Source organism: Tachypleus tridentatus, chromosome 2 (genome assembly GCF_004210375.1).
Source record: "Tachypleus tridentatus isolate NWPU-2018 chromosome 2, ASM421037v1, whole genome shotgun sequence".
Classification (NCBI taxonomy): domain Eukaryota; kingdom Metazoa; phylum Arthropoda; class Merostomata; order Xiphosura; family Limulidae; genus Tachypleus; species Tachypleus tridentatus.
Genome location: NC_134826.1, coordinates 109932754 through 110076932, shown reverse-complemented (window position 1 = coordinate 110076932; position 144179 = coordinate 109932754). Strand labels below are relative to the sequence as shown.

The 144179-nt window shown below is 32.1% G+C and overlaps 1 protein-coding gene across 2 annotated transcripts; it reads right to left on the bottom strand.

Moving 5' to 3' along the window:
* Nucleotides 1–51361: 51361 nt before the first annotated feature.
* Nucleotides 51362–134792, bottom strand: LOC143244826 (1-phosphatidylinositol 4,5-bisphosphate phosphodiesterase delta-4-like). 2 transcript variants are annotated; one of them, XM_076490203.1, is made up of 20 exons: nt 134685–134792; nt 130207–130377; nt 125253–125481; nt 122144–122273; nt 107920–108035; nt 104180–104249; nt 103753–103843; nt 102230–102347; nt 93821–93906; nt 91515–91635; nt 87925–88010; nt 84167–84249; nt 80653–80778; nt 78767–78857; nt 70355–70534; nt 65110–65217; nt 64772–64833; nt 63292–63427; nt 61873–62022; nt 51362–56768 (listed from the first exon to the last, which is right to left on the bottom strand). In XM_076490203.1, exons 1-20 carry the CDS (start codon nt 134698–134700, stop codon nt 56674–56676), a joined length of 2265 nt encoding a protein of 754 aa, XP_076346318.1. In that variant the 5' UTR covers nt 134701–134792; the 3' UTR covers nt 51362–56673. The 2 variants fall into 2 exon arrangements, with proteins under 2 accessions (XP_076346318.1, XP_076346319.1); XM_076490204.1 differs by having other exon boundaries at nt 130207–130349; nt 134685–134732.
* Between the last annotated feature and the right edge of the window lie 9387 nt (nt 134793–144179).

Genomic DNA, 144179 nt, shown 5'->3' with positions numbered 1-144179 from the left:
TAATTTTAATTATTTTATTTTATTTTTACCCTATCCTTCTTGCTATTTTACTCTGTAACCTTGATAGAACTGTTGTTTACTATGAGTAACAGCTAATTATTTCAACATCACTTTTCTTTGAACAATAAGCTTTGTTGCCTAATTAATGTGTCAGAAACATTCTGTACAAATCCACTATATAGATTCAAATATAAGTTATAATTTGAAGCTTTGTACTGTCAGTTTCGGTTTGTGTTTTAGAGAACGATACTGAAGAAGCAATAAAGTGAAACATTTAATGTCTAAGTAAATAAAAAACAACATCTTGGTGTTATAATATCACTTACTTCTAGTATTAAATTGTCTTCTATGCACTTACATGCACTACAACAATTAAATAACGACTTTTCTCTCTCTTTGTTGCTTTTATGACAAACGAGTGTTTATGGTTGAAAGTGCTTTTGTTTTATGAATTGAATAAAATATCTTACATGATGTTGCTGTTTTTAATTAGATAAACAATAGATAGCTCTTCCATTAGAGCAGGTTTTTATTCTCAAAATACTTTCTGAACGCAGTGTGTTATAATAAGTTTATCCGCCGCATTACGAACACAACCTATCTATTTAATCTGGTTATTTCATTTAACGTAGAAAATCAATAATCATTGATAGCGATTTTTAATCTTTGTTCCTAAACATAGAATAGAAATGCTTCATGAAAAGGCAAATGTCGAAATATACGCAACTATTTCTCAAGGTGTACAATGCAATTAATAAAATTTTGTTTCAGGAAATGTATTTGATAACTGCATATTAAATTTTATTCAATGTTTTTTTTATATTTCTAATTAATTAATACTATGATGATAATGTTTAAGCTGTGTAATTAGGAGCTTTTTTGTAGAAAATAAATACTTTAAACACTTCATTGTACTTTAATGCTTTCTTTCTATTTACAGCAAAGCAGTTAGATATATAAAAACTAAAAAGAATAACATTTTGTGAGATAAACACGTCTTGCATATCATCAATATCTTACCCAGGTTTAAACTAAAACAACTGTGAAGAAAGTATTTGTTTTTGTTATTGCACACAAACATTTTTAACAACTGAAACGCTGAAATTTGAGATCCTAAAGAAATTTTTAACTTTCGAATCACATAATAATCGCATTAGAGTACTTGTTCCTCAGGTAATCTTACAGAAATAGTTCCAGAAAATCTTTTTTTTTTTTGTAAATAGACGTTGAACTATAAGCGATCTATGAAATTTAATTTATTATCACACGTTTCGAGTGATTTAGAGCGCTATTTTGTCAACCTAAAACATTTTTTTCATGTTTATTGGATAAATATTACGAATTAGTGTTTTGTGTTAAAAAACTGTTAGTTACTCACCTATACATAAATGTTTTTAGATTTGCTAGTTAGATTAATAAGTTAAAAATTACATGCTTTTATCTTCCAAATTATCTTTATTTTGCGCTTACATTAATATATATCGAATCTTCATCTTAATATAGTATAGATATTAGTAGAGTCTAGTTAGTTTATATGAAATTAATATCCAACTAGGCTAAGCGTTTCTACATCCTAGTTTTCATGTTATACAAACTAATTTTGTTGGTATACTTAAACAAGATCCTAAGAAAATGACGTTTTTCAATAAAACATATTGAATTCAATGTGTGTACCTTATAGCAAAGCCACATAGAGGTATCTGCTGTATCCACCGAGAGAAATCGAAAATGATTTTAGATTTATAAATCCGTAGACTTACCGCTTTATCAGCGGGGAACTACAAGCTAAGAAATATACAGTATATTTTATAAACACTTATTTAATGAGAAGAAAAATAAAATATTCTGTTAAATAAATAAGTCAGATAAAAACAGGGTTGTATATCGCATTTTGACTAAATGTTTTTTTCTTGGGTCCAAAATTTAAAGCTACTGAGTTAACGAGTAAACTAAAATTTGACGGAAGTTGTATAGTGATGTTTAAGTAGATTTTAGATACATATTGATTTGAACTTTTTTCAATTACTCATACAGTTCAGATATCTAATATTAATAAACAAATTATAAACCGGATATAAGCCATCAGTGTTCCGATAATAATTTTAAAATAACATTGACAACCCAGGAGAAATATACAGAATAATTACTATTGGTGACGTTGTCTAGTAAAGCAAGATAATGGCACATATCTAAGTACAGCTACGATGAAAGAGATTCTTTTTATTTTTTACAAATAATGTACTTTATTTTTTTATTTAGCCTAATATGTCTTCTTTTTGAACGAACCTAATGCTTAAGACCAATCATAATGACGCTCTTCTCACCATTTTTCATTATTATCTGACATCAGTAGTCTGGTGTGCCTGTTTCGACTTCGTATCTCGTACAATATTTTAACATAATTGAGAAGTCAATATTTAGAACATTAAACATGTAAAAATTTCCATAACGACATTATTTCTTAAGTATCTATACTTCAAACAGAAGGCTTATAACAACTGTCATTTTTAATAATACTTATCTTATAAAATACAACATATTCTCGACATTTTCCTCATTTAAAACATTCATATTATAAAATTCAATAATAATTTTTACATTTGTTTTAATGGAAATAGAATGATATATTCCTAAAACTTGTTTCAGGTAATAGTATATATTTTTTACTTTACAGTAATAAACACCTATCTCATTTAACAGTGTCTGTTTTATAAAAACCGCAACAATTAACTTTCTGGTGTAAGCATATATTTTAAAAAATAAAATAACGGACTCTTAGCATTCATTTTAAACCGTGTGTGCATATTTTGGGAGTTTCCTCAAATCGTGAAATTACCACTTTTAATTTTGTACAATGTGACTCCAAAGTCTTTCACTTTATTAACAAGTCTGTAAAGCAACTGTTGTATGTTACTCAAATTTACCTCTTTGTGCTGTATTATCAGCTTACCTATTATTACTCATACTATTTCCATTAACCTTTGTCGTTTTTGTAAAAGTACTTACCTCAGGTTTGGTGGTTAGGGCACTCAACCTGCAAGTAGTGGGCTTGAATACCGTCAACGAGCATGTCCGCTCTTTTAATCGTGGGTGCGTTATAAGGGCGACGTGGAAATTAATCTGTTTAGTCAGACAAAAGTAGTCTGCATACAACACCTGTTATGATGTGTACTCCTTTAAAAGTCGACGAAAAAATAATTACAACTGAATGTGTCATGAGATATTAGTATTAGGTCTATTATATTTTTAAAAACTACACTCGTAATCTAGTCTTTCAGAGGTTTTCAAGAATTACAAGAATGTATGACAGTATTACTCTTTATCTGTAACATCCAACACCGTAAAACCGATAAATTGCTGAATTCATATCTACAGAAAACCTACTTTGTTTTTTCAACCATGTTAATTCTATACACCCGAACATTTAGTTCACCTGTGAACAGGACAAAACTGACCAAGTAACATTTCTTAACCTCAAGATCACAAGAACCGATACACAATTCAAAACAGAAATCCACAGAAAAATCACTTGTACTGGACTATACACTCCCTGGGAGTGAGCACATGAAACAAAACAAAAACTCAACATATTAAGAAACAAAACAAGCACAGCCACAAAACTGTGCTTATCCGATAAAATTAACGATGAAGTCAACAAAGTGAAACAACACTTCATCAACATCTACAAATTTCCTCCAGAATCCGTGGAAAACTTATATGCACACACCTAGATTAAAAACCAAAATCAACAATAAATCCCAAGATACAACAAACTATAAAACCATATACTGCTATATACCATATATTCCTGATATCAGCTAAAAATAACAAACATTTAAAAAAAAACCACAAACTTCCAGTAAACAACAAATTTATTTAAAAACCAGGTACAAAACTAAAGTCCATACCATGTAAAAACTATACTGACAGACACAACACCAACATTATTTTTAAAATACAATACCAGAACTGCCACGACTTCTATATTGGAGAAACAAGCAGAAAAAAAAGCAACCAGATTCAAAGAACACGCAAAAACACAACACCTTCACGTGTTTTTTAGCACTGCAAATCAAATAAACACAACATAATCATAGAAACCATAAAAATACTAGGTAGGAAACAAATATAAACAAAGCAAAATCAAAGAAGTCCTACTTATGCAACAACTAAAACCAAAATTAAACCAATATAAAGAAATACCTCTATACCTATACTAATTAATAACCTGACATCTAACTGCAACGTCCCTTACAATCCCGTACCCGTTTACACTCTCGTCCTTAAGACATGTGCCTGGTAACGATCAGTTGCACACTCTCTCTTTGATAACCTGAAGATGACCTAGGAAAGTCAAAACGTTGTTCCTTACTTTACTAGCCGTTCTGAGATGCAAAACAGCAGACAGGTCTTGATTATTTTGATTGAGTTTATCCTGAGTATCAGAAAATTTTGAAGTAATGTAGGTGTATTTTTTAAAAGAATTCTCAACTTTATTGGAATGAACAGATACAAGTTTTAGCTGAGATTGCGGGAATTTCGTTTTATGAAAAGTGGTTTCATGTGTTAAAAGGTAATCACCAGAAGGAGCATTTGCTTCCTATAGTGTTTTAACTTCATTTTAATTCAAGATAGTTTTGAGGTCGTCACGTGCACGATGTTTGAGTTCTTCAGTTAGCAATAATTTTCTTAGTTTGTCGAAACTGTTGCCAATCTGCATAGAATTATATCACCGATCAAAATAAACCTCATTTTCATGGGCGAGTTCCATATAACTTTCACTATCTTGCTTACGATAACTTCGAAACATCTGGCGATAAACTCCGGACACTAACTCGTATGCTTTGAGAATGATTGCTTCAACATTATCATAATTCATATAATCTTCCAGAGAAAGAGCGGCGTGTAATAATAAGAACAATTTTTTGGCAGGTCATTCCATAGTTTAGCAATCATGTCAAAATGTTTGAAATATTTATAAATTTCATTATCAATAAATGTTAGTACTTTAACGTAGCAATCAAGTTCAAAGTCATGATTTCTCCTTGGTTGGATAAATATGAGTCTGATTTCCATTCCTTTCAGTTTAGTTTTTTTTCGGCTTCAAAGTGAGCTTTTTGGCCTTGAAGCGTTTATTTTCTCTTTCAGGTTCGATTTGTTTGAGCTTTAGCTGGATCTCTAACTCATCTTTATCACTCAACCCCGATGACTACTGGGGGTACTATAATGTTCCCCTGATGCTTTTTCAGACAAAAAAATGAATATTTAGTTTACTTTTTCTCATTGATTTTTTAACTGTTAGTTCCGAAACTTTAGAAATTTCGAACAATTCACTTTCTTTTATTTGTAAATTTTTACAATCAAACATGATCAAATCTTTTTGGAACTGATAAGCATAAATTGAATCACGATTTGAATTTAGATCGAATATTGCTTATGATTCAGATCTCGGACACGAGCCTCCAGTTTATTATGTTACGTATTACAATTTCAAACAGCCTGAAACTGAATTACATTCTAATTTAGATTTAGAAGTTAATAAATGTTGACATGTATCTAATTTATGACATTTGCCAACAGAGGTGACACACAGTTTTCTTTTTTAATATAAATGTATTTTAATATACAACCAATATTACAATTTACAATAACGGATATTTCAAATAATGATCTGTTCATGAGTTTCACAAACTTATAAACATTTTTGAATCTACTGTTTGAGAATGATTGCTTCAACATTATCATAATTCATATAATCTTCCAGAGAGAGAGCTGTTAAAACTTAGGTTGTCTAATTTATAAGGTTAGGTCTTCTCAGTCGTATTATTTTCATGTTGTGGTGATTCGAAGACTGACATTTTAGTTGTAGGAATTTCTAGGTAATGTTTAATTTCTGTGCTACATATTGGTGTATAGAAGACGTATTAATATTAGAAGTAAAAGTTTGTTTGTGTTTAAACTCAAAAACACACAATGGGTAGCTGTGCCTTGCCCGCCACAGGTATGGAAACTCGGTTTCTAGTATTGTAGGTTCGCAGATTGTGCTACTGGGGGGTTCGTCTGTTTGTTTGTTTTGAATTTCGCGCAAAGCTACTCGAGGGCTATCTGTGCTAGCCGTCCCTAAATTAGCAGTGCAAGACTACAAGAAAGGCAGCTAGTCATCACCACCCACCGCCAACTCTTGGGCTACTCTTTTACCAACGAATAGTGGGATTGACCGCACATTATAACGCCCCCACGACTGAAAGGGCGAGCATGTTTAGTGCGACCGAAATTCGAACCAGCGACCCTCGGATTACGAGTCCAACGCTAGACTCCACAGTTTTCTAATGTGATGAGTTTCATTTCAAATTTGGTCAGATAGTCATTTCAATGATGTTGAGGTTATGCAGGTAGTTACTACTAATCAGAAAGTTTTTGTCAACTTATTATGAGTACTTTTGAATGAAATGAGTGCAGGTTGGCCCTTTGATACGTGCTCTGGTTTGTAAACCTGGCGTGTTGCTCTCAAACCCAAGTAATGCCATAAAATATATCTTCAAACTTTAAAGTATGTGTGCGTTTTAAGAGTGGCATTAAATTTCTTGTTTGTTTTATTTAATTTTAAACAAACCTACACGAGCGCTATCCACTTTAGCTGACTCTATTTTAGCAGTGTAAAACTACCATCAACTCGTGGGCTACCCTTTTACCAATGAACAGCGGGATTGATGTCACTGTATAACACCCCACGGCTGGAAGGGCGAACATATTTGGTGTGAAGGAGATTCGAACCCGCTACTCTCAGATTACGAATCAAGTTCCTAACCACCTGACCATGCTGGGCCCAGTGAACTTCTTAACGCAAATAATAATACATTGTAAGGTTCTGTTAACCGACTGGCTTCGCTTTAGTCAGTATTTCGGTATTTAAATAAGAGAAAACGGTAGATATTCTTAGTAGCTTTCCATAAATACAGATATGCAAGTTACTTTGCAGCTGAGATTAGGTTTTGAAAGATGTTTAAAAAACAAATTTAAATTATTTACTGAACCTTATATACTTTATAACTGCTACATTTTGCTTTTTTGTAACCTTTGAACCTCTCTGCTGCAAGAACCAATAAACTTTGAAGTGACTGACTCTTAATTATCCAAAATTATTAGGAGTTTAATAAGTCTCACACCTCCTCATAATTTGTTTTGAAAGGAAAACATAAACACTAAAAATAAGAACTAGTCAAAGCGACGACTTCTGAATAGTAAATTAGATAGTCAAGCGGTGCCAAAAAAGACTCTCCAAGTAGTCGCTAAAATCGATGACTACCTAATATGACTATTAAATATTAGTCATTTATACTATTGTGTATTCGGAATATAGTCAGGTAATGGTAACAGGGATACCTGGCAGGTGATAAATTTGACTGCTCTATGATAGTCGTTATGACTTTCGTTAGGTAGTCATTCTGACTAATGCTGACTACCTGACTATAGTCGCATTGCCTACCTGCAAACCACTACAGAGTAGTCATGACATAGTCAGTGTGACCCTATTCGTCCAAGGAGCGGTTGTCATTATGACTATCCAACGACCATGGAAGATAAGTCATGTTGACCAGGTCAGGACCACCTCTGCAATGTCACTGTTAGACAAAGAGACCATCTTCAGTCAGTTGTGGTCAGCAGAACCATCACTGAGCAGTCAACCCCGCAGCCATCTGATGATTCAACCTGATGTAACCTGCCACCATCCCGAAAAATATAAAATGCGTTTTAGCAGCACCATTTTTATTCCAAATTGAACACATGTGTACATCAATATACATGTACCAAAATAAAATTCAAAATGCAGCAACAATTTGAAAATAAACAACTGAACTTTACACTTGTTTTTTGAAAATTCACCCTGGATTAAATACACATGACAAGTTACTATTACCAGATTTAATATAACTTTATGGCTTTGAACACTTTCCTCTTCCTTTACCTTTGGACGTTTTAACAGATTTCCCGCTACAATGTATTTTTGACATTCAAGAGATCAAGCAACTGAAGAACACATCTGTCTGCATCTTTTTCAGATTTGGTAATTTGAAAACTTCAGAACAACTCTTTCAAAGTTGAAAGTTTTCTTGAGTTTTGTTGGAAATGCAGAGTTGAAGATATAAAAACTCCCTACATACATAGTGAATGCTTCCACAAAATCTTCAGTGGCACAAATATCAAAGCCATCAACATATAGTTTGAATTCCTCATCACAAAACTGAGAAATTGAACCACATTGAATGTATATACCACTCTAAGCAGGTTTTCTAATTTCAGTACCCACCATGATACTTCCATTTTCTTTTAGAAGAAAAGGGATACCAAGAATGGCAATACTAGATGTAACATCAGGCATGTGTGAGGACTGTTTCATAAAAATGCTAGCAATGGATTATTTTCTGATGATATGTTTCTGTCCTGCAGATGAGAATTTACAAAATCCTTATATTGAGAGAGAAAGTTGGACACTCCTTTTTCTGCATCATTTCCTAGCCGCTTAAATTCATTCAATAGCTGTGCTGGTGATGCCACAAGGAAAGGATAATGCTCTATAAGTTCATTGACAGGAGTGTTGTCAATGATCAGTTTCCTACGATCATGCAGAGTTTTGTCCATAAGCAAGTCCACTTTACAAAGATCACCCTTTTCTCTGCAATACAGACGAGTTTTTATCCATTCCTTGTGTTTTTTGGTGAAAGTTTCATTCTCCCCAATTGGCTTTTCACACAAGTATTGCTTTAATTCATATAGCCTCTGTTCTGAGATGTGGTTTGGAGATAAGGTTTCATCTGTTGCAGTTTTCATCTTTTCTTTTCTTTCTTGGACTATTGGCAATCATGAATCCTACCGCTGTCTATTATTCTGAAATTTCTGACGAAGCCTCATCCTCCACAGCTCCTGCATTTAGAATTGACAGAATTAGTTCAATTGAGAATGAATAACAAAACTGCCCTGGTATAACTATAATTATTTAAACAGTATTTTTTAAAACCACTTTTGAAGATTAATCTGAAAAACTGAAAATTATACACATACTGATTAATAAATCAGTTGTACGAGTTCATCTTGACAATGTATTCTCTTTTGCGTCAAATTAGTTGAGTTTCATTAGTTGAGTCATGTTACATCGTATACAAACAAAACAAATATTTCAAAGTATCAAAATAATATTTTCCACAGCCTTTCCTTGGTAGATATATGTACTTGTGTGTATTTTAAAAAATATAACTTCCCACAAAATGTTTACTTGTTTTTTCACTAATATTATGCAACACAAAAAATGCCATACAAGTTATTTTGTAACGAATGAACATATTTCTTGCAGAATACATTTACATCCTTACAAGTGGTGATATGGTAATTTCTGTTATGCACTTTAGGACGAATTTTATTGGGCTCATTGGCTTTTGGGTTCATAAAGTCAAATGTATAGATAAAAAATATATTTGTGATGAAAATATATTTCATAACAAACATAACATAATGTACATGTGGATAGTACTTACACAAACACCTTGGGGTATTAGATTTGAGGCATCTGACAGCTAAGGGTAGCGCTTAAATATTTCATCCACTACTTGGTCATACTGCTTTGAAGTGGGATATCTGGAATATAGAGGTTGGGCAGGCTATCAAGTACAGATGAAGACATCTGAAGAGATATAATTACACGCTTGTAATCAGAAATGGTACACATGGTATTTACTGCACAGCACTTACAAGGTATAGTTGGAAACCTCAGTGTACACTGAATCCAATAAATGGAAGCGACTTTCTTTCTCAACAGGCTTCCCTTGCGACAACAGCAAAGCAGTAGATCTAGGCAGACTTGACAAATTTTTCAGCTTAAAGGGTACTGAACAAGGCTTGAATACTAAGATGCTGACCAAAGAAATTATCAAATAGTTCAAAACTTACAAATTGGGGTTGACCGATTACAATGAAATACTAACTAAGGCCTAATTGTCTCAAGTGAAAGATGAAACTATTTCTTCAACAGATTGAAGATCTGTTTGACATACATTAGGACATATCCTACCATGATGATATGGACTAACTTTGTTTAGTATTGGGACCAGGTGAAAATGCATTCTGCTTGCTTGAAGGCACTTCAGGGTTCAGTGGATTCTGGTCAAAAATAAATTTTTAACGGGTCTAAATTTCTAATAAAAAAATTAACAACAGTAATTGTGCCATGTTGAATAATGTATATTGAACAATTTTACTTCTTTTCTTAGAATAGTTTCCGCAGAGTGATTTCCAATGACTACAAAAATGATTATAATCACTCAAATTAAAATGGGTTGCGCATTGTTACAAACCACTTACCACAACAGCTATCTCTCCGTCAGAGGCCCCAGCATTAGAAACCAGAGAAACGCGCAACTTTGCTCGTGGTTTTGGAATGTCAGACCATTGAACATCCACCCAGTCTTGCCAGTCTTCCATGTACACTTGAGCTGACAAGTTGGTAGCATCCACATCCAGATTTAGGTTGTCAGAAATCTTACTGGGCAACAATCCCAGATCATCCACTGACACCACAATTTTTCTTTCATTGTAGGTAATATGGTAGGATAAAGCCATATCTCTGGATTCTAAAAGTATGGTACTGATAAAAAATAATTTATATGTATACACATGCAGAAACGTTGTCATTGAAAAACAACTACAAAACACCAAAACGATATATTAAATTTGCAGAAATTTAACATCAGCAGGACTGGTATAAATCAGCTAAATAAGTAATTTAGTTTTTCCCTAACAAATAGTAGCCTTTAAAAGGTGTAAGCAAATATAAACAGTCTGATCTCAATAGATGGTGACGATAGTGGCGATTTTGGTGCAAATATGCATGATACATATTAATATGACACAAGTTCTCTCTGTTCGAAAATTTTGATAAAATTTGTCACAAAAAGGCAGAAACAAATTTACATAAAATATGTCAAATCTTTTGATGAAATTTGTCACTGGAAGGTACACACCAAGTTACATAAAATAGGTTAAAATTTACCATTGATTACAGAGTTCTGTTTAAAATTTGTCATCATTCAGTCGCGACGAATGTAGTGATGTAGGATGATTATATTTTTACCTTTGTTCACATAACAAGGCAATGGGTAATGATCATAAAGATATGGAATGCTCAGAAGTTCATAGCTACTGACAACCATTGTCCCTGTGTTGTATGTGAGGCAGTTGACTGTACAACCTGATGCTTTAGTGACAAAATCGCCTTTTCCAACATACACTGACAAGGTTTCGCTCTTCTCCGAGTGAATTCACAGGCAATCTGACAGAATTAGTCAGGTCAAAGGCATCTATTCCAAGAAATCCATTGCATTCCAAATGTAAACAGAGTTTATACTAGTGTCTCATTGCCATTGTTTTGGCTAAATTCCTCCTGTTTTTGGTACGTCTTGCAACATCAACATAAACACTATGTTTGGCCTCAAATCTCGTGGTCCACACATTCTCCATTGGACCAAATCTGCGGGTCATCTCTGGGTAATGCAAAGTAAAATGTCCCTTTGACTTCAGAGTTCTTATTGGAAATTCTTTTTTTATAAAGAGAATAGAACTGTTGTATCATATCATTTAGGAATTCAATGCTTGCATATGACATTGATGGACACATTATCAATTCTACCATATCCAGCAGAGCCAGCAGAACTTCCCATTTGTTGTTGCCTTCTGGCACTGCATCACCCATCAGTAATGGAAATAACCTTAACAAACACCAAACTTGCATAGCTTTTTGCTTAATGTGTACAGACCCTCTCAAAATAACAACCTCAGGCCTATTGATTTTATCAGTTCCTTTGTAGTGGAACTCCTTCATTCTGTCTGCAAGGTACTGAAGGCTGAATTATCCAGACAAGACATACTGATCTATAAGTAAAACTAAAATTTCTAACACCAAGCCAGATTCAAAATGGTCATGAAATATATCAGGTGGTAGAGCATTTGTCACATGAAATTGCTGCAGAACGTTTAGGGGCGATCTTTTTTTAACCCCATATGTACTTGATAAAGTTGGTTCAGTTTCGACCATTGCAACTTAGTAATTATAGGATGTAATAGATCTCTCTGGACATTTTGAAATATCAGTCAACTTTCTTAAATCATCCTGAGTTACCATGCAAAATCTACATGATCTGAGAGCAAAAAATGATTCCAGAAACCCTCCAATAGCATGGCTTCCCAAATTATCTGAAACAAGAACAAGAGGTGCACCTCTGAATTTGAATGTTTTCTCTGGTTTGACAATGTCAATACCAATGTTTTCAAGAATAGATAGTTCTTCAATCAAAGGTCTCATCACTGTATTTAGACCATGTTTTTTTTTTTTATATGTTGGCTCTTCACCAAGATTGCTAAGAATATACAATGAAGCTGAGACCTCAAAGCAGGTTCAATATTGCCTAACTGATAGTAGAAAGCAGCATATTTGTAAGCTAAAGCTCGTATTCCAGCCTGGTTTACAGCTGTAAACTCATCAAATAGAAAATGATTTGAAAGGCAAGGGGTTTTTTGTCAGAATGGATGCTCTTTGAAATGTTCACCATCAACGACATCTCTAAGACAATCATCAGCTGACTGGTGAGGATAAACAACCTGGCTAAAAATATCATCATGTTTAAGCAAACTCTTCAGAGTATCTAATAAAGATACATACTGCATTGTGTCATGTTTCCCATCACCAGCAATTCCCAGGTCATACTCAATAGGTTTTACAAATGACAAATTATCTTCAATGCAAGACTGGAAATTACTGTGGTCAGTGAAATTTTCAATTATGGAATGAAATTCAAGACTTTCTTTCTTGCAAGCTTCCATCACTGCAACTATACTATTTCTAGGAACTTCCTCACTGATCAATGTTCTTTTATGGTTTGGAATAAATGTTAATCTTTGGCAGCCATAACAGAACAGGACAAATTTTTAAAAAATACTTGTAATTTTGTAAGTATTTTTTTCATTTTTGCAGAATTGCAGAATTGTTTTAGCTAAGGTTCTTCGCTTGTTTGTGACAACCATCTCCTTATAACCATCAACTGCCTCATCACTGTCAGAGTTTTTATATTTCTGTTCCATAAAGCACTCGGCACATTCACCACCAGTTTCATTATCATGCATACTGGTAGTAGCAAACCATCCATGCTTTTTATTTATATGTCTTTTCAAACATCTAATGCTTTTGAATGGTCTTTCACATCCATTAACCCCACATGGGACAACAAATCCAGGCTTATGCTCATGAACCAAAGAAAAATGTGAAAGAAGCTTGCTAAAATGCCTAACTTTATAATTACATTTAATGCAAGGAAAAATATTGAAAACTTCTGACTGTTCTGCAATGTTCAACTCCAAAGTTTACCAAACTTTGCAGTGTCTATTAATAAATATCATGCAAGACATGCATCCAAATGTCACGGGTTTTCATTCTAGAACGTAAAATGTATCATTTATTTAACTAAATTTAATGATAAATTTCAACAATAACAACTAGCAAATGTCGGTCGCTCGCGAACCGACGGTGTATTCTAAGACTTGCCCTCAATAGAGCGAATAAAAACGTACTTCAAAAGGCAAATTCTTGCCACAACCCCCCGGGGGTGGCCAAAAACATTCATTGGCCAGACCTCAACCTAACTAACATATTCACCAAATTGTACAGAAATCCGAAAGGAATTTTGGACTGTAGAGTGAACACAATGAAATATCTGCAGACGCATACGCATGCTGATGCGTGATCCATAGATCCTTCCGATTTTCGTAAGGGTATACAATTTTTATTATTTTAACTACACAACCCGGTTGCTCATGACTCGATACAATATCCCCCGGATCCTACATTTCTTTTACCGGTATGGATGTGGTAAGGATTATGGGAGGAACCCAAAGTCTGAGAAAGTTCCCTGGGAACAAAGAAGGGAGAGGGTTTGGGGGAATATTTTGCAGGATCACAGGCCTTCTATTCAAGTATAGAGTTTAAGAATTTAAATACATTTTGTACCTAAAGAGATTTTTAGATAGTTTGTACAGCGGTATGTCTCCGGATTTACAACGCTAAAATCAGGGGTTCGATTCCCCTCGGTGGGCTGAGCAGATAGCCTTTGTGGCTTTGCTAAAAGAAAAACACACACAAACACAGAGAGTTTGTAATATTAAATTAAAGAAACACACGTTAAACACAATATATTTCTTCTATTGATAATTCTTTGGTTTAAAATTTCTTAGTTTATTAATGATCGTATAAACGTGTGCTGTTAATAGTGTATTATTAACAGTGCACGCTCATACGATCGTTAAGAAACTAAGAAATTTAAACACAATATACGTTTCACTTTTTCGCTGTTTTCAAATGATTTGTCTTGCCGCCCCCATTTGTAACTCCATTTTTGGCAGTGTCTGTGCATCCCGCCATAATACACACGTCGCATAAAGTGTGCACACTTTAGCATTTGTAGCTCTGCTGATTTATTAAAAATAAGGATTTATTATTTACGTATTATCTTATGTCATCTTTCATTATCAAAGGTCTATGAAATAATAACAGACGAGGTCCCTTTAAATGAGTACACAATTTTCATCTGTGCCGTAACAAATCTCTTTAGCAGCGGCGTAGTTTGCGCTAAATGTAACAGAGCAGCAACATAGATCATTGCGGGGTTTTGATTCTACCATAGGATATGCATTCAAGACACCAAATATGGGCATTTGTGATGTCAAGACTGGGGAATGTTTTCAATTTCATACTTACTTCAAAGCATTTCCTAAATATAAATATTCCTACTCTACTACTACTAGACTACAGTAGTACAGACCTACACAATGTAACGGGCAACCATCCTTGTTTACACATAACGAGTTGTACAAAAAAACACGGATGGTTTCACTTCAGATAATCTAGAAAGTTAAACATTCATATTCTTATATTGTTTTATTGAAACATAGTTTAGGAAAATAAGACATAAGCGATTAATATTTCCTTGGATTTTTTCTTTCTGTCATCTGCGCGGTTGTATGGCAATTGTGCAATGTCAGTACAAGTTTCGGTCATAAATTCTGTAAACGTCAATGTGCGACAAAATATTGCTTTGTGTGATTTCTCCCCCTCGTCCCCTTTGGGTTTATAGTGTCATCCCTACCTTCGCCTGCCGCTAAGGAGTGGACCGTACCGTCTTCACTCCTCCCTGAGTATGTATTGTTGTATGTGAACCCCTAAATCTCCCCTCGACCACCTTGAGGAATGATCAACCTCTCTTAACAAATAACACCTTCAGCCATCCTTGCACAAGGAACTCCCGCCTTTAGATAAACTCGACCTGCTACACCCCTCTGGAAAAGAGATAGTCTCGCTCGCGCCTAATGTAGCTGCTTTCCTTTTGTACTCGATTTGCTCGCAGACCACTAGACGAATCGGATGCATTTTGCGGACGTGTAGTGTCAGCGCGAGTGTTAACCACGTAGGGAAAGCTTACTTCAGTCATAACTTAGATCGTTGTGGATTGTTTGTTTGTTTGTTTTGAATTCCGCACAAAGCTACTCGAGGACTATCTAGGCTAGCCGTCCCTAATTTAGCAGTGTAAGACTAGAGGGAAGGCAGCTAGTCATCACTACTCACCATCAACTCTTGGGCTACTCTTTTATCAACGAATAGTGGGATTAACTTTCACATTATAACGCCCCCGCGGCTGGGAGGGCGAGCATGTTTGGTGCGACGCGGATGCAAACCTGCGACCCTCAGATTACGAGTCATACGCCTTAACACGCTTGGCCATGCGTTGTGGATTGTAATAATAAATGTATTAATCATTGGATTTCATATTCGAATATTCCAACACACGCACATAACAATATAATAACACAGTTGTCAAATAAAACAGTGAAGAAATAGTAGTGGTTAATAAATAACATTTATTTAGGTAGGATTTATTTTGTGTGAAAGAAATTTATTCCCCTCAAAAAATAAAAGTAAATAAATAAATAAATTTTTGCAATGTTTAGCCCTGATCACGTTTCAATTGTTGCATTTATGGAACAAAATATATGTGTATGTATACAGTCATTTGCTTGAACTGCACCTTAATGCTATAAGAAACATCAAGAGTGCCAATTCATGAGTTAATGCTGCATATGGTGTTGGTCTTCCTGACCACGAAGTAGTCCTTAGGACTAGCATAGCAGTGCTGCTACGAAGTAGTCAAGGTGACTGGGAAGTGGCCAAACAGACTGGGACATGGTCATTCTGACTGGGAAGTCGTCAAACTGATTAATTGCTTAAATTGACTAAGAATCAGTCAAACTGACTAGTGATAGATCATAGTTACTACTTAATAGTCACTTTCATATCCATGACTACAAAATGATAGTCATCTTGCTTGTTGATACATTTTAGCGACCACGATATCTCTAAAGCAGAAAATAGACGTGACTATGCCCTGGTAGTCGAAATGAACAGCCTTTATTTAGAGTGAAGTTATATTTTAAGATTTTAAACATTACAGTGCATAATGCATTTATAATTGTTTTACAAAGTAACAATAAAGCATTTAAAAGCAAGTGTTAAGGTTACTTTAAAAACGACTTACATTGAACAAAACAATTATAACTGCCCTAAAAACTAATAGTTTTGACAGCAGTATAGCGTCACATCAATCAAAAGAACTGACAACAACCGTGCTTGGCTCTTTAATTTTTATTTCCCATTTCTACATAATCTAAAGGTAGGCGACTTTAAATGTAATTTAAAATGTATTTTTTCGTTTATCATATTTTGCAGAAAAACTTATAAACACTAAGAATGCTCTTTTATCCTTTTTCCATCGAAAATGTTTAGAAGTGGCAGTTTAAGTATGTTGAACATAATGGAGATCTGAGTGAAAAATTTTAAAAACAAGTTTTGAACAATCTTTAATAAAAAGCTTTTGATGGATTACCCACAGTATAACAATTCAATGCAAAAAAGGGATAATTGAATAAATTGTTTGTATCAGACGAATGCATATTGCTGATAAAATTTGAATAATAAATAATGACGTACAGACAACTCTTACAGAGGAATAATTCATATTCTTCAAAACAAAAAAAAAAATTGTGATTTATAGCATGTGCATTTCTTAAAATAAATATTTTTGTTTGTTATTCAGCTTATTCTTTAGTTTTAAAAATATGGAATAAAACCACATACAAGATCGAATTTTTCGTCAAATATGGCGTATTGTGACAGTTGTTCCAAATTCTGAAATAACGCTATTTTTATATTTTTAAACACATTTTAACACTTATTCACATTGAAAACACAAGATTCATATCGCTTTTAGGTTAATATCTTAATCAGTAATTAAAAAAGTGGTAATTTGTTTGTTTTCATTCTGCTTGTTAAAAGGCAAATCATATGGTAAAAATATGAAGACATGTAATGTTCATGGTTATAACTCGCTCTCATTTATTCTCATCTACAAAATTTACATAAAACCATTGTTAGAACATGACAATATTAAACACGCACTTTGTCAAATCACACAGGAAATAAACTACAAACATAAAAAATCGAACTATTACAATTGCTTATCGCCTTCCAATTCACACACCTTTTGAATTTAAATAAAAATAGCAATATTCCTGCGTTTAAAGAACTCACTTGTTTTAACTTAGCCACTTTATTTTACATAAAAACAAGTACCTGTCTTAACGCACTAATTTATCAATTTCTGTTCCTAGCTGCAGCGCTTCTCATCTTCGGGAAAATAACATGCAAGCCCTTAAATGAATTGATAATCTCAATACCTCCTAAAAAACAACACTCCTACAATGTAAAGAAAACATCGGTATAATTCATTTGTTTTTTAATGCACATTATACTGTAGCAAGTGAGACAGGGTGAAAAGATTATACAAGTTATGATCACCTGTGAATCTCACACAAATTATATACTGTACACCAATTAGCATTTGCAATAAGGGAATGACATAGGCCTATGTTTAAGATTACAACTGTTTTGATACCTACCCCTGACAGATTGAGTTCAAATCTCACTTCTAAAAAATGCTATTCATTATAAATTTTAAAACAATATATCCTATTAAAATATTTTATGTTTATGTCCGGTACATACTGAGAAGTAGTTTTTCAAAAAGTGGTAAAAATAATGATTTTGATGGTATGTTTATTGCATTTTTGTAGTATTAAAGCCAGCATTTTTTAAATAAACTACCGAAGGGTTTACATGTTTAAACAAAAATAAATGAAACAATGTTAATTGACTTGATAAGATAATTTCCTAAATAGATATGTGTTCAAAAGACTCGAATGAAAAGTATTCTACATTTGTAAACATGGAACAAATATTGCAGTTTCCTTAGTAGGACGTTTAAAATGAAAGAAACTATTATAGGCCACGTACAAAATATTTGCAGGTGAGTCCAATCACATTATCAGAATAAAGGAAATATTACTACTATTACTGTATACACAGATACTATCTTTTGACCAAATCTATACTGTTGCTACATCCATCTCTTAATGGTGCTGAAATTCCACATTTTTTATATTTCTAAAGACACCTAGTTACTCTTGCATCTTATGAAAAGAAAAACTTGATGTCTACATCAAGTTAAAAAAAATGAGTCACCAATAAATAGCACAATTATTGTTATTTTTTTACTTATTCTCCTCTTTTTGTGCCAACATATATACTGAGAATAACGTAAAGATCTCAGAAACCAAAACTCACAGGAAGAAAAACGGAATGTAGCCGGTATGATAATTAAAAATACTTGTAATACTTTTAATGATTATGCATCCTACAGCAATGAGAGTCATAAATGTGATTTGAATTAAAACAGAAAATGACTTTAGCGTTTAGGAGTGGACGGAAAAAACTAAAGTTAAAGTGCACTCTGATGGGTAAAACTAATTACCATGTTGTAATGCCACTTGATAGTTTGTTGCAACTCTCACCGTAGTTTAGATATGTAAAGGCATTTTCAAGTTATGTAACGTATGACATTGATTAATCAAGAACACAAACAAGTAGTGGTGTATATAGACCATCTTATTAATGTGAGTGTGTAAAAACAATAACTTTCATTAAATTTTAATTATGAGTTACTTAAAATTGAATAAAAACAAATTAGAGTAATATCTAATAAAGGCATTTTCGTGTACAAAATCAACCAGTTAAAAATAAGAAAGTCAGACATATAAATATGTGATATCACAACAAAGAGCAAGGTTTTATGAAAGTGATTATCTTGTAAAGATGAAATATAAGTGTGAGAAGTTAAACGAGAAAAACATTCAAGAAATCATTTTTATATTGATGTTGATGTTTATTTCAATTACAATAAAACCAAAGACAAAGTATTTCTCGATCTTGCTTTATTATTATATCTTTACAAAGTTTTACCTTTTATTTGATTTTAATTTGTTTTATAAATCACATATTATATGGTTGATATTAGTATTCTGACTTGATTACTTTGCATCAATTTACGCTAGTACAGTGTTAAGTCTACGGATTTACAACGCTAAAATCAGGGGTTCGATTTCCTTCGGTGGACACACCAGATAGCTTGATGTGGTTTTGCTGTAACAAAATACACCCACACACATTTTGCAAAAGTAAATGTTTTGATAAGATAAAAAAAATATTAAAATGAGACAAAAAGATATGAAAATCTATATGGGCAAAAAGTGTAAAACATTTATAAAACAACAGCAATAAACAAACACTCATATGTATTAATGTGATATTATATGAGATATTACGCAATTATCTTGTTTGTAAAATCAAAATCGAAATTATTTGTATTTATCGGTCATAGCACAATCTTCATTGATCTGTTCAGCTCATTTTCAGGTAATTATCATCATAATGTTTGTAGCTTTCTTCTTAGTAACGCATAAACTAGATTAAAGGTTAATATTTTTTTTGACAAAAAGCAAATAGCCATAATGCTAGGCTTTAATTAGAAATCTGTACAAACTACATCAGTGAGAAGTAAAATATTTTTCAATACTAAGTTTCTAGAGTAATTGCAGTAATTACGTAATCCTTGTTTCAATTGCGTTACTTGTTTTACTTAATTTGGAGGAAAAGGAAAACAAAAAGTAGTGCAAAATAATATATATATATATAAATTATGATTATAAAAAGTACGTAATAAAGTTGTTTGTAAAAATAAAATAACTATGTTAATCAAATTGAATTTACCAAATAAAGGTCGTGAATAGTTTTTATTTTCAATGAATGATTAAAGTTCTAATTTATGAGTTGCATATTGAAAAATTTTATCAACCCGCCATACATCATCACTTAGAACCTATCAAAGGTATATCCTGCTAATGCTGAACTTGACTTTTTTCTACTGTTACTTAGTTATCACCATTAGATTCCATCAAGGAACATAGGGCCGCAATCGCTTGCGGATTCTTCAACAGGTATTTATGTGAGGAGGTTGTGAGCCCACTGCACCGAGCCGTCCCTAACTTAGGAGTGTAAGACTAGAGGGAAGGCAGCTAGTCATCACCACCTACCGCCAACTCTTGGGCTACTCTTGTACCAACGAATAGTGGGATTAACCGTCACATTATAATGCCCCCACGGCTGGGAGGGCGAGCATGTTTGGCGCGACGCGGGCGCTAACCCGCGACCCTTGAATTACGAGTCGCACGCCTTACGCGCTTGGCCATGCCAGGCCCTTTTTTACTGTACCAACCATTAATTCAAAAATATCGTTAATTTCTTTGAAGACCTCTTCTTTCTAAAAATACTGTTTGGTATTATTAGCAGAAAAAACAATTCGGAAAAGTTATAAGACAGGGAAGTTAGTGAATAATTATAATGTTCATGCCAAATTTATAAAACAGTAATGAGAAAAGGTAAATTTTTTATCATATTTTTGTTATACATTTCAAGAGATATAAAATGTTTATAGCGTAATCTAAAATATGTATTTCATAACATTACTTAAACCTAATAATTTCTATTATTATTTTTTTCTTTCACTCTTAACCGAAAAATTTTTTGGATAATAATTTATTTTGAATTTTGCAGAAACAGGTAAAATAAATCTTTTCAGTATACAATAAAAAGACAATCCCACTGTAATCTTTCATACATCGGTTTTCGATTTGTACACATTTTTTTCAGGTAGTCTAATAAAAAAGAAAACAAATTCAGAAGAATTTTCATGGTAAGCATTTTGGTATTTAATAAATAAACACGAATGAAACATCACACAGATTTTCTTCTTAAAAAACTTTTCATTATGAGTAAGTTTAAGGACCTAGTTGTTGCAAAATATTCCATTGGAAACCAAAACACTGATGCAAGTTCATTGTTCAAATATTTCGTGGTTTTAATGGCAGCTATATAAATAATTCGCTTGTGTTTGTCTACCCTGAACTTTTATTGCAAATTTCTCGATCAGACTCTTCAAAGATATATCGTCTGAAAGGATGTCCGAGGAATACGAATCGCACATTAACTTTTCAATACAGAATCACCTTGTCTGTTTTTAAGTTTTTAATTCAACGAATACTACAAGATGAGACAATGTCTTTGTTATCACGTGATTAGTTTCGATTTCAACTTTAAAGTATTCTATACAAACAACACTTAATTCGCGTGTAATTTCCCAATGAAAATAAACATTACAAGAATTACAATTTTATGGACTTTATCGACTTATATAGGTCTAAAACACGCATTCAGACGTTTCTTCATCTAAGTCTGTTTTCATTAAAACTTTACAGTTACTTTACAATCGTTTAGTTACTTTTTCTTTACTACAAGTTTTATTCTTCATTTTTATGAGTTTTTTTGTTTCAGCTCGTAAAATCGTGTCATACACTGAACACTCTTTCTGTTTCACATTCTCTACATTATTATAAATACCATTCCTTTACTTTATTGCTTATTACACGAGTAGCTTTATTAAATTAAGTTACGTCTACGTAAGTTTGTTTGCTTGATCATGTAAATTTTTTGTCAAACAAACCAAGGTTTATTCTCTAATACATAATGCCTGCAAGAAAGTGTTGCTTAAATATTATGTTTGTAAAGCTAAAGTAAATGCATGAGAACTACCGCAAACTTTTTTCAGGTCGCAGAAGGTATGATATAAAACTCTATATCTGAAACTAAAGCATCTAAATGAAAGTACCCACTATATAAACTCTAAACATGGTTTAAATGAATATTAAAATAAATTCCAGAGTACTGCGTCAAGTATTTATTGGAATACGCCCCACTGCTTCAGATGTAAGTTCACAATGCTAAAATTCGGGTTTTGTTACTTGTGGTGGGCAGAATATAGAAAGTTCATTGTGTAGTGTTGTGCTTAACAGCAACAAAGTAGTTAATGAAAGACAAAGTGTTTATTTATTTGTTTTAGTGCAAAGCTATCTGAGCTCTTCACCATAGGTGGCCCGGCATGGCCAAGCGCGTAAAGCGTGCGACTCGTAATCCGAGGGTCGCGAGTTCGCGCCCGCGTCGCGCCAAACATGCTCGTCCTCCCAGCCGTGGGGGCGTTATAATGTGACGGTCAATCCCACTATTCGTTGGTAAAAGAGTAGCCCAAGAGTTGGCGGTAGGTGGTGATGACTAGCTGCCTTCCCTTTAGTCTTACACTGCAAAATTAGGGACGGCTAGCAGAGACAGCCCTCGAGTAGCTTTGTGCGAAAAACAAACAATTCACCATAGGTGATCAAATTCCTGATTTTCACGACGTAATTTTACGGGAGGACTAATAATATGAGGCTCTGACCAGCATATTGGATGAAAGAATACGGATGTAGTTAAAAATCAATGTAAAAAAGAGTCTTTAAGATTTGGTAAGAAAATGAAAATTAGGTGAAAAAGGAAAAATAATCTTATTAGTGGTTATTTCGTCTATAAATTCAATCAAAATTTATACTTATAAGTTAATTCAGAATCATATAGGATCTTCTAATAAAATAGCTACTGTATATGTGGACGTTTTTTCATACACGAAATAAAACGTCTTACCACCGAAACATAATCAAACAAATAGCAAGATCATTACGTTTGTGTTTTAGTGTGTTTAGAAAAAGACTAAAAAATCAGCAGACTTTGTTTACAAGCTAGCGACATAACTTACACATCGTGAAAGTATGCTCTTAACAAACTCATTTAAAACAGTCTCAAATCAAACACGTTTTTAATATTGCTTAGGAGCATAAGTTATTAAAGTATATTCTTAAAATTACTTGAGATTAATTAATTTGAGAAAAGAACAAAATAATGTCGATAATTTTTATAACTTTTTATCTAACCTTACATAAGTTTCCATAAGAATAAATATGATATTACTTTAAATACGGTTACTTAGTGTAGCCCACAGCCGTCCAGGCATTTTGCTTAGTATGTTCATGCTTATCATTTGATTGAGTTTTTTATTGTGACATAAGTTTCTTATAAAGCGCGTAATTTTAGAAATTTTGTGAGGCTTTCATATTCTCTTGTTTAAAATAGCTAACAGAGTAAAAAAATGTACATCTTACCAGCTATACTAAAATGGGGAATGTTTCAATAACCTTGGCTGCATGTAAGTATTATGTAAGTAAGTATAATTAATAACTAAAATTAATATGATGAAACATAACCCACCCAGTACAAATAAAGTACTAAACATTAGTATAATTGCGATTTTTAATCACACTCAATTAATTTTTATTTTATTACATTAGTTTCAAAATGTAAAGGTAATTTTGCGAAAGTTGCAGTAAAACAAACACAAAATAACCAAAATATTTCTCTTCTCTAGATATTATTAAAGAGCTGTTTCCAGAAGAGCACAAACCACCAGCCTCCGTATTCTTAACAGACAAGAATTCCGAAATAAAACAAAATTGTCTTTCTAATATTACACACAGTTATTGCTTAAGAAAATGCCTTATGTATTTTTACTATAGTTTCTAGTATTCATTTACCATAATTTGTATTTGATTTGTATTAAGTAATTCTTCTAAAAGTAATTATACTCTACACTTTTCAATCTTACTAGTAAATTCATGGAATATTAATTTTTATATTATTGAAATTCGACATGTTTATTTAATTAAAAACTATTATAATACACTTTAAGCAAAATTAAAATTACTTAAAGAAATATTTAACCATTACTTGTTGAATCATGCATAAATTTGCTTCTAAAATACGCCATTTAAAAAAGCAAGTTGCGGATTCCAGTTAAAGTGTGACAGAAATAACTTGTGTGTTTAGTTGGTTCTACTTCATGAAAAAATAATTATTCCACACACACACACCGTCTTTATTAAATAAAATTTAAAATTTTTGGTTTATTATCGTATTCATCACATAAATAGGAATATTAACTAAGTAATTATATTTTTAAGACTCCTGGTTACGATGAAAAAACTTGTACTCAGGTTCACTTTATAAATCTAGAATATCATTAAATTCGATGAAGCACGTAATATGCGTGTCTTACAAACAAAACAAAAATTAATTTACCAGCTACTAAATAGTGAAATGGTTTCAAGAATAGAAGGAAAAATATTTGGAACTATCACAGCAGTAGCTGCCTTCTCTCTAGTCTTACACTGTTAAATTATGGACGGCGAGCGCAGATAGCTGTTGTGTAGATTTGCGCGAAACTAAAAAACAAACAAAGAAACATATATCACAGCAAACCAGAAATACAAAGAATTAAGTATCGAATCTTTTCTTTGTAAGTGAGAATAATCCATTAGCCTCAGTAGAAGTTTTGCTTTCCATAGCAACTTTGAAACCATTATTATGAGAAAGTAGTGAGTGGGATTCTTTGGTTTCTTCTTATTTTCACATTATTTGTTCTATTTTCAGCTTGGTGCGATAGAGAGAAATAAAATTACCTCATAACTGCAAGAATAAATTCAAGACTACATTAAAAGATATAATTTACCAATTAATCTAGATACCACTTACTAGAGAATGTAATATACTAGGTAATACATGCACTAAGAAATATCGAGTAATGGAGGAATAATTTACTGTGGAACATAAAATATCTGGCCATACTAGTATTACGGATTAGAGAATATAAACTATCAAGGAAACCAGAAAAAAACCCTGTAAGAAAACATAAAACAATACTTAATAAACATAAAACTTATTAAACTATATAATACTTCAGATAATACAGGAACAGTTTACTAATAAAAATAAAAATGGAAGATGCATATGCCAGTTGATGATCAAAAAGAAATAATAGGTAACATACGTATCATTTACTTCAAAACAAAACGTTATATAATACATTACCATTTGCTGGAGAACACAAGAATTAAGTAGTATAAGTAACACCTGCTGAAAAACATAAATTTCATATCATACAAGTACTACTTACTTCAAAACATAATTTGATACAGTTAATTACGGTACTACTTAGTAGAAAATATAAATATCAGTTAATACATTACAGGTACCACTTATAGGACACATAATACAGAATAATAAAAAAAACTTATTGAAGAACAACGAAAGATTACATAAGTCATGTATCAATACACTGAAACCAAAACATTTGGAAACAAAGCTACCACTTACAGGATAATATATAATGGAGGATAACTTACAACTATAGCTAATACGAGTAGGTAATACAAATTACATTTACTCGAAAAACACATTTTCAAAAACTCGATGTATCACTATCTAGCTTGCATAGAATATCTGTTAACAGAACCCTTTTACGGGGATAATGCAATGTTTTGTAATTCCAATAACAACTTCGATAAAGCATGCTGTACTAGAGTAAAATGCCTTGAAGAGAATAAGCTTTCTGATAATGAAGGTACCATTCTTTAGATAAAATGCAGTATTATAAATCACGTAATGATGTATTTTCATTTATCGTACACTTCTCAGTAGAGAGACTTGGTAGTTACCAAATATTTAAAGAAAAATAAACCTCATAAACACATACAAAACTCATTATTGAAACTTAAAACATGTAATTAAAATCACATGAATAATTAATTTATGAACATAATCTTCTCATCAGTTTCACTTCGCTTTCATCATAGTATTCCATACGAGTTAAGATAAGAGCAGAACCTATGTTATCGTCGAAACTCCGACCACAAGAGTTTGTTCCATTTCCAAAATAATACGGACTGCAACGTCAACTAATTAACTGGTTCGGAACAGAACACTTAATAGCCTTACTTTGAATAAGTTACCCTGTTTAGTCAATTCTGTTTCCAATGCATATGTCGTTTACTCTCTGTCGGTATACTAATTAAAAACATTTTAATAGTCGGCGAAGTTCCACTGACTAGGTAGGAAAGTAATGTCTGAAGCAAGCAGTTTTCTTAAAGGATACCATAATTAATACTTCCAAAGGTATGTAAAACAAATGGCAGTATTATTCTTAATTATTCCCTTGACTTTGCACACAGTATAAAGCAAAGTATAAAAATATTTGATGTTAGCTAACACAGCATAATTGACTTTTTTCTACTTCAAATGCGTAGATCAAAATCTAAGTTATAAAAACAGTTTTCTAATATTATCGTCAGAAATAATAAATTAGCTAATATTTGTCATCTTTAAAGACCAAATAAACCCGAACAGTTTTCTACTTACATTGTTATTGTACTATACAGATAATGTAAATTTAAAATTTAGTATCAAAAATAATTATTACTGTTATAGACAGCTGAACTCATTATAAATGAAGATATTATTATACAAGTTTATTTCTGGTAATTACTGTTCTCTCGTTTGATATTATATCACAACTGCTGATATAATGTTTCGTTATCTTATTCAACAGACTCTCGTTCAATAATCTTGCAGGAAGTGAGTAGTGCTAAGGTACTCAAGTACAAGAAATGGGAAATAAGTTGAACTCTTCGGATTATGTTTAATCCGATTATGTAAAATCTTGTGAACACTGAAAGTGTAACTTGTTCGAAAAAAGAATAATATAATGAAGTTTAAGACCACTAGGGGAGCGAGCTTCTGGAATGCATTAGTGAATAAAACTGCATGAAAAGATTCGTTTCGGAAATTGATCTTTGAAATTTCAATTTCATTACCGTTACAGTAATAGTTTTAATCGAAATATCGTTCCAGTTATGTAACTTGTTTAAATAAGATTTTCGTTAAGACGAAGCAGTTCTTAAGCCTTGAAAAAATATCGGATAAGGGTATCACTAGAGGTATTATACTTATTATACTGTAAATATTAGCATTTTAATAATAACCGCATTTTTCTTTTTCACAAAATAATATACGATCATTTTTACTACATCATTATTTCCATGTAGATCGCACTTATCAACAAAAAGTGACATATTCGTGAGATTTTTCCTTTTGTTTGTAACCAGAAATTTTTGAAACCCATAATTTAGAGAAACATATACATATAATGATTATTTCTGATGAAGTGTGCTAATTACTGATAAATAAATAATTAATTATTTTACTTAAAAGCTGTGTATTCTGCAGTTTAATTCTCATTCATTGTAACAAACATTATGTCATTGACATAGTTCATTTACCAAGTCAGTTACAACATTTCAATATAAAGATAATTGAAGCTTGAAAAAATACTGTCATTTTGTATCATTAAGTTGTCATTACTTCTTGAAACATTGGTTTAACCCAAGAAAAAGAAACATTTCACATGAAAGAAAACTCCTGACACTAAACAGAAATCAACATCATTATAAAACCCAGAGTGTTATGGGTTTAACGATGTTTCAGCTATTTCTATATCATTTTCTTTCTAGTGGTATTTAAGATAATGGTACAAACGTATAAACTCTAAGAATTTCTCTTGTTCTTTAAAAATTGCAAGTATTACCAGTTTATATAGTGATAGTGCATGTGGACAACTGATACACTTGCATTACAAACATAGTAACTAAGCATCCAAACTATTTGACTTTCTAAAGGTGATTTTTATTTATGCATACTTTATATCCCTCCCATGATACAGTTTGACTATAAATTACAGAACAAATCAACACAGACAGGCAGTGAAAATAAAAACGTCACCATAAACTTACATTTGTTTTAAAAATTTTGTTTGTTTATTTGTAATTAAGCACATAGCTACACAATGGGTTATCTGTGCTCTACCCACTAGGGGTATCGAAACCCAGATACTAGAGTTTAAAGTCTGTAGACATGCCACTGTACCACTGCTAAGCTTTTTCGAAATTTATAGATAATTTCGCTTTACTGATTACTGATTTCAAATGTCTGTAAAATTCATTTTGATACGTATTAGGCTTTGAGAAAATACTATTTAGAACCGTAAAAGAATAAGAATATACTGATTGCTCAATAGATCTATCAAAATTTAGACAAAAAAAAGTCGATAAATTTAATATCGGAACATAAAACTTCTAGCCAATTAATATAAAGTGAAAAACATTTGTGAGTGTTTTCTTATAATAAAACCAACTCGGGCTATCTACGGAGTCCACCGACAGGAACCGAACTGCTGATTATAGCGTTGTAAATCCGTAGACTTACTGCGGTACTAGCGGGGATCATATCGTTTTTGACACTACTTCTGAATCAATAAATTATTCAAGCATTAACTATTCTCATTGCTACAGAGTACAAAAATTGAGTTTTTATATCATTTCACTACTCAACAAAATTTACTAAATAAAGTATTTGTAAATGATAATTCGTGAAAAACAAAACATTATACATTTCTATTAAATCTGATATTTTACACAAATAATTTACGGTCGTAGCATCTGTTGCTATATCAGGAACAAAGTACGAAATTTGTTAAAACAAATGTCTATTTCACTTTTTTTTTTACTCAAACATTTTGAAGAAAACAAAACAAATCTAACCCTATTATAATACAATGTTTTCTTCCATTTATTATTGTTCCTTTCCCTGTTGCTATATCAGGAACAAAGTACGAAATTTGTTAAAACAAATGTCCATTTCACTTTTTTTTTACTCAAACATTTTGTAGAAAACAAAACAAATCTAACCCTATTATAATACAATGTTTTCTTCCATTTATTATTGTTCCTTTCCCGTGGTGCCGCGTTAATTCTGAAAATTTGTAACGTCAAATACGTAGAAAGGTACCTGTGATGTGTACAAATAGCCCCTTGTGAAGCTTTGTGCTTAACAACAAACATTTATTTTGTAGTTTTCTCCGTGGTTGTTGGAGTTATAATTTCTTGTGGTTGGGTAGACTTCATGACTCAAGCATGGGTTATCCTTGATTAATAACTTGTGTCGGTTCCTTTTAAATCTTTAAAACTACATTTGCTAATTCTGCATGTTTCTTTCAACTTGATCAAGATCCCTTTTTGGGATCTGGGAGGGTTAGGTTTTATATAAACCTCTATCTCCAATTTCTTTTTGGATTTATTCGCATAATGAACTTCTAAAATGCGCAACAAAATCTCTGGACTCTTATCTATCAAACAAATCATCCTCTAACGACTTTTAATTAAAATTTAAACAAGCTTTTAAACGGTCAATAAAATATTTTCTAGTATTATTATTTTTCTTTCTTTATTACAATTTCCAAGTAAAACTTTCTTTCATTTCGTTAGAATAATTGAAATTGTTCAAATAAAAATGTTTACCTACCGGACGAGGACAATTTTTGGGATTGTTAGCGCGATACCTATTTAAATTAACTTTTAGATGCCATTCGTTATAATTAGATTTTGATTTCAAATTGTTAAAAAAAATAAATCATTTGTTTTGTAACATGAGATTTATAAAACTTATGAAACAATGGAAATAAAATATTTTCATTTTAATATAAAACAAAAGAACACGTAAAATGCAGAATAAACTTGTGTATTTCATATAAATGTTAAACACAAATTTAATTACTTTTGTAAAGTGTTTAGCTGATTATGATTTGTATAGCTTTTATACGGATGGCATCAGTTTGATAAAGAAAGGATTAAAATTTTATTATATAAATGATATATATATATATATATATAATACAGTATGTGGAAACCCCTTCTAATTGGTGAGTTCGGCTATTTCAGTCACACCCTTTGCTAACAGGTGCATGAAATCAAGCATACACCCATATAATCTCCATAGACAAACATTGGTAGTAGAATGAGTCATATTGAAGAGTTCAATGACTTTCAACGTGGCACTGTCATAGGATGCCACCTTTCGAACAAGTCAGTTCGTCAAATTTCTGCCCTTCTAGAGCTGCCACGGTCAACTTTAAGTGCTGTTATTGTGAAGTGGAAACGTCTAGGAGCAACAACAGCTCAGCCACGAAGCGGTAGGCCACACAAACTCACAAAACGGGACCGCCAAGTGCTGAAGCACGTAGCGCGTAAAACTCGTATCTCCACAGTTGCAACACTCACTACCGAGTTCCAAACTTTCTCTAAAAGCAACGTCAGCACAAGAAATGTTAGTCGGAAGTTTCATGAAATATGTTTCTACTGCCGAGCAGTCCCACACAAGCCTAAGATCACCATGCATAATGTCAAGAGTTGGCTGGAGTGGTGTGAAGCACAATGCTATTGGACTCTGGAACAGTGGAAACGAGTTCTCTGGAATGATGAATCACACTTCACTACCTGGCAGTATGACGGACGAATCTGGGTTTGGCAGATACCAGAAGAATGCTATCTGTCTGAATGTATAGTTCCAACTGTAAAGTTTTGTAGTAGAGGAATAATGTTCTGGGGCTGTTTTCCATGGTTTGGGCTAGGCTCTATAGTTTTGGTGAAAGGAAATCTTAAAGCTACAGCATACAATAACATTCTGGAGAATTGTGTGCTTCCAACTTTGTGAAAACAGTTTGGGAAGGCTCTTTTTTGTTTCAGCATGACAATGGCTCCGTGCACAAAGTGAGATCCACAAATACTTGATTTGCCGAAGTTTGTGTGGAAGAACTTGACAAGCCAGCACAGAGCCCCGGTCTCAACCCCATCGAACATTTTTGGAACGAATTGGAACGCCGACTGCGAGCCAGGCTTTCTTGCCCGACCTCACTAAAGCTCTTGTGGCTGAATAGGAGCAAATCCCCGCAGTCATGTTCCATAGTCGAGTAAAAAGTCTGCTCAGAAGAGTGGAGGCCGGAATAGCAGCAAAGGGGGACCAACGCTATATTAATGCACATGCTTTTGGAATGATATGCTCAACAAGCACAAATGGGAGTGATGGTCGGGTGTTCACATACTTTTGGTCATGTAGTGTATGCGCACATTTAAAATAATCAGGTCTGGAAAGGCAGATAGAAAGCAGAAATACTTCACTTAACAAATTTTGTTTTTTGTTTGAGCTAGAAGCGTGGTATGATTATTTAACTGAATATATTTTTATTGTAACTCATTTGTTGGGATTGAAATTATAATACGACGATAAGAAGGCAAAAAGTTTAATTTCAGTGCAATTTATTCCCTTGACATTTCGTTTTATCAGGAATAAATTTAGAATTGTTTTTAGATTGGTTCAGTATTTTACCCAAGCTACACAAGTTTTACCTGCCCATAACTGTCCCAAATTTTGAGCTTATAGATTAGATATAGAAGACAGCTAGTCAATAGCAGCCAACACAAAATCTTGAAGTACTCTTTGACAAAATAGTGGAATATGGCCATTATTTATAGATCACACCCACTGTTGCAAAGACGTTACACATACTCGTAGCAACAGATTAGAGTTTAAGAATTCTAGAATTTAAAGTCCGGGCATTCAATAACTATACGACGCCGACCAAGTTAAAATTATAGCAAAAGATAAAGGAAAAAATTATCAAAAGCAAGTGTAAATTTGATTATAAATACCGCGAGAAAGTGGAATTCACCCATTAGATTTATTAAAAATTGTCGGAAGAGATTATTTGTTGTTAAATACAACATTACACAAAAGGCTGTCAGTGTTCTGTCTACTACGAGTATTGAAACTTACAATTACTGTTTTGACGCCAAGGAACTCAAAAAGAAGGATGAATTTCATACTTACAACAAATTTTACAAAAAAATGTGGTTTTGATACAGCTAAAAATAAGATTTGAAACAAATGCTACAAAATGTTTTGTAATAATGGAGTTTACACTGACTCAAATTTGCATTTATATTACAATTATAATTTCAGAAGACCCCACTAGGTAATATACATTGAAATTACAAGGTAAAATATTTGATAATTGTCGAAAAGATAAACGACAGAAACATTATACAAATATAATATTATTTAACCTCCTGTAAAACAGCTGGAGGTGTAATGTTAGTTTACTATATAAACTTCTGAAAAAGGGTTTTAGCAATAATAACGATAATATTTTTAGAAATGTTTTGGTAATTTTTATTCGTATAAAATAAACAGCCAAAGCTCCTGATTTTTTTCGCGAATAACGTGGACTTTATTAAGACTAAATATAATTCCCAAAGTTAGCAACACAAAATTTTTATTTTGTAAATAACTAATGGGAAACTTACAACACCAGTATTTGAAATTACATAAAAAGTGGAAACTGTATACATAAAATAAATTGCTGAAGGATAATGAAATAATATTAAATGATAAAAATAAAAATTAAGTGAATAACAATATATAAAACCTGTAACAATATATTACTACAAAACTTCATTTCACTTCAAACATGCTCGCCCTCTCAGCCGTGGGGGCGTTATAATGTGACGGTCAACCCACTATTCGTTGGTAAAAGAGTAGCCCAAGAGTTGGCGGTGGGTGGTGATGACTAGCTGCCTTCCCTCTAGTCTTACATTGCTAAATTAGGGACGTCTAGCACAGATAGTCCTTGAGTAGCTTTGTGCGAAATTCCAAAAATAAACAAACAAACAAACACTTCATTACAAATATGGTTATACACAAACTAAGAATTAAGCTTATAAAAATACTAAAGCTAGGTTTCTAACCAGAGTAAAGGTTACGTTGAAAAATATAGGTACGATATTGAAAACTTTTGTAACTTTACATGATTAGCAGCAATCCTAGAGTTTTAATTATATTCCAATGAGTACTAGAAACAAACTGAGTATTTCTTCTGAATAAACTGCTTTGTGTACCCACTTTATTGAATAATCTTCAAGCTAATGTGTATTTAATCACATTTAATTTTTTGCTACAACAAAGTGTATAACAAAAAATATTTGGTTGATGAATTTCTCCTAGTTTATATCAAGTATCTTCTGGATGCTCAACATGTGCAATGTTTAATCCACTCTTTGTGCTCACCATATACTAATTTATATCGAATTACCTTCGAGCGCATATTATACGTATTTTATAGACACCACAAACTCATCAACATAAAGCGCACAGATCTAAACATTATTTAATCTATCTCAAATTAAGTCTACTCCTCCAATTCGTGCAAAATTTTACAATCCCGTTGTGCTCATCGAGTACCAATTTATATTGAATTATCTTCAAGCTTTTGCCACGCGGACTCTACAAAAAGCATACCTGACAACTCATTAATTTACACGAGAAGGCCTTGTGTTGCCATTCTTAGACAGTAAATCAGTCACGATCGGATTAGCCTTCCAGTAAAATGTAAACCACGCCAAACGCATGCTGCATGATTTTAAAGTTTTTATTAAACATGAATAAGAAACACAAGTACTTTTTTCTACAAGTATTGGAGAAGAAAGAACCTACCTTGCATCAAAGCGTTTAAAGTTTGAAGCACTTTTTCCAAGTTGTTTCTTACGACAATGAATCCTGAGGCAATCTAACATAAGCATTCTTCTTTATAAAACTATTATTAAAGTTTGTTTTGACAAAAGAAGCATGTGGTAAAGAATCCGATGTGAGATAATGTAACATTTTTTTACACGTATGATCAAAGGAATGTTTATTTTTTACTGCGTTTTTTTGTCTGTGTGGAAGGAGTTGTGGAAGTAAATATGATTCTAATCGCAAAAAGTGCATTAATCTGCTTGAAACTGTCATATCTCACATAAAAAGGCAGTCGGTGAACCGCCTCAAAACATTTTTAGAAAATTGTTTTCTAGGAAACAAGAGAAAAGGATTAAATAAGACCTAAAGAAGTATTTCATGGCTACTTAACTTCTCTAAAACCATGCTTACTAAGTTTATACCGTGCTTGGTTATGCTTTACAAAATCAAATATATTTTTAAAATGATTGATTTTAAGTTACATGATTTTATATTAAGTTACTTGTAGTTTTCCTTTTCCGTTCTTTTATTGTATTTAAATTGCAAACTAAACAAAACATTTCAAAGGATTTGATATTTTAGTCTGTATATCTCGTTTCCCTTCCTTCTGTTTCTCTCTTCGCTCATTCAATTTAGCTGGAAACTGCATTTTGTTAGTGAAAACGAGGCCCGGCATAACCAAGTGTGTTAAGGCATGCGACTCGTAATCTGAGGGTCGCGGGTTCGCATCCCCGCCGCGCCAAACATGCTCGCCCCTTTCAGCCGTGGGGGCGTTATAATGTGACGGTCAATCCCACTATTCGTTGGTAAAAGAGTAGCCCAAGAGTTGGCGGTGGGTGGTGATGACTAACTGCCTTCCCTCTAGTCTTACACTGCTAAATTAGGGACGGCTAGCACAGATAGCCCTCGAGTAGCTTTGTGCGAAATTCAAAAAACAAACAAACAATTAAAAACGAAGAAATTTAAGTTTTGTTTTCCTCCACGTGCAAGTATGGTGATGTCAGTATTTAAAATAAGTCTTTCCAATCGCCTAGTTTATTTTATAATAATCCAAATTTGACAAAAGGATCTTGTCAGAACAACTGGAAAAAGAATATGTAATTATTAATTTTAAAAAATACATATTTCGATTTTTTCTAATGAATATTACAGTTAATTTACATTAAAAAACTTGTATATAAATTTAATAAAAATATTCGATTTTTTTGTTTCTAATAGATATTACTCTGCAGCTATTAAACTTCAATTATTTAATTGGCAATAAATTCGGATTCTTTTACTAAAATGAAACTCAGATATATCGATTCATTATCGGGAAAAATCTAAAGTAATTCAGTATTATTTAACAAAAACTAATGTTCAGAGTAAAGAGCAATACATTTCTTTTTAATGCACACTAAGAAAAAACATATAATTCATTATCTAACAGTTTATGATCAGGAATGAATAAAATACATGACTGGCAATTGACACGGAATAACATTTAATACATGATATTAACTAATAAAGATGTAGAATTATGAGATAATAATTATTTGCGTTTTAAAAAAAGATATAATTGATACAATATCTACATTTGTTTATCTTTTATCTCAGATATATAGCAAATGTAAATACAGTCATTGCTTAATAGTCTAGTATAGGATCATAGTAATGTTTCCCATCCCATAAGTTCTGAGTTATTATTTAGTAAACACGAGGATATGGTTACGTTTAAGCATGGAACGTACTCAATACCCAACAAAGTCTAATAGAAACAAATATTATAGTACATTTAGAACAGCACAACTTAATTAATACGTACGGTTTCAAGAAAGATGTGATGAAACAAATAAATAATTATTTTTATGGATTATAAATAACAAAAGTTCGCACCTGCGTAATCTACAGGTGATGGGTATATTATATTAAAGTCATATGGAGGCCTCAGTCGTAATAGTTTATATCCTCACTTCCAATAGTTCAACGCCTGACCACAGAGCATTTTGATAACAACCCTGTAGCATAGTTCCTCTGCTAAAGGTTTCGTTATATGGACTTATGTCCAAAGTAGACTAATTTTCTCTGTTGCGTCCATAATTCAACTACTGTTCAAGAATGACGGTTTACCAGCGTCTTTAATAAGAGTATGAGTACACAAAAGTTTATAGATGCTGCGTTTGGCAATTTGACCGCTAAGCCTTTTCTTAAGGAATAATATCCAAATGTTTCATTCACTAGCTGCTTGAGGCATGCAATGGTTGAATGGCATTTCTGACTGGAAGCTTTGTCTTAGTTAACTCATACCTTGTTGATTTCGTTTCCAAAGGGAGAGGCTTTCTGACTATCTTACATACTGTTGCCTGGGTCTTTTTTAGATTCTTACCAGATATGAAACCTCTAACATTGTTTATCATGGCTGGGGTACGACTTGGGTATCTGGTTTCCTCAAGTTTTTTCACGGTCAGTTGTTTTCAGTGTCATAAAGTACAAGAAGTAACATTACTTAAAAATTCTAATTCCCCGATCTGAAAATATTTTATATTCTAAGTATTTCAGTATATTGTGTTGCAGAAGGGTACATAGTTTTCCTAAAGAAATAACGATTTCTAACACATTACATTAGCTACGAATCCCATTATTTCACCACTACTTTATATTGACTGTCTTTGTCTCTTGAATTGTTGATTTGCATATTCAAAATCGTTTTAATAAAATGTACTCAACACTTTTTTTCTAAACTTTACAGCATCAAAATAATTTTTATTCATAAAAAATAAACTTCACACCTGCGTACCAATGTGCTTGTGCATATACACTACTGGCCAAAATCTTAAGGTCATTGAACATAAAATGTGAACACTATGAAATTAGCCTAAATACTAGCTAGTCAAGAGTTTAAGAACATACCAAATAGAGGTCCTAAACAGGGTAGAAAATACCCAACAAGAGGTCTCAGTAGTGAGTTGCATGGCCGTCATTGCGAATAACTTCAAACATTCGCTTTAACATGGTCGATATAAGCGTTTGCAGAAGGCTTTCTGGAATGTTATTCCAAGTGGTAAAGATGGCTTCACGAATATCATGCACTTTTGGAATTGACGTCCATTTCTATATACTTCCCCTTACATCCATCCCCAAACATTTTCAATGGGGTTCAGTTCGGGCGAAGACGCTGGATGGTCCAAAACAATCACGTTATTCGCCATGAAAAAGTCCTTTGTCCTTCGGGTATTGTGGATTGCAGCGTTGTCCTGCTGAAAAATACAGTCATTTCCACACAAGCGAGAGCCTTCAGTCAATAAGGATGTTCTCTCCAACATGCCAATGTAGCCAGCTGCTGTTTGACGCCCCTGTATAACCTGAAGCTCCATTGTTCCATGCAAGGAGAAAGCACACCAGATGATGATGGAACCTCCTCCACTGTGTCGTGTAGAAAATATCTCCGATGGGATATCCTTATCTTGCCAGTAACGTTGGAAGCCATCACAGAACAAAACCTTCTTCCACTATTCTATGTCCCATGTTTGGTGCTTCTCAGCAAAGTTTAACCGAGCTATTTCGTGGTATGGAAGGAGGCGTGGCCTTTAAAGACGTTTACGGTTTTTAAAGCCTTTCTCTTGTAGATGCCGTCTTATTGTATTTGAACTGCGTCCCGTAAGGGTTTTAATCTGGTTCGATGATCGGCTGGTGTCTTGCGGGACAACCTGTCGAATCCTCCTGCTCAACACCGGAGAAATTTTCTTGGACCCACCACTTGAAATTCTCGTTCCGTATCTCTCAGGGTCTTTTAAGAAATTTGCAACAGCAGTTTTACTACGCCCAATCTCACCAGCGATGACACGTTGAGAGAGACGTTCCTCGATATTTCTGCCACATTCAAATTCTGTCAACTTTTTAGCCTTTGCCATGTTTTTACCCAATGTAACACAAGTTACGTAAGTTAATCACTCTACTTACTTACTATGCTTTTCCAGATGAGTTATATTATCTTAACTTAGCGCTATGGCTATGTCCACCCTCTATATGTATATTTAGCTATTAGTAATTATCATATATATTTCTCACACGCAAACACACACAAAATATACTAACACTGAAAGAAATGCAAAACGTAAGAAATAAATGAAACTACTTTCTCTATAATCATTGGTAGGTTTGTATTTTTTGTAGTTAATTTAAATTTCACGGCCTAAGCAACAGAGAGTCATGCAAAAGCTATACACCTACGCCAAGCTATTCTTTGAGATTTGAAAGGAACGTCAATACAGCATATATATTGCATTAAGCCGTAAAACTAACGATGCGCAGCACTTGATAAGATACCTTCAATACAGTCATTGCTGTTGTAGAAAAAAAAATTGTTGTTAATAACTAAGAACGTAGAATTGAGTCTATTCTGCAATAAATCCATATTGTATCCTTGGCAAAAGAAAGTTGAAGTAAACGATGACCAAAAGTGTCGCTTAAAATTACAGCGTGATTACAATTAAATAAAAACGCTTAATGTTGGAATTATTTAAGCATTTTTTAATTTTATATTATCAACGAAAATATCTTAATGATTGAAAAAATCGTCATCATCGGGTTATTAATATCTGGATAGAGTTGGATACGAAGTTTGATTCTTGGTTGTAATAACCAGTATGGAGTATTAACGTGGAATTATCTATTTGATATTTAGGTGCGTTTAAGATCAGAAAAAATATCATTTTATGAAAAAGGCAACCATTTTATTACCTATTGAATAAACAAAAACTGTTTGTGTGTGATGAAAATATTAAATAATGTAATGTGCCTGCAAAATAATACTAGAAATAGGCTTGAAAATACATAATGTTATTGTTTGAATATCGCAAAAATGTTCACGAGGACTATCTGTGCAAGTCGTTCCTAATTTAGCAGTGAAAGAAGGCAACTTGTCCTCACCACCCACTCTTGAGCTACTTTTAATGTGAGAGAGATTCGAACCCGTAACTCTCAGATTGCCCGACAAACGCCCTAACCACTTGGTCTACACATAAAACCATTCACATTCTTAGTTAATTATTTATTAAGAATAGTTTTATAGAATATACTAAAGAAAAAATATTAACTACCCTAAAAATGTTATTTTTTGAAAATTTCGTCTTAGTTCTCATTTTCGTTCATATACACAGCCTATAATTATTGCTTATAATTTCATTAATAAGTGATATATGTTCTGTTTTTAGTGTTACTTGCACTAACACTATTCATTAAAATGTTGTGTTTTATAAATTTTTCAAATTCTATAATAATATTTTTATCATCAAGATTATTTTGCATTCTTGGCTTAGTATATGAATTTTGGAATGACCTAAATATAAATATTCTAGTCACACTGGTCAAACATTGTTAGTCGTTATTGAGATTATGACCGAAAATACCGTCAACCTGCTAGACAACCAAATGATGATCAGCGTATTCTAATTTTACAGGTAAGAACCTAAGAAAAGTATATGTAATTGGAGTATACTCGTTGTTCTAATACAAGTAAGTAACTTGAACAATGAGCTAAAGTTGTCCACAATGGTCAAATCAAACAGTACATTTCTAAGTACCATAAATAGCTACCAAGCTATTATGTTCTTTTTCAGATGCTAAAGAGTTGATACAGAAGTGTTTGGCTTTAGCAGGCAGATGAGGTAATCGATGAATTAAGGCGGCAAAAGTCAAATTTTTCTATATTGATTTTACTTTCAACTGAGTCGCTAATTCTTATTGGATAGAGTTAAAATGATTGTATTCTTTTAGATAAAATAGATTATAAGAGTCTTTGTAACAACAATTTGAAAAATATGTATCTAAAAGAATAAAAGTGCAATGCAAAAGTAATTTTTTAAAAATATATATCACAAACTAAAAACCATATTTGTAAAATAAAAAAATAAACTTACCACATAACACAACTTAAATTTAGTTGTTCTTTTAGACAAACACAAAATAAATTTATGTATTTATTTGTATTCAAAAATATAATTTTACCGTAGACATTAAATATTTTTTCTAGGTTTAGTGAATATGATCATAAAACTGCACGTTAATTAGTGCTTTATAACTACAATTATTCGACCTGATTTGTTGATGAAAGATGAGAAATTGCCTCCTGAGATAAAGCAAGAAGGTATATTGATGCCGACAGTTGGTGGTCAAAACCTTCCAGCAACAGGAGAGTCGGAAGTCTCATTGTGGGAGGCTTGTGCACACAACATGATCTATGGGTAACTGACATCAAGAAAAGGTGCTTATTGGGAAACGACTTCATACAGAGACATGAATGCAGAGTTAAACTTGCTTCAGGGTATATGATCGGAAATTAGCAATGCACTATATGAAACCACCTGAAAATGGAATTCCAGTGCTAATAAAGAGGATGTACAGGATAATGAAAACAGCCATTTTGGTGTGCAACAAAGTGGAGTCCATAACTAATTGATTAACTTCAGTGAACACTTTATCACCAATAAGTTGATTTGCTGTATGAATAGAACACAGACCAGTGACGAGATAACAAAGATCTCATCTTTGCATAAAGTAAAAATTAATTACATAGTTTGGGCACAGTTGTTGTTAATCAGAATTTTGATTACTCTTACTACACTCATTTAATTGATGATATATTGATTATAAAGTATAAATGTGAATTTTTGCTAATTATCAATAGTGATTTTGTAGTTAATTAGAAAGGGAGCAGAGTTTTAATATTTTAAACGAATTTTTTCGTTTACTAAAGAGAGATTTGACGTCAGATATGGTGCCATAACATCTCACATCTTCCTGAAGTATGGAGGAAAGTAAATCTTTTAAAAACACGTGAACGAAAGAGTTCTTCATGGATTAGTTATTCATCGAGTTGATTAGTTAGTAAGCCTGCTATTGTGTTATCAATCGATTAGTGAGTAAACCACTTTAAAGCTGTGTTGTTTATTTTTTTCCTTTCGTCTTTTTTTGTATTTTACAATTCTGTAACTACTGAGAAATCTAATACGATCATTTTAACCTTATCTTATCATGAACCTCAGTGCCGGTTCATAATAGGAATGATAAGGATTTCCACAAAACCCTAATAGAATGTTCGGACAAAAATCACTTTAAACAATAAAGATTAATTTCAAACAGCACATGAAAACCTTTAATATTACCTGCTAAGGCTACTAAATTCCCAAACAAATCCGCATGTTATACTTATAAGAAAAAAGAATATTGTTTTTTAAAATTTTGCACAAAGCTACAGGAGGGCTCTCCGCATTATCCGTCCCTAATTTAGCAGTGTAAGATCAAAGAAAAGGCAGATGGTCAGCATGTTTCGTGTGACTGGTATTCGATCTTGCGACCCTCAGATTACAAGTATCCCCCTAACTACCTGGCCATGTCAAGTCAAATAAAAGAAAATTCACTCAAAATGATGCGTCTGTCATTATTGTTCTTACTATTATTATTGGTCCGGCATGGCCAGGTGGTTAAGGCACTTGACTTGTAATCCGAGGGTTGTGGGTTCAAATTTCTGTCGCACCGAACATGCTCGCCCTTTCAGCCGTGGGGGTGTTGTAAAGTGACGGTCAATCCGAGGGTCGTGGGTTCGAATTCCTGTCGCACCAAACATGCTCGCCCTTTCAGCCGTGGGGGTGTTGTAAAGTGACAGTCAATCCGAGGGTTGTGGGTTCGAATTCCTGTCGCACCGAACATGCTCGCCCTTTCAGCCGTGGGGGTGTTGTAAAGTTACGGTCAATCCCACTATTCGTTGGTAGAAGAATAGCCCAAGAGGTGGCTGTGGATGTTGATTACTAGCTGCCTTTCCTATAGTCTTACACTGCTAAATTAGGAACGGCTAGCGTAGATAGTCCTAGTATAGCTTCAAAACAAACCAAACACTAATTTTGAAGTAATATACAAAGTGTCCGAAAATTAATATACCAAAAACAAAGTTAAATAACCTTGTTATTACTTGAGATAATAACAAATATTAATATAATTAAAAATAGTAGTATCGTTAGTTTTATTTTGTTGTATTAATGTTTATTTTGCTCTTGTTTCTTTGACGAACGAACTCTGAACATTCATATCTACATGTATTACAAGAGTTCTTTATTCTACAACTTTGAGAAACTCCTGACTTGTTATACAGAGCTAGTGCAGTTTTGCGCGAAATTCAAAACAAACCACACCAAACTATTATCATTATTCTCTTACCAGCATACAAGAAATTTCACTTGGTATACTGTACCCAAACCTTTTGTACAATACTAAATAAGGCACTATGAAAATATTAGTGGTAGTGAAAAGTCGATTTATATCTTCTATATTTTACATAAACTTAAAATCTCATAATTATAGTGTGAATTTTCCCTTGAAATGAGCTTTTTACAAATATTTGACGTTCCTTTAATAATCTAGAGTACAGGATGAAACAGGTATTACCAGCCAATAATAGATAAATGTTAGATTACTGTAATATATGGAAACTCAACGCTTTGTTCACTATACAATCGGTATCCTTAGGGAGCCAATCCCTATAGTATGTTTGAAGTGAAGTAGTGAAATAATTACTTTAAAAACACGAAGGTTTATTCAAAGTGATGATTTAAACGCATACGTTTTAAGTGACAAGGCTGATTTTATTCTGGAGGACATGTAATGGGCAGTCAATCTCACTTTTCATTGGTGAAGTGTTAGTATTGAGTGGTGTTGAACTGCCTTTTCTCTAGTTTCTCACTGTTACGTTAGGGACAGCTACTGCAGAGTAGCTTTGCACAAAATTCAACAAGGATACAGAATCAATTTGTCCTAAATAGCAGTTATATCGGTATTCTTAAGTTAAGTAGCCTATTGTTATTTGGGTCACAACATTTAAAATTCTTTCTCTTCTTCCTTGGGAAGAAATTGCTAAAAGATATTCATGGTTTTCTAGCAGAAAACAAAAATGGGTAAATCGGAACATAATTTTGTGTTCACACTTTAAAATAAGTGTCACTAAAATCCCGCCTTACACCGACGTCAATAAAAACAAGCATTAAGGAATTTCGAATAGGATTTATTATTTTACTAAAATAGTTCTATCTTATATATTAGCATTTTTCTTCTGCAGCACATTTCAACCGTGGTTAAGAAAAGCATACGACAAGAATGAGTGATGTTACTGACATTATATAAATTGTAACAGAATAGTTGATGAGAAAGTGGTAATTACTTCAGGGCAAACAAAGATCAAGGTAGACGGTAATATAAATCTGTTAATAACAAGTACTCTGATGATACAGCACAAGTAGATGAATCTGAGAAAGAGCAATGGCGACTTGACATACTTGTTGATATAAAGAAATACTTTGGATTCATAATTATTGTGACCAAAACTAAGACAGGCAATACCATGAGCTGGAGAAGATTCCAAAATATTTACCGAAGCAAAAAGTATAGATAGTGGCAGCGATGGTACGTATGGGAAAGGAATTGCAAAACAATATTCTTTAAGCTTAAAGAACTGTTTAACAGATACGTGAAACTAGAACTGAAGAACAGAGCATTAATGTTTTATGTACAGTCAGTTCTATTCTATGTAATGGAGAGAACTACTACGTCTACTGAAAAATAACAATAATTGAACATATTTGAAATGTTGTTTTACAGACAATGATGAAAATCAGATACACATGAAGGAAAACTAATAAGGAAATAATGAATGTAAAAGAACAAAAAGGCAACTTTTGTTACAAGTGGAGTGTATGTACGCTACTTTGGGCATCTAATAAGATTTGAGCAAAGGTTGATTTTTTGTGTGTAAACAATGAAGAATACAGAACAATGCAGTATCATATTCTTCGACACTCAGAACTGGGGAGGTTACCATGATTGCATGAACATTTCGAATTTGTTTATCGTCATGATTTTTCAAACTTATTTCAAACAGAATACTTCAGGAACGAAACAGGTTTGTTTTAAGCACGAACATATCGGATTAATTTTGTATAGCAAAACTTCATGCTATAAGGGACAATTTCTTTTGTAAATTTGAAAATATTTAGTTTTAGTTAAAATATGAATCAAACAAAAATAGTGCAACGAGCAGACAAATTATGATTACTTGAAATTTCATAGTAAACAATTTTACCATTTTAAAATGTTTTATTTCACTACAAAAATTGTTTTGTCAATGTCAAAGTGTTTTTTTTTTTTTTTCACATATCATTCAGATAACTAGCATGAGATATTATCACTCCACTAGAAATCCCAATGTACTGATCAAGCTGCTTCATTATCTCTACTTATTTTCGTACTACCTCACGAGACAAAGGTCCACCTTCGAACAAATCACTGTTAATACAATAGTCTGTAGTACCTCAGCAAGGTGCGAAATTTCATCTAGCTAGTTTGTCAGTGTGTGTGTGGAGTTATGAATACAGTTTCAAAAATAATACCCTCAGGATACTGTTTGAGAAAAGTAATATTTATTTTTATGCCATATTCAATTGTTATTTTATGGGTAATCAATCAAAAGCTTTTTATTAAAGATTGTTCAAAACTTGTTTTTAAAATTTTCTATTCAGATCTCCATTATGTTCAACATACTTAAACTGCCACTTCTAAACATTTTCGATGGAAAAAGGATAAAAAGAGCATTCTTACTGTTTATAAGTTTTTCTGCAAAATATGATAAACGAAAAAATACATTTTAAATTACATTTAAAGTCGCCTACCTTTAGATTAGAAATGGGAAATAAAAATTAAAGAACCAAGCACGGTTGTTGTCAGTTCTTATGATTGATGTAACGCTATGCTGCTGTCAAAACTACTAGTTTGTAGGGCAGTTATACATTTTTTGTTCAATGTAAATCGTTTTTAAAATAACCTTAACTCCTTCTTTTCAAGACTTTATTGTTACTTTGTAAAACAATTATAAATGCATTATGTACTGTAATGTTTAAAATCTTAAAATGTAACCTTACGTTTCCTTTAAAAAAAATTATGAGGAGGTGTAAGACTTATTGAACTCTAATAATTTTGGATAATTAACAGTCAGTCATTTCAAAGTTTACTGGTTTATGCAGCAGAGAGGCCCAAAGGTTACGAAAAAGACAAAATGTAACAGATTTAAAGTACATAAAGTTTACTAAATAATTTAAATTTCTGTTTAATTTAAACAACTTTCGAAACATAATCTTAGCTCTAATGTAACTTGCATATTTGTATTTATGGCAAAGCTACTAAGGATATTAATCCTTTCCTCTTATTTAAATTTTAAAATATTGACCAAAGCGAAGCCAGTCAGTCAGCAGAACAGTACCACCTGTTACTGTTCGCGTTAAGAAATTTACTAGGCCTAGCATAGCCACGTGGTTAGGCACTCGACTCGTAATTTGAGGATAGTGGATTCGAATCCCCGTTACGACGAAACATGCTCGCACTTTCAGTTATGAAGGAGTCATAATGTGACGATCAATCTCACTATTCATTGATAAAGGAGTAACCCAAAAGTTGGCGGTGGCAGTGATGACTAGGTGCCTTCCATATAGTTTTAGGGACGGCTAGCGAAAATAGCTCTTGTGTATCTCTGCGCGGAATCCAAAAAACAAACAAGAAATTAAAGGAATTAATGTTACCTCTTGAAATTTTCTTTTTTATATATAAATTTATTTTTCTTACCTTATACTCTCTACAAATAACAATAACAGCAAACGATTGTTTGGTTTTCAAATATTTGCCCAAAGTTACTTAACCTATTTGTGCTGGTCATCCTTAGTTCAAAAATGATGAACTATAGAGAGAAAACAACTAGCCACTAGTACTTACCGTCAACTTTTGAATTATTCTTGTCTGAAAGAAAGGTGGTATTTTATCGTACCCTTATAACATACTCTCAGCCACAAAGTATAGAAAAGGTTTTAAATTTTTTTTAGCAGTTCACAGTTGATTCTAGTCTGAAATAATGGCGCCATTTTGTCACGATCAGACCAACAACAAATGAGATCACTGTTTTGCACTAAGTACTTTCATGTCCATCTCACAGTATATCAATGTTTCTAAATTCTATGCGAAATAGTTAATAACCCTGATCACTTAATCCTTCAAACTGAGAAAGGGCAAACACTGATAAGAATTGTTTTGGGGGAATGTTTGTAAATATTCTTTATTATTGAAATTGGAGTAAGCTTCTTACTAACTGCAGTTGTATTTCTAAATACAAATACTATATTAACTGTACTAAACAGACAGATCAAAACCACTAGAGTTCAGATATAGCTGTACATTATACTGAACTACTAAACAGAACGAAGTGAGTCATTCAGCAGCATCTGCCTCCCTAATGGCTTTGCTCAACTTTTAGAATTGACAGAATAAACAGTTAAATATACAACTTTCTTACAGCGGAAAGTGCAGAGTGTGTTTAATGGATATCATAGTCTCGGTACGTTAATACTTTAACACACTTGTCCCAATTAAAAATTATATTAGTATGGTTGTTCAGTTTTGATACTGAAAGACATAGTTGCTTGTTGGGTGGGAAGAATTTAAAAAATGTCTGTGTAATAAATCTTGAGTAATATTTTCGCCATTTTTTTTGGAATTGTAGATTTGTTTCACCGTCAGACGAAGGAAATAAATAGTTATAATGTTGTTAAATGTAATACTAAGACAGTTTTAATACTGCTGTTTGATATCACTTATCCTGCCAGTAAGACTATTGAATTTTTTTCACTTTAGCTTTTGTTTGAGTTCACGCAAAGCTACAAGAAGATTATCTGCACTTGCCATCCCTAACTTAGCAGTAAAATACTAGAAGGAAGGCAGCTACTTATAACGCCCTCACAGCATAAAGGGTGACCATGTTTGGTGGGATGTGGATTAAAACAAGTGACACTCAGAATGCAAGTCGAGTGCCCTGACCACTTGGCCATGCTGAGTCTTTATTTTAAATTAACTTATTTAATGGAAATGATTTAGTTTCTCAGAAAAGTTACCGTATACATTAATTTGAAAAGAAAAAGTAATTGAATGTTGGAATCAATTTGATACGTTTTCTTTTGTGAAAAGTTAACTAATATATACATTTAATATATCAATCTAAGCATATTTATACTTCAGATACATGTTGTCAAAGCTGTATTTAACTCACCACAGGTAACCTTCGTCGCTGACACTTACAGTTTTGTTCATATAAAATACATATACTTTGGCCCGAATAAAAAAACAGCAATTTACAGTTCTATTCATTAATAAGTAATCACAAAAGAACTAATTATTTACCAAAATAATTATAAGGAAAAATTTATTTTAAAGATTGGGCAAAAGTTTGGTTAACACGACATCAACTCGTAAATCTTGCTTGTCAGAAAAGGTACTTTCCCACTTATTTTTAATTAAATCAAACATAGTGTTTCAGATAATACCATGACCATATAGAGACTGTAGGAAACAATATTTCTTAAACTGATAAACATGTAACATCAAATTAAGCAAATGTAAGACAGGAATCTGAGAAAAATTGATTCATCAGACCCAGAGTTTGAGTAAGATATTTTTCTTATTAATCATGATAATTATGTCTTGAGTTTATTGCTGTTACTTAATAGTGTCCTTTTAATTAAGTAAGCAGTATCAGACATTGTACAGAGAAGATTAACAAAAAATAGATAGATAGAAAACTGTAACACTTGTTAAAATATAAAAAAATAGTATTTGTTTCATCATATAATAATATTATAACATTCGTATGTAATACACACGCAGTCAAATTATTACATACTTTGAAATACTTTTAACTATTCTTGCAGAGCAAAATGCGAGTCCGGCATGGCTAGGTGGTTGAGGCATCAACTCGTAATCCGAGGGTTGCGTGTTCGAATTCTAATCACACCAAACATGCTCGCCCTTGTAACCGTGAAGACGTTATAATGTTAGGGTCAATCCCACTATTCATTGGTAAAATAATAGCCTAAGAGTTGGCGCTAGGTGGTGATAACTAGTTACCCTCCCCCTAGTCTTACACTATAAAATTAGGGACGGCTAGCGCAGATAGCCCTCGTGTAGCTTTGAGTGATATTCAAAAACAAGCAAACAAGCAGAGCAAAATACAACCTTGCCATCTGTTGACCAGAATCACAGTTGAATTATATTATTAAATAAAGAAAATGTATATAAATAGACGTTTGTGTTTGTCTATCTGTCTGGAACTTTTCTCGCAAATTTCTCGATGAAATGCAACAAACGTCATATGTTAGCAAGGCATATTGATTTGATAAAATTGCAATGAGCAAGTTACGTTAAATCTTGTACTTTTTGGAGGGATGATGAACAAATTAGAGAAAAGATGACGTCTAGAGAGAAAATCTAACGATTCTCATACTAGGACAAATTCAGTATTTTGTAAATATTGCTTTATAAGTTTAATAATTTAAACTTTATGTAATATTAAAATATAAATTATTAGCTGCGTTTTAAAGTTATACTTATTCGTATTTAATGTAACTCATTAAAATCTCGTGACTTTCAAAAAAATGGACGTAGTGAGAGGATTAAAACTCTCGTTACGAGATGGATCGAGTTGACCGACCTCTTAACCATTTTGTACTAATGGTTTAACATTGTAACATTATATTTTAATACTGAAAGTCGTGTGCATTTGATATATATATATATAGCTGTATTATCCCTATATTCTTGTTTGCATTCTTTTTGGCACTGCTATTCTTGCATTATTTAACATTTACAAAATGTTGTATATTACTTATTTCTTTTATGCCTACTGAGTACTTTTGACATCCCTACATGTATAGGCTACTGACTATATGACACACAAGTACGTTGTGAAACAGTTTACTAGAGCTTTATCAATTGTATTTTAAATTTTCCCTTTTTTTTCATTTCAAAGCAATATTTTGATAACTATCCTCGACCTGCAAGTAATTTACAGCAGTGTTTATGCCCTATCATGAATTTTTTTTTTACACTATTATTTTCATGCACAGCTTTTAAACTATGATTTACTGCGAATATTACATGTTAGATCAATAAATCCTGCTATATTTCAAAACATTTCTGGTAGTCAGACAAACAAACTCGAGTAGACGTAAGTTGATCATAATAGTCTCTGATAATTAATATGTGTTAAACAAACTGCTATAAACAGTCAGAAATATATAACTACCAACTGCAGTAGTATTAAAGTCAAGTACGTGTTTTACACTGCAACATTAAATTTTAATATTTAAAATCATATGTGGATGATTTATGAATAGCTGCATCATCCCTGTACTCTTGTTTGAATTTTTTTGACACCATCTCTACACCATTTTACATTAACAAAATGTTTTTCTTTATTACTTTTATAAATATTGATAAAATTTGCAAAGTGTCTATGAAAAGAGGCGAAACGTTACATGTTTCGATTGTTTGTTTTTTTAATTTCGCGCTTAGCTACACGAGAGCTATCTGCGCTAGCCGTCCCTAATTTAGCAATGTAAGACCAGAGGGAAGACAGGTAGTCATTACTATGGATCGCTAACTCTTGGACAACTCTCATGCCAACAAATAGTGGGTTGACCGTCATATTATGATGCCTCCACGGCTGAAAAAGCGAGGATATTTGGTGTGAGGGGAATTCGAACACCTGATCCTAAGATTAAGAGTCGAGCGCACTAACTACGTGGCCATGCCAGGCCCCACTTTTTGCTATTTTGGGCGAAAAGAGTGATTCAAAATAGGCAATTTAATATTTATAGTACCTGCAAGAAAGTAAATTGATCATATTTAGTCATATCTTTGTACTGTGGATTTCTTATATTTATAATATGAATATGATAGAATGATATAAATTTTATAAATGGTAATCATTTTGATGAATTATTTTTTAATATGATTATGTTTTTAGCTTTTCAAATTAATATCATTATTACGTTACTAAACGTACCAATGACAAAATTTAAACATATCTCTATCCATATTAGCAGAGGATAAAGTAAACTAAGGGTTGTGTAATTATAATTCAAAGTGATTCTTCTCTCTTATGTTCTTTAGTTGTTTTAATAAATCACCTACATCTTAATTAGGATTAAATTATTTTAGCCTAATCGTAATTTCTATGTATTAAATAGGGAAGTTTGTTTAGAATTAAGCACAAACTTCACAATGAGCTATCTGTACTCTGTTCATCACGGGTATTAAAGGTGCGAGTCCACAGACATTCTGCTGTGCAACTGGGGGCGCATAGGTAGTACTAATGCTATAAGTAATAGAAAAATAAACTTCACACTCACAGAAGTTGGAAACGTTAATATTTTATAATATTGAAATAAACGTTTTTGTAACTTACTATTTTAATATATTATTGTAAATAGGAAGACTACATTTGCCCAAAAAGTACACACACATAAATATATACGTTTTAAACGAAGTAGAGGCGTGGGTCTTGTGGTTACCATGCTGGACTTTAAATAAGAAGGTACATGGCTCACGTCTCGTGATGGGTTATAAAAGTTATGGGATTCTCATATGGCTTGGTGATTAAGTTGCTGTACTTCAAAATTGTAGGTATGAATCTCATCACTAAACATGTGTGTCCTTTCAGCAGTGTGAGGTAACATAATTTTATGGTAAATCCCAGTATTCTATTAGAGTAGCCCAACAGTTGTCGATGGATGGTGTAGACCAGCTACTTTCCTTCTAGTCTATCAGTTTAAAGTTAATGACAGTTAGTGTAGACACACCTCGAGTAGCTTTCAAGGAATATGTAGAACAACCTTTAAGCAGAGGTAATGTTAATAGATAAACAAAATAAACATTTGTTTAGGGTAACAAAATGTAGGGGTGGCCAGAGAGAAAAGCAGTAGAAAAATGTAAGAAAAATAAATAAAATTATATAGTTTGAGCAACAAAAGAAAAAAAAAAAATGTAGCAAAGAATAAAACAGGAGAAATAAAAACAAACACTGAGGAAAAGAAGATCATTGATTAAAGTAAAATATATTGCTTATCGCTTCCTTCGTTGTGACTGTTGCATTACTGCTCTAACAAGTATTGAAGATTTGGACTTACTCGCCTTTTTAAATAGGCAGATTAGAAACAAATTAAATTTAAGAACAGATCTCTCTTTTTCAGTCCTCAATAATAGTATCCGTGTCTAACTTACTTAGTTTTGAATTGTAAAATAAAACATGTAACAGATTAATAGAATGAACTCTCTTTGAACACTTCAACGAACTTTTATTACTCATTAATTTGAATTTATAATGTGCCTTTATTCCTAAATAGTTTATAAAGTTCACAATGAGATTATTAGTCCCCAGTGTTTTCACCTATCCTTAAATATTATTTTACAAGGAAGTTTTGAAAATTAACATTTTTTTATTTACTTTAACAATCTGAAATTTATATTAACAACCTGTTAATATAATTATTACTGTAATAAGCAGCATATGTTCCTCATTTTCACATAATTTAACAAATAGCTAATGGTATTTGGTATATCAAAGTTCAAATACCCTTGTGTAAAATACTTACTAAAAACTACACACCATAAAAACTTTACTGAAGACATTATGTCTTATCTAAATGCTTCTGTTTTTGTAAGTCAGAGATCCACCAACATTAAGTAGACATTTTTTTAAAGCCATTATGTTCAGTTTATTGCTATCACTTTGTTTTCATTGGAAAAAAAATATGACACACTCAAAGAAAATTTGTGTAAGAATAAATTTTATTTCCAATAAACATTTTAAAATCAGTAATTTCAGACAATATCTGATAAATATTTCTAGCAGGAATTAAATATAAGTAGTCAGTCTGGAACACTAATTTTTCTTGGATAATAATATTCAGGTATATTGAGAGTCAGATGTATGTATATTTAGATAAATTATAAAAGTAAATATTTTTGAAAAAAAAACATCCATATTGATATTTGATTAATTATTACCTATTGTAGGATGTCACACTGAAGTACATAGGGCTAGAACAACTAATTTAACAAAATACAACTTAAAGGCAGATTTGATACAAGTTCCTGTAATGCACAAGGTCATTAAAGGTAATTTATTATAAATACATACTGTTTTCAAAATAACTTATATTGGTTAAAGTATAAAAACAGAAATTGTTTCACAGATCAATTTCTTGCAGAGGATGGCTAGTGTTACCCAGACTAACTACAGATCAGTGATGTGAAAAGTTTACATTTTTATATTATCCAATATAAAAGAGTAATTTATCACATCTTGTGAGCCTATTTAGTCTTATTTAAAATGTTATATAATATTTAATTCATACATGCACTTCAAACTACACTACAGATTTCTTAATTTAAACAAAAATTGATGCTAATAAAAGCTAAAATATAAAAAAAAACAAGCAGAGTGACTAAAGGTTTTCCTATAATAAGAAACTGTCAGGGTCACTTGGAGTCTAGTAATCCATTTTAAACAACTTTAATTAATCTAAATTTAGCTGCAATTAGAGTCCCTGGTCTTCTCGTCTGGCACGTTTTTCTTCTTTAATCATTTTAATCTAGTATGTTATTAGTATTCTAATGATGCTTGAAATGAATCATGAATAAACGATCTTATAATAAAAAACAATAATATTTCAAAAGTTTTCAAATAATTAAAGATGTTATATATTTAATGAAATAAAATTAAATGCACCTAAGAATTAGACTAAAGCAAAGGGCATTACAATTATTACTGTCAAAATCTACACATTATTACTGCTACATTTATGAAATAACAATATTACTATGACATGCATAATACTTGATAGTAAAATTAATTCCTAGCAAAAAACTATGTTGTTATATTAATAATTGTTACAAAACTGAAATATAAATAAATGCAGCTTTTACTTTTCATAAAGACACTTCTGTGAGCATGTGTGTGTGTCTATAAACAAAACACATTAAAATCAAACAAAATACACTGCATATTTTTAACACAATCCTTGGGTACAAGCTACAAGGCAGGTGATATAGATGTGGGACATTTGAGCTTGAGCACCCATGTCTCGCTCTTGTAATTTCTAAACTTCTTATGCGAGATTAGCAAATTGGAGGTTAAGACTGATAAATGGTGTATCGCCACCACAAGGTGGGTCCTACTTCCACAACCATCTCCAAAACCTAAGATGCATTTTATAATCCCAACCTGTAGCTTGTACTCGAGGATCCTTTAAAAATATGCAGCATATTTTGTTTAATTTTAATGGGTTTTGTTTATGACTTGAAGATTTATGGTTATAATATAATTAATCAGAGGTTGGAATTTACTGTTTTTAATGCAGTCCTTCCTCCTGATTTTGTTTACTTATTTGGCTTCATTTGTGGAGTTAATCATTTAATTTCACTAAAAGAGCTAATATAAATACGTATTTGTTTTTGAATTTCTCACAAAGCTACTCGAGGGCTATCTGTGCTGCCCGTCTCTAATTTAGCAGTGTAAGACTAGAGGGAAGGCAGCTAGTCATCACCATCCACTGCCAACTCTTGGGCTATTCTTTTACCAACGAATAGTGGGATTTACAGTCACATTATAATGCCCCCACAACTAAAAGGGTGAGCATGTTTGGCTCGATGGGGAAGTGAACCCACGACCCTCAAATTACGAGTCGTACGCCTTAACATGCTTGGCCATGCCAGGCTGAAATACATATTTACAGTAATATTTTATATATATAGCTTTCAAGTTAAATTAGCAAATGGTTCTTCAGACTTTCAAGTCTATTCTTAGAGTTTAAAGATAATAAGATCTATAAAAAGAGCTGAAAACATTAACACTCCTACGAAAAGACGTTTCTAGTCCTGATTTCTCCAAGCCCGTTCCCCTGGCTGTGGTTTCGCTAGATAGTAGATAGGGACAGTGGGAATCTCATCAATCCATTCATTAATGGAGTTAAATGGCAATTTCATTTAAATTCAAAATTATTAGCCTAATATTAATAACCTTTCAAGTTGCTCTGGGGCCTATTAGGCCCCACTTTTCGTAGGAGTGTTAAAAACCTATCTAAATGACCAGTGTGCATAAGTTTTATACTTTTTGTATACTCACGTGCAACTTGTCACACACACACATGCTTCAGTTTATTTAAATACATAAAAAACTCAAAAAATAATTTTAAATCAAATTTTCACAAGCATCAGAATGATGCAATTTTGAAGGTATGTTTGTAATATAGCATCAAAATTAATAATTAATCATATAAACAAGTCCATATTTCTTCAGATTAAAGTGAAGTGACTATATATTTAAGATAGTTATGTTAAAGGATATAGAATTTTATTACTTCTTTAATTTTCATTTGTTTGAAAGTGAAACATTTTATGAAATAATTCACCTAATTTTCTGAACACATAGTTAAGTCAATAAGACCCCAAACTTGTTCATAATATAAAAGCTTCAAATCTGTTCATACAAGGAATCATTTTTATCATACATTTTAACTTAAGACACACTTTAGATAAAATACATACTTAAAAAGAATAAAAAATATAGTTATAAAAATAAAATGAAATTGTAACATGAACAAAATCTAGCATAAATCTAACAAATACAAAACAAAAAAAATCAGCATGAAAATATCTAAGTTTTATTTATTTATTTTAATCACTGATAAATTTTAACCAGTTCTTAAATGTTTAAAAATTGATCTTGTGGTAAAACAAATATGAGAAATAACTACCCTAAATTTTATCATATTATGATGCAACAGACCAAATTAATATATCAATATTAGTAATAATTTATCCGCAACTACGTTTATAGCTCAGTTAAATATCAGTTACATTTAGTTACTGCATCTCTATAATACTTAAAATATTAAAAACATAAAATGCTGCTAATACTAATAAAAAACTCAGTAATTTATTCCTTCAACAATTTCATTTTTACTTTTTTCCCCAACTGTTCATATACAGTTATTTCAAACTGACAGGAAAATTTATTACAATAAGATGTATTCAGATAAATTTGAAAATTGTATAAATATAGTGTTAGGAATGACCAGAATCAAGCTTTCTTTGTTCTATTCCACAGAAATTTATATTAGTTTATATATCATGATGTTCATTTTTTTTGGTTACAATTCAAATGCTTTACAAGTAAAGAAACAACTATTCAAAAAAAAGGAAATAACTGTCAATATGGTTAATATCAGTCCTATTATTAATAATACTTATAAAAGCAAAGACTCCATTTGACACTATATCATCTTAGTAACATTGGTTGACATTACTGTTTTAGTTTTTGTGTTATGTAACAAAAAAAGCAGCAGAAGAAAGAAAAACAAACAAGTTAATTTTTTTTTTTCTATTATACTTGTAGACATTTCCAAAACTTGTAAATCAGACATTATACAGATATTGTTATGAAAGGAAAGCCATCTCTACAAAGGCAATACTACCACCTGCCTGTTACTTCACTGGGTACAAAGTATTCTAAAAAGTAGAGAAAACCACACAAAATAAAATTTTGGAAATTAGAAAAATACAGTGGAAATAAAAGCACACTCTGAATAAAAACAATAAAACTGGCTAATCATCAAAAGCACAAGAATAAGCACTGGCCAAATATTATAACTGAATGTTAAAAGTTCACAGGTTACTGGCATATTAAATACATAACCACAAGCTCAGAACAACTGAAGGTTAGTCATTCCCAGACAACTTAATATATTTAATGGACTCAATAAAGCTTAGTAATTCTTGATGGAATTGTTAATTGTAATTTTCTCAGGTGTTAGAACATCGGAAATGACAAGCAAAAATGAATACTACTAAAGCAAATTATTTAATTTGCTTTAAAACAACCTGGTAACTAAGTAACATTATTTTCTGTGTGACACTCACTTCTAGACATTCTGAAGAAATTTTGTGTCACACAGAAAAGAGTGATACTTAGTTACCCGGTTGTTCTATGCAAAGACCAAGTTTTAAATAAATATAAATGCATGTGATTTTTTACTTTTTCACCTATATTGTTTGGTTTAAAACACGTCTCAATACAAAATCAGCAATAGGTTCTAAGAAATAAAAAATGTTAATAAAAGTCAAGAATACAAAATTTAGTTTATTAATAGCTGTAGATTTCATATCATAGTCTTTCAGCTGTCATGTTAAATTGCAAGGAGAACTTAAGAACAGTTCTAACAAATACTGAAAATAAATTCCTAATATTATCCTTAAATATCATGCTGTTTTAAAAGTCAAAGTCTTATATCAGTGATATACAGATATTAATTCAATAGTTTTGTTTGTTTTAAAAAAAAATAACCTTACAATGCTCTTGAAAATAATTTTGGCTTTAGTTGTCACTTGTAAGTGCATGAAAGGTTTATAAGCATTTTTTAATTATGTAAAATTTGTTAAAAAACAATGTAATTTAGATTTTATTTAAAATTTTGCCATGTTATACTTATCAAACTTAGGCCTCATTACATGGTACTTAAATAACTTTAGTAGTTACAATTCTTGAATGTTTAAATGCATAAAAAAATTTAGAATTTATTTCAGATACAACTGATCTTTTTCAATCATGCAAGTATGATTACAACATGTTAAAAATAAAATAACTATACACTAGATGTTAGTCAGCAGTAACATCAAATAAACACACATGATTTAAGTAGTTATTTCTGCATGAAACTATTCAGAACAAGTCACAAAATTACTATGGTTGTAAAGTACTTTACTCTTATATTACAACCAGAAACAAACAAACTGTTTATAAATAGCTGTTGTATTAATTTGGTCTATTCAGAAGAAGCATGTATTTTCAAATTAAAACTATATTTCAATTTTAAGTATCACAGTGAAGATTAAAATCAAAGTTTACAATATAAATTTTTTATTAAAAATATATTTGTTCAATGAACCTGAATAATTTGTTTTTTGGCAGGGAAAGGAAAAATAATATTACAAACATCAGATGAAGGGTTTTTCACATACACATTTCTCTAGCTCATTTGATAACTAATGATTCAGAAGACTTAGGGGAGGAAAGCACCTAACTACTCAAATCCATCCTCTATTGCCACATGAACAAACAGGGAGGCTGGGATAATGGGCTGAAAGCTCTTATCCAGGAGGTGTATGTGTCTATAACCTGAAAGGTACATAGAAAAAAAATGTTAGCAAAAGCTTAACAGCAAAATAAATTGCTGAAATTCTGAAGAACTTTCTTAAAGTTATGGTTAAATGGTATACAAACATGCAGAAAAAGTTTGAAGCTCGACATAATTTACATGTATAATGTGTGCTATTAAATACTTCTGTTGCTTCTACAAATTTAGATAAAAAAAACACTTCAGTAATTCACTGATAAGTTGATAACAGATGGCACAAGGGCTTGGTATTGTATAACTGAATGAATAAATGCAATGTGCAAAATAAGATGCCTTCCATAATATTCACACTAATATAAAAAACTCTATACACAAAATAAAAAACAAACTAGTGAAGTGTTTTTTAAGGACATTAAGTGAAACTGATAATGTATGTACTAGCATCATCAACTATGTGTTGAGCATATTTGAGGAAGCACAAAACTTATAGTGACCACATACCTTGAGTGCATTATTTATCATCCATACACTGCACAAGTAAAATCATTTTTGGTTCTCCTCAGATGACCAAGTGTGTTGAAAGATTTGTGCACTTTAACATACAGTTTTCTTTAAATTGGATGTACAAAAGTTTCAAAATTTGCACTGACCTTCTATCTTAGATTACATACCACAGTAATTGTTTAACAGGCTTATTCTTACTTACTTCTGTTTGTGTGATACCCTGCTGAAGTGAGGTCACACTAATTTTGAAGGATGATACAGTGACTGCACAAATTAGTTTGAGATTAGAATTCACCGTACTTATTAATTTTGAGATACCATGCTCGGATTTAGTTTTTTTGGAGTTTTGTGCAAAACTACATGAGGACTATTTGCACTATCCATCCCTAATTTAACAGGGAAAGACAAGAGGAAAGGGTAGCTAGTCATCACCACCCATCACAAACTCTCGAGGTCTCTTTTACCAATGAATAGTAGTATTGACCATCACTTTATAATGCCCACATGGTTGAAAGGTTGAGAATGTTTGGTGGAGCAGGGATTTGAACCATGACCCTCTGATTACAAGTCAAGCACTCTAAACACCTGGCCATGCAACTAGAACTTTGGTCTGATTAGACTGTGATGTCCTCATTATTTTTGCTTTGGGAGTAGATAATTTATTTTATGCTACTTATCCTGTTGAATCTATGGGAGGTAATCTTGATTGCTTGAATAGAAACATACTTGCCCACAGCTACAGAGAAATAATATTTTGCAATATATTTGTTTACCAGATTAAAAAAAGAAATTATTTGGTCTAATTTCTTTGTGGTGAAGTGGTACTTGTGAATGGATATGAAAAACCAAAAATAACATTTATTAAACTAATCATTCTCTCACTATAGCAGTTAGATTACTTTGAAGTCTCAGCAGCATAACCTTGAAGTGAGCTATCAGCAATCTAATTCGTCCATTTCCAAAAGCTGCAATTATTGTCCGTGTAATGCCTACTGCCTGTTGTAAAACACACTATCAGCTGTGAGGACTACTTGTGTATTATCACTGGAATTTTCAAGTTTGTTCCCAATATACTACCTCACTAGGTCACAAAACTTTGCAAAGTTACATGCATAATTGGAATCAGAGTGAGTGAGAATTGAACCTTTGTGCACTCCTCATTAACTCTGTGTCACCTCAATGATGATAGCAGGTACATTTCTGGTTGCTGATATACATGTATTGCTTACCTGCTGACTGTTTTCAGTATATCAAGGAAGTCTACACTAAAAAATTGTGAACTTGTTCAAATCTTAATAACAAACATTACTCTTCATTGGACTTCAATTGTAGTTTCCACAGGTCTTGCTTGAAACATGTGTGAAAGGTGAGCTATAATAACATTGTAGCCTCTGATCAGTGTTTAGGAATTTCTCCAGCAAATCTCCTATAAGTAACTTAGATGGCTTTATGATTCATTTTTTTACATCTGGCACAATTTCCTGACCTATGTTTAGCCTAAATCTATATCATTATTGGATAGTGTGAGACTGGTAGCTCACATCTACATACTATGAATGCTGTGCAAAACAAATAGAATAACAGAATTATTTTTTATCCAGTCTTCTGAATGATAATGTCCAGAAGCCAATGGACAGTACATCTAACATTTTTTACTGCAAGACAATGTATGTATTAAGAAGGGACTTCCAGTGATCACATATGGAGTATTATATAGGAAGTGTAACAGTTATGAATCTTTTCTGCTCTTTTATATCTTACAAGTGAATGTACAAAATTAATCGTCTTACTATAGTTACTGTTTGTTCCAGAAAATGTGGACACTATCAATACTGAATCTTTCTGCACTTGTTTTTGTCTTGTATAGATAGACCCATTTCAATTGCCATCTACAGTCAATAATAAGTAATTAATGCAAAAAATAACAGGTAAATGTTCAATCTTACTGTTTATGGTGCAAAAACCAATTTTAGTTTACTCTCTGTATAAAACAATTGGAAACTTACATTATTGCTGATACCTGATAAGTGACACTAATATCAGTGTACCTGAATACCACAATAGTTAGTAGTTTCCATTGCTTCTGTATTCAGTTACATCACTCTTAAGTTACTTTTTCCATTTATTTCATATTTTTATATAAAATTATATAAAATTTCACAAAAGTAATTTCTAAACATAACATTATAAATGCATTGTGTACTTTTCAGACACACCTTAAAAGCATTCCTATAATGTTTTATGCTGAGTGTTTAGTGATTTTGAATTTTGTTGGTATAATCTTTTCAGTACAAGTACAAACACTGTATCATTTGAAATGTCAAAACAAAAGCAAAGAAAATTTAAAAATGATAATTAAAATGTTTGAAGATGTAAGTTGGTTAATTTTTAGTATTTAGTAGGTCATATCTATTCAACTTGCTCTATTGTACAAGTATTTTTGCTTACATGGTGAACACTGAAAACCTCCTTCTTTGAAATATTTAAATCTCCTTTGGTTTAATTTTGTTCAAAAACCTTCCTATGTAAATGCAGTTTCCCAGAAATGGGATCTACATTGTTGGTTTTAATAGTTATACATCTTACTCTAAATTAGACATGTAATATATCCTTATAAAGTACAACTTAACCCCTTGTACAAACATTACTGTCTCTAGCTCTATTAATCCTATCTCGACGGGTCACATATCAATGGCCATATCATAGCAATTGTTGATTTGCATTCTAAAGTTTACTGAACTATTATCTGATGAATTTATATCAATAAGTTTGGTATCAAATTATAGATTATAATTCAAATTTTAGTATTATACATTATTAAATTTCTTAATTTACAAGTAAATATTAAAAAACAACAGTTAAACATCTATTTTTTATGTGCTGAATGCAGCAGAGGTTCAAATTGGATGTTTATAATGTCAAAATACAAATTCTATAGTTCCATATAAATTAGAAAGTCAAGTTATTAGTATTGACAAGCTAGAATACAAATTAAGAACCTCAAGTCTTTTCATTTTGCTGAGATATGGCTTATGTACTGAATCAAACACAATGGTCCATTCATCTCTTCTTGTTTTTGGGAATGGTTCCTTATACATACTTACTTCAGTTAATGATGTGAATAACAAATCAACAAATTAAAATATCCTCCTTATGATTTTCTCAGCCATTTTAATGTGTTAAAAAATATTTAATTCTTTCTAACCATGATTTCAAAGAGATTGGTTGTATCATCAGTATGATCGAAATTTCATTTTTTCCTTTTATTTAGATACAGCTTCATTAATAAGCTTGATACATTACAGTGGAATTCTATGAAATTGATACAGTAATTTATGTTTTTTGCTATTCAAATGTATACATAAAACTTTAAAAAAAATTGTTTTCTGTCCTCCACACACAAAATTTAAAAGGTTTAGCAACCTATGTCAAGCAACAACAAAGTATAAAGTTGTAGCTAGAATGGATAATTGTTTGCTTTACTTCTTTGTTTATTCTCCTACATTTTAAGAAAAATAAGTTTAATAACTTATTTCTAACTAGTAATAACCTATACACATATTGTTTTTGTTTTGGAATTTCGCACAAAGTTACTCGAGGGCTATCTGTGCTAGCCGTCCCTAATTTAGCAGTGTAAGACTAGAGGGAAGGCAGCTAGTAATCACCACCCACTGCCAACTCTTGGGCTACTCTTTTACCAATGAATAGTGGGATTGACCGTCACATTATACACCCCCATGGCTGGGATGGCAAGCATGTTTAGCGCGACGCGGGCGCGAACCCGCGACCCTCGGATTACAAGTCACACGCCTTATGTGCTTGGCCATGCCAGGCCAATATACACATATATTATGTATAATAATTTAAATGTGACTATTATTACAAAATACTAGTCTACTAAAACACAGTCATGACAGGTCACTTTGTAAAGACTAAAGTTTAATTTTATTTTATTGGATATGGTAATATGAGTGCACATGTAATGCATCAATGCAACTTCCGTAATGTTAAACAGGCATGACTGGAAGGTCAATATGATAGAAATTAATAAATATAATACATTATGAGACTTAAACTATTTAAACAAAACATCTGTATTTTCACGTGTATGATTTCTAGTCATTCTAGAATGAAAAAACAATTTATATTTCCTAATTCTTTTTCATGGTGGTTATGAGGTTGGTCAAATTTACAGACTCCACGTACTTAGAATAAAGAAAATAATAGATTAAATACAAAATCTTATAAAAAACAAACATATGAAATGTATTTAGGATGTTTTAGAAATTAAACAAATAATATTTGAAATTTTTGGGATAACAAATAGTTTCTTTAATCATAACATGAAAATCACTTCAGACTGAGGGTAGTAATGAAACAGACTCAATATATTCACAAACAAACACTTAAGTAAAAAAAAATTACAAAATATGATTTTTTGTGTATAAAAAGCTTGCAATCTTTAATAAAGTCTACCAAATTTTGTGAATGTACACATACTGCATCAAAATTATAAACTTTTAATGTGTACAAATGTGTATATGAACTTGTGCAAATTACAGCAGTCTTGTAAAAGATTTACTAAATGTTTTCTTAAATTATAACATACACCAACCTCATTGAAGGTTAAAGATAACTTGCCTTCCATTAATGAAGAGAAAGGTAAAGCATACTTTCCCAACTTGTAGTTCTTCCCACTCATACTTTCATCCTTTACCGTGAAAACAATTATTGCTAGGTCTGGTACACCAATGTGAAGAGTAAACGTTTCATTCCATTGTGGGTTGAACCCTAACAAATCCAGTAAATATAAATGCTTACAAAAAAGCTGACAGTGCATTCAGTTATATACTGAATGGTGAACTAACAAGCACTGAACACTATGAATTATGCCAGATCTTACTATATAAAAGTAGGTACTGAATTATCTGACATGACCAAAAAACAAAAATACCAAAAGTGATAAAAAGGCATAAAAATGTGAGTTGACAGAAAAGATGAATATGAATAACTGATACTATAAATATCAAAAAAATTAAAAATAGAAATTCATATAAAACAGAATGAGGTAGTACTGTTGACTGAAATGTTACAGAAAAAAATCAGAAATGAAAAATGGTATTTGCAAAGAGAAAGGTGAAAATAACAAAGAATGAGAAAAAAAATTAATGTGGAAAATGAGCATAAAAGCAAAGAATAAGAAAATTATATTAACAAAAATAACAAAAAGCAAAAATAATTATAATGACCAAGAAAGTAACATTTTAAAAATTACAGTAAATAAGGGTTAAACAGAAAAATAAATATATATGACAAAGTGATACCCAAATCCATTAAAACAGAAAATCATAAAAGCAATGCAAAATCAAAACTGGGAAACAAGCTAAATGATAAAAGATTCAGAAAGTTGATATATATGAGCTAAATCCATTAAGATGAAAATTATGGAAAAAAAAGTAATATAAACTGATCATATATATATATAACAGGTAAGTTTCTGTTTTTACTTTTTTACTTGTATTTATCACATATTTCAGGATCAAAAAACAACACAGACAGTGTTTAATTTTATACATATAAAAACACTGTTTCTGAGACTAATCTAGGGTCCTCATTGAAGACACAAGTTTCAGTGGTTTCCTGTCCTCTTCAGGAATGTAATTGCAAATATAATTGCAATTCCTAAGTTTGAAGTGAATGATCAGATGCAAAGCAGCTAATCAACTGCACTCACTGACAACTCTTGTCTGATCTAACAGTGAATTTTTCTTATCACTCTTATAATGCATTTGTGGTCCCCAAAGTGTAATGCCTGTTTCGGCAGCAACAAGCAACTAACCATGAATCCTTCGATTCACAATTTAGGCATGCTCACATTTAGGCTGTGATAATATCTCATGGAATGAGAAAAGTTTCAAGTGTGGTACTTAATTCAATTTGAAATTTCCTATTATAATAGACCTCTCAACTGTCATTACATATTTAATGCAAATGAAACCAATTACCTAAAAATTATATAGAAAACTCATAAGCTAAATGATGAGCACTTAAAAATCCAACCATTATTCTTCACAAATGATGTTTTGACTTTCAGCTTGTCCAATGGGTGTCCATAAACCTTGATGATAACATATGGATCAACAATCTCCCCTTCAGTAGCCTGGCCAGGCTTAGGAATGTGCTGTCCACTGATTATCTAAGAAAGATTCAAATATCCCTCATTCAACTAACTTTGAATTTTCAACACCTTTTAAGTCTAAATGCTTTAACAACTAACTTATCAGTAGTTGCACCCATTATCATGTATAACAACAAATCTTCCTCAAAATCAATATATTTCTTATCTCTATCATTTTATTATGCCTCAATACTACCACGAGACATTTACACAAAACAGACACAAAATTCAAATATATTGGTATATTTTACAGAAAATGAAAAATGATTTTATAAATTTGCACTGGAATAAAAAACTAAATAGGTTTTAGTAACATTAACTATTTAAACACAAAAATCTGACTGAAATAGAATTATTTTAAAAGGATTTCTTAAATTATTTTTCTCTAAAGACTGCTTTAAGAACTGATTTGATTTTTGATCAATAACTACTAAGAAAGTTCATACATGATATATTTCAGTTAATGAATTCTATTTAAAAATCTTCAGAATTCTTTTCAGGTCAGTGATTTAATGATTAATGATCTACAGGCAAAAACATAAATTAATCTGAGATAATTAATAAAACAACAAAGCACAAAGTTACAAAAGAAACATAGATGCAATTCTGTAACTTGTTGGAAGAAGTAATATTACAAAATATTGAGTGGACTTTTCTAAGAATGCAAATAATTGAAAAAGTTACAGTTACAGTAAATTAAATGAAAGCTTGCAATGAATAAAGTACAGTGTAGAGTAAAAGCTATTCATTGTATATTTACTAAATGGTTTCTGCCTATGTTTTGAGTCTTATTGAATATAAGCACATCATATATCATCATTCATAAAATCCACTAATACATTGTTTTCCTACAAAACAAATGATTGAGGATATTAAACCAGAGTATACACACCTCAGACATACAAATGTACATACAGTTTCAATAAATATTTAGGATCAGCAAAACTAATAAATTAGTTACATCTTAAAATATTTCATCTAAGGTGACTGAAAATGGTTAAAATTACTCATCTATGAGCAGCATACTGAATATGTTGTGCACTTTATATTAGTGAGATAATAACTAAAAAATTGTTAAAAATTATACAAAAAATAACTGTTCACCTCTGTATCACAGACATTAAAGATGAGAAACTATAAAAAAATTACTGTTCATCTTTGTATTGTTGATACATTAAATAAAAAAGATGAATAATTATACCATAAACAATTGTTCAATGAGTATAAACTGAATTCTATGGATTTTATTCTTATTTATTAAAAACGTGAAGCAACAAAAAGTCATTTATACCTCTTGAAACATCCTTACAGAAAGTATTTTATACATTCCAAAAAAAGAAAAAAAATATAATTTGATATTACCTTTATGGTTAGTTTTTTCATGCATTTTCTGTTGGGAGGTTCATTGGGATCAAACCTCTTAGCTAGATGAAGAAAAAATTATAATAATACATTAAGAGTATTTACATAATAAATCTGATGAATGTTTCTCTTTTCTAGGTAACTCCAACTCAAAGAGTCTAACACTATTTACGTTATAATACTCAGTTCACATGCATGACATACATTTAAATTATACAGTAAATGTTCTTCCTGTGGTATAGCCATTTACAGCAAATGTATAAGTACTGCCATTTTTAATGAAACTTATAAAACACAAATGCATACCAAAACAACATACAGTTTGTCTGTTTACATACCACTTCTAAGAAATTCTGGTTTAAGTATGTATCCACATTTTCCATTAGGTGTAAACTTAGCTTCATTCAGAAAGAATGCCTTATCATATGTCTGGTAATTCAGAGCCACTAGTAAGAAAACATGAAATACCAAGCATTTAAACCAAAAAAATAAAAAAACTTTCAAAGCTGTAGCTTAATACATAATGACAATAAAAAAGCAGTTTATATAATTTTGTTAAAAATTATAATATAACGACTACACTTAAATTCAACTTTCAACAAAAGTACCACTGTATTAGAGATTCAATACAGAATACATGTTATCAGAGCAGATGCTAACAATAATCAGAAAATAGCTATGTAAAGTACTTTCTAGTCATTTGGGTTTGATACACTTATGATAAAAATACTTTGCAGCTTTATATCTTAAATTCAACCAGTGTGGGTCACCACACCATTTAAAAAAAAAATAACTGTAGTAAATGACAAGATTTTTAGAAGTTTCTGTATAGTTTTTGAAGAAGGAAGTTAATTTTTGACAATAATAGTACTCTTTTAAAGTGATAAAATTTGAAGATTGGAGGTATTAATCAATTTAACAAAGATAACTAAGACACTGGCACTTGCCACAGATAGATTTTATATGTTTTTTGTTGTTTTAACAATAATATTTCTAATATACTTTTCCTTTTAAACTGAAACACTAAAATATTCCCAACACTAGGTTTGTAAATTATTTAAGGTTTAATCATTAACCAAGCATGACAATGCCCATTTCAAACTGTGAGTTCCCCTTTAATATTAACTTCCTGTATTCAACACTAGACTTGAGATCATATGGTGAAATTCACCTCTCAGTTACCATATTTTAGCTGTTAAGGCTAAAAATCACAGTGTCTACTTCATTTGGTTAATACAAGCAAACTCCATTTGGATCAATTTTAATAAAAGGAAGTTGAAATGTGAAATGTAGATTATTTTCTGCAGCACTTTGTTACATTGGCAACACAAAAATTATGTTAAAATACTCAAAAATCAAGCCTTCTGAATAAGCTATGACTCTCCATTCTAGTGTTGTATCAAGTACAAAGTATATAGGTACAGAGAAACAACTACACAAGTCTATAATAGAACTGACAGGAAATAAAGGCAAAAGACCATATTAATTTGGCTACTCACAATTTTACATCATGTTACATACTGTTATAACAATAGAGAAAACACATTAAAAACAAGAAATATAATATTTAACTGGATCTTCCTTTTTTAATCTAATGGTAGTACTCCAATAAATAATTTTTTTTATTTAGTTAAATAATGCACTAAAGAACACAGCATAATAATGTGTAAAAAGCAGGCAGTGTTTCATAACTATCACAATTTGTCTGCAACAAGAACCATTAAAATTTCATCAAAGCCTGATGACATACATTTGTAAAATCTAGTTTAAATTGAAAGTGAAACTGATATTTCTCTTTACTGAAAACAATGTAATATGTCATTTGATAAATGAAAACCTTGGCTTTCTATTTGTTATACATAATATAGTATTGAACATCAGAGAGAACTACTGACAATTTCTAAAAGGCAAGATGTGATGTGTGGCAAGTGAATCTAATTGTCTATTTTATAGCTTTGTAACCTAATATAATTGAAAGCTATAAACATTATGCTTTGTCTGAACAATAATGATAGTATAATGAGCAATTTACATTAAATTTTGTACTTCAAGGGGTGGTAAATACATTTGAAAAGTAGGAATGTCTAAAAATGAAATGTCACAATTCTAGGGTTTTTTAAATATTAAGTTATAAAAGTAAGAACATAACTTATACCATTAAAATATAGATTATTAGCTATGTTTTTAAGCTATATTTATTCCATGAAAAGAAAGTAGTTTGACTAAATTTTAAATGCAATTCACTAAAACCTCATGACATGTGAGAAAAGGTGCCATAGAGTGAGGGTTAATGCAGAATTACATAACTGTCATACAGAGAAGTAATGCACAACAAAAAATATAAAAAAACTCAGTTAATATTAGTAGTTTCTAAATGGACTGATTCCATCAAAAGTCTGTATTTGTGTACATATGCACTGAGAGAGCACATGTGCATCATGTATTACCATTTTTGAGTGTCAGATATCATTTGATTATCAAGATGAATCATACAGTAAAGTATGTCCATCATATTTAAAAAGTTATCCAAGTTTCAAAAAGAGAAGATATGTTCATAAAAGTGACATCTCTTAGCTACAGCTAACATCAGACCAAATGACATGTGAAATTAGTGTGTTTTCTTATAGCAAAGCCACATCGAGCTATCTGCTGAGCCCACTGAGGGGAATCGAGACATGCGAAATATCATCCTTTTCTTAACATGTAAAATTATACATACAAACAATCACTTCAAATAGTTTATGAATACCACACACACCTACACTTACAGGTATGATTAATATATTGTTATAATGTATTATTTATAAGTATGAATAAGCTATTGTGAAACTATTCTATACTTTTTCATCAATACTATTAGCTTTTAGTAAAGACAGAACATACAATAAATAAAATGTTGTTAAAACAATTATATTTCAAACATACACAAAAAAATGTTTACATTACATAACATGTTTTATAAATTAACAACTCTACATGTTTTGTTACCTTCCAATACAATTATAAAAAGTACAAATCACCACAAAGAGTGGGTTTTTATACAAGAATGGTCAGACTCATTGTAATTTACTGAAGTAACATGAATACTGCATTCATGAAATCAATATATTTATTTAAAATTCAGCACTATTGCTAGTTATTCCTTCATTTCTAATTAACAAATGATTATTTAAACTGCAACACACAATTTTAATTGTTTCTTCAATGTGTTCAGCCAGGAGAAAAAATTAATATTTTTATCATGTACATAACTTTCATGCTCATTAATGCAATATTTCAAATTGCATTTAGTTTGGTCAATTCAATTTTGTTAAATTCACATTTAACTTAATAAATGTATATATATATCTTTATAGAATATTTTTTATTTTTAGTGCTAGGAAATAGGTTTTGATTTTATTAAAGACTTGAAAAATCTGAAATGTTACACTTTTTTAAATACATTAGCAACTTGATTAATTATACCATTTACATATATGTTCACTAACTATTTCTTTTCTTATCATAAAACTGTTTAATCTAGTGCACTGCTTAATCAGATTTGAATGGCATTTTCTTTGTATTAAATGTTAAATTACAGCGACAGTGTAACTTCTATCATTACCAAATACTTTGTTTATGTAAGTATGAAACTACTATATTAATAAACATGAAGGTTATATACATAATAAAGATATTAATTCCTCTGCTGGCCAAACACAATACAGGAACAGGTCATTCAATACAATGGCATAGACCAACGATTTTAAATGAACCTAATACATTAAGTGACGACATTGACTTATTCACTTTTTGTTAGTTAGAGATTTTTGCCAGCAAAAAAGTTTGATTTACTTGGAGAAAATTTGCATATTCATCCATGAAAGGTAAAGGTGATTTCTTTCTGTTCAAGTGACATGTATATGTGTACTTGGAATTGTCACTCTGCTGTTTTCTGCTTGTGATTCTAATATACAACTATTTGCATAAGTTATTTTGAATAATTAAACAATGGCAACAGTTTGTTTCTGTGCAACAATTATGATTTTGCTCTATAATCATAACCTGGGATATTTAGTATAATATTATTTTTTAAATACATTGTTTACATAATTATATAGTTACACTATTGAATAATTTATGTTAGAAATTCTCTATTTTGAAAATGAAGTAACATCACTTCATAGTGAATGGGTTTCTTGGAGTATGAATGGTTAAAAAAATTACAACATGTTAAAATTAAACACTCATATGTGATTTTTAGAAATGTTTAAATATGTTTAACAAATTAAATATAATATAGCACACTTCCTGACACTGAAATTTTGAACCTGTAATATACAAATTCAAAAACAGTTTTAAAAACTTTTATTACATCTACTTTTCAAATATTTAACTTTTACCCCTTTTAATCCATCTTATATCATAAAAAACTACAATAGTTTTAAATTTACAGTTTGCATTTAAACAAAAACTAAAATCTACTTATGAATTAATAACACATCTTTAACACATGAAATCCAAGCAAAGAAAATTTTTCAACAAAAGGGGAAGTAAATGTAGGGATAACACTAATACCAATCAATCCTTCAAAAAGCAGGCAAACAAGATAGTATGGATGACATTTGCATCACCCATAGATAACAGCACAAACACACAGTGAAGTAGAATGTTAACAGATAAATTAAACTCAACTATGATTGAATAATTATATATCAATTCTTATCTGTTCTATTACATAAGAATGATACACAAATGGCATCTTTACAATTGATATTAGCCATCCCTGCATTTACTTCGTTTAATTAAAAGTTTTCTTTGCTTGTTTTTCAATGCAGTGTTTCAACATTCATGAAAAGAATGTATTTATAACCAAATCCTACATACAATGAGGTTCTAAGTGTAACATTTATTATCTATTACTGGCTGGTAATTCTTATTTCACTCTTTAATTAAGTTTTTTAAAAGTACACCACATTTCTGTAAGAAAACCTACTTCAGGGGGTAATGATAACATCATTTGCACTGGAAGAATTATTTGTCTCAAATTACAACCAGTTATTAATAATACTAATAAAAGCAATGACTCCACTTGAAACTATGTCACCTTAAGAAAAATTGGTTGACATTACTAATTTAGTTTTTGCACTATCATGCAATAAAAAACAGCAGCAGAACATATTAAAAATTCAAACTTTTTTGATATATTTACAGACATTACAAGAGGTTGGAGTCAATCATTACAAAGATATTGTTATAAAAGGAAACACTGTATGGTATTATAAAGAACTAACCTGTTGAAAAAATACTTTAAATTCCATTTTAATGAATAATCCTAGCCATCCTTGTATAGGCAGTCCTTGATAATGGTATTACTTATGTCACAATATATAAAAGCAAACAAATTTCTTCCTACAATGTAACTACTTACCAATATATGTGATTTTGCTCTTACAAAACAGAAGTAGATCTAAAATCATGAACAAATGAGCATAATACTTTAAGTATACATAAACAAAGCTAAATATTTAGACTACATCTGGTGACTTATTAGACATTTCCAATATAGTAAAGGAGAGAACAACTGTTTTAAAAAGTACTCACCAAGTTGACATCCAACATTCCAAAACTGCACTGGATCAAGGTTACTAGAATCTGTACGAAGACCCTTTGGGTAAACTCTTGACAAATGCTTTTTATTATAACTCACAAAACTGCTTGCTTGTGTCTCTATTAAAGATGCTGCCTTTGTTTCTCGAAATGATGACATTTCATAAAATTTCCCTATAAACATAACAGAACCACTGCTCAAACGTTAAGTATTACAGTACTGCTTCAAAATAATAATGCTATGATAAAACATACATAACAACAAATTTAGAACTGGGCAATTAAAAGTATTCATTCACCGATTAATTTAGAAGATCATTAATCAGTCGTGTTACAGTACTCTAGTCACCATGAGAAGCACTTCCTCCATTGGCAGTGGTCATTACCAAAACATAAATTTAAAATAAAATGGTGGTGGGGAGCATCTGTTTTGAAACTTTGGGAACCATTGCATGACTCTAACATGATATTACTATTTATATTTTCAGTTACTTTTACATAATTTTCTAATTATCTTCATTTAATATGAATGTAGCCAACTGTCAGTTTTGTAAAAGAATATAAAAAGAAATTGGCAAAAATTTTGGCATGTGTTTTTTGTATGATAATCTGTATATTTCTTACTTAGTGAGATGCTAATGTCAGTTAGAGATGTTCATGGGGTCACAACTTTACTGTTTATCAAAATATGCAATAATCCCTCACTGATCTTGTGTAAATAAAATAAATTAATAATTAAATAATGAAAAAAACTGTTATCCAATAATTCCATAGCTTACTAAACTTAAACTAAATTTATCAGATATAATTGCATATACATAATAAAAACCCTTGTTTACAATAGTTGTTACACAAAAACAACAACATAGTATGTCTATTGAAACCAATGTAATTTTAACAAATTAAAATTGAAAATTCTTACAATTTAACTAAACAACACATCTGTTTCTCTAAACTAGCATCACGGTATGAAATGATACTTTAATAAACTACTAAGCAAAAATATAAAAGTAAAATTATTACAAAATGTAAAAATATATCAAGTTAAAACAAAATAATGTTCAAAATCTGGATAAAAGAATTAAAAACTAATAACTCATAAAAAATTAAAAACACAAGGAAGTTGGATGCTGTCACCACTGCCAATGGCATTATCCATCAGGAGTAAGCTCATAAAAAACATGTTTATAAGGGTGTTGTTGTTCCAGTTGTAGTGATAGAACAACAGTAAAACATGAATCAGTCTCAGATAAAACAAACAAACAATGGTGAGTTAGAAAGTTGTGACCAATGCATGGCCTAATTAGGACAACTTGCAACTTCCAATCCTTCTGGAAACAAGAAGGCCAAAGAACAACAGGGGTTTGATTTGGAAAAGCTTGTTACAATGTTGTTCACTCCAAGTCAACTTGGTACAAAGCCGAGACTTCAATACAGGACCAGAGCAGACAGACTGCTGTGGTGTCAGTGAGCTTATTCCTGTGAATACTGACACGGCCAGGTATCTAGAAAAACTGTATATGAATAGAAGGTAAAGAAAAATGGACCAGTTGTTTTTGAACATCTATGAGAACAGGGTGAGAACTAAGGTTAAGAAATTCCAGGGCCAGTATAAAGCTAAGAGAGTAGGTGTCAATAGTACAATCTGTGTACTGCTTAGCTCTTACATGATCCAGGGCAAGAGAAATGACATACAACTCAACAGTGAACACAGACATTGTAGAGGGGATTCTATGAGCAACCACTACGCTACAACAAACCATGGCAGAACTCATAGTTACCTGATTTCAAACCATTTGTATAAAGGAGAATGGAAGAATGGCTTGAAAAATGTTAAGCAAATAGAAGACAGTACTTTCAACCTGTAGTACCAGCCTTCCTCAGATAATTCAAAGAAAGTTCACAAGTGGAGATGGTAATACACTATGGTGGGAGGAGCTGTTTAGTGGAGACAGTAGCATCATCCAATGACACACCTAGCTTGGCCAGCTGTGCCTGGATATGAAGGCCAAAGGGAAAAATAACAAACAATCTATTCTGAAAGAGCATATTCCACTTAAGAAAGAAGACATAATATTCTTGCTGTGGTAAGAATCAAAGATTAATAGCATACTGCAGAGAAAGTTGAAATGACAATGGTGAAGAGGAGGTCTGTGGAACATGGTGTACAAACTCTGGATTGAAGAAATGTGGAAAGCCCCAGATGGTGAATACGATCAAGCATCTTTGAGGTTGAGATCCTGACAAAATCATAGAACCCTAGTCAAATTTGGAGCGAATGAGGGTGTTAGTTCCTGTACAGAGAACACTGATCCTTTCCCCCCCAAGAGGTAGAAGAGAGGACATGGAGGATGGAAGGATGTTCAGTGCCCTCATACACTTGATACATAGCTGCTTCATGTAAGAAATGATAGTCAGCTTACAGTCAAAGATAAGTTCAAAGATCTTTGTCTCTGGGACCACAGGAAGAACGACGTCTCTAAGATGGAGCTTGGGATCAGGATGTATACCAATTTGCAGCAAAAGTGCATGCAAATAGTTTTGAAGAAAGAAAAGGTAAAACTATTTGCTGTGGTCCACTTCAACATGTGACTGATGAAAGAATGAAGCTGCCGCTCAATAAACCTAATGTTTGATGACTAACACAAGACATTGTGGACATCATCAACTTCCTGTTCATTCAAGAGTATGACTAAAAGAGGATGGGAAGTATACTACCAACTGACCTTTGAAATCTTGTCCCAGATGATGTTACAACTGGTGGTAGAAGAAATACTAATTGTAAACTTAATCCAACATTCCCTTTGGCTTTTATGTTTAACTTTCTCTGCATGGGCTGGCTGGAAAGCAATGCTGTTCATAAGAGTGACATACCTGCAAAAGGTATCCCATGCCTGTTTTTAAGCCTTCCATGCCTCCACCATGGATAGAAATACCACAGAAAACATTTTGAGGTCGTAGGAACAGATTGAGCTGCTGCCTAGATGATACAGGGAGTCACTGCTACCACACAGTTGTCTATTAATGGTAAACAGACAACAGCATGATCAAGTTCCAAAAGAGCAGTAAAAAAGGACAAGTTTGTCTGGTCCAACTTCCACCAAGACACGATTGAGTGGCAGTGACAGGCAACATCAAATTACTCAAAACAACAGGAAAATTATCACTGCCCTGTGGGTCACTGTTAACCCTCCAAAAAAAGTGAAGGGGAGCAAACAGAAATATTAATGGCAGTAAAAGACTAACTAGATTCACAAAAGTAAGTAAAAGATCCAGTATTGAACGAAGAAAGGGTGTGATCTGAGAGCATATGTTCTACAGAATAACCCCTCCCATCAATATCAGCACCACCCTAGAGGGTATTGTCCATTAAAGTCCTCCAGAATTAAAAAGAGAGATGGCAATTGGTCAGTGAGAGAATCAAGGTTTGATTGATCCTAAGTCTCTCTAGGAGACAAATAGAAAGAGCAAACAGTGATGGTACAACCCAAAAAAACACAGGTGGCAACAGCCTCCAAAGGTATATTGAGCTGCAAAGACGATGGGCTGTGCTATCCTTCCATGCACTCGTCCATCACACAATCTGTTATTCCAGTATAAATACAACTGCTGAGAGGTGATTGTATCAGCAGGATTCAGAAACATTTCTTGTATAGAAAGATGCACAGGATGATAGAAATCATTCAAGGCTTTAATGTCATCCAAATTATAATGGAAACCTCAACAATTCCACTGTATTGAAATGATCATTTTTATTTTGGTGGAGAAAAACTGAGTAGAAAACCCTTTGGTTTATGAGCAATCATTTTTCTTTATTAAAAGGAGGTATTTAAAGCTCCATGGGTTCTGCCCTGGATTATCTATAGTAAATAGAAGAAAATTCAGTACCCACTGACTCTACCCATTAGGGAGTCCTATGAGAGAACACAATACTATGTGAAACAAGAATACTGCAGGAATGGGAGGATTTTGACAGTAATATACCCAAACACAAAAAACAGATATAATATCCACAACACCCATTGATAATGCCAAACACTGGAACTCAGTTGAACCTAGCCCAACAGGATCAGCCAAATGACACTGGACAAGCCACCCATCTATACAAATTCAAGGCTAAAGAAGCGTGTTTACGTCGGACCCCATCGACCACCAGGATCTTCTCCTCTTCTTCATGGGTTGTCACGCATGGCAAACAGTGAGTGGACATTCAGATACCAGAGTAGGTAAGCTGAAAAGACAGATCCTTCTCTGGGAGGTCACCTGACCACATGTAGGCATCCACACCAAGGGGTGGTTGGTTAAATTATAAAACCTTAAGTATTTTTACTTACAAAATTACAGTGTAATATTAAATTTTAATATTGAAAGTTGTGTATCAATGATTTATGTATAGCTGTATCAGCCCTATATTCTTGTTAGCATTCTTTAAGGCACTCATGTCCTTACATCATTTTACATTAACAAACTGTTTTTACTACTTGTTTTTACAAGTTTCTTCTGACTGAAATTATCGTAGTCTATGAATGTGTGAAAAACTTGTGTATTGACTTCATTCAATCCTTCACTTTATACATAACACAGGAGCTGGAACCCTAAAAATACCAACTGTATAACATACAATGCATTGAGTATTATATATGTTACAGTCACCGAATTTCCACTTATTATTGGCTGGTAATTTCTGTCTCACCCTGGCCTTAAACTGAAATAGTTATTAACCCTCTTACATGTTTGCTACAAAATACAGAGTTCAAGTACATGCTTGCATTCATTACATATTTATAGCATAACTTTAATGCAAGTACATAAAAAAATTCATATTTTACTAAAGATTTGTTGGTGAATTTTCATGATGTGATTAAAAATACTGTTCCTCATCACAAAATCTCAAATTTCGTTTCTATAAACTCTAAAATCTCCCAAGTGATTTCAAACTTTTGTTTTAATTAAAACTTTATAATTTACCTGTTATCTTCTTTACCCTATCTCTATATAAAGTTAAATCAATTTGACCAACCAAAAAAAAAAAAAATCAAAATTACCCTTTATTCCTTTCTAGAATGACTTCAAATTGTAACATGAAGCTAGATTTATTTATCCAAAGTTGCTTTAAAGTTTAACAGTATACTTCTATTTACAACTAAATTTTATTTATTGCCCTTTAATCTGTGTCTAATTAAAATTAATGTTAGTAGCTGGGGTACTCATAACATTGACATGAAAAGTTGTTTCATCTATATATAATTTTAAAAACCTCATACACCCATAAAAATAGCAAAACAAAAAACGTGAAACCATAAATTTGAATGTGTCTCTTCATGGACCAAACAAACCTTCATGACAAATTTGGTGAAAATCCATCAACAGGTGTGAAGTAGTAGTAAAAAACTGGGCAAAAAAACTCATAAAAACCACAAAATGCAAAACTGAAAATTTGTGTGTATTTCTCCATGAATTTAATGAACATCCATATCAATTTTGGTGAAGATCCATCCACACCCTGTGAAATATTTACATGGACATACAACAGACAGTACTATTATATTTATATAGATGGTACCAGGGCATTAGATGTGCATATTATGTATTCATGACGTCATATCTGCACCCTGAGAATGGAGAAAAATAAAGTTCTCTGTGACAGGAAATGGAAGTGAAATTGGAAAATTGTGACCCCTATTGCAATTCTGCATGCACACAAGATAAAATTTTCTGAAGTTGAGGGTTTCACATCACATAATAAAAATGTTTTCCAGTATCATTCAAGTAAGAATTCCATTATAGTATGCTCAAATGTTGTAAATCACATGAAAAACAGGGGACTCACAGTACACTACTCAAAGACATTACTTGTGAGTTCCTTCAAAGCTGCTCATGTGTGTCATGTGAACAGTTTTCATTATATCATTATTATAATTATTTATTTTACCTAATCTAAAGAAATTTCTATTTTAGTTACTTTCATAACATACAAAGAATACATAAGAAACAAAAAAAATAAAGTACTTACTTGGAACATTTTCCCCCTCCCCTTATGGCTTGTTGATGATACTTAAATCTACTAATGCCAGTACACCACTAAATAATTCCTGTTTTATTAAGTAATGCATCAAAGAATATAGAATAATAACACGCAAAAATAAAAAGCAATGTTTCATAATTATAACCATTTTTCTAACTTTTTCACTATGTGACAAAAGCTGTTATACATTCATTTATGCTTGTTAATATAATTTTTATGAGAATGAAGCTTATAGTAAAAAAAGAATTGTCAACTCTCTGTACAGAGTGCAATGTAATATATGTCATTTGATAGATGAAAACCTTGGCTTTCTATTGATTATACCTTAAGATATCACAATACCTTTACTAAGCTGTTAAGCAATTTTGGCTTAGAAGTCTTTTTCTGTTTTCTTTTTTTCATACTATAAAATATTCCTGTGTCTAGGTAAGCTAACTGTATCTGATGATGACAAAACATTGTTGGAATGTTGTACATTAGTTTGTGTTAAAATTGTGATAACATGTCCTAGTTACCATTCAAACTGTCTTAAAATTTCATAAAAATTCATATATATAGCCAATATAAATATGTACGTTCTTGTGAATAAACACCACCATCTACAGTCTTACTAGTGCACTTTTGCAACTGGAAAAAATCCAAAGTGTGGAAAGTTATCCTCACAATATTTAAATGGTGTTCATATCTTATGTTAGTTGAGAAATAATCAGTTATTACACAAGGTTGTGACCAGAATGCTTTATGCTACAGCCAAGTTGATTTCAGAAAACTGGAAAAAAAAAAAGCTTTTATTGCAAGCTACAGATAAATAAATAAAAGCACTAACATCTAATGCTTCTTCTTGATATTAGAGCAATTTATTAATTTCTGGAAGAATGGGTCTGGACCTGTTCTACAGACTTTTACTTGCTTATTCAACTTTACAGAATACAGTTATGCAATTATAAGTATGGCACGATATAGAAAAAGTGAACTTATATTTTATTTATTATCAATGCAGCCCAAAAATTGGTAGTGGGTGCTGTCAGACAATTGTTTTTCCTCTAATTATCAGTTCAAAATTAGTGACAATGACAAATGGTCTTAGAAGCTTTGCCATAACAAAGAAACAAATATAATGCACCTGTTGAAAGGGCAAGAAAGCTTAATGGCAAAGGGAATTGTCCCCCCTAATCACCAGGACATTACACTGGCTCAAAGTTGAATGAACTTGAAATACAAGAAATAAACAACAGCTCATAATGCTAACATAGGATTTCTACACCTGAGGTTGGTAGAGTGCAGACACCCCTTTATGCAATGTAGCTGTGTATTTAATAACAACCTGTAATAATCAATTATTGAAATAACTGAAAGCAGCAATAAGTGGAAACACTAATTTCAGTTAGTTGATTATTTCTTGTGACAATAATCAAGTTGCTTGTAATTTCAATCAGTATGTTATTTTACAGGACACTGATATAATTACCCCAATTCTACAGTAGTGACTGAAATAAAACACAACATTACTAAAAATGATTTGAAATAAAAGTTTGTAATGCTAAACATGTATTCTTTTTTTTTTTTTTGGTGCAAAAACTCTTACAAATTAATTACACATTTAGGTTATTACAAAAAACATTCCTGTGAAGTCACCAATGATTAAATATGAAAACTTTAAAAATCCACACAAGGAGTTGAAATGAAGAACAAACAGAACAAGAGATGTGCACTTCAAGTGAAACAACTGGAAACAATCTATCTTCATTACATACCATAAATTAAAGCATGTTCAAAATATTATAATCTACAAACTGAAAGTCCACCATTTCAAAGTGCATTCACTTTTTTATTCAAGCACTTTAATTTTGCAGAAATCCTTGAAATACCTTCCACATTTAAAAAACAAAGTACAGATATAAAAAACATGAAAACACACACAAATGTATTTATAACTGTTCAAGAAAACAATAGCCATCCTTATAATTATTATGTTTTCCAAATTTTTACTCAGGCAGTCTTGCTACCAACCAAAGATTTAAGCACTAATGAGTAAAGCAGATTAAACCATACACAAAAAGAAGTAATTCTTACCATTCATATCTTAATACTTTTTCAATTCACTTAAATAATCAACAAATGAATCTCAAACATTTTATAAATGAAGGTTTGATTTTACTATTTAAAGTATAATAAATATAATATAGAAGAAGGGTTGTTTTTAGTTCTGGCCTTAGCAACTGCAAGATGCCAAGCAGCAGGGTAATTAGATAGTAATAAACTGCATTTCAGCAAAAGTTTTAACATTAGCTCAGAAGTGTGAGTGCAACTGTGTTTGAGGCTGTTTTCATGAAGTATCACTTAATTATTCTCAAGTAAGATTTTTAAAAAATTAAACTTACATTGTGATGCATTTTCAAATGCTTGAAATCTTACAGCTTTTACATAGTTGACTAGATCAGAGACTTCCTGTGTCAATTTACGATACTGAGTCTATAATAACAAACACAAAAATATATTTCACTCCGGAAACAATTCTCAAAAGTATATATATTATAGTCTAGCTAATTATACAGATCAATGAAAACCATGAGTGCTGAACTTTGTATCTCTTCCACAAAACTGAGGTAAGTAAAAATTAAGGTATTTATTAAAAGATTTTAGAAATTAAAAAACATTGCATAACAAACATAATCAAAGTGTAGCAATGATAACTAAGCACAACAGTAGTGTATGCATGCATGATGGCATCTCATTCACTGTAAAAAAATAAATCTTCAATATACCAAAATAAAACTTCATTTTAATTTAAGGGCCTATAGCTCACTCAGGGGTACTAATACAAATACTGGTTTAACATATCAACAACCACTGAACATGAAAAAAATTTATATTTTCAAAACCCACGGATTAAAAAAACTTTTCAATTACATTTTGTACAGTATTTTGGCTTTCACCTCATTCTGAGACCATGTGACAAATGTTATGAACAAAAACATTTGTAGTTTACATTGACTGTTAGATAGAAAAAGGGCAGAAGTTGGTACAATAAAACTATTATGTTGTTAAAAATCCAATATTACAATGACAAAAACTTTCATTACAATCTCTTGAAAAATTAGAAGGCTATACACGGGAAGAATACAATGTAAAATGGACAATTCAAAGCAAAGAAATGTGAAGTGATACAGATGAGTAAAGCAAGAGAACTTAAATATTTTCTCTTGAAATTAAAAAATTGAAGTAGAAATTATGTTTTAGTGCCAATATTACTGATATACATTGATAATAAAGTTAATTCAATTTCAAATGTGAATATGTAAAATGTTAGTAAGAGATGCACTTTGACTCACTCATGCTGCAAGGGTTAATATAACATTACAGCAGTGCTGAAGAGTACAAGCTATCCAATGTAGAAGATCCTGAATGTTCCTTAATGTGTTCAACAAACAAATCATTTAAGCAATGTAGTGTCAAAAACTTTCAACATGAGATGCTCCTTGTATACTATTTTGCTCTTACTATTTCTATTAAAATATGATGTATATGGACAAAATAGACAAAAAAAACCAAAAACAACTGATCCTTTAAACACTGCAATTCACCTTTCAAAGCTTAAGTGAAATTCCAAAACATCAGTAACAACTCTTGAGTGAATTACCGTAAATGATGAACAGAAAAATTTACATATGTGGTAAAAAAGTCAATAGTTTCACTAGAATCGATCAATTTGTTTCTCAATACAGATGTTAGTGTTTAATATATTAATGAAACTAAGTAAATCATAAGTGAAAGAAGTGGATTCTGGCTTTTTGATTTGTTAATAGATTTTTATACACATATACCTAATGCATAATAATAATACAAACTAAGGTGCTGTCCATAAAGTTTATGTTGAATAAATAAACTTTATGCACAAATTCCAGTCTTAGCAACTACAAAAAAATATCTGTATAAATTTAATTAAAAATATATTGCATTATATCTAGTGATAACCAGTGAGAAAACAAATGTAAAATTAACTTTTTTAGTTGGTCCAGAGAAAAATAGAAGATGGACCTATTTAAAAATAACAAAAAGATTGGAAACACAAAACTGGAAGTTTTACTTATCAGAAACTGAACACTATTTAGAAGAACATGATAGAAAAACATCCTAGAAATTAGCACTAAAAGTTGATCTAACAGCAACTCTATGGTAACTGACAAAAATTATTTGAATGCTTATTCAGAATGACATCACAATACTTATAAAACTTATTTTAAACAACACTTAAGGTGCTACATACATTTTTAGAACCTTGCCTGCTTTCCTTCAGAGATGATTCTCTTGACTCCCACTGGTTCTCTGCTTCCTCTTCTTCTTCTAGAAGTTCTTCTTCTCCATTTATAGTACTCTCCGATAGCTTCTTACCCTAAAAAGAAATTCTATTAGCCTTATTGCTATGGGTCACTGGTCAAAGACCATGACATCATGTTTGCTGACTTGCATTCAAAACTTTATTGAACTACAAATATATGAATTTGTGTCATTAAGTTTGGTATCAAACTGTAGATTATAATTCAATTTTAGTATTATACATTATTTAATTGTTTAATTTAAAAGTAAATATTAAAACAACAACAACACTTAAACATCTGCTTTTGGTATGTTGAATGCAGCACAGGTTCAAATTGGACGTTTGTGATGCCAAAACACAAAGTCTGTAATTTTGTATGAATTACAAACTCAAGCTATTAATGTTAATAAACAAGAATGCACTACAAAAACCTTGTATCTTTTCATTTTGCTAAAATATGGCATACGTAGTGAATCAAACATGGTGCTCCATTCACCTCTTTACATTTTTAGAAACAGTCCCTTATACACACTTACTTGTGTATATTACATGTCAGTAACTAACTGAAAGCTCAGAGCATTCCCACTGTGGCTTTCTAAGCCATTTTCATGTGTTAGTATGCCACCTCATTCTTGAAAAACAAGATTTCAAGAAAGTAGCTTGTTTCTTTAGTCTGGTCAACTTTTTTTTTAACATACAAATACATCTTAGTTACTAAACTTGATAAATTATAATGGAATTATATGGTATCATTATAGTAATTTATTACTTTTTGGCTATTCAAATATATATAAAAAATCTAAAAAAATTATTTTGTTTCATACCCTCCACATGCAAAATTGTTTGAGCCTTAGTAAGCTATTAGAAGCAGCAACAGAGTACAAAGGTTGTAATAAGAAGAGATAATTATTTGCTTTACTATTCTATGTTTCAAGAAAAATAAGTTTATGAACTTTTCTGTATACAGTAATAATCTACATACATATATAATGTATAATAATAAAAATGTAACTGTATTTTACAAAAAAATTGGTTCAATAAAATATAGCCAAGATAAGTCACTTTGTAAAGTCCAAAGGTCAGTATTATATTACTGGATACAGTAACATGAGTGCACACATGCCACATCTCTGCAACTTCTGTACTGTTCATCAGGAATGACTGGAAGGTCAATATAATAAAAATAATAAATATACATTAATGTATAATGCTACAAGATTTAAGCTATTTGCACCAAATATCTGTGCTTTCATATTATAATTTGTAGTTATTATAAAACAAAAAAGCAAAATTTATATTCTCAATTTTTTTATGTTAGTTACAAGGTTGATCAAATTGACAGTCCCCATATAGTTAAGGTCCAGAAGATAGTAGATAAAATATAAAGATTTACTGAAAATAAATGTTTGAAATGTACATAGAAAGTTGTAGAAATTTGAGGTTTTTTGGACAAGGAATAATTTTTTTAATCATGATATGAAGTCACTTTGCACTCAGACTAATAATGAAACAGACTATTTCCACAAACAAATCATTAGTAACAATATTTCATTAACCAATCTAATTTTTTTATACAAAATACTTGCAATTTTTACTTAAAGTCTACTAAATGTTGTGAGGATAAACATGCTGTATTAAAAGCTTTTGTGCATATAATTAACATATGCAAAAAGGATTAATTGAAAAACTTTTTTGCCCATCCTAAAGCATAGGTTTATATTTCGTAAGAAACTATCCTCCCTTGCAAATATAGTTATCCATGTTTTGATTTTCATGAGACTTTTCTTCTCATTTATTAATTTTATATAACTACAGAGTCTCATTCCCACCTTTGTATGACCAAGGCATTGTGATCTGAACACCTAAAATTGAAATGCAACTTCAGTACACCTACAGATGAGTTCAAATACCACTTAACAGAGCAGATTATAAACCATTTACATGAATTTTATGTAAATAAAGAGGCATAAGAAGTAATTATTGATTTGTAGGAAAGTGACAAAACCTAGCTACTGCAAGGAAAAACAATGAAACACAATGGAAAGTTTAGAAGGCTTGGTAACAAACCACATATTAGGAATTTTTTTTATACTCTAGTTTCTTTTAGTTGTTTTTTCACCCCAAAAATATTCTCCCTAAATTTATTAAGTATTATAAGTTTATCATATTTAAACATGCATATAAAGAAAAGAACTTAATATTTGTTGAAAATAAAATATACTAATTATTTGAAAAATATTGTTACTAAGTCAACATATATTATGAAAGGTCAGTTTCTAGGCCACTTTCAATTCTTTGTCAGTTTATGCTATTTTTTTTTTTATGAGTTGTAGCTAGAAGTAGCAATTACTGCAGTCAGCAAAATAAAGTATCAAAAGAAATGCTTTAACCCTTTTCTCTTGGGTATCCTTTACTGCACATAACACAAGGTTTGTTTTTTACATTCAAAATTTTATTATACTACTCTATGTTTTACCAATTAGTTCAGAATAAAATCTTAGCTAGTAACCTATATTTTAATAGTATACAAGTTCTTAATTCTATAAGACAATGTTTTAAAATACCTTGAATTGCCTCTAGTGTGACACATTTCCTTTTAGTATTTTTTTGTGTTTTATCCTTGACCCCTCTTAACTATGGAATTAAACAATAAACATTCCCTATAAAATTGTCACTTAAAAAAAACATTTTTTATAGCTATCAATTTTGTCTGGTTACAGAACTATCAAATAGAAATTCAGACCACTCCTGCCATGTACTCTCTTTCAGGATTTATTAATAGTCTTCTCTTATGCTTAATATATTATTTACAATCAATAGAAAGCCAATGTTTCCATCAATCAAATGCCATGTATAACGTTGTGTTCAGTACAGATAACCATCAATTTCACTTAGAATTTAAGCTTCGTTCCTATGGGAAAGTTAACAACTAGCTTGGATGAATTTGTAACGACTCTTTTCACATAGATAGAAAGCCACAAAAGTTTTTTTGAGTTACAGGGAAATTGCCTACTCTTTGCATGTTATTAGTCTACTGGTGCATTATTTAACTAAATAAACATTATCTATTGCATTACTACATTAGTATAAAAATTGGGGTTAAGTCCCTTCAACAACTGACAACAAAAAAGAGAAAAGATTAATAAAATGTTTTATTTCTTGTTTTTCATGTTTATTCTGTATGTATAGTTATAAAAGTATTTAAAATGTAAAACTACAGGTCTTTTAAAGTTAGTTAAGATTAGAATATGTGAAATAAAGAATAATAACAAAAATATTTTATGAGGTACGCATGTGAGCAGTTAATACCAGCTTCTATATTGTAACACGAGCTGCATGTACCCCACATGGTGTGTTTTGGAACAGTTACTTCTTAGACTTGAAACTAAATTAATAAAAATATAAAAAACTACTATTTAAGGTTAAAAAAATATCTGAAGTAACCAACATTTTACTTTCTTACCTTCAACAAAATTTTTCCTATCAGTTTCTCAGGTGAAGGAAGATCTGTTTCATCTTCACTTACTGGTGTGGTATAAAGCATGTCTAGTGAGAGAGTAATTATATCAAATATTTGCTGTAAAATCTGAATTCCTAAAACCCTTAGCCTCACTTCATTTAAATTATATAAAAATCATGAACCAAATTTATTGTCACCATCTTTATTTTTCTGAATCATCTTTCTTGTATGATTTCATTCCTCACAACCAAACATAACTATAGTCTTCCTTAACCTTAAATATTGTTAACAGTCTGACGTTCAACCATTTTTATTAAAGTTTAACAATGAATATGTTACAATAGGGCATTTAATTCAGGATTTTTTTTTATGAATCAACAAATAATGATAGGTGAAGATTTTTATAGCCTATAGATTTACTACCAAACCAAACACTGGTACTTCCTAATAGGTTGACAAGCAATGATTTATAAACATAAGGAAGAGCTTTATTTATGGTAGAATATGCCACAAGTTTCAACAGAGAATTAGTCTGTATTCTTCAGGTATGATCTGTACTGAGCATTACTAGGTTTACATTTAAAATTGCAAAATAAAAAAATATAAGGATTAAATGCAACAAAAATGATGTCATTAGGTGACAGGGTTATAGATGAAAGTTAAGTCTGGTCAAGAGTATGAGCAGTGAATAAACCTTGCCAAATACAATTTATCAAACACAGTAGCCCCAACCCACCACCTCTTTCCATTTTTTGAGACAGCTGGTTATATAAACCTATGAGCCTTGAAAAATTATTTACATAGAAAATCCTTTCTTCTTCTTCTGAAATCAAAAAGGGTAATTTGACATTTTTGTGAACTCAAAATTTCATATTTTAAGACCCAAATACAGCTTAGTTATGAAATTTGATAAAGTGGAATTCTATGGTATTAATATAGTAATTTAAAATTTTTGATTATTTTGAATATTTTTATAAAACTTTACAAAATTATTTTGTCTCACAACTTCCGTATGTGAAATGTGATAAGGCTTTAGAAACTACATCAAGCAGCAACCGAGTTCAAAGGTCGTAGCCAGACAGAATAATTTTTGGCTTTACTTCTTTACTTACTTTTCTATATTTTAAGAAAAATAAGTTTAGTAACCAATTTCTAATTGATAATAATCTATATACATTTATATAATAATTAAAATGTGACTATATATCACAAAGTAGTATTCCACTAAAACACAACCATGATAGGCCACTTTGTAAAGACTAGATATCAGTTATATATATTATTAGATATGTTAGCCAGGTAGTATAATAAAAAAAATGTATATATAAATGTATAATGTTACACAATTTAACCAATTTATACTGAACATTTCTGTTCTTATATTATCATCAGTAGTCATTTTAGAATGAAAAAAGGATAATTTATATTTATAATTTTTTATGGTGGTTAAAAGGTAGGTCAAATTGATAGACTATATGGTTAGGGTAGCAAAAAAACAGACAAAACAAAGTTTTACTGAAAACAAACATTTAAAGTATATTTATGTTTTACAGATTACAAACATAACATTGAAGATTTTTGGGATGAAGAACAGATTATAATCATAATATGAAAATCAGTTAACAAGTGGAGCAGTAATGCAACAAACTAAATATTTTCACAAACAAATCTTTAGCAAAAATACTTCATTAAAACAATGATTTTTTTGTATGCATTTGTGTGTGCAAAAGGTTTGGAATCATTACTAGAAGTCTCCCAAATTATGAGAAGATAAATATATATGTAAAAACAGCTCGTTTAGGTTGAAAAAATATTTTATGTAGAGGAGCGAACAACGTTTCGATTTTCTTCGGTCATCGTAAGGTTCACAAAGAAAGAAAGAGGTAACTGACTGGAAGCTGACCACATGTTTGGAAGGGGTTGTGTAACTGAGTGTCGGAATGTAGAGGGCAGTGTTAGATGTTTGAATATATAATTTTATATTATTTATTATGTGTTTATGTGAAGATAAACATACACATTTAATATGCGCAGATGCGTATATGAACTCGTGTACATTATACTGAGACTGTTCCAAAGGTTAAAGAATATAGCACTATCTGGATATTTGAACCATAATATTAAAGATTGGACTTTTATTAGAGTACAATACTGTAAAAATAGTGTTAACTCTAAAGGTGAATTTCAAATATCCACTTTAACATATCAACTTGAAACATATTGCAAGATATTTTGGAGTGAAATTATTTTCCTATGCTAAACCAAAATTGAAAACAAAAAGACTGTTTAGAAACTATATAAATCATTAAAACAATTTCTCACTAAACAATGATAATGCCTTTAATAATATCAACCATATTTGGCAAGGTCTATTCTCTGCTCATACACTTGACCTTCATCTATAATACTGTCCTCTACTGACATCATTTATGTCAACTTAATTCTTGTGTCTATCTTCCATGTAACTTTATATAAACTCTTTATTGCTCAGTACAGATCACACCTGACCAATGTTCTGTTGAAACATGTAATGTGTTCCATCATCAATAAAACTCTTCCTTATGCTTATAAAACATTGTTTGTCTTCCTACTATATTATGACAATGTTATTATTTATTTAATTATTGGTACATTATATCACTTTAACCTTCAGTAGACTATAAATTTACAAATACCTTAAGTCTTGTTTAAGGCATTTGCAAATTTTATTATAATGAAAAGTATCTGATCAAAAATAGGTAATACTCTCATTCTAATGATATTTTAAATTTTAGTAATGTAATATTCAACAGCAATTGAGAATCATTGCTTTCCAAGTTAACATTTGAACCACAATTTATATGAACTGAAAGTCTAGTAAACAGTACGTCAATAAAATCAATAGTAAATTTACATACATTTATGAGCATGCTTAACATACAACTAATAAAATTAGTTCTTAAGCAAAATTATTTCACATTTCCTAAATAATTACAATGACAGGCAACTTCCTTAAAATTTGGGTTCTTGTCAGTGTAGGATTACATGGAAACTTACAAAAAATCAATATTCAACTCCTGAATTACTGCAGTCATTTCAGATACTAGCTATATGATTACAAATGTTTCATAAATATAAAACATAAGAAAATATTACTATTGAAATTGCATTGAGAATTTAACACTAGATGTACAATAGGTATTGTTTATTTTAACAAATTCAATAAAACAACTTTTAATACCATTTTTGTAAAGGTTGTTATTATCAAAGATTTATTACTCATTTCAACTATACTTTGATTAGATGTACATGGTGTCAAAGTGTGACTTGAGCTCTGATTAGTCTAAGTGCAAGGTGTTTTTCATGTCAGGATTCATTTTCTTTTAATTTAGTTTTCAATGGGCCACCTGTACTCTGTCAAACCCTATAACTTAGCACAGTAAGTCTGTAACCTATGTTCACACCTAGGAACCAAACCTGTCATAAAATAGATCTTCCTTAACCTTTAATACCAATAATGGCCTGAAATTCAAGTAAACTAAGCTTAACCATCAAAGTAGGGCAATTATTTATGGGTTTGGAATTTATGAATCACAGTATGATAACAGATAAATGGTTTTACAGAAAATATAATTTTTTAACTTTGGTAGACTTGAAATTTACAAATACTTCAAGTTTGATTTTAAAAGTTGCAATATTTTATTAGAAAATGCAATTATCCCATATAACATTGCTTTCTAGATTTCAATATTGTAACTAAAATCAGTTTACTTAAAGTCTACCTCCAAAGATGTTAACAAAGTGTTCAGCCATCTTGAGTTGCTGTGTTTCTCCACAATGATTTTCTAGAGACAAGATAACAGGATACCTAGCATAAGGAAAGACAACCAAATACTGCAAATGAAGTACAAGACAAACTAATAAAAATAAAATCACATTATGCAGCCAACGTTCTTCAAAATTACTACATGCCACTTTTTACTAAAAACTGGTGGAATGAAATTGTTATCAACTGTAAATTAATTCTAAATTGAGACAGAACTGATCACTTTGACTGACCTTATTATTTACCACAAGATGACCACAGATGTAACCACATAATTTTTAAAGCATCTTCACAACATTTTGCAACCTTTCAGTAAGCATTACAAGTCTCTAGCACACACAAGGCAGATATTTAAATTAAACATTTTTATGAAAGATTTTTCTGTGAACATATTGTGTCATAGTATGACTCAAGCTATGGTCAGTCTAAGTGCAAGGTGTTTTCATGTTAGGATTCAATTTCTTTTATTTTAGTTTTCAAATTTGATTTGCACAATCTTTAAAACTCTCAAAATTAATATTTTTTGTTTTTTACACTAAAATAATATTTTACTTGGTATTTCCTCAACTCTAACACTATATGGACTATGCTAATTTTATCACCTTGTAACTATCAGAAAAAAAAACTAAAATCTAACTTGTCATTCTTTCTAAAATTATTATAGATTGTAAGAGAAAATTCCAATAATTTATCTCGAACAGCTTAAGGCTTGTAAAAGTTTACCTCCTATGTTTTCATTTAATTTTATTGTTCTTTGAATTGTATACAAGTAATAATCCCACAATACAAAATGTATATCACATACACACTGCATAGATCATGTTATGATAATGAATGGTTTAATGTATGGATTACATAATAACACAACAGAGAGACTTCTTTCTTTTTTAATATCTAGCTAAAGTTATCAAATAAAATAAAATTCTGATATTCTCATTTTACTTTTATAAGAATAAATAAAAAACATACCTTTCAAACAAGAAATTTTGTACCTATGTTAAGGCTTCATTGTTGTTTTCTTTTGCTGTTGGTCAATTAATGAAATTGTGCCTTTTTTGTGGTAATAATGGTACTAGTATATAAATAATTTTTATGTATTTCAAATACAGACTTCAGAACACAAAATAAAACACAAAGCGATCAATGTCTTGTAAGTATTATAATTTGACTGTCTTTCTAATTAAGGCATAAAGCCTTAATATACTTACCTGCTGAATCTGAACTCAGGAATAGCAAGTTTTAATATGAAGGATATTAACAAAAATCTCTTCTGAGAATAAAGTAGCATCATGTGTCATTCAGTAATATAAAACTTTATCCTTCTGTCAGTTGTAAATGATTTAATAAAATATGTTATAACATTATTAGCAATTTGTGGGAAGAAGATGTAGCAGAAGAGCACAGCAAGTGATCTGACTTTTTGTTTAAATCTCTTTAAGCATAGGAGTCTGAAAGTTACAAAAATTAGACTAAGCCTTAGTAATATCTGTACTACAATGATTGATTTATATTAAACTCTGGAAATTAAAGAGAAGCAATGAAATAACAGAAAATGGGAATGTCAGAACAAATAAATGTCTTATTAGACAGGCAAGGAAAGATTCCAGTATTTCCTTTTGAAATTAAACAATTGCAACTTGTAGAGTACTAAAATTTGATTTCTTAACTATATTTGATGATGTCAAGTTTATTTGTACACACTATGGCTTTCATTAAGTTTTGAATGTAATTCTAAAAATTTGAGACATCTGCATTTTGACTTACCTATATCCAGAGGGTTAAAAACAGTAACAAAATGTTTTGTATTCTCTTTAAAGTTACTGTTCAACACGACTGTAAAAAATGTGCCAGAATATTATTGAAATACTGAAATTTATTATACAGTTACGACAGAAAGTGTCCATACCCGTTTTGTGAGTAGCTTTTTCCTCATAACTTAAAAAGTATCATGATTAGGGTAATGAGAGTACAGTATATTATAAATATTATACTAAGACACATCTACATAAATTTTATGTAAATTGAACGATAAATAAACAGTTTATAAACAAATAACCAAACAGAGGAGGGGCAGAAAGTGTTCGTGTGTCTACTTTAATGGTCAGTTGTGTAGCCTTTCAGGTGAAGTACTTGGTGCAATCTCCTCATAGCCCTCCATGATCGTTTGACAGTACTCGACTGGTATTTTCTTCCATTCTTCTTTACAGAAGGTCTCCAACTCTTGCAAGTTTTTCGGATGATGCTGATGAACCCTGGTCTTCAACTCATGCCAAACGTTTTCAATTTGGTTGAGATCAGGTGACTGAGATGGCCACTCTAGAACACTAATATGGTTCCTCTGCAACCAGGATTGCACATATTTTGATGTGTGCTTACGGTCACTGTCATGCTGAAAGATCCAACGACGCCCAAGCCGCAAGTTCCGAGCATCATTCTTGATACAAGTACCTAATATATCAACGTACTCTTCTTTTTGCATGATTCTGTTGATGCGGTGAAGGCTGCCTACACCAGAAGAGCTGAAGGAACCCCATAGCATGATCAAGCAACCTCCGTGTTTAACTGTAGGGATGGTGTTCTTTGGAAGATTTCATTCCCCCTTCTCACGGAAAATATAGAGAACATCATTGTGGCCGAAAAGCTCGATTTTAGTCTCGTCTGACCAAAGAATACTCTTCCAATAAGTAAAGGGTTTATCTACATGCTTTCTTGCATACCTCAATCATGCTTTTAAATGAATAAGCTTTAAATATGGAGTTCTACGAGGACAGCATGCTTTGAACCTAGAAGAGCGTAACATGTTCCTAACTGTAGAGGTACTTACTTCAACCCCAGTTTCCTTTACCAGTTTCTGTATGTCATTACATGTTAAATGAGGGTTCCTACTAACTTCTCTGAGAACCTTCCTCTTGGTTCTCTCTGGAATTTTGGTGGGGCGTCCAAAATGAGGGAGGTTAGGAGTTGATCCTGTAAGCTTAAACTTGGCAATTATGCTTTAAACAGTAGATTTCAGCACATTAAGTGTGTAACAATACTGGAAAGAGACACATGAGACTTGTATTTTACAATAATTCGTTTTTTAAATCACTGGACAGATGTTTCCTGTTTGCCATGATGACCAAGCAGATCATGACGGAGACGTCGCTAAATTGCCGGAAGTACATTTTTTATTGGCTAAATTCCAATAATTATGAACCCAGTGTCTAGTTCTGGAATGGTATAATGTAGTTTATTCACCAAACTAAACAAATTTTTACGGGAATATCAGTTTTTTTCACACATTCTGAACTGTATGAACACTTTCTGCTCCTCCTATTTTTGGTTATTTGTTTATAAACAGTTTATTTGTCATTTAATTTACATAAAAATTTATGTAGATGTGTGTTAGTATAATATTTATAATATACTATACTTCTATTAGCCTAATCATGATACTTTTTAAGTTATGAGCAAAAAACCACTCAGGATGAAACAGGGGTACGAACACTTTCTGTCGTAACTGTAGTTATTAATTTATATATAAGACTGAAACATGTAATAAAGTACCTAGAGGTTACAAAAGCATATTTCTTTATGACTTCCACCACATCAGATAGTAAAATTTTAGAAGTGAAGGTCCGACCATGATATATGATTGGTTCTTCATTAGGTCCATTCCACACATCCACTGTAGAAAGTAAATGCATTTACAATTATGAAAGTTTTGTGGTTTATCATATAACAAATTTAAGTATAAATTCTTTAAATATAAATTTAAAATACAAATTTTAATTTGTACTTAAATTTAAATCCTTTATAATTAAAAACAAAACAAAAGTCACATTATGTTACATCAAATTAAATGGGAATACACTTAAAAGTACAAGAATTATCCAATAACAATTTTTTAGAAACTTATGCATACACTTCTGAAATGTATAACATTACAAAAACAAGAAAGTTATATAAGCAGGTTTGTAGTTGGGGTGTGAAATGTGAGAGTTCTTTTCCCAAAATCAAGTGATTTATTTAACATAACAAAAAGGGATTGTTGATCTATCTCAACTGTCCCATCCTCTAGTTCCAACTGAAAAGAAAATTAAAATTCAGGCCTTGTTATTCATATATCTATCAAGCTTTCTTTTAAATTCACTCAACTTTACTGCCTCCACAATATCCAATGGCAACCCATTCCAAAGGCCAATCACCCTATTTAAAAAATAAAATTCTGTGACCTGAAAATGGCTTCTACCACACCCAAAATCGATATTTGTGTCTCCTAGCTGTATAATTCCTGCTGTTAAGTGTGAAAAATGTTGCTGCATGAATATTATAAATTCCTTTTAAAATCTTAAATATTCAATCAGATCCCTTCTAACTCTTCTTTTTAAAAGATAAAACAATTTTAAGGATCTTAATCTCTCATTTTATGAAAACTCTTCCATCCTTAACAGCTATTATGTGTTCAAAGTTAACAGTAATTTATTGTTGATATGTCTTTCTGTCCTTACATGATTTTTTATGATGATAATGAATGATTAAGTTTAATAAAACCACAAATTGGTTCACATAAATATTAAACCCTATTAACTTAACTGAAAACTAATACATAATTATCACACTAATTAAACCAATACAGCTACTGTGACAGTTTATCAACAAAACATTTTAATGAACAAGAATCAATCCCCTGGTTGTTATAGATTTCCAGATATGAGCTTCAAGCTATAACTAAGATATAAAAGTTGGTTGGTGTCCTGTAATATATAACTTGACCAGCAAAGTCAGTATGGAACATATTGTGACACATGATCTCCATCTAGCCAATCAAATGGACAAGAAAAAAGTAAAGTAGATAACTTAACAACTTGAAATATCCTTCAAGTTGGAAGAAGGGTGACAGATGCAGCTGCAGTGGTAGGCTTATCAACCAAGCATTACAATACAATACAACTAAACACAAGGAGAGAGCTTGAGTTAATTTTATATAACAGAGAAGTACAACTCGACTTATTCTGTACAAAGAAATATTATAAAAGAATGTGACTTTCTCTAAGCATGATAACCTAGATTGATGAACTTCATCATTTGCCAATCAAATTTGTTCTGGGGAATTTGAATGTTTATCATGTTAGTGGAGTTTAACAGTCTTTTCTCTGGTTTATACAGCAGCATTTCTTTTTACTGTTTGACTTTCAATAATAATGGAGTAACGTTTTGTCTTTCAGAAAAGCCTAGATTAACTATTGGTTGGACAATATGGTATATCTTTGCCAAAGTGGAGTTCATGATTAGAAGCACAAAAAACAAGACTATCATTAAAATGAAAACTTTCTCTTTTTTTGCTTCCCATCACTAGTCCCAGTTGAGAGTGATAATAAAATATCCTACACAACCCCCAATATTTAGCACACAAAAATAAACAATACAACCAAGAATCTGATCTCCAGTTAAAGTTAAAATACCTAATACTAATACTTTACATGGATCCATGAGAAGTTACTCACATTAGCAAGCAAGCATAAGACATAACATAGTTTTATGTAAGTAGGTATATTTTATTAAAATATCAGAAAACAGAAACATAAAACTAATCTGGACAATCTATTTTACACAAGTTTCTAAAAGTAGTCATTTTTCATTATTTCACTAGAGTATGCCTTTAGATACCATGTCATTAATCAGTACTAAGTATGTAATGTTACTACAATTAGTAATGATAATAAATTATAACTCAATGTCAATTGGAGACTTGTTCATATTGTCATGAGTAAGTGAACTATTTCGTAAATAGTGGGGGTTTATTTGACCTCATTCAAAGGGCTAGAAGCATGTATTAGAATATTTCTTTTTAATGAAGGAAATGAACTCACATTCCAGACAACGACATCCACATTTTAAAGCAAAAATATACCCTTCTACACTGCTTTCCCCAATCAACTGGCCTTGCAATAAGTATCTGCAAATAAAATAGTTATTCATTTTTACAACAACAAAATAGCAACTTTCTGATGATGATGTGTATGTGTAATGTTAAAATTATAAAGGGGATCTTAAAAATTACAAAATATTCAAATGCTTTTGTAAATCCATGTATAAATCTAACAAATAAGAATAGTAAAATGCAAAACAGTATTAAAAGCTTTCTAATAAAAAACACTGACATGTTACAAGTTTTCTAATTTGCCATGCAAGTTATATAAACTTCACATTTTTAATGGCATTAAACTATTACAAAATATGCTATTCCAGATAACAAGATCTGTTTCAGTAATAAGGCATCAATAAAGATACACTGCTATAAAATAAATTTTAACATTATATTTAACTTATTACAATTATTCAAATAACACAACAGTTAAGACTTTTTAAATACATGTACATGTAGGAACATTTACTTAAAATTTTCTTGAAAAATTCACAACCCTATATTTAAGCATTAAAAAAACAAAAGCCACCAAGAGGACCTAACACACAGTATGTGTATCAGAGACAGGAAGAAAATGAGAAGATAAAAAGAAGGACAGCCACATAGAAAGAGGTAACACCAAGCCTTCCTTAGGGCATCAATAGCTAAAGCTGAAGGATGAAGCAGAGGGGACTAAAAACAGATGAAGCCTTGAGCTAAAAAGGATGGCAATATCTATGACAGGCATACCCAAGTGACCTGAGAATGGAGAGACTGCTCAATTACAAGAATACAAACTGGCCAAGACAAATGGTCAACCTGCAGTTCTTAGCTCTCAGTAAATGAAAGACAATAAGATGAACCTAATGTGAATGGGGCCAGAAATGTAGGTCCAATATCTGAAAGCAAAAGATCCTAAAACAGAAGCCTCCAAAATGATTGAAGTAAGAAACAAATGTTGAAATACCAGAGTAGATCATGTACAAAAACATGTTGATGAGAAATTAATATTCAACCTGCATCTAAATGCCAGAAGACATGTACTCTCATTCAGAGAAAGTGTGGAGAGAGAATTGTAGAGAAATGAAAAATTATTATTAGCAGAATATGAGACTAACAGCAGGAGAAGAAAAGTTAAGCATCCAATGGGCTGGACAAATGACAAGAATAACAATGAATTAAGTGTCTGGTAAGAAGAAGATAAGAAGAAAAAGTGTAAGAACTTAAGCCTGAAATGGGAAGACCAGTCCAAACAATGAAAAAGAGAAAAGGCAAGGTCAACAAAAAAGAAGAATCTGGAGAGATAATGTGAACAGAAGCCATACAATGTCAGTCCAAGTCATCATGAAAAATGAATATCATTGCAGATATCTGTCAGAGAAAGGAAGCCTGACAAATACTGTATAAACAAAAAGGAGGAAGTATGGTGGAGAAAAATGAATCTTAACATATTGAGCCCAAATTCAGAGGAACAGAATAAGGAGAAATATAGAAGAAGAGATGTAACAGGCTAAGCTGGCAGAGAAAAAGGAATGAATATCTACAGTATTTCATGTTCATTGGCACAAAGCTACTAGGCTATCTGTGCCAAACAAGATGTAGTATACTATAATGGTACATGAAAATTAAGGTAAAAATACATAAAACATGTAAAATTAAGACCCGCCAGGAAGAATGAAGCATTAAGTTCAAACTTGCTGTCAGTCACCTGAAGTTGGCCTTTCCAGTCCTGGGTTCAGGTCAAAACAGAATTAAAATGTGTAAAAGAAATCATGCTAAAACGGTATATAGTCCAATAAAAACCTTAAATTAAGTTAAAAAGACCAATGCGACTTAAAAATGTGAAAACATGAGTGGGGTGGCCAGTATTACCTATGACATTGGCTAATGTCAAAGGCAAACCCACCTTAAAAATATGTGTAAAATGACATCGTTGTTCTTGGTTGTAACGACAGCATGATAATAACATATGTACGATTGTGACCTGAGTGCCACACAGACCACACATTGGTGTATCAGTACCACATAAAAGGAAATGGTGAGTTAAAAAACTGTGACCAATGCTTAGCCTAGCTAAAAGAACTTTCTCCCTTCAATCTTTACAGAAGCAAGATAGCCAAAGAGCTAAAGAAAGCTTGATTTGAAAAGCTTATTATTTCATTGCTCACTCCAGGTCGACTTCCAACTGATGTACAGTTGGGTTTTGATAACTGGACTATAGAGTCCATACATGGAACAGGCACGGTGGTGATAGAGCTAGAGGAGATGGAGTTTGCTGCTCTGTCAGCTAGCTCATTCCCACAAATACCAACATGACCTGATATAAAAAGAAACTGGACAGAGATAGATGATAGAGAGATAAGCCAGTTTGTTTTGGATATTGATAAGAATAGTATGATTACTAACATGGAATTATGTCAGGACCAAAAGACAGTTGAGCAAATCAGTATAGAACATACAACTCTTATATTGCATAGTTTAATATGATTTATGGCAGGAGAAATGGCATACAATTCAGAAGCACACAGAAACTGTAGAGGGGATTCTGTGTGCTACAACCAAACTGTAACAAACCATGGCAGAGCCCACAGAGTCACTTGATTTTGAACCATTTGTAAATATGGGAATGGATGAATCGTTTTAAAGATGTTCAGTAAATAAAGAGTGATATTTCTAATCAGGAGTACCAGCCTTCCTAAGATAACTTAAAGATAGATCACAGTTGGGGATAGTAATTTGCCATGGTGGAAAAGGCCGATCTGTGGATATTGCTATGCTATTCAAAGATAGATCCAATTTTTCTGATTGTGCCTGGATACAAAGGCTAAAAGGAACAATGGCAGATTTTCTATTATAAAAAAGTGTGGCCCACTGAGGATGGAAAACACAACCCCAAGTAAGGTGCCGTGGTAAAGAGCAAAATTTGGAAGCATACATAAATGATAGTTGCAAACCGCAAATATACAGAGGGGGTTCATGGGACTCCACATACAAACTTTGGACTGGAGAAGTACAAAAGCCCCAGGGAAAAGCTGAAGACCCTGATGGTGGATAGGATCAGCATTTTCAGTGCTGAGGTTCTGGTAGAACCATAAACCATAGTCAAGTTTGGATTAGATAAGGGCACGAAATTTTAAGCATGGACTCTCAATCCACTCCCCAAGAGATGAAAGAGAGGACATGGAGGATGTTCAGTTCTCTTATACATTTGACATGAAGTTGCTTGATATGGGAGTTTAATTTACAGTCAAATATAAGACCTAAGAACTTTGCCTCAGGGATGACAGGAGATACATCATCATCAATACAAAGTTCTGCATCTGGATGAATACCCCGTTGGCAGTAGAAATGTACACAAACAGTTTTAAGGAGAGAAAGTTGAAAACCATTTGCTGTTGTCCACTTAAGTATATGACTGATTGCAGTTTGTAGATGCTGCTCAATAAACCTCATGTTTGATGACTGACACGAGATGTGAAAGTCATCAATTCAAAGACCATTTGCAACTTTAGGGGTTTGCTGTTCACTGATGGTATGAATCTTTATAATGAAAAGTGTGACACTCATAACACAGCCCTGAGGGACTCCAAGTTCCTGTGGGAAAAAACGAGAAAGAGTTGAGCCCATATAGACCTTGAATCAGTTTTTCATTAAAAATGCTTAATAAAAAGTGGCAAATTGCCACACAATCTGTATGAGTGAAGGTCTCGCAAGATGCCATATCTCCATGTTGTATCATAAACTTTCTCTGAATAAAATATGAAAACCTTCAAAAAGGCTTCTCTAACTGATGTTTCAAGGCAAATGAAGTGGCCTATCATGGAGCATTGTCTTAAGAACCCACACTGGGTAGGTGAGAGAAGGTTGTTTGATTCAATGAACCAAAAAAGACAAGCATTAATTATCCTCTCTAAGGTCTTACTGAGATAACTCTTCAAAGCAATGGGACGACAATTCAAAGGAATCTTTGGATCCTTCCCAAGTTTAAGAATAGGGAGTATACAATAGCTTGGCACCAAGCATCAGGAAAATAATTTTCCTGCTATATCAGGTTAAAGACAGCCAGAACAGTAAGAGAGGCAGGAGAAAGGAGGCATAACATCTCATCAGCTCAAACTGATGTACTGCCAGATCAATGAAGCGCATTTCTGAGTTCCACTAGTGTAAGAGGGAAATTGTAGTCATAGGGATGATCAGTCGAAAAGGAAAGAGGCAGATGTTCAACTTGTGTTTTAATAGCTGAGAAGGAAGGGAATGAATTAAGGGCTAGATACATCAGAGAAACATTCAACAAAAGTATTGGCAATGCTCTGAGTATCAACAACTTCATGGCCATTGAATATTAAGATAGAGAGGGGGACAGAAGTATACTGTCCCCTCACCTTCCGGGTCTTGTTCCATATGACTTTTGAACTGGTGGTTGAAGAAATGCTGGAGGTATATTTAATACAAGCTTCTTTCTGGCTTTGACGTCTAACTAGCCAAGCCTGTGTTTGAAAGCATGGGATATCTATGAAATTTATCCCAAGCATGTTTCTAAACTTTTTGTGTTATAGAACAAGCAGAATTCCTCCAAGGGCAGGGATGCCGTGGGAAAGATTGAGGTTTTGGGTATGCACTGAGCAGCTGTTTGGATAACACAGTTAGTTACTGCTACTACACAATCATCTATCGATGATTTACATAAGATGGCAGAATCAAGTTTGAGAGAGCAGTGAAAAAGGGCCAGTTGGCCTGGTCCAACTTCCACAGAGGCACATGGGTCAGGTGGCACTGACCACGGCAAATCTCTCTTAATATGACAGGAAAATGATAACTACCCCGTGGATTGATGTCAACCTCCCAAGAAAAGCAAGTGAAAAGTGAAGGAGAGCAGATAGAAAGATCTATAGCAGTAAATGACTGCTAGGTGCATGAAAATAAGTGTAAGAGCCAGTATTGAAAAGAGACAGGTTGTGATTCAGGAGCATATGCTCTATAGCATGACCCCTCACATCAATACTAGAACTACCCAAGAAGGGATTATGCCCATTAAGTCCCCAAAAATTAAAAAGGGCAGTTGATCAGTGAGGGCATTAAGGTCTGATGGATGATAATTTTTTTCCAGGGGTAAGGTACAGAGAGCAAACAGTGATGGTACGACCCAAAGAAGTACCGATGAGTACAGACTCCAAGGGTGTATTCAATGACAAGGACTGGGTGGGCACATATTGATCAACCAGCAGTGTTACTCCCCCATGTCCTTTTCCTACACACGACCTGTCATTTTGGTATAAGGAGTATTGTCTAATTGCAACTGTATTAATAGGTTTTAAAAATGTTTCCTGTAAAAAAAGACATTTGGGATGATAAAAATCAAACAAATCCTTGATGTCATTCACATTTGATTGAAAACCTCAACAGTTTCATTAGATTAGCATGGCCATTTTTACTTATTTTGGAGTAGAATATGACAAGGGGACTTCTGCTTGCAACCTCCCTTTTTTTCTTTACTGGATGTGAGTCAGTCACTCTACAGTGATCTTATTCTGGATCAAGTTGGCAGGTCTGGGTTTGAAGACATACATTCCAGTGATTGAGGACGTGAACAAATGGTTTGTTTAATTTTTGGGGTGTCAAGAGAAGAAGACCCCATGGAAACACCTGGGCTTAAACAAGGTGATGTTGGGCAATGACTGGAAGATGTGGTAGGGCCAGAGATAGAAGCAGACACTGATTTGTTAACTTTGTTGATTTTGGAGGGTACTAGATTAAGATGCCCTGTTAAAGATTCTGTAGGAGGCATGGAAAGGTCTGTCTGGACTCCTACTGTAGTAGTGGAATGGATTACAGCAGCATAAGTCCAAGATAAAATTGGGAAAAGTAATTTCTGAGCCTCTGAGTAAGAAATATTGCGAACTGTCTTTAGACCTTGTACTTCTTTCTCTTCTATCCATTTAGAGCAAGAAGTAAAATAGGAAGGATGTGGACCATTACAATTAATACAATGCAGTTCTAGTTGGCATTCAAAAGCATCATGGTCTTCACCATGCACAAGGAACCACGGCAAGATGTTTTTGAATGACCAAATTGTTGACAATGAAAACATCTAACAGGGTTAGGAATATAAGTCCGTATCTTACAATTAAGATATCCTGCCTTGATTGTGGTAGGAGGACGTGATGTTTTAATGTTAATATTCAAACATTTGTCAACTTCATAATCCCATCTCTATGAGTAAAAATTCAGCACACAGCTGTAACACCTTGGCTGGGGAAACCTGCAAGGATCTCTGACTCTGGAATGGTCTTTAAATCCCTCTCAACTATAGCTCCTCTGAAAGAATTAAAGTAGAATGAGAAGTAACCTCAATGGGTATATCACCAATGGCCTTTGATCTCAATAGGAGTTTGCAATGTTGTGATGAAGCTTTTTCTACTAAAATGTCCCCAGACTGTAATTTTTTTTTTTTTTTTTAGGAGAGCCAGCAAGCCCTTCTGAATAAAAATGGAGATCCTTGCTCCAAGGGTTTTTCAGATTCAAGTTGTGAGTTTGACCTACAGAGTTATCAATGTACGGTCGTTTGCCAGTAGTCAGATTTTTCTCTATGCTGTCATGCTTGTTTATTTTTTATTTAAGGGGTATTCATAATAATAAAAAAGAACATTATGGTGCCCTCTGACCCCACCCAACATGGAGCCCTATGAGGGGACACACTATTGTGCCATATAAGGTTACTGCATCAATGCCAGGGTTTTGTGAGCACTATATCCAAACACCAGTATCAGACATAATGTCCACTACACCCATTAAGGACATCCTATGCTGGCATTCAGTTAACCCTGGCCGAAATGTACTAGCTAATTGAGCTTGCGGGAAGCACCCCAAGACTGCTTGTCTATAGGAATTCAAGGCCAAAGAGATGTATTGGTGTTGGACTCCTTAACCACCAGGATCCTCTCCTCCCCTTCATGGATCACCATGCACAGCAAACATGCAGGTGGATGTTTAGAAGGTTCTTTATTTTCAGTTTACCTCCTCTGGGAGGTCCCCTCAACACGTACAGAAATCCGCATCTAGGGGTAAGCCTACAGAAGTACCTCACACAAAGGCAGAGGTAGGCAAAGGAAAACAGAAGGGTAGTGAGAAAAGATAAATATATAGAAATGGGGAACTGAAGTGAAGCAGGTGGTACACAGGCCAATCCACAAGATAACCAAATAGATACCAAGGACAGAAAATTGAAGAAAAGAAAGGAAATCCACAAGTCAGGACAAAACAAGCCATGAATGAGAAAATGAATGCAACATTTAAGGATGTAAGAGGTGCTTTTAGGAAAAGGAAACAATACAAATCTTAATAAGCAAAGGGGATATACAAAGTTAACCACAACAAATGGAGTAAAGAAACAAACAAGTAATGGACACATGAAAAAAATATGAAAAGAATATACCAGAGAAAGAAATTTAGGAAGAGTTTAGAAGGTTAAAGTTGTTTCTCAAATTATAAGCCACTACCCAAAGCAGAGCAGATAAAAGTCATGGTCTTAGATCATTTCCAACTGAAAAAAACAAAAAAAACTTTAGGTGACTGGACAGAAGTAGGAAGCTTAATAAGGATGTGATAATTCACAACAAATTGAACAGTTACAACATCCCCAATAATTAATCCTTTAGATGCTGGAATACATTATCAACCAATCCAAATAATCAAAATTTAGTTATCAGTGGGGTACATTCCACAGGCTGTTGCTCGAAAAAAAGTAAAGCACACCATATGGTGTGTTCCACAATTGCTTGTCAGTTTACAATTTCACCATATGGTGCATTCTGCAGTTAAGGGGTTATTGAACCTGTAAAAGCCACAGTAGAAACACAACCTGTGTATGAATAATGCAGAACTAAGTGCAGGTCACCATCATTTGAGAATGCACAATAAAAAATAAACCTTTTGAAACAAAAACCAAATAAAATAAAATTTGAAGTTTTGTTCACAATGCAGATAAAAATTTAAATACAGTTATTCAATATGATGCAAAGGAGAAGATTAAACTTATTGCAAGTGCATAGGGAAAGTTACTGTGCATAGAGGTTATATCACCATCATACTGATGGAAGGCTGTTGTTTTACAATGACAACATCATTTATGAGTTCAGTTCACATTAAAACCCTGTGAAAGTAGGTGGAGTTACTTCAAGAAAAGCACTATGCATACCTCTCAGGCAGATGTGCAAGAAAAATAACTTTTCTGTGACTAGAGGTGAGTTTCATCTGTGAAACAGTTAAATCTTTACAGTTAAACTTAAAAAAAACTTGAAAAAAAAACATTTTATCCTTGGGAATTATGTAGGGATGACAACCAAAGAAAATTTTAATATAGATACACATTCATTACGTGTTGTGTGAAGAGGCAATGAAATAATGGGAGAGAGGTTGTGACATATCTTGATACACTGTATGATGATCCTTGTTAAATATGTTGCAATCCTCAGAAAGAAGAAATTTTTGAAAACCTAAAACAAAAAAAAGGAGCAACCATTGATATCAATTAATCATAGAAGCATTAAAATTTAACTACTAATAATTTAAAACACTTATTGAGAATTTTAATTTAAATAAAACTACATGAAAGCCTACACTTAAGTTGATAAATGCAACATCAGTTTAAAATGTGTTATCAGAATTAAATGCAAGATAAAGTTCATTTTGTTTACACTCTTAATAAGATGTGATAGCACTGATAGTTTAAAGTAGATTTTTTTTTTAAGTTTACTTATATAAGATAGTTACCTTAGAATATCAAATGTGTTGTTGTTGTTGCTATTATACTATTGTTCATCATTCAATTTCAATTCCTATCTACAGTAAGCATTATGCCTTTATAGAAAATTTTCAACTTATATTATGTTCTTTTATTGCCCTTTCAAGTGTATCCAACTAAAATTCCTTCCACACTGTAAATCACTGGACTAACATCTACCTTACGTCACTATCAAATTACATAATGGAGAAGCCATACAAGTAGCTCTCAAGCATATCTCATGAAAAATTAGCAGTATTTATTTTACCTAAAAAATGTTAGCTAATCTAAAAAGTTTCCAATTTTTTACATTTTAGTTAGTTTTATATTAATAAAAAAAAGTATGCGCATGAAACAAGAAATATAATGTTTACCAGAGTCATCTTTTTGTTGTTGTTGGCTGTTGATGAAATTTAATTCTACTCTTTTATACCAAAGGTACTACTGCACTAAATAATATCTTAGTTAATTAAATAATGCTTCAAAGAAAAGAGGATAATAACACACAAAAAAAGACAATGTCAGCTGAGGTCATCAATATGATTCCCATGAAAATAAAGTTTCAATTGTATGAGAAATAGATAATTTTCTGTAAAGAAAACAATGTAAAATGATATATCATTTGATTGATGAAAACTACTGACTAAAAATAATATAGTATTAAATAAGAGAGAGACCAACGGGCAATGTGTGAAAGAGAGAACACTACATATAAGCATGTAATATGCATATTCTGAAACATTCGAGAATTAACTCTATTAATGCCACACACAAAAATTAAATGCTAGCTACTGTTGCCATTATACTATTATTCATTAAACATCAATTTTTATCTAATGAATCTGTTACTAGTATTAATAAAATAAATGAAATATTGCCATTATATTTGTTCACTGTCAAACACAAACCTACACAATGGACTATTTCTGCTTTACTTAATGCGGGTACCAAAACACAACTTTAGTGTTACGTCTTTTCTTTCAGTCATCCCATGAGAATAACTGATTAATAAGCCTTACAATTCATCAATTAGAAAATTTCACTGATCATCCTGCTCTAACCATAACTTTTGTCAGCTTCCACAAATTCAAAATTCATGTTGTTGTTGTTTTTTTTACCTGCAAATGACAGATACCCTTTTTCAGTTTCTTGATCACCTCCATACATGTCTATAATTCTTCTAAAATAAGACAAAGTGACTTGACTCATCTGCAAGTGGAAAAATTGCAAAAAACAATAAAGGTTTTATGTATGTCAGCACATATTAGAGAAAAAGGATAAAGGTGAATTTAAATAACATATATGTGTTACAAAACTCTGAAGACAAATTAAACAGTGTTACAAATATTATGAATTTTTGCATGTCACACACCTATAGTAGTAGTATTTTCACCAATTCCTAGTACGAAAGAAAACATATTCAAAAGGCATGAGTTTCAGCTAACTACACTGGTTTAAGATACTTTTAACAAACACCACTCCACCAATAATTCAATAATTTTATCAAGCTTTACTCAGTACACAAAAATGGGAATGGTTTCTTACCTTCTGTTGCTCTTTGAGAAATATATAAAGTTCTTCAGGTTCCATAATGGTAGCATTTTTCATAGTGTATCTAAAGAATAAAAAATACAAGGTAGTTATAATGTGCACATGCAATAAATTAAATACTTAAAACCTTAAAAAGTAAATATTGTTCAAGTTCAAAATAATAAATATTCAGAATAAAAGTACTTTAAATATTGACTACAAATACATTTAACAACTTTAATTTTTAAATCACACAATTTTTCTCATCCCACACTTTACTTTCAATTTTAAAAAAATTACAGAAAATAAATTTAGTGCACAACTCACTGCAACAACAAATAAATACAATGTAAATTCCATAACTAAATACACATTTTCAAATGATGTCCAATCAAGAAAACAGCAAAAACTCGGTGTATAATTGGTTTTCGTACAGTACTGGGTGACTAAATGAAAAACACAGTAAATAATAAAACATCCTCATCAAACTATAAGAGCTCCAAACTATTATAAAATTCTTGATCAATATCAAGAATGTGTTTTCATAAATATAATGCCAAATAAACATAACATTAAATTAATGTTAAAAAGGTTGATATTTTTTAAAATCAAAAACGTATTTCCAATAGTACTTAGCTCTTCTCATTTTCTCTTACCCTTTTTCCCTACTAAGAGCTAATGACAGGAACTGTGACAGTCTGGGAAATGTTAACTTCCAAAACATACCTCCCTCATGCTTATAGCTATAATCTCACATTGAGAATGTTTATGCACTGGTTAGAGCATTATCCATACAAAAAGCATCTGCATATATCTTAGGTGCATTTATAGAAAAGTGACACCTTAATGTTGGAGCCATGCTGCATCAAGAACAGCTATGTTCTTTATCTAGAGCTTAATTCCTGTACTGTGGGTGAAATTGTGCATGATTTATCATCCCTATAGGCTAAGCCCTAACCAGATAGTCAAGATTCCATTACTCAAGTGTGAAATTAAAGGGCCATGATCCATATATTCTACATTGGTGGCTAGGGCAATTGTACTACAAACTATGTATACATACTTATGAGCATATCCAACCTGCAGCTATGGAATGATGCTTTCCAAACTATCAGAATCATGAAAAGAAAGTAAGCAATACTGAAATGGAAAAACCTTCTTTTTGGCCTGGAAAACTCTGAAAGGAATAGGGCTTCCAATTGGTCTTGCAGAATACCTCATTTCTACAGAGCCTATTTAAAGTATATTGAATCAGAGATTGTTAGTGCAGAATTTGTTTGATAAAAGCACACCTACTTGTGAAGATACAAGAGAGAGAGAGAGAGACCATGAAAGGGAGCAATGGAAATAAATATTCATCCCTCTCTATAATCTAGAAATGTTTAAGATAGCTCTATAGGATAGGCAAAAACCCTCATATGATGATACTGCCAGATTATGCAAATAATGTGAGATGATAAAATAACAAAAAGTATTGGAGAAAGTATATATACTAATCCACACAATAACCTCCAGTGAGCAATTCAAACAAGCTGCTAAGAGAATAGAAATGTGACAAATCTGCATAAATGTAACTTGAAGAAGGTCCCTTCCCATCAAAGAAGACCCAGAATAAAAAGGTCATTATCTATCATCTCTAAAGACATTACTCCAGGCAACACCACAGTGAATATGACAGTGATCAAAACTTAACTGAAAAAAAGAAGCAAGAAATAGTGATGAATTGGTCATTTGCACATAAACCCTGTTTTCAAGACTGTTGATATATGCACCCCCATACTTGAAACAAAGCATCCGTGTAGAGATGGACGAAGTGACAGTAAAGAAACCCATACTGTAGGAGTGTCTCAAATGAACAACCTTCAAGAATGTATAACAATTCCATCTAAAAAAACTGAGGAATTTAGGGAATCAATTTTATAATCCCTTGGTCACAAAGACTTTTAAAAGGATCTCAAACTCTCTTTCCAAAGCATTGAAGGCTTTGAGGCTTCTCCATTTTTCCAGAAAGACAATAAAAAATAAAAAATAACCATAGTGATAACATTTAATTGACCTGAATAGATTTCTATGCACAGAAAATGAAGCCTGCCTTGGTTGTTTTTGAAAGTAGAATCTGAATGTGATGTTTTGACAACTGACAAGATAGTGCCAGCAGCAACCAGTCATCAATGGAATGGTGTGTGCACAATGTGATGGAATACAGATGAATATAAAACAACTTGTATGATACAGAAAACCTATATGAAGCTAATGAGAGTCCAAAGGCAAAAGCTTGGAACTGAAGTATCTTACCCTTGTGCATAAAAAAGAAACTATGATAGTGGGGAGATGCCACCACTATGGCACTGTGCAGATAGGAGCTAATTACAATGAGCTTGGACATTCACAATCCCAGTAAAAAACTGTCCACTATGATTGAGGAATGAGTAACCTGTCAAAACTGGAGATACCAGGAACTGACATGGATGAGAAAGTCAGAGGACTGGATACTAATTTCTTGTTCCTTTCTCTCAACAACCACCGAATCAAGTGAGAAAAAAAATTAGATAAATGTTTAGATAGGCAAAGGAAAAAAGTCTTGGCAGTTTAGTAATAGCTTTAAGTGTAAGAATAGGTAAGTATGTGTTGGAATAACTATTACAATATGCAAGTCAATCCTATATAATGGCTAAGTAAAGAACTAATAAGCCTAAAGTATTTGGTAAAAATAATGTAAAGTACTGAAGATTTTACTACACAAGTCTTAAGCTGTCCATTTTGAATCCAAAATCAAAGATACTAAAATAGTATTTCAGATCTGTCTTTGCCTCCCACAAAAGAAGCCTTTCATTCAGTTCCAAAAATACTAAAAATGTCTCCAGTTCACATGATTTTTATTGGAAGTTTTAGTCTATTAGTTTCTAAAACTTTGCTAGCTTTAAGCACTAAACTGTAAGCAGAGAACTAATTTAGGGCATTGCAGAATAACTGAACACCTTTTCTAGGTACACAAATTTGGTCTTTTATACAATATAGCATAGACAATATTTGGCTGCTTACAACATTTACAAGCAAAACAAGTATATAAGAATTTTATGAAAAGCAATATTTTCACAGTAAATGGAATTCACAATACTACATGTACAGTAACAGAAATTTTTCATTTATACAGTTTTTTGAAATTACAAAATACATGTCAAATGTGAAATGAGCACTTATAATCCCATAAAATATTTGATTCTAATTGGAGTCCTAACATTTACAAGGCTAACTGTATAGTAATATGGCATTTTGTACATTTCTATAGTACAAAGAATTAGACTTTACCACAAGTATATGAAGTTTAATTTATTATTTTCTGTAAATGATACATATTCACAAAAGAAGGTTCTTTAATTACACCATGTATTAGAGTACTATCCTATACTATACATATTTTACAACTAGAACAACAATAATGCCTGTAAAAAAACCAGAATAAAATGTACAATAAAACAACAGCTCTTAAAATAATTGGCTTTGCAAAGGCAGTAACACAAGCCAACTAACTTGTAATAAATTATAATGCTCAACAATCAAACTATATATATATACACACACACACACACACACACACACATACATACATATGGCATGTATATTTTGAGAAGGATATGAGCTACAAAATGGTTGTGTGTTGAATAATATTGCTATGGCATAGAAAATCTTTAACATAAACTGAATTTACCAAAACACACAAAAGAAAACACATTCTACATTGTAATTTAACTTACTGTTTAAATAACTGCTCTATTTCTGGACGCTTATGAATACTGTGATAGAATCGAACAAACTCTTCTTGGTCCAGAGCACTTTCTTCTTGAATTTTATTATGATGAAACTGAGCTGCCTAATTTGTTCAAATGTTGGTTGAAATACAAGATAAGCAGTTAAATAAAATATATATATAAAAAAGACATAAGTGAAAATGGTATATAATAAATGTTTTTATGCAAACCACACAGTGATACATACAAGAAAAATGAGTTGTCATCTCATACATATTTAAAAGCTTCAATACCCATGAGAAAAAAAGGAAGCACTGAAGAGTTTACATAATAAACAATATGACACCTGATATATGCAATGCATGATTTTGACATTTTAAGTCAGTTACATGTGTGTTGGCAAAAATCTAAACTGTAATTATGAAAATCAAATACACAAGCACACAGATATCTATATTTAATAATACATCTGATCTAATCAAAGTAAATTTTATAAACTATTCACAGTCAATCAAATCCACTGTTTTGTTGTTGTTGTTCTTGCAAATTTGTTAGAAAGCTTACTTCGAAACAAATAAAAGAGTAGCAATCTTTACAAACATATATAATGACTTTTATAGTTAGTGTGAACAAGTTTTTACTGAAAACCGACTTCTTACCATCTAATGTTATAACTTGATTGCCTTAAGAAGAACCCACTGAACGTTTTTTTTTAAACACACTTACAGCAATCATTTTGAACTTCTTGCAAAATCAACTGCAATGATACAAAATGCTTGAAATGTTACTAATGCACTAGTGGTAGATGTGATCAAGAACCTATGACTAAATAAAGTAACTCACAAAAGATATAAAGGAAGACTTTAATGCATTCAAAGCTACTTTCGCAACTGACAATAAGAAAAATTTCTAATGGTCAAATAAAAAATAAGGTAAAACAATGTACAGCTTTGGTTTGGATTGTTTTGAATTTTGTGAAAAGCTACTTGTTGGCTATCTGCACTATCCATTCTTAATTTAACAGTGATAGATTATATTAAAAACAGCTTGTCAACATCACCCACCTACAACTCTTGGACTACTCTTTTGGCAACAAACAGTGGGATTGAACATAACATTAAAATACACAGAGGTTAAAGAGCAAGCATGTTCAGTAATGAAGATTCAAACCTGAAATACACAGATTTCTAACCAAATTCACTAGGCTATGTGAAGTTTTCTATAGCTCTACAGTAAAGTTAAAGTAAAAAGAAATTCGTGGTGCCACCAACATGACTACTTACTAAAATTATAAACAAAATAATAAAATTACAAAATCACATGCATACTGCATGTTTTTGAGAATTTATAAACACAGAAAATATAAAAAAGGATGAAAGGCAGTAAATAACTGATAGTAAGAAAGAGATGATTGACAAACAATCCCCCCAAAAAAGAAAATTACTGTCAAGGGTTACTAATTCACCATTGCAAGTCATATGACATATTGACAAATCACCAAGTACTGCTCACCCTTTGACACTGTGTAGCTTTACATCCATACCATTTTCAATCTTTCCAACGGTAGAAAAATTATCAGCACTCCAATCCTTTAATTTATTTATGATTTTTCTTATTTAACAGGAATCCTACCCACTTAGAACAATACTGTAATTTTCTATGGTGAAGTCATCTTATAAATATGAAAATCTACAATTAGTTACTTTTCACGAAATCACTCTCAATCAAACTTTATGAGAAAGGCAAGCCATATATATTTCTATATTTTCTAAAAAATTGATCTCTAGTTATATTTATTACTGACTTAATTACATGAATAACAGGATTAAATACAAGTAATTCAGTTTGAAATAATCTATCAGAAAGCAAAGAATTTAGGGATATACATATACTTTAAAAATGTTAACAAATTTAAGTTACCAACCATAAGCAGTAGCTTTTACAACTTCGTACCAAAACACAAAAATGTAAACTATGTAGGAATAGCTATGAAAACACACCTGGAACAGTTCTTTGATTTTTGTTAACTGTAAATTTTGGTTTAATACTTTTGTAATGCACAAGTACTACATATTTCATCTGTATAAAACTACATCTGGCCAAAATCATGTCATTTAATGTTTGGGTGAGATTATACACAAAATTTAGCCTGGGGTGTTATTCTCTGACGTGGAGGTAGTCAAGAAATTTATACACAATTTTATGAGATAGTTGTATGATATCCTGCTGTGTTTGAAGAACAAATGATTACCTTATGACTGTTTCAAGGGATAATTTGATTGCTTCATGCATTACTTTGTATATAAAAGATAATTCTTTTACAAATTCATTAGTTATGTGGTAACCTGCTTTAATTTGTGTGGAGAGGACTATTTCACAACTCTCTAAATGAGCAGAGATCAATTTGGTTTGTGCTGAATTTTGTGCAAAGCTACACCACACCTATCTATGTTAGCCATCCCTATATTAAAAGCAAAAAACACCCACTGCCAACTCTTGGGCTACTCTTTTACCAATAAACAGTATGACTGAACAACACATTATAATGTCTCCACAACTGAAATGGCATTCATATTTTAGTGGGAGAGGAATTTTAAGCTACATCTAGCAGATTCCGAGTTGAGTGCCCTAACAATCTGGCCATGCTAGACTTAATGAGCAGAGATAGTTCCATATTCCAATGATCCAATTTCAGAATTATTTAGCTCAGAAAAAGTTAACTGTAAGAGAAAGTTTAGCGATTTCAAATCATGTTGATCACTGAGAAAAACACTGTTTTCAGCTTTAAAGGATCTAGAACACACTGTGGAAGTCGTGTCTTTGGTTACATATTGCTTTTTAATCTGCTGATTAAGAATTACTCAACTGTTCCATTTCTTTATGCTTATTTCAAAAATAATTATCTACTCATACTACTTAATTAGCCATTCCTCTGTTTCTGCTCACAAATGAAATATTTTATTTTTACACCAACTTCAATACATTGTCTTATCTCCCTCAGTCCATCAGTGAGAATTCATTACTCTTTACTCTTCTGTTTGATAGTTCCTTATATTATTTCTAGCTGATCAGATAAAGGTTTGCTGGGTATAATCTTGAAATTACAGTGTTAATCCTCATTAAGTGATAATATGATAAAGATGGTAAATTAATTATTCAAGTGTTCTGTTCTCAATAAATTTAATAATATCAGTTACATGCTCACACTGCAACTTTTTCTAATATTGGTTCAGTATATTATGTACAAATTTTGTATACTGATTTTTTTACACAGAAAAGAGGGCAAAATTTTCTTAATTCCTAGTGTAAAAATAAAAAAAGCCAAAACTTACTTTACAATGTATATACTTAAATATAATCAACTTTAATATGAATAAATCAAGAACTGAAAGGTTTTAATCTAATGGATGATATCAAATAACACAGATGTGACATGCTTACAGAAGACCAAGTTTAGTTATTATTAATAATCTTTGTAAAAATTCATTGTGAAAGTAGTGTCTGAACAGAAAAACAATAGTCAGTTTGTGCAATGCCAAATGTGATGCTGAAAACTTGTATAGACTACTTTTATTATTTAATGATATGTTTATGAGTTCATACAAGTAAAAATGATCCTTTCACCTGAGAGACTTTAGAAAAGTGGTTACTGTCATTAGTATGTTATTTCTATGTTATTTTTATACTGATTTACCTTTATGGATCAAGTGTCATGTTGAATGGTCTCATAGTCAATAAAAGTAATTCACAAATCACAAATGAAAAAGAAACTAAGTACCATCCAAATTACAATGCAATAATTTCACCATTTTGAAATTTCTTTTATTAGTTGCCTGTGGCATTTCTTCATGGGCACATTTCTTTTTATAATAAAAGAGCAGGTTTTATCACATTTAAAAAGTTATAGGTCTTGGTAACAGTTAGAAATTTCATTTAAAAACTAATTTGTATAACAGACTTCACTCAACTTGTGGAATATATATCCACTATCAAATACCAGACTTGTGTTACAAGCCAACAACAATTATCTTAAAACATTAGATAGTTGCTATAGTTTCTTCAAGTAACATTTTAAATTTTTTTTTCAAGATTATAGTTAACATTTTCCTATTCTGAAAATTAATTTCATATTGATACTTACCACTCGCCAATAAAGATAAATTACCTCACATCCAACTCTTGTAGAATTTCCTGCACATACAAAAATCCTTGAACAAACTCCCACCACTACATGTGTCTACAATTATATCATTAGCCAATGACACAACCATAATTATGCTGTTTCCCTCCTCCAAGAGGAAGGTAACACAATATACAATGTAGTATTCCTTATAAGCATCAGCACATGATTATAAGCTCATGTTTCACAAGAGAAATTAAATAAACCAGAAGCAGAGAGGAAGTGTGAAAGGTCATGTAGAGAAGTATCTAAATCAAATACATTTTCAGATAAAGAAAATATTAACTGGAGAAACATTACTTATCCCTCTGCAGATGAGCTAGAATCCCACCTTGAAGATGATAAATGACTAGTGCAAAGCAAACATAAAATTGAGTTATTTTCTGAAACAATGACAGAAAGGAAAATCCTATGGAAAGTGACTTTCATTATACTCGATATCATCAAGTAGAGCAACACCTGGTAAAAACTATATTTTTTACTCAAAATATATATATATTTTATTATAGAGATAGTAGATTAAAGCAAGCCAGGAAATTCCACTGCAAGTTATTACTTTTTTGCCAAGATGAGTGGAGTGTGAGAATGAATGATGTGCAAAGGACTGTAGACCATCCTGTCTGGGTCAAATACTTACATGATATAGATACTACAAAGACAAATAGAGGGATAAGAAGCACTCAACAGTGTCTTAAGACAAATAAAAGTTCCATATCACTGGATATATTTATCAGATATTTTACACTTCCAAGTAACATCCTTGCCCTACACCTAATATAATAGGAAAACTCAATCAGTCTTTTATCAGGTGAAGGCACCCCTTACAAAGAAAACTTTCCATACTGACATCCCAGTGGATTAGCACTGAAGAACTAACAGTTCTTCCATGTTTTACTGGGATGGGGTAAGGATACATACAGAGAGAATATCAGGGTGTATGCATGAACCACTGTCATCAGACACAACCATCTAGAATAGACCCCATGAAAAGAATGAAATGAGCTACTATAACTAAAGACAGCAGGCACAGGCTAGGTGTGAGGAGGGGATTACCTTTTTTTTAAAAAAGTGTTGGAACAGTCATGTTTATTATACAGGTATATAGTAAATGTAGTTTTGAAGAAAACACTTAACGCTTTCAATACTACTTTGTTCGATGTGGATTTCAGACAAGTATTCCTGTGAGGCAATTCCAGGCACTTGACAGAATCCGTTGACACCAAACAACAAATGCAAAGTTCTACTTTTTTTTTTTTTTTTTCATGCGTATCTGTGTGCATGCATATTGTGCTTCCAACTTGTGTGTATAAAGAAAATGATACACATATGGTGGTATTACAAAGTGTGTGATGGTCAAGGAAATCAAACAATTGGAAATTAGGATCATAGGCAAAACTCACCATTTTAAAGTCCTTGAGAAAACTAACAAATAGAGATCAGATGAAGTTAAAAACCAAAAGCACATAAAATTACCCAGTTGATGTTAAGTAACAGTAAATGAATGTGTAGGTAGTGGTCCACATAACATCCACCAACATCTTCTCTAATGGTTGAGATCAAGATTGGTTGGTCAGTTAATTTAGTGTTTTATGGCACAAAGCAGCTAGGCTATCTGTGCCAAACATCTGGTAAAAACGTAAAAGTAAACTTAATAAAATGCATAAAAGGAAATTAAGGTAAAACAAAACAAAGTTTAAAAAGAAAATCACATAATGGACATAAAATCAATGTTTACATCTTATTCACAAGGTTAATAGAAAAACTACAGTAATTTAAGTTGTAATGGACTTTCTGTAGTGTAACTTTAATTATCATAACTTGCCAGAAAGTGTAACAGGTAAGTACACAAACCACTGTCAGTCACCTGAAGTTGGCCTTTCCAGTCCTGGTTTCAAGTTACTTAATGTTTTGGCCAGTTTCTAATTTCAAATCAAACTAAATGAACTGTGATTTTTAAAAGAGAGCCACATTAAAAAGGTGTTATGTATAAATTAAAAAAACTTAAATGGCATTAAAAAATTAATGGCTTTTAAAAAACTGAAAGCATTACCAAGGTAAACACAGTGTCACCATCACCAATAACACTGTTTAACATTATGGCCAAACCTTTGGACAGAACATGTCTAAAATGGTGCCATCGTTGAGAATCGTAACAACAAGAAAGTAAAATGTGGCTTATTATCATCAGAGTGTCACACAAACTACACACTGGTGCATCAATTCCAGATAAAAGAAAACAATGAGTTATAAAACTGTGACCAATGTGTAGTCTAGTTAGAACAACTTCCTCTTTCCGATCCTTATAGAAGCAAGGTGGCCAAAGTCCAATATAGGGTTTTATTTGGAAAAACTTGCTTTCACGTTGCTCACTCAAAGTTGACTGAGATATATACTTAGCTGCAGTGTCGGCAAGCTCGTTCCCACAAATACCAATGTGGCCCAGTATCCAGAAAAACTGAACAGAAGTAGATGTTAAAGAGAAATGGGCCAGTCGGTTTGAATATCGGCAAGAACAGAGTGTGAATCAACGTGAAGCAATTCCAGGGCCAGTAGAAAACTAAGCGAGTCAGTATAAATAGTGCAGTTTGAGTACTGCCTAGCTTCTATGTGATTCAGGGCAAAAAAAATGGTGTAAAGTTCAGCAGTAAACACAGAAGCTATAGAGGGAATTCTGTGCACAACCATCAAACTACAACAAACCATGGCAGAGCCCACACAGTCACCTTATTTTGAACCATTGTATAAATAAGAACGTAAAGATGGTTTGAAAGATGCTTAGCAAATAGCAGACAGCATTTCCAATCAGGAGTGTCTACTTTTCTTAGATGACTTAAAGATAGGTCACAGTTGAGGACTGTAAGAAGCCATGGTGGGATGGGCTGACCAGTGGACACAGCAATGTTATCAAAGGACAGACCCAATTCATCCAACTGCACCTGGATACGAAGGCCAAAAGTTCTGAAAAAGTATGGCCCACCAAGGAAGAAAACCACAAACCCAGGTTGGATGCTTTAGTAAGGAACAAAGTTTCAAAGCATATAGTAAAGACAGTTGCAAACAGTGGAGGTACAAAGAAGGTTCACGAGACTACATATAAGCTCTGAACTGGAGAAGTGCAGAAAGCCCCAGTGCAGAGCCGAAGTCCTTGATGATGAATACAGTCTAGCATCTTTTTAGGCCAATGGTCTGACAGACCCATAGATTAGTGATCCATAGTTGAGTTTCGATTGAATAAGAGCACTATATATCTTTAGCACAGAACGTCGATCTGCTCCCCAAGTGGTGGAAGAGATGACACGGAGGATTTTACTGCTGCTTAATGTGTGGTGTAAATATCTGCTTAAGGTCAAAGATAAGCCCCAAGAACTTTGTCTCAGGGACCACAGACAGCACAACTTCACCGATACGGAGTTCAGGATCAGGGTGAATACCCCGTTGGCAGCAAAAGTGCATGCAAACAGTTTTAGAGAGAGAGAAATTAAAGCCTTTCCTGTGGTCCACTTCAGTAAACGATTGGGGGCAGTCTGGAGCTGCTGCTCAATATACCTCATGTTCAACAACTGACATAAGATGTGAAAGTCATCAACATAGAGCCCATTTGCAACAGTGAGAGGGAGTTGTTCAGTGACAGCATTAATTTTTATACTGAAAAGTGTGACACTCAGAACACAGCCCTGAGGGACTCCAAGTTCCTGTAAAAAAGAACAGGAAAGTGTCGAACCCACATAAAATTGCAATCTCCTGTCCATCAAAAAATTTTTAATAAAAATGGGCAATTGGCCATGTAACCCATAAATATGGAGGTCTCGCAAAATGCCATACCTCCATGTTGTATCATAAGCCTTCTCAATGTCAAAGAATATTGATACAAGATGTTCTCATTTGAGAAAGGCTTCTCTGACGTTTCAAGTTGAATCAGGTGGTCCACGGTGAAGTGCTGCCATTGGAACCCACACTGGGTGGGCGAGAGGAGGTTGTTTGATTTAAGGAACCAAACAAGACAAGCATCAACCATCCCCTCTAAGGTATTACAGAGACAGCTCATCAAAGCAATTGGACAGTAGTTTGAACGAATTTTGGGATCCTTCCCAGGCTAAGAGAAATGTTGGACAATAGCCTGGTGCCAAGCATCAGGAAAAACATCCTTCTCTACATCTGGTTAAAAAACAATCAGAAAAATAGCAAGAGAAGCAGGAGATAGATGGTGCAACATGTCATAGTGTATATCATCAGGTCCAACCGACGTACTGCCAGACTAATGAAGGGCCAGTTTGAGTTCCACCAGCGTAAAGGGACGATTATAGTCATAGAGACAATCAGCTTGAAAGGAAAGAGGTGATTGCTCTGCCCAAGTCTTTATGGCTAAGAAGGTGAAAGAAGAAGCAGAAGTGCTAGACACCTGGCAAAAGCTTTCACCTAGAGTATTGGTGAAACTCCAGGTATCAGCTACTTCCTGGCCATCAGAGAGCAAGATCGAGAGGGGGAATATTGTCCCATATGACTTTTGAATTGGTGGTAGAAGATATGTTGGTTGTGAACTTAAACCAAGATTCCTCCTGGCTTTGATGTCTTACCCACCGAGCATGTGGATTATTGTCAACCCTCCAAGAAAAAATGGGAGAATAATGAAGGGGAGCAAACTGAGAGATCAATAACAGTAAAGGACTGACTAGGTACATAGAAAGAAGTAAAAGAGCCAGTATTGAAAAAAGTTGCAATCAAAGAGCATACGCTCTACAGAGTGACCCCTCCTATCAATATCACCACTTCCCCAGAGGGGATGACATCCATTAAAGTCCCTCAGGAATAAAAAGGGAGACAGCAACTGTTCAATGAGAGCATCAAGGTCTGATTGATCATATGTCTCTCCAGGCAACAGGTAGAGAGAACAAACAGTGATAGCATGACCCAAGGAAACACGGATGGCTATGGCCTCCAAAAGTGTGTAAAGTGACAAAGGCAGGGTGGGCACATGCTGATCAACCAACAGTGCCACCCCTCCATGTATTCATCCATCATACAGCCTGTCATTTCTGTACAAAGAAAACTGCCGAAAGGTGACTGTATCGACAGGTTTCAGAAATGTTTCTTGTAAGGAAAGACATACAGGATGGTAGGAAGCAATAATCAGTGTTTTGATGACATCCATATTAAAATGTAAACCTCAACAGTTCCATTGTATCAAAGTGGCTATTATTATTTATGTGTAGATGAATTGGGTGAAGAACCCTTCTGTTTATAACCATGTCTTTTTTCCTTACTGTCCTTATTCGAGGGAGGTCTATTGATTTCCATAGATCCTGTCCAGGGTCAATTGGGCAGGTCTTTGCTGTTGGAAGGGGATTCCAGTGATTGAGGACATGATCAAATGATTGTTTTGTATCTTTGGGTGAAAGAAGATGTATCCAAGGAAATGTCTGTACCTGGAACTAAAGGATGTGGATGTTAGAATGCATGTAAGGGACAGAGATATGTGTTGAAGTTGATTCATCAACGTTTTTAACCATGGAGATCAAAAGACTTTTCATTTGTTTGGAGAATGATTCTTTTGGAGACACAGAGAGATCTGTCTACACTCCCACTGTGGTTGTGGAACAAAGTGCAGCAGTATACATTTAAGATAAGGTGGTGGACTGCAATTTTCGAGCCTCAGAATAAGCAATGTTATGAATAGTTTTCAAATTCTGCACCTCTTTTTCTTCCAACCATTTATTGCAAGAATGAAAGTAGGATGAGTGAGAGCCATTGCAACTGATGTAATGAGGGTCCATTTCACATTCATAGGCATCATGGTTCTTCCCACTGCAATGAGCACACATCAAGGAACCATGACATGACGTCTTCGAATGACCAAACCGCTGACACTGGAAGAATCGGAGAGGGTTTGGAATGTATGGCCGTACTCTGGAATTAAGATAACCTACCTTGATGGTAGCAAGCAGACATGGTGATGTAAATGTGAGAATGAGGACATTGGTTGGCACTACAATTCCATCTTTGTGAATAGATATATGCCTCACTGCAGAAACTTATCGGGTGGAGAAACTAGAGAGAATATCCGACTCTGGGACGTACTTCAACTCCCTCTCAACAATAACTCCTTGTGATGAATTCAAAGTAGCATGAGGTGTTACCTCAACAGGGATATCCTCAATTGCCTTTGAATGTAGGAGGAGTTTACTGTGTTGAGATGTGGACGTTTCCACCAATATATCACCAGATCGAAGTTTCTTTACTGACTTTGGAGAGCCAGCAAGTCCCTCTAGTCACTTCTGAATGAAAAAGGGAAACATCTGCCCTAAAGGTTTGTTTGAAAGTTGAGGTACAACAGGTGGTACAGATAGTGAGGATTGCTGCTCAGAATCTTCAAGCCATGGTCGTTTACCTATAGACTGTTTTTCACTATTTTATTAAGATTTATACTTGAAATATCCATAATAAAGAAAGGGAAATTTCGATGCCCACTGATCCAATCCACCATGGAACCCTATAAGGGACGCACTACAACATCAAACAAAAACACTGCAGCAACACCACGGTTTCGTGATCACTATACCAAAACACCAGCATCAGATATAATGTTGAAAACACCTGTTGAGAATATGCAACACTGGTACTTGGTTGACCCTAGCCCGAGTGGACTAGCCAAATGATCCAAGGCAACCCGCCTACAGGAATTCAAGGCCAAAGTGGTGTGTTAGGGTTGGACCCCTCAACTACCAGGATCCTCTCTTCCCCTTCACAGGTTGCCATGCATGGCAAATAAGTGGGTGGATGTTTAGATCCCAGAAGAGGTAAACTGAAAGAACGGAACCTTTCCTGGGAGGTCCCCTCACCACATACAGGAATTCACACCGAGGTGTGAGATCAAGAAATAAGAGGGGTAATTAGTATTGAAAAGTGTTTTTTTTTTGTTTGTAGTTTGCATAAAACTACACAAAGGTTATATGCACTAGCCATTCTTAATTTAGCAGAGTAAGACTAGAGGGAAGGCAGCTAGTCATCACCACCCACCACCAACTCTTGGACTACTTTTGTACCAACAAATTGTGGGACTGACCGTAAAATTATAACAATCCCATGATTGAAAGGGAGAGCATGTTTAGTGTGATGGGAATTCAAACCCACAACCCTCGGATTATGAGACAAGTACCTTTATCACTTGGCCATGTTGGGCCTACTGACAAGTGACCACATTGTGAAGAGAGCGATGAGATTTCACCATTAATGAAAAAAAAAGAGAAGAAATAAACAAGATTACTTTAAAGAATAATTTGTGACAATCTTGTTCATATGCAATTTGGTTAATCAATTGTTGTATTATTTTGATATAGTTCCAGTGTTTGATATTCCTTGAAGTTTTACTTTACAAACTTATGTACATTCATAAACAAAAAATGCAAAACATAAAATGCTTATTGGATTATTTTGAACGTAAACTGTATTACACACTGAAACAATAAATATTATTCTGTTTTCCTCTGTTGAGAAATTTAAGTATAAGGTAGTTTTACATTTGAATCTTATATTGACATATGTAATCTTGAGTATTGTTGTCGATGTAAATTTTGAGTTAAAACACCATGTTCCTGTCCAGACAAAACACTGTATTTCTTTTATCTAATAAAAAAATTAATGAAATATATTAGAAAATTCAAAATGGGAAAAGAACAAAAATATAATCCAACCAGTAAACATCAACAATATTTTTCACATATGTAACAATAAACAAGTTCTAATGAAAAATCATTAATCACACATGTAAATTTATAACAAAATGCATTTAAAATGTTAATTAAACTATATCCAAGATATTTGAATGGTATAAATTGAAAATAAGATTATATCTTATAATCAGTGTAAAGAACATATATTAAATAAAACTAAAGGAATCAAGTAGACATTGGTTTGCTGTGCAGTTTGATGTTGGACCTAGACTGGTATACAATGCTGATCTAATATTTCTGACATTGGTATATTCTTTTGGGTAGAAGGCCTATAACAGTAAGAAAGAAAAATGGCTACCCTATAGGAAAATTCCCATTCATTTCACAATAGAACAGATTAATCTTGTGCATGAAGCTGAAGGCTCTCGACACCTCATCCAGAAAGATGAATGACAGAGGTTGGTAAGGAAAAGAAACAGGTTCCCTGTTTGACAAATAATGAAATGAAAATCAGGACTGGTATAGCCAGAGAGGAAAAATTATAAGAATTTGGCACATGACAGAAAGTAACTGGAGAAAAAGACAAAAAGGTACACAAGCAAAAAAATAAATAAATATTGGGCCAATTCTACCTCAGAACACTAACACCCAAAGCAGGTGAGTACAAGATTGCTGACCTAAAGAATGAAAGCTTAGAACTGAGTGGAGTTACAGAAGCATCAATCAATGACATCCCAAAATGAGAACAAATCGGCACGAAGACCACAAGATGCAAAGACAGTTCCACAGCAGGGATTCTGTCCAGTCAAAAAAAGTAATCCACTATCAGATTCAAACCCCCAGAACATGACAATGCTAATTGCATAGAAGAACTGCTGGTTGAGTTACAGATTTTCATAATGAGAAAACACAGATCCTAAGAGCAGGTGTCTTCCTAGCAACTGATGTATGAAATGACTGTACAGTTATTCACATGGATCATCAAAAAAATGACCTGATAACAGCAATCAAATAAGCTGGCAAACCTGATAAACTGCAGTCATCTCCAAAATGTTAAATAACTGTTCCAACACAACAATCAAGCCATGTACATTTGAAAACTCAAAGCAAATTCCACAAGCAATTTTTTATTATTATTTTATACAGTACAAAAATAGAAATTTGGCAGCTATAGAAAAAATAAAAGTACATTCAGATGGTTGGAAGGGAGTTGCAACAAGAACAAAGGCAACTTAAAAGTAAATAAAGAAAAACAGTAAATCAAGACACAAGGAAAATTATGTCTGAACTTTAGCACTGCTGAAAAACAAATAATCACATTGTACTTTACAAGCATACACAGAGATTACTGCACATGGAGTTTGTATCAGTGTCCTTTCAGTGGTGTACTACAGTACAGTAATTACATTGTATCCTGGTGCAATACTCACACACACATATGGAGGAGTGAAATTTTCTTCAAAGTCTGTGGCATGTGTAGGTAATTTCATGGCTGTTACATGTGAGGAAATAATTCTTTGTGACAGAGAGAAAATTAACATTTCTCACACAAAGATTAATTTGTTTGGCTTTTATATGACAAATTACAAAAATAATTATATATGATGGATAATCATTGTGTTACTGATGAACCAACTGTTCAGTATTAAAACTGTAAGCAATACCAACAATTTTATTCCTCTTATTTATGATGAACATGCATATACTTTTGTCGTAACTGATAAAGGTTTGGTGGGGTGCAGCAACTAAATCTTCAGCAAATATTTATCATTAGCATTTCTGTATTTGTCATTAGATAACAGATGTATGTAGCTACATGGTGTTACACCTTTAGTACTCTGTGCACTTATGTATAATATACATGTACTTCAAAAACTGCTAATACTGATACATGTCAATAACAGATATCAAATAACTTTCACAGCTTTAAACTTTCCTTTACACTAGTAACAGGATTTTTTTAAAATTTAATAACTGAAAATAATAATAATTAAGCAATCTTCTAGTGTCAAATACTAGTTAAGGATTACAAGTCAAGAAGTTCACAACTTAGCATCACAAGAGTGATGAATGATGTATGAAACATCACTATGATACAACATTTATAAAACTTCTCATTACCATTCCAAAACACACACAAGTCTTTGTTACAATGCATGCAGAAGTAATTCAGTGATTGTTTAAACTGTGCATTATCTGCAGCCATGTAAACATGCTTTACAAGAATCTACTTGTGGTTAATATAAAATTATAAAGTCAAAAACTTAATTTTATAAAAGTGCTATGCAGTGTGAGTAGCTAGAAAAGCCAACAAGATAAATTAATTAAGTATATTACATTTGCAAAACTTAAACATATTTCAATAATCAAAGTATAAACATACATCAAACAGTGCTTTGACATGCTTTTTATCCATGCAGATATTGAGCTGCTTCAATAAAGAGGTACACTCAGAAAAGTTTAGGCTTCCATTGCCATTCACATCAGCTTTTCGAAATTGATCCTTGAGCCATCTAAATCAACCAACAAAAGGCCTTATTATTTGCAAATCACAAAAATAAATTCTTGATGCCATTTCTTATTTCATGTCTAAGTAGTTCAATTTCTCAGAAAATTTTTATATAATTATTTTAACCATTTATAAACATTTTCCATACAAATAACCAGGCGTAATCAATCAAAATTGGCAAGATTGTTTCTACGACCTCTTAACTGACACTAATCTATAAAAAACAAGCTTTTATCCATAATTATTAATAGTATGTTTAGCATTTGCAATTCTAACATACATTTTTAACAAAGATTCAAATGCAATAATAGATCAATTAACTGAAACTTTCAAGCAACACTAAATATCAAAATTTTACAGTCAAACTACTTGAAGTAATTTATCTAGAAAAATCAAAACAAGAAAATTATTAATAGTTCAGTATTGGTTTTTGGTTGTTGAACACTAGGGACACAATGAATAATTTACTATTCTTAAGATAAATACAAAAGTTCAATCTAAACATTAGTTCAATAGCTATCACAGCACACTAAAAAGCATGCCTTGTCACATGAAAAAAAAAATGCACCAAATAACAATTAAAATAACTGAATATTCATATACCTCAAAGTGTTGTATTGTCATTAAACTGGTATTTACTGCACTGTAGTTATTGTCTGAACTCAAATGAATATTTTCAAAGTAAAAAGATTCAGTTGCAGGTTTTACTATTTATTTGCTTTCTAAGAAATTTAATTTCATTTGTTCATAGCAAAAACTCAGATGGTGTTGTCTTTTGTGATGAAGTACTAATCTAGTAGATGATATAATACATTAAATGTAACATGATGCAAACAAGTTTTCATTCTACAACATTAAAGTAGATGTCTTTGAAAGAAATAGCATATTAGAAGAAATAAGATAAAAAAAAAGGACTATAGGTTTGTGAATGAAACAAAATACTTAAACAATATATTATTTAATAACAGAGCTGCATTACAAAAGATTAAGCTTTATTACTTTCTTAGTTTCAGTAATTCTTTATTTAACCCTTTTCTTATGGGTTAAAGGACATGTCATGTTTGTTGACTTGCATTCAAAATTTTATTGAACTACTGCTCTATGAATTTATGTCAATAAACTGTAGATAACAATTCAAACTTTATTATTATTTATGAGTTAATTTCTTAATTTAAAAGTAAAAATTAAAAGAACACATCTAAAAATAAATTTTAGCAAATCACATGGACTGTTCAATGTAGCACTGCTTAAAGTTAGGTGTTTATGATGTCAAAATACTAAGTCTGTAATTTCACACAAATTAAAAACTCATATTATTAATATTGATAAGCTAAAATATAAATTAAGAACCTCGTATCTTTTTATTTTGCCAAGAATGGCTTATGTACTGAATCAAACATGGTGGCCCTGTTCAACTATTCATTTCTTTGAAACATTCTCTTATATACTCTTACTACAGCATATGACATGTTAACATCACTGATGTCACTGATATTAACAACCAATAAACAGCTTGGAATGTCATGTCTCTAAAGTGCTTTCCTCAGACATTTCAATGTTTGGAAAGGCTATCACATTCTTTCTATCCAAGATTTCAATGAGGTGGGGTGAGTCTTAAGTCCATTCAAAGTTTCAATATATTTTTTTTAATCTAAATACATCTTAGTTCCTAAGCTTAATAAATTAAGTGTAATTGCTTATGATTTTTATGTTAATCAACTGTACAAATAAAACTTAATTTTTTTTTGTTTGATATCCTCCACATGTAAAATTTTAAAAAGCTCAGCAACCTATGTCTGGTAACTACTGAGTACAAAGGTTGTAACAAGAAGACATAACTGTTTGCTTTACTTCTTGACTTTTTGTTCTAAATTTTAAGAAAAATAAGTTTAATAATTTATTCTTAAATAGTAATAATCTATATATATAATGTATAATAACTGAAATGTGACAGTATACTACAAAGTACTAGTCCACTAAAAGACAGCCAAAACAGAGAAGACTAAAGGTCAGTTTTATATTACTGGATATGCAACAGTTATGCAAGTTATGTAATGCTAGCAAGGTATGAATGGAAAGTCAATATAATAAAAAATAATAAACATATGAAAAAATATATAGTATTATGAAACTTAAACTACTTAGACTAAACACTTGTGTTTTTGTTGTAGTCATTCTAGCATGAAAAAATTCATAATTTATAATCATTTCCTAATATTTCTATCATGATTGGGAGGTTGGTCAAGTGACAGATTATACACTTAAGGGTAGAGAAAATAACAAAATATAAAGTCTTACTGAAAATAAGTTTTTGAAATGTATTTAAGAGTTTCTAGAGATTTTACAAATAATATTTGATATTTTTGGGGTGAAGAATAGTTTTTCTTAATCATAATATGAAATCACTTTGCATTCAAACTAGTAATGAAACAAATTATTTTCACAAACAAATCTTCAGTAACAATATTTCATTAAAATATCTAATCTTCTGTATACAAAATACTTGTAATAATTATTAAAAGTCTACTAAATGTTGTGAAGATGCACATGTTGTATCACAAGTTATAGTACAAATACTTAATGAGTGCAAATATGTAAACAAACTTATATTATACCAAGCACATAGCAAAAGGGTTACTAATAATTTAAAGAAAGTCACTTATACAAAATAAATACTATTTTAACACTTTATTAAAATGTACTTTTAGCATAATATTGTTTATAAACCATGCATTAAGTAGTAAAGAAAAACACGTTTTCTATCTGTTGCTGACAACTTCATGTCACAATGCCATGTATACAGAAAATACTGCATAACATTATGATCACATGGTTGTATTTTCTACAGTACATTTCAGATACTAAATAAACTTGTAAAAATTAGAGTACATGAACTTAATGTTTTAAGCTAATACAGTTTGTTAAACTACAAACAAAATTTATATTATCAAAGTAATTTAGATGATGTTTGAACAAACTTTACCTATCATACTCCCATTCCTTATGAATGTTTTTACACATAGCAATAAAATGAGTCAATCCTCGCACCCACATGTCTCGTAGCTCCACAGTGGCTGCTGTGAAGTTTATAGTTTCATTAGGTCTCACAATAACATAAAAAAATAAATCTTCCTTTGGCAGTCTTTTTCCTGAGATTTTAAGACCACCAGTTTTCCACCCTTTACATACAGCTTCAATATCACAAAGGTCCACTGTAAAAAAAGTAATTGCTTTTGCTTTTATTGATTACACACACACACACACACACACACACACACATATATATAGATAACACTTAATACACAACCAAGAATTTTATATAACCATCTTGCATATTTAGATAAACAATTTATGATGACAAGGTATGTACATGTGTAAGAGACCCTGAGAACCTATGTGACACTAGCAAACACTGATTTTATCTTCCCTTTTTTAAGTGTCCAGCAGAAGTTTAATACTTGTATAATATTCACAGGTATTATTACATTTCTCATATATTGTTTTACTAATTTTTTAGTTTAAATTTTTATGATATTTTAAGATATATACATAGTGCAAACTTCATTATCATCACTTTTATAAGTCGTAGATATCTGAAATATATCCTTAATTCTAGTTAAAGTTCACTTGTTTGACCATACTACAAATAATGGATACAAAATTTCATAACTATAATTTATAAACCTTAAAGCATACAAAGAAACAGATGAGTTAAAGAAGTAATTTTAAAATTCAGCTTGTTTACTGTTTCCTGTATATTGTCCTGAAATGTATAAAATTAGAGATGAATGTCTGAAGAGTGTGTTCCACAAGCCTGACTGCAGAATCTCCTCCAAGGGTTCAGAAAGATTAGAAGCAAGGGAAAAGGCAAAGTGTTGGATTTGATTGGAAGTAGCATGGAACACAGCACATTAGGAAGGAACAAAGAAGTATAAGCCAATTGAATTAAATGATACACCCAACTGGTAAGCTTAAAGGGAGAAAGACTCTGAGAAAAAGAGAGTTGGCATGGGATAGAGAGACAAAAAAAGGAACCCCTTAATGGAGCCGTGCAGGTAATGTAACATTTAAGAGTAAGTACCAGGCACAGAAATCTATCTAGATCAGGAAAAAGACAGATGAAAAACAGAGGGAAAGGGAGAAGGAGGAGGAATTACCCTTGCAAGCAGCAGAGATCTTGGGAAGGAAGGAATGATTTGGACAAAGAAGAAACTAGGTTTAGTGGTACAGTGTATGCTTGTGATGTTAGTAATGAACATATGCACACAATTCCTCCAACAGACCAAGAAGAGAAAGAAATACACCTAAAGAGATAGATGAAACAAAGAGCATGAAACAATAGGCTCAAATAAAGGTAAAGTAAGCAAATGGAGTATCATGTTAATGTTCCAATTTGGAAGTACCAAACTCCTGGGTAAAATGGGTAAAAATGAAAATGACAGAGAAAGAATGACTCTGGAGTAACTAGAAAAATAAGAAGTATGGTATAATGATGCCTAATAACACAATATTGAGGAGACTAAAGGCAAAAGAGGTTGATGAATAAAGGAAGAAGGATGGGAGGGTAAAACTGTAACCATAGTAATTAAGGAAACCATGGTTGAGCAGACCACTAAGGTGAAATCAAAAGGGCTTTGTACAGTAGTATGGATGAGGAAGACTACCTGTTGAAGTAAATGGATAGAAGGATAAACATAAAGGAACTTGTTCAAGTAATCCTGACGAAAAGCCATCCATAACCAAAGACTGAGAATAGGAATTGTGGACCAAAACAAAAAATAGCTAGTGACTGAAGGTGGTGAAATATACATCAATATGAGTAATACCCCCCTCAACTACAAAGCCACCAAACAACAAGGGAATGAAGGGATCATGAAAGAAATGAAAACACCTAAATGAACTAGGTACTGGATAGGATAAAGGAAGGACTTTTCCAATTTGATAAACCAGCCCACCAGAACAGTGTCAAGAATGAGTTGAAGAGTATGACAGGCTGGATCTCATTCAGAATGAGTGAGAATAGGCCAGTTGTTTATACAAAGTGACACTGCAATCCCAGGAAATGAAGATGTTCAGTGAAGGTTCATACCACCAGAGAGAAAATGAACAGCACTAAAGCTAGCATAAAGGGTAAGGCACAAAACTGGTACACCACCTCATGATGGACAAACCAATGATAAGAATGAGAACTCTCAAATATGGGAAGTTGTAGAATATCATCTTAATCATCTAAAGAACTGGAAAAAAAGCCCACCCCACAGAGTAAAGCATATTTCAATGGTGAAGTACGAGTTGTGAACATACTGATTGAAACAGGACAGGTTGATGGCTGGTCTCCAGTCCCCTGTTTTTTTGGGAACTACAAACAGGCAGGAGTAAAACCTCTTGAACTGTATAGAGCAGTTTTGGTAGCCTGTTGTGTGAAAAGATCATGTTCTGCCTCAGAGAGATGCTGGTATGACAAGAGATCCCAAAGAAATAAGTGTTACAAAGAGAATGAAGTATAATCCTGATGGCTTGAAGCCTGAGACAAAGTGCAAATGGACAAAATATAGTGTCGGTCACAAAATAAATTTCTTCAATCTGATAAGGAAGTCCACTTTTGTGGCTACCCAAAGGAAAATTTTTTTTTTGTTTTTATGCTAACTAACAGGACTGTGCCAATTATCAATAAAATGATGTGTGCAGAGGCACAAAGAACAAATGTGATTAAAAAATGCTTGAACAACTCTATAAAAGACATAAGGTGATGATGCAAGACCAAAAGGAAAAAACCCCAGAACTGTAGCATCTGACCCTTGTGCACAAACATGAGAAACCTCTGAAAGAATCCTGTTATGGAAACATGGAGATAAATATTAGTAACATCAAACGTGGTGATTCAGAGGCCTAGTGTAAAGTGTTTTCATGGGGTAAGAAAATATTTCATAGTAAAATGAAGAAGATCTAAAAGTCAGTTGAGTCAAGATAAATTGATGATTGAATGCCAATCCCTAGCCTTCTTGGGTACCATGAATAAACTGGAATAAAATCCCAGAAGAATAGGTTTGATCAATCCTCTCTTATGGCCTGGAAACAAAGTTCCACTTACTGAGGAACTGTTGAAGGCAAAAAGACAACAGGTTGAGCAGATAATGGTGGAGGTGATGTAAATTAAATGACCAGTCCTGTAACTGGTATTCCAGAGACTGGAATACCCATGGATCCATGATGAAAAAACTCCAAACATCCAGAAGGTGATGGAATTTTGCATCTACTGCTTCCCTGCCCCTGGGACAAGTCATGGACACAATTCTTGCCTGTCTGCCTGAGCATAAGATCCTTGAAATCAACAGACCTGGGGATCTAAGGAGAGGACTGAGAAACACTACAAGCTGATATTCCTAAATTGGAGCCAGAAATATGAGAAATCAAGGATGATTAAAGATTAATGTAAATGAAGAGCACCAATTTGGGATTCTAACATCTCTGGAACTTCAGCAAATAACACAAAATGGAGAAAAGGAGTTTCCCTCAACACAGGATGTGACTGATATTATTAATGGCATTTCCAAATATCATGTTTAGACACACCATTCAGATGAAACACTCAGATTCACGATTATATGATCATTACCAGATAATTACAGTTAGGTTGCACTTGTTGCACCTCCCAAGGACAACCTCCAACTAGCTCCATCTGAAGGCCTTATTATTCTCAACAAATTTGGTGAGCTTTGATCAACCAAAACATAGCACACCTATGTATATCTTAAAGCTTTGATCCAGTATTATAGAACAACAACAGAGTGTGGAGAACATGTGAATCAATTGCAACTTGTATCTGTACAAGTTTAGGGTTATTCCATAAATAGTGGATTTAAAGTTTTAGATTATTCAAAATGGTATTGTGTACTTGACTACTATTTATGTATACCACCTCATGCATGAAAGCAATTTGGATAAAAATGATAATATAAATCCTGGTCTGTTAACCATGCAAGTCTAAAACTAATCTCTTGTCTGAACTTTCTTTTGAGATAGTGCTCATTCAGAGGCCTTAGTGAAGCCTGGAATAAGCTTTATTCACCAAGATATAGAATTTTTCAACTCTTGGCAAATTTCATTATTAACTGTTGTCTACACTCTATATGTGCTTTTAACAAAAAGGTAAAGAATCAGTGGATATGGAGTAACATGGATATATACAACATGGCAAATATGCTGTTCTGATGGGAAGACTGCACATAGAAATGGTAATGCTGAAAGTTGTTTGTGATTGGTTAAATAGTCAAAGTAAATATCATTAGTGAAGATCAAGTTGATGATCTTCAAAAGGTTTCACAAAAACACATTTGGCTCAGAAGATCACTGTGGCAGTTCTGTTCACCTAACAGGTTTGTACACACAATGCATTTTTAGAGCCTTTCTGAAGATGTTCTGTTTGATATTAGTGCAAGGATAAAGATGTATAATACAATGAAGTTAAGAGTTACATTTTCTACCATTTCTGAAGGTAAAATAAATAGGCCACTTTCTGTTTTATATAGAGACAGTTCGATGTTTTAGTGGATCATCCGCATTACTTGAAATGGAGGTGAATATATGTTGAGATGCTATTTTGTTATGGAAAGAAATTGTTAATCATTTTATTTTTGGTTATTTTTTTAAATCAGTGTGTCTAAAATCCCCTCAAGAAAACTTTCATGGCTGATTTCAGAAGTGGAAATTTTTGCATATTTCTATTCCATATCCACTTCCTTTATAACTATAGTATTTGGTGCATTTCATTTTAATTTCAATTACTCTGTTAAGTTTTCTTGTGTTTGGAATTGATTAATATTCACACACACACGCACAAGTACATATATATATAAAATATATAAAATTCTGTGTGTGTAAGCACAGGAGGTATGTAAAAACTAGTATACCCAAGAAATAATAAAAATACAACTTACAAAATCTTGGTTGCCGACATCGAACTTTCTTTTTTGAGCCTTGATATTTCAATGTCAAATTCTGTATGTCAATATAATAATGTCGACAATACAGTTTCCCCTTTGGTCCAAGTTTGTACAGATCAGTCCCATTCACTAAAATACTTTTAATAGAATTAAGAGATTTCTCATCTAAAAAAATAAATAAAACACAACAAACAAAATTATTTTTAATGAATAAAAAAATGTTAAACTTATTTCCATGTTATTCTGTTTAAAACAACATGGAAATAAGTTATTTTGTTTTTACTAATACATTATGTCACTACCTTATTATATTAATACAGTACTTTTTCCATAAAATCACTTTAATACTGCATTATAAATTTTAATAAGCTAAAAAACAAGGCTAAGAAGCAACTTACATCATATACCACCACTAAAAACTAATTTCAAGAACAACTTTGCCAAATAAAACAATCAACAGAAGAATTATTATGTAACTTCATAATTGTTTTCTCTTTTCATCCTTGAAAAAATGATACTAGGTACCTAAATACTCATTTCCTTTGCCTTTTCAATTTTTTTTGAATTACGACTGTCTAATTCAATTGTTTCTATTGATAAATGTTCATACTTTAATACATATGGGAGTCACTGTTGAAACTAAATAAATCTTAAGTTCTAATTTAATAGAGATTTACATTTATCACTGCAAAATTCATTAGGCTTTTGAAAATTTGAAAAACAATCTGTAAACCAAAAGGAATTTTATTTTTGTGATGCATGTTGCCAAACTTGAATCAAGAACAAAAACTAATTACTGCAAAAAATCTTAGAACAATTCATACAACCTAAACTTTGAGCCATGATACTTTCAAGCTCCAGATTTTTCTTTGAACCTACTGAGGCTAATAAGAATATTTAAAACATCCAAAGAGAACCAGATTATAAAATTTCAGAAAAATTAGTTATAACTGTATTTCAACAGTTTCTACTTTTAAAATATTTTAGAATCAATAAATTTTATGCTGGAACAATTATTTAGTCCACAAATTCAAAAGAAAAAAAAGACTGCATAGCTCAGAAGAGTATTGTGTCTATACAAAATACTCTTTAACCTTATGAACAAGGTTTAATGCCATAAAAAGTTTCAGTTTTTTAAGTATGTGTCTCAAGTATTCTTTACAGCAGGGGATCTGTGACCTGTTGGCAACACATTTCAAAACAAATGGACAGCAGACAATCCAAGTAATATCTTCAAAACAGGTCAAACATACATACAAAAATTTATTACACTATTGGTTATCATAGTTTTATCCAGAGCTTTAAATAATTTTCAATTTTCTTTCATAATCCACATAGATAAGTTCAGTTACTTGGGAAAACCCTTTCACAAAACAAATTACTCTCTTCTAATTTGTTGTTACAATTCAAAGTTGTGACATTCACTTTACAAACATCACTATCACTGTTGGTTATAACAGTTGTATCCACAGATTTAAATAATTGTCTCCCCTTCAACAAAGTCTACACAATCATATTCAAGTACTTTAAACAAGACAAACTATTTCGCTTTATCTCTCTTATTACAAGTTGTAAAACAAACTTAAAAATCACCTGTTACCAGCTAATTCACACATAATCTAACTTCACTTTCACTAACATAACACACTTGCAATAACTTTGTTACATATATATAGACACACACATGTACACATTATACAACTGAGGCCTAGAATGTTTTACGCCTACAAATGTTATGATGTAACAATACTCATTTAAAGCAACAAGAAAAATTCAGAAAGTTTGAGTAACATGTCATCATTTCACAACAATTTAACTAAGCAACTAATTATTTATAAATAGTTATGTAAGCAAACTTGCCATAACTATAACCTTTACAATAACTTACCTTAACACTGACAAAATATAAACTAAATAATACTCTCATATGAAACTTAAAATGAAGTCACATATATATATATATATATAACAGTGCATACTAAAACCTTTTACAAAATACTATTCAATTTGAGATATACAGTTACTGTCACAATAATCGATATTTATTTTATCCTACATTGCCAATTTAACTAAAGATCATGGTAGAGAAAATATTAAATATATTTTGTGTGTGTGTGTGTGTATATCACTTTTCTTCCATTACATATGTATATGTATGTCAAGTTATATCCTGATACCTATATAAGCAAATTTTTCTTTTCATATACATAAAAGCCATTAAATGTTCTAGATATTACCAAGCTAGTTAGTTATGACATCTCCCTTTTGTTAATTTTTAGTTGAATATTAACTTTGCTGTAGCTTACTTCTGCTAAATAAGATAATTGTTTTGTTTATTATTCATTTTAGCATTTCAATTTTGTTTTATATTGATATAACCTAAGTATCTTTGAGAATCAAAAACATAGTATACTTTGAGTATTTTATGCTTTTTTCTATAGGTTGTAGACATTGTGCCAATTCCATAATCTGCCAGTGATAAGGTAAAGGTTTTTTCCTAGATTTGAAAACTGTGGTATGTAACTGAGCTTAGTATTGACCATTATATTCATTTCTTTACCTAACATTTGATAGAAAACAAGGAATCCCTTTACCTACTGTTGCTGTTCTATTTTTTCATCAAACAACTATCTCTCTATATTCAACTCCATATCCCTTGAATTTTACCACTCCTGTTAAGCCTCCTATGTTAAAGGCAATCTACTCCAAAGATTGATCTACCTCTCTAACTTGCAATGACTTCTTCCCTGCTAAATCTTAAATCTATGTCCTCTAATCCTACCACTTTTACCATCATTATGAATTAATCCTATCTTTTATAAGTTTTAACAATTCAATCAGGTCAATTCCAACTCTTGTTTTCTTGAAAAAAATGTTAACCTGTTCTCATATGACAACCCCTCTAGTTTCAAAGAACCATTCTACTCTTAACTGCTAGGCCCAGCATGGCCAGGTGGATAAGCACTTGACTCATAATCCGAGGGTCATGGGTTCGAATCCCCGTCACACCACATATGCTCACCCTTTCAGCCATGGTGGCATTATAATGTGATAGTCACTCCCACTATTTGTTAGTAAAAGAGTAGCCCAAGAGTTCACAGTGGGTGGTGATGACTAACTGCCTTCCCTCTAGTCTTACACTGCAAAATTAGGGATGGCTAGTGCAGATAACCCTCGTGTAGCTTTGCATGAAATTTGAAAAGAAAACTTAACTGCTTTTCTTTAAATCTTTTCTAGTCAATTTTCTTCTTGGAGTAAGGAGCCCAAAATCAAACACAGTATTTTAAATGAGGCCTAAACTAAGATCTGTACAGAGAAGTGATAACCTCTTTCATTTAAATTCATTATTGAAAATATATTTTTTTTCTTTCCCACTGGCAACAGCACACTGTATGGAAGACCTCAGGGGCTTACCAATATTTAAAGATCTTTTTATTCCATAACACTACTGGGCTGATTTTTATCAGTGATGTTTATACCTAATAGTTTAAATTAAGATATCCCATACTATTACCTTGCACTTAACATAATTATACCATCACCTACCAATTTGCAAAATTTAGCAACTGGTCCTAATACCTTTATAAAACATCTACACCTTTTTCACAGTCAACTATCACCAAAAAATTTAATATCGTACAAACCTGACCATTCTCTGAATAATCTCTAAAAGAGTAAGGGTACCAAGTGTTGGGCCCTGAAGTATCCCATTTACAACTGTAATCTGTAGTTCAACAGTTCTCTCATTTTTTACAACCTTTTGCTTCCTATCCTCTAAAGAACCATTGAAGATAAATGAACCAACTTATTTCCTATATCCACCATAATACTTTACTTAGTAGTATTTTATGTGGCACTTCAGTTTATCAAAATCCTTCTAACAGCCCAGGAATATCATATCCACATCTTTACCCTCATCAACAAAAGCAGTATCTTTGAAGACGATCAAATGGATTAGATAACCACCTTAACTGTCCAACAACAACAGTAAACAGTTTTAGATGGCTTAATAAACCATTCAAAATACTTAATACCACAGATTTAATACTACGTTATCTATAAAAAGTACAAGTTATAACCAAGGCAATGTTTGTCACCTCCCTTAAAAATTAACCATCTTTTAGTTTTCTAGCACTTGTCCATATTCAAAGACTTTACAATCTCCAATTTTTTTTTAAAATCCTTGGGAAAATACTCGACCCAGGTGTCTTATAACTTTTAAAATTTCCACATTTTTGGTCAATAGTATTACTAAGTAATAAATTATTCATATTGCACTTACGTACATCATATTTTTCATCAGGGGTATAACAATGTAGCTTACAATGTAAGTTGCGTTTATACTACTTTATACTAAAAACAGTAAAATGTATTACTTAAAAATCACACAAAATAAAACATTAATAAACGTTCGAACATTTTGCAAATAAAAGAAATAAGTCATATATAACTTATATTAGCCTTATCTCTACCTGTTAAATCTCCCATATTCACTTCCGCTACCTATACAATAAAAAAAAAGAATATTTTTAGATGGTTGTAACCTTGATTCAGTCGCTACGGCGTAGGTGTTTATCTAAAATATCTTACTGTTACATAAAACATATATTATTAATCATATTATTATAAACCTGAAAAATAAGAATACTGAAAGCAAAACGCGTAATTTTTAAAAGGCTGTAATATAAAATAAAATAAAAAACGTAGACATTATTTATTGAGTTCCATATATCTGCAAATAAACGAAAACTGTGATATGTTTGTACATCAAAACCCGCTTGAGACGTTACCAGAGGCTTCATTTTGACATTTATTTAAATACTATAGTTTATAATAAAAACAAACAAACTGAATAATCAGAATAAATCAATTCGTATTAATTTGCACGCTGAACAAGTGTACCCTATTTGATAAGTATTGAAGAAATAATAATATGAAGCATGTGAAATGTACGATCGTGGTCAAATTCATAATTAATATACGTTAAGTTATGATGAATGTGAATTGATAACAGTGAATAAATTTATTGTTCTATCTATGCTTAAGCAAAGACAAACACAGTTACATTTATCAGGTCCCAGGAATTTTCAATGAGAAAGATGACTTTATCCAGCTTTTTGTCGGAAATGATGTAAATGTATCCTACCTTTGAACATTTTTAAGGATAAACAAAATCTGTAAAGTAATTGTGAGAACAACAATAAAAGCTTTTGTAAAATATTTCACTTTGTTTTTTCTTACGATAAAATATACTGTATACAAGAAAAACATATCTTTTCTTTCGTATTTTATAAATGCATCATGTTTATGAGAATGCCAATCATTACTTAATACTCTTTACAAACAAAAAAGTTGTATGTTCACTATACTTTGAAACTGTCAATGAAAAATGGATTTTTTGTCACTGAACTTAGCAGTCAGTGAAATAGATTTAACGATTCTTGCGTATCACAAAACAATGGAGAAAACTAAATGAGCGTTTATAATATTCTCAATAGTTAATGATACTTTAGGAAATTATTTTCTCTTTCTAAGTTACCATATGTTTTTGATCTAGAACTCACATATTTGTCGTTTAAATATAACTACAAATATAACACAGCAAGATCTATTCAGACTCAAATTTTTAAAGGTGTAATTGTTGAAACACATAAAGAAAGAACAGTATCATCTATTTTACAATTATCTGATGAGCAAATTTTTCTTACAAACTGACAGCTCAATAACCTTTCACATTTACAAATAACACAAACTGACATATCTATGAATTATAAAATATCAGATTTCGATATACTCATGTTGGTACATCATCCTATCTTCCGTGTGTTGAAGCTGCATTAGTTTGATTAGTAATGATGGAAGTTACAGGGCATTTAAATTTGAAAAGTGACACAAACTTGACTGAACTTTAGACTATTTGTTGTGCACCGGTATTAAAAATTAGGATATATTTGAACTTATGACCTAGCTTATCAATACTACATGTGAATAACCAACTCTGTTACCATTCGAGCACGTGCAAATATAATTACTTGTGCTCTATAATTAAACTGTATTATAACTGACTTGTTCATCTTTTGTTTTCATAAAATATTCCTCTTATATTTATCACCATCCTCTCTAGTAACACCATGAGTTACATGTAGATAACGAGTTCTACATTCAAATAAAACCATATTTTGTTTTAATGAACACAAGAGTCAAACCTTTGCAAACTTGACGTTCTGTTTGTGTATATTTTTTAATCAAAATTTATTCAACCATTCAGTGGTCTTGAATATCAAACACCTGACTCACATCAGGAAGAAACTGAAATGAACCTTTATATATATATATATACATTATTGTGTACGTAAACAACTTGTATGTGATGATGACGTAATTTTGTTGAAACGTTGTACCTTTGTAATAAAAGTTTTTCAGTACTCATTCTAGCCATCCCAAACTTTTAAGACCTATTGTATATTGTTAGTAACATTATTTTGCTAATAAATGTATATCAGTCAGCAAAAAACAAATTTTACACAAAACAGAAAGGTAGGAATATAATTTTCATATGACCTTTAATCTCTACAAACTTTTAAAGCTAAATATGAAAACAGACATCTTCTTCAGGATTAATAGTTATTACTTATAAAAATTAGTAAATGCAAAATGGTATGATTAAGTGAAGAAGCAAAAATTACTCTATTAGAGAACGTCTTATATATGAATAATAGTTTAAGGAATGGATAATATGTGTGCATAATATGCCATGACATTGCTTTTACTTAGAATATATACTTAAATTTACACATTAATGACATGTTGAAAAATTACCCTTATTATCAAAATATATATATATAGCCTTATAAAGGACATTTTTCTTTGTAAAGTATATGTAAGTGAAAACTGCAAATATAAAATTAGACAGTTGAAATATGTATGCAGGTCTGGGGGATTATAGTAATACCGTCCGCATTTGTAAAAAATTATTTTATATGCCTAGTAAGACCATCTGCCTTTAGGGCTTTTGTAATGCAATTCACTTAGTAACACAATCCGTCTAATAACATCGTCTACCTATAGTGATATTATCCACCTACGGTGTGCAAAATGAAATGTGATGTCAAGAAAAAAATCACTGATTTTTGAGTTGAGAAATAACATAATTGAACCTGTATAAATTAAGATACTAATTATAAAAACAATGCCAAAGATAAAGTCAAAAATCATATGGTTTATGCTAACTTACAACAACGGTAAATTTAAGAATGTCTATTATATTAAGTGTTGTAACAGGTTAAGGCCTCCCCAGTATTCTCTAAAATATCATACTTAGATTTATGGATCATTACAGACATAAACCATGTGATATAAAATTTATGGTTGTCTTAAGGAGTCATCATATCCAACTTATGCTACACAAATTTAGGTCATACACCAACCCTCGTAAACTTGTTGTGGAATTAGCTGAAAGTGAATAATATATATTTAATCAATTCAACAAATGTGATTCAGAAAAGACTGAGGTTCACGATCTGGTAACTTTCAGTTACGACAGGGATTCCATTCATGTCAACCTTACAATTTTATTTTTATTGATCTACAAACAAACAGTAACCTTTTAAGTTGACATCATTAACAAAACTTTTGTTGCTATTTATGAGTTTAATGCTAAAGTGTAACATTTTTATTGAGTGTCATTAAATTTACTGATGATTAATAACTATGACTCCATTCGTCGTCCTCTGTGCATCTTATGAAGAAACTCTCCTACTTTATAAATAATGCACCATGACAACTGAAATTATGAAGTCTTGTAGTCTCATATGTAACCATTATTACATCTTGGGACAGCGTCATAAGTGGAACCATTCAAATATTTATTCTGCTAGACCTTGGTGGTCATTGTACTTTTTCCTGTCTGATTTTATCTGATTACATTTAAAAATTTGCTGCACATCAAATACAAAAGACTATTTATTGTAGTATTATTAATTAGTTGATTTTGTGTTTGTAATTGATGGATGTGGAAGCTATTGAACGTTGTGTTTGCAATCCATTGATGTTGAAACTATGAATATTTCTAGAAGGCGTTATTTATACTCGTATAAACAGTTGAGATAAGACGAGTGGAAACAGAATAAGAGGTAGAGTCATGAGAAAGAGAAATTTGGTCAGTGAAAAGTTAGAAAATGTTAAGTTAACCGTCTGAGAAATGAGAAGGCTAATGGTTGATATATTACAGTGGAATTAACAGTTTGAAAGAGATAAGGAGAACAATTTATCTTATCAAAGGGTGTTCTAAACTAATTGAACCTGCCTGTGTGGACGTTGATGAAGAGGCAGATGATTATTTCGAAGTACAAAAAACAGACAGTTATTGAAAGTTAGGGATAAAACCTGTACTAATTCTCGCAACAGAGTAAATGAATTAAACAGAGATATTATTGCGATAGAAAAAAGCAAAATAGTCCCGCTTGTCAACCTGATTCTAAATAAACGTATCGTGTTTAAGATACGACTATAATCTTAATGGTGTAAAAAAAAATTGTATATATGTTTAACTTGTTTCGAATATATATACATGATTCTAAAAACAAGTGAAGTGTGTGATGTTCGTTTATTGTCAAATTTATCACCAACAAGTAACAGACGCTAATTAGATAAGAATCCTTATCAATACACACACATGTACTTACATCACTAAATAAATTGCTAAATTTATATTGCTAAAGTTCCGGATACTAAAAAAGCAAACTCAGTCAAAAATGAAATGTCCAGGAGCAAGAATATCTTCATCGATGCATTATCGCTATGTGAATACCTATAAATGTGAAGATACTTGTTATTGTATTCTGCATACCTTTAAACTAGCAAATGCAACCATAGCATACTATCATTGTGTCTTGCCAATCGGTAACATTTAATAGCTGTCAAAAGAAAGCCTTTCCTAGTCTTTGCTGTACACTCAAATATATATATGTACTGCAATTTTCTCCCCTACACATGAGTTTTATATTCTTTAATAGATCGTTTAGGCAGAGTATTCATAATGAAACTTTGTAGAATAGACAGCAACTGCTTCTTGTGGAGGCACAAGTGTAGAGGACGACGTTTCATAAATATTCCGCCTTTCGTCATCAGGTCAATATGTGTGCAAACGCAAACAAACTTGGCAGGGGTTTAGTTTAGAGAGAGAGAAGTCTGAAGAATTCTCTCCCCAACAGACGTGGTCAGGAATGTTGTAGTTCCTCTTCGTCCCCTCACGTGAAAGATTATTGAACTTTACATGGGAGTTTGCTCTTATTTTATTTCAACTTATTTAAGGTGAAGAAGTAAGGTGGGGGATATGAAAGTGATGCGTGAGATGACAAGGGTGTCACAAGGAAGTAAGCCAGGCCAGAGCCCGTGGTCAGAATAACCTGGCGCCTGGCGATTACTAAACATTGACTTCAAATTAATTTAAACGACTCCTTTCAGGACCAGGCAAAAATGTTGCCTTGGCTGGGATCTACAGATTCAATGCCAGAGATTTAGGTGTGGGGAAAACGGGAGTGCCTAGAGAAAACCCACTTTCACGGTCTGGGCGCCGAAAAATCTTCCCAGACCGTGCTTGAAAGTAGCTAGGAAGAAAATCATGGCTATTAATGCATATTGGAATGAAAAGGAAAACTATTGGATTGCAGCAATAGTATAGATGTGGCTGGTTGTCTGGTAACTTGGAAAACTGCTAGCTGTGGTCTTGTAGAACAGGTAAGAACTTCAGGTTGAACTAGCGGTCACACCTGATGCCCAGTGGTGATGGAGAAAAACGTAAGCTTAGTGGTGAATCGGCTGGCTGTTCTTCTTCAGTGAATTGTTCTTCATCAGTCTGGGATGCTTTGTTTCTTCTTGTAATTTTCGTTTGTGTCTTCTGAGTGATTGTGGTCTGGTTCTCTGTTTGAACTGACGCGTCGATAGTTGTCATGTGAATGGTCTGAGTCTGGCTGGTAGTTGTATTCTGTGAAACTGGAACTGAGGTCTGGCAGGAACTATCACTATGTCATCGACATATTGAGATGCATAGGTATACGTTAATTTCGGGAATGGAATGTCATTAACATACATGACATATAAAAGGGGGTTGAGTACAGATCCTTAGGGAACGCCTGCTGAGAGGTAAATGGTGTGAGATGTTGCATTGTTAATTTTTACTTTAGCTGTTTTGTTGTCTAAAATTCTTGATATCCATCTTGTTAAGGTTGACGGGAGGTTGAACTGCAGGACTTTGTACTTGTGGCCTTGATGCTATACTGAGTCGAAGGCTTGTCTCACGTCCAGAAATAAGCCCACCGTGGTGTGGTTTTTATTAAAACTCTGTATGATAGGTTCTCTTAACCTTACTAAGTGATCAGCGGTTTGTCTATTTCTACAGGAGGCGTTTTGTATTTTAGAAAGTAACGTGTTGCTTTCCAAGTACGATATGATATGTGTGGTTAGTATTTTTTCCAGTAGTTTACTTAAGCTGTTAATTAAGCTGATAGGTCTATAATCTTTTGGATTATTGGATGCTGGGGTTGCTTTTGGTATGATCTTTATTATTGCAGTTTTACTCAGTTATACCCTGAGTATAATGAAAGGTTAAATAAGGTTACTAAATGATTAATAAGTAAGTTTGAGGCTTTTTTTAAGAATAATGTTGCATATTCCATCTTCCCCTGGGGCAGTTTTTTCAGTGTTTTGACTGATAGCCTGATTTCGGGGTGTGTAATTGGTTTAGTGAATAGCTGGATGTCGGTAAGATGTTCATTGTTTTCGCGTGGTAGAGAGCATGAGAAGTCGATACTAAATAAGTTGCATATTCTTTGATAATGCTCTGAATTTTGCAAAAATGGTTGTTATCGAAGAGTGTCGAGTTCGAAGTGGTGAATACCTGTTTGTAGTATTCGGCTAGTAAGTTGGTTTATTCAAGGTCGGATGTTGCTGTACTGTTGTCTAGTTTTAGGGTGGGAATACTGTTGTTTGAGTTGTCAATGCACATTTTTTTTAATTTTCTCCAGAATGTTGCGGGAATTTTGTGTGAATTGCACATAGCTTGGGACAGTTGTGTTGTTTTTGTTCGTTGATGTGGTGCCGGAAGATGACCTAGGAAGGTCAAAACGTTGTTCTTTCCTTACCAATAAAAGTGTTAATACCTATACCAACCGTTTTGAGATACATTTTTATTTCAAATGGGTTTCTCGTCATCAAGATATTGGATCTGTATTCATTGCAGCATCAACTAGCATTCCATAACAAGTTAACTTTTTTGTGTGTGTAATAATAACAAGGAAATCGTAACATTCTTCATTTAGCTTACTTTTCTTTCCTTATAATAGCGCGCTGATGTTTGATGCTTTATCTATACTATTTAGATATTAGAATCTCTGTTTACTTATTTAATTTTTATACAATTTCTTCCCTGTTAACCATTAATCACATTCCTTTGGTTTGTAGACACTTTTTAACGTAATCTGGTGACATAATACATTTAAAAACAAATCAACAATGATTATATGTTATTATGTTTTAAATAGATACATTACTAGATATGGCTGATTAACCTAAAAACCTACGTTTGTTTTCGCTGGACTTCGAGTAAAGCTATGCGAAGGCTATCTGCACTAGCCATCCGTGTGTGTGTATGTGTTTTCTCATAACAACGCCACATAGGTTATCTGATGAGTCTATCGAGGGAAATCGAATTCCTAATTTTGGCGTGGTAAATCCGTAGACTTACCGTTGTACTAGCGGGGTACCTAGCCGTTCGTAATTTTCAAGTGGTTGATAAGAGGTAAGGCAGTTAGCCAACATAATCCATCTTTAGCTCTTGTTAGACTGAATAGTGAGATTTGACGATAATTCTTAAAACGCCGAGCGCAATTTTTGGAGGTAATGGGGCGAACTTCCATATTAATGACAGTTAATGAGAAGTAAAAATAAATAAATACAAAGTTTCGACAGAAATAATAAGATAATAACTAAATATATAAAATAATTTTGAAAATATTCTAAGTAGTTAGATTTTATCATATTTAACAGAGCATTTCTAAAGTTAGAGCATATATTTAGAACTAGAACAAATTTTAAATACTTTCGACAGCAATTGAAGTAATGTTCGTGGTTTACGTTTTGGTTATCATGGAATGAAAGTTAAGTTATTCTAATAAAACTTCAAAATTAGAATTCTGTATTTTCATAATTTAATCACGTGCTTCACGTTTGCTCGTGATAGGCGAAATGAATCGTATGATCTGAGAGTGAAAATGGTGACCTTCGAGTGATCAAGATTTCTATGACTTCTTCAAAACCCACGTGTATAAAGTTTTGTTTGTTTGTTTTTGAATTTCGCGTAAAACTACTAGAGAGCTATCGGCGCTAATTTAGCAGTATGAGACCAGAGGGAAGGCAGCTAGTCATCACCATCCACCGCCAGTTCTTGGGTTACTCTTTTACCAACGAATAGTAGGATTTACCGTAAAATTATAACGCCCCCACGGTTGAAAAGGCGAGCATGTTTGGTGCGATGGGGATTCGAACTCGCGACCATCAAATTACGAATCGCACGCCTAACTTCACCTGGACATGCCAGGCCTGTGTATAAAGCTATACTTCACAAATATCACAAAAAGATTATGGTCAATATGACATGTTTTGAATTCAAAAGCATTGAAACTTAGAATATTTAGATTCAATTTATAGTTATAAAAATAATTGATTTTTTTTTTTTATTTCTATACTTTTGGCATTAATATAAACTATATGGTATAAAGTTTGTGTAAACGTTTAGTTTCCACAGTAGTTGTCGCATTCTTAAATGACATTTGTAGTCAACGTTTTTAGTTTATACATTTATTGGAGCAGTCTATACACCTATGGAGATAACTGTAATTTGTGAAACTTTTGTACTAATACATTTTGTGCCTTTATAATAAAGCTTGCAGACAGCTTAAATGGTAATTAAGAAACCTTTTGTACACTTCTAACACAGTAACAAGTGTAAAACATGTCAGCACATGTTGACGACCGATCTTGATATTAGTTGTGTAGAGTAGTTTCCATTTTGAGAAAAATACTGTTTTAAGAATATTATTTTCAAAGCACATTTCTCCATCTTCATCTTTTCATGGCATATCTAACATACAAGTATAATTTTGTAAAACATGTCGACACATTTTTTACCATATTAGACTTGATATAAAATTTCTTCATTACTCATTAGAGCCGTCATTAAACATTATTGTCTCAAAGTGTGTTCCTTGTTATCAGACCATACTTTTGTAGTATCAATCTGTTCACTTTTGAAAATTGTTGTAACCTTGCAACATTAGAACTTACATAATCTACATATTAGTTGAAGCATTATGTACACTTTTGGTAATAATTATAGTCTGTATACTTATTTTAACAAACAAATAAAAACAAACAAACTTTTTTAACTAATATAATTCACATATTTGTTAAAGTTCTACGCCTTTTGGTATTAACTGCAGCCTGAACGTCTTTTATGCTGGTATAGTCTACATTTGTTGCAGTAGTCTGTACATCTTTAGTAATACTTTTAACTTGAACTTGTTTTGTACTGATAAATTCAGTTTGTCTTGAATTTCGCGCAAGGGTAGTCGAGGACTATCTGCACTAACCGACCCTAATTTAGCAGTGTTAGACTAGAGAGAAGGCAGTTTGTCTTCACCACCTACCGCCAACTCTTGGGCTACTCTTTTACCAACGAATAGTGGAATTGACCGTAATTATATCGCCCCCAAGGCTGAAAAAGTGAGCATGTTTGGTGTGACAGGGAATCGAACCCGCGACCCTCAGATTACGAGTCGAGTGCTTTAACCAGCTGGCGATGCCAGCTTCGTACTGATAAAATCTAATCTTCTGTTGTGGTTGTTTGTACGCCTGTAATAATAATTGACATGTATATGCCGTTTGTAATCATATAGTTTATAAAACTGTTG

Bases quoted from the DNA above. Each gene is read 5' to 3' on its own strand.
- LOC143244826 (XM_076490203.1), bottom strand. The intron at 80,779-84,166 runs GTAAGAAAGTAA...ATTTCTTTTTAG, and splicing joins TAGGAAAAATTTTGTTGAAG to GGTAAGAAGCTATCGGAGAG. The intron at 64,834-65,109 runs GTATGTAAACAG...TTCTTCATCTAG, and splicing joins ACCAGAATTTCTTAGAAGTG to CTAAGAGGTTTGATCCCAAT.